The sequence below is a fragment of the Bos indicus x Bos taurus genome, chromosome 6 (genome assembly GCF_003369695.1).
Source record: "Bos indicus x Bos taurus breed Angus x Brahman F1 hybrid chromosome 6, Bos_hybrid_MaternalHap_v2.0, whole genome shotgun sequence".
NCBI classification, from domain to species: domain Eukaryota; kingdom Metazoa; phylum Chordata; class Mammalia; order Artiodactyla; family Bovidae; genus Bos; species Bos indicus x Bos taurus.
In genome coordinates, this window is record NC_040081.1 from 84,634,435 (window position 1) to 84,758,307 (window position 123,873).

Sequence of the window (123,873 nt, forward strand, 5' to 3'; positions counted from 1 at the left end):
TATAATTCAAAAACATACATGCACCCCTATATTCATAGTAGCATTATTCACAATAGCCAGTTCATGAAAAAAACCTAAATGTCCATCAACAGATGAATGGATGAAGAAGATGCTGTACATATATACAATGGAATACTATTCAGCCATAATAAAAAATAATGAAATAATGCCATTTGCAGCAATATGAATATGACTACAGATTATCATCCTAAGTGAAGTGAGTCAGAAAGAGAAACACGAATACCATATGATACTACTTATATGTAAAATCTGAAGTATGATGCAAATGAACCTACCTATGAAACAGAAACATTTACAGAGAGAACAGATTTGTGGTTGCCATGGGGGAGGATAGGTGTGGGAGGGATAGACTGGGAGTTCCGGGTTAGCAGAGGTACACTATTTTATATAGAATGGATAAACAGCAAAGTAAGTAAGTAAGTATTAGTTAGCTCAGTTGCACCCATCTCTTTGTGACCCCATGGACTGCAGCTGACCAGGCTCCTCTGTCCATGAGATTTGCTAGGCAAGGATACTAGAGTGGGTTGCCATTTCCTTCTCCAGGAGATCTTCCCAACCCAAGGATAGAAACCATGTCTCCTGTACTGCAGGCAGATTCTTTACCGACTGAGTTACAAGGGAAGCCCTGTAAAGCACAAAGAAATATATTCAATATTGTGAGATAAATTATAATGAAAAAGAAGACAAATAATGTATACTATGTAAAACTGAATCATTTGGCTATACAGCAGAAATTAAGATAACCTTGTAAATCAACTGTACTTTAGTTAAAAAAAAAAAAATTGGAATGAAAGCCAGCTTCACTTGATGGAATCAAATATAAGCTAGATGTGTGAAAATTGCAAAAGAAAATGATTCTTTATTAGGAAAAGCAAACAATTACAAATAGAATATATGTAACTAGTGTAGTGGAAAATATGCTCTTTTTAACACTTAGAGCCATAAACTCTTTTAAGTTTATACTTAATTTTTTAGGTTTCTGTATCATACTCCCCTAAGAAGTATACCAGGCTTCCCAGGTGGCTCAGTGGGTAAATAAAGAATTCACCTACAATACATGAGATGCAAGAGACATGGGTTTTATTCCTGGGTTGGGAATATCCCCTGGAGGAGGGCATGAAAACCTACTCCAGTATTCTTGCCAGGAGAATCCCATGGACAGAGAAGCCTGTGGGCTACAGTCCATAGGGTTACAAAGAGTCAGACACGACTAAAGTGACTGAGCATGCACACAAGAAGTATAACATACTAGAAAACTTTTCAATATGATCAGCTATGATGAAGCAGTTCACATAGGACTTAATAAATTTTCATCCCAAATTTAAGAGAGACCTAGGAATATTGGGTACTCTGGGCAAACAGAATGATGGTATAAATTTTAATTCTAATAATGTGTGATTTTCAAAAATTGTAGAGAAAAATTCAAATAACAAATTTAATCCCGTTGTTAGCATAGCTCAGGTTTCAGTCTATTACTGGAATCAGGTAAGGAGATTATCTTCCTCATTTAACAAACATTACACTCCCTTTACTGAGCAGTCCTTGGACTGCAAGGAACTACTAGTTCCTTGGACTACTAGTCCATCCTAAAGGAAATCAGTCCTGAATGTTCATTGAAAAGACTGATGTGGAAGCTGAAACTCCAACTCTTTGGCCACCTGATGAGAAGAACTGACTCATTGGAAAAGACCCTGATGCTGGGAAAGATTGAGGGCAGGAAGAGAAGGGGACAACAGAGGAGGAGACGGTTGGATGGCTTCATCGACTCAATGGACATGAGTTTGAGTAAACTCTGGGAGTTGGTGATGGACAGGAAGGCCTGGCGTGCTGTAGTCCATGGGGTCACAAAGAATTGGACACAACTGAGCAACTGAACTGAACTGAGCAGAAGTCCAATGTCCTCCCCTATGAAAACTCGCTGTGTGTTTGTGCCCAATTGCTTGATTGTGTCTGAATCTTTGCAACTCTATGGACTATAGCCCAAGAGGCTTCTCTGTGCATGGAATTTTCCTAATAAGAATACTTGTGTGGGTTGCCATTTCTTCCTCCGGGGTATTTTCCTGATCCAGGGAGTGAACTTGCAACTCCTTCATCTTCTACATTGCAGGGAGATTCTTTACTGCTGGAAAGTTCAGTGTATTAGACTTACCTGTGGTATTCTGCATGTGACAAAAAATACATCTTTCATTGGATTGACACTTATTAGCAAGTTTTATATTTCATTTTGTTTTGGTAGCAATTGTTTAGGTATTGAAGTATTCTACAAGATAGATGAGTGTAAAGAAAGAGGAACCACAGCAAGATATTTCTTGCATCCCTTTCCCAATTAGTTGTTGAACCTCAGTTCACTGATATTAATTGTGGCGTTTTTGGGGAAGTGACAGTTTTAAAAGTATATTCCTTCCATCTTCCTAGACTTTTCTTAAACCTCCTTAGCTTTTTCTGATAACTACTTTAGAATGAAAAGCAGAGTCTCTTACCTAACACTTCACTTTAAAACTAGTCCCAAAGCTGAGTGTCATGTTGTTGGAGCCAGAAGTCAAAGAAAATGGAAAGCATTAAATTTTTTACCCTTTGCAGAAAGGTCATTTTGTATGTTAGTCCTGCCATTTCAACAGGCACGTAGGAAGGTGAGGATGGAATTTGCCCACAGTATTTCTCCATCGTGCCACACATGGAATGCCTCAGTGTGTATATAGAAGGGTTTCCTAGAATCTCAACAATCAGCTCTCCATAGGGCATCATAGGGTCTATAATCATAACATTATAGTTGGTGTCCTGGAATTTCTTCAAGATTGTCGAGTTTTAGACAACACTCTCACAGACAAGTTTTAAATATCCACTCATTTGAAAAAAAAAAAAAAAATCTTGCAGATTTTGCTGATTGCCAAGGTGACAATGAAGGCATGACGTTAACTGACAGGTCTAAAAAGTCATTTAGTCTATTTTCATTAGCTTCTCTGTCCTGTGGTGTGGGGAGAATCTTGAAGTTCATGGTGGAAGGCTTGCTGTAGTCAATGATAAAATTTTGTGGAGACACCAACACACTCACTTCGTGTCCTCTTTCCATGAGTTTCTCCAGAAAGACCTTTAGATTGAGCCAGTGGCTCATGTCATGGGGCCACACCAAAACTTCCTCACAGAATCCACAGCCAGTATAGCAGAGCTGCAGCAATGGAATTGCTGAAACCCACTTCTCAGATGCCATAACAGCAGCTCCCTCACACACTGCTCTGCAAAGGATGAATGTTTGCTGGGCCCAGAAGTGAAGTGGCAATTTAGACATAGATCACGTTAAAAATTAATTTCTGGAGTTCAGAAATGGCACTTACATGCAGAGAACTTTGCCAGTTGTTAATTGGCACAGTATTGTATAGTATTTATTCAAGAATAGATATGTAATATGTATACATTTTGAAGGAAATAATTTTGACATTCTAGGAGCTTGCTTTAAATAGGTTAAAATAGAAAAATGATATTTTTAATTGACAATTTTAAAGTATAAAAATTCATTTTAGTAAGTCTACTAAATAATATGTTTTATCTTATGGATGAATGGGAAAACATAAAAATATATGTTTCTCATAAGATTGGTCATATGCTAACATGAGAATAAAGCACATATATCACATGATATGAGATATATACTAAATACTGTACAAAGGTACAGCGTTTCAGAGCCTCAGAAGATGCTATCACTGCAATATGAAGAAAATCAGTCAAAACTTCAAAATGTAGGGGACATTTCGGCTGAGTCCAGGAGCAAAGATTACAGAAAAAGGGTTCTGAAAGTGAATAGAAGAAAAGGAGAAAAAGATGAATGATATGTAAGTCATGGTCATTTAAATATACAGATATCAGTTCCAAGTATATAGTCATAGGCTAACACAGAGCTGTGCAGAAAAGGGAAATATTAGTTAAAATAGGACAGTTTGGAGAGCCTTGGATGCTATGTTCTGGGTCATGTTTAATTACCATAAAAAGATGCCCACTCAAATTTTCAAATGAAGTACAGAAAATGATCATATATATCCTTTAATAAAACTATTCTGGCAACAAAATGGATTTGAGTCATAGAGAAAAATGAATATGTAATTGATTAAAATTAGGTGGCTCAGACAGCAAAGAATCTGCTTGCAGTGCAAGAGACTTGGTTTCTATCCCTGGGTCAAGAGGGTCCCCTGGAGAAAGGAATGGTTACCCACTCCAATATTCTGGCCTAGAGAATTCCATGGATGGAGGAGCCTAGTGGGCTATAGCCTATGTGGTTGCAAAGCATCAGACATGACTGTTCAACTAGCACACTTTTCTTTCCTTTTTAAAAAATATATATTAGGAAAGCAAGATTTGATGATATTATCAGTAAGAATGTGCTCTGCTTAGTGGCTTAGTCTTAACTAAGTAAGAATATAGTATTGAAATATTGCTTTGTGAATGGAGAGCAGACAATGAGTCTTATGACTGATGGGAAGTGAGAGGTGACCAAGAGTTAACCAGGAAGAGTTTGGTTTTTACTTTAAGCAACCAGAGTGTGATAATGACTCTAGCAAATTCATGAAACACTAAAGGAGTAGCTACAGGAAGAGTTTTTGACCTGCAGTGTGTAAGTTAAAGACAGGACATGTCTGTGAATCTCAAAGGAAAGATGAATTTAGAAGTACTCATTTTATATTCAGTCATTCACATGAATTTCAATTTAATTCCACTTCCTCTCTAAATTCTTTATATTTCATACCTTTCACAAGCAATTTTTAGTACCTACTGTATACTAGATTCTGTATTATGCACAGGGCATAAAGAAACAAGTAAAAAACAGTTCTAATTCAAAATGATCTCACAGACTATTGGACAAAATAAGTTAGCCAGTTAACCAATACTTATTCTTCAAGCTTAAGGGAGAAGGATCAGAGAAGGTAGAGATAAACTGAGGAATTGCAAAGCCTATGAAGGGGATTCTTTGGTAGAGGAAGGGAATGATGGAGGTAGCTGTCTTTAAGAGTCTATTTAGTAGGTGGAAAAGCACCACTTAGAAGTAAAAGGAAATATCAATGTATCTGTGTTCTAAGAAATGTGGCACAATTATATGAAGGGTTATATTCAGTTACAAAATTATATTCATTTTAATAATTTGGAAGAGACATACAGAAATTTCAAATCCCTTGAGAATTTTTTTTTTCCTATTTTGTTTGCTAAAATGAAAACACTGGGTAGGTTTGCTTAGAAGATACCAAGACAAAACTTTGACCAAGGATTAAGAGTTGTGTCCTGTTGCATAATTAGGGTTTACATAAGTTCTGTATTAATCGGTAAAAATCAGAATCCAAAAAAAAAAAAAAAGAAAATGATCACAAAACAAGAAGATGGGATGGAATCATGAATCCACTAAAAGAAAATTGAGATAACAATATAATCTTAAAAGAGGAAAGTCTTTCTATAAGTCTTTCTATATATGGTAAATAACCTAGAAGTGATTTGGAAAAAAAGACTGATAAATTTATCTAATCACTATGACAAAGTTCACATGTTGTAAACAGTTTCGCGGAGAGATATAATACAGCTCAGAAATTGACCTAAGCATACTTGTGTAAATTGGGAGAGAAATATTTCTAAGTTATTTTATTATATGAGAAAACTAAAGCAGAGCTCAGATTTCAAATAAGGATTTATTCACATAAATTTAAAAGTATAGGAGGCATATGTTTGCTATCTAACTGAAACATTAAAAATCTAGATAAAATATAAAATTGCCTCATAAAAATTCATTTTTGATTTGGCAAGAAAATAAAAAAATCAGAAGAATCCCTAATCAAAGTCAAAGCAGGAATTCTGATGTTCACCCTTGCCATTTATTTGTAGAACAAACAATATATGGCAAGAGTGGAGAGCTCAAAAGTCTGAAGATTTGCCCAAGATCCCAGACCCTGCATATGTTCATGTAACGCTAGATTCTCAAGATAAGATCTCACTTTTGCAAGTGAATTCCCTTATACAGAAGTTTACTGCAAGGAAAATCACTAGTTTTGACTTAGGGCTCTCTGGGTGAAAGAACTCTTTCCTTAGAATTTTTAACACTATAAGCCTTGGTATGGGTTTACAGTTCAAACTAGAAAAATCTCTTTGAAGAAACTTTGTCCCAAGCTTCAAAGTTTCCTATAGATAAAATTTCAAAGTGAATAAGCACCTCCGTGTTACAAGAAAAGAAAGCTTCAAGACTGGGAACCAGCAGAAGTAACAGAAATATTAACTCAAGTTAATTTTTTGAGGTTTTTTTTTTTTTTTTTTGGTTAAAAAACAGCTTTATTTTATTTATTTATTTTTTTTACTTTACAATATTGTATTGGTTTTGCCATACATCAACATGAATCTGCCACGGGTGTATACATGTTCCCAATCCTCAACACCCCCTCCCACGTCCCTCCCCATAATACAATACGTTTAAGGATATGAAAGTGAAATCTGAAAATATGGGCAAAGAACAAGAAATTAAAAAGAATAATTGTGAAAATTTGCTAAAGAAATAAAGTGAATTTATCCAAATTAAGAATTCAACGAATCAGATATAAGTGAATAGAGTGAAGAGTAGACTCTGGTGGCTGAGATGGTTAAGAATCTTCCTGCAATGCCAAGAGACATGGATTTGATCCCTGGGTCAGGAAGATCCCCTGGAGACTGGAATGCAACCCACTCCAATATTCTTGCCTGAAGAATCCCATGGACAGTTGAACCTGGTGGGCTAAAGTCCATGGGGTCGCAGAGTTGGACACGACTGAAAGAATAACACTTTCATACAAATAAACATTGAGTCAAAAGAGAAATCAAAAGATGTTATGTGGAATTAAGTTCTGAATAAAAAAATTGCAATAGGAAATATGATAGAATGGATGCATTCTATCATATGGATGCATGGAGAACAGACTGAGACCTCTGAATCTAGTTGTTGGTTGTCTACTTGGTTCCTCCTCTTACAAGTCTTTTTTCACTCTTTAAAACTTGTGGGGTTTTTTTGCAACCAAGCTGTACAACTCAGCCCTGTGTTTATGTTCTTTTAATCAAATCTACTTACATCAAATTTTTCAATTGTTGCTGTCCTTCAGTGGCTCAGATGTGTCCGACTCTTTGACGGGCCACAGACTGCAGCCCGTCAAGCTTCCCTGGACTTGGTGCTCGATCGGAGGCAGAGTGCTGATGAGGTGATTGTCAAGCTGCATATGAGGATTGGTACCGTGGGACTGGAGGAGGTCGACACTGCCTTCACAGACACGGGCTGTGTGGTGCGGCTCCCAAGTGGTCGGCAGTGGGGTGGTGTTTTCTATGCCAAGATAGTTCTTGCACCAAAGTACAGGCTTGCAAAGGTGACCTACTGCAGCTGTCACTGCACAAGAAGGTGCCTCTGTTCACATGGTCCTCTCTGCTGAAGAAACTTTTAGGGACCTAGGAGTTGGTGCCAGGTCTGAGGAGCCAGGAGAATGGGCAGGAGCCATCTCCCTTTGTCTTGGAGCCAGGCCCTGAGCCCCCCCAGGCTAAGTAGGAGGCCCATGACCAGAAGCGGGCCCAGGACTGTAATGAGGTAGGTGCTAGACTGGTCGTGGAGCCCAAGCAGAGCCCAGTGCCAAGAGGGCTATGCGTCTCTGTGGAGGGAGCAGGGTGGAAGGGGCCAGAGATGGCCCTGGACCTGGGGGTGATGCCCTCCCCTCCATTCCTGGCTGAGCCAGCCACCCAGGCTGAAGCGGAAAACAGCTCTGTGTTCCACCACTGAATCGCCAGACCAGCCTTCTGAGCTCAGAGGAGAATCTAGCACTCTTGACAGGAAAGAAGGCAGCAGACGCCCAGGAGTGACCGAGTATCTCCAGCCATGGCCCGGAGCAGAGACCCTAAGAAGGACGATCATTCCAAGGAGGAGATGGCAGTGGCCACAGATGCTACAGCCTTGGTGTATGAGCTCGAGTCTGTGGTGAACGTGGGATTTATCAAGAACGACTCCTATGAGAAGGGGCCAGACTCCCGTAAGTGCTCGTGTACCTGAAGAAAATCTGCAGAGACACCTCTCCACTGCTTTTCTGCAAGCAGGACTTGACACTTATTAGTCCATACACTAATTTGTAAAAAACAGATTTGAAAACCAGAATATATATTTGCATTATAAATTTGTGAATCAAGATGGCCACTAAATATATTTGCACAAAGAAAATACTAAACCCACATGATTTTACAGATAAATTTTAGCAAAAAATTCCAAGAATAAATCCTTATTTTTTTAGGATAAGAAAAAAGGAAATATTTTGTTAATCCCAAAGGCAATATAAACTTACCTAAAAAAGGGCTGAAGGAGAAACACATTCTAGGTCCATAATCACTCATGAATACAAATATGTCTTTATCAAAATATGAGCAAAATGGATTCAATGATGAATGAGAATATTTAAAATATAGCCGAGAGATGAGTTAAAGGTAGAAGGAAACTTAATAGAAAAATTTTCAATATCATTTCAGTTCAGTTCAATTCAGTCACACAGTCGTGTCCGACACTTAGTGACCCTATGGACTGCAGCTCGCCAGCTTCCCTGTCCATCACCAACTCCCGGAGTTTACTCAAAAACATGTCCATTGAGTTGGTCACACCCTCCAACCATCTCATTCTCTGTTGTCCCCTTCTCCCTCCTTCCAATCTTTCCCAAATAAGGGTCTTTTCAAATGAGTCATTTCTTCACATCACGGGGCCAAAGTATTGGAGTTTCAGCTTCAGCATCAGTCCTTCCAATGAATATTCAGGAATGGTTTTTTTTTTAGGATTGACTAGTTTGATCTCCTTGCAGTCCAAGGAACTCTCGAGTCTTCTCCAACACCACAGTTCCAAAACATCAATTTTTCAGTGCTCAGCTTTCTTTATAGTCCAACTCTAACATCCATACATGACTACTGGAAAAACCATAGCCTTGATTAGAATATCCTTTGTTGCCAAAGTAATGTCTCTGCTTTTTAATGTGTTGTCTAGGTTGGTCATAGTTTTTCTTCCTAGGAGCAAGCGTCTTTTAATTTCATGGCTGCAGTCATCATCTGCAGTGATTTTGGAGCCCAAGAAAATGTCTGTCACTGTTTCCATTGTTTCCCCATATACTTGCCATGAAGTGATGGGACCAGATGCCGTGATCTTAGTTTTCTGAATGCTGAGTTTTAAGCCAACTTTTTCACTCTCCTCTTTCACTTTCATCAAGAGACTCTTTAGTTCTTCTTCTCTTTCTGACATAAGGGTGGTGTCATCTGCATATCTGAGGTTATTGATATTTCTCCCGGCAATCTTGATTCCAGCTTGTGCTTCATCCAGCCCAGCATTTTGCATGATGTACTCTGCATTTAAGTTAAATAGACAGGGTGGCAACAAACAGCTTTGACATTCTCCTTTCCCTATTTGAAATCAGTCTGTTGTTCCATGTTCAGTTCTAACTCTTGCTTCTTGATCTATATACAAATTTCTTAGGAGTCAGGTAAGGTGGTCTGGTATTTCCCTCTCTTGAAGAATTTTCCACACTTTGTTGTGATCCACATAGTCAAAGGCTTTGGCATAGTCAAAAAAGCAGAAGTAGATGTTTTTGTGGAACTCTCTTGCTTTTTCAATGATTCAACAGATGTTGGTAATTCGATCTCAGGTTCCTCTGCCTTTTCTAAATCCAGCTTGGACATCTGGAAGTTCACGATTCACATATTGCTGAAGCCTGGCCTGGAGAATTTTAAGCATTACTTTAGTAGTGTGTGAAATGACTGCAACTGTGTGATAGTTTGAGCATTCTTTGGCATTCATTTGACAAACCTAGGCAGCATATTAAAAAGCAGAGATACCACTTTGCCAACAAATGTCCATACAGTCAAAACTAGTCATGTACAGATGTGAGAGTTCAACCATAAAGAAAACTGAACACTGAAGAATTGATGTTTGTGGACTGTGGTGCTGGAGAGGACTCTTGAGAGTCCCTTGGACAGCAAGAAGATCAAGCCAGTCAATCCTAAAGATAGTCAATCCTGAATATTCATTGGAAGGACTGATGCTGAAGCTGAAGCTCCTATACTTTGGCAATGTGATGTAAGAAGCTGACTCTTTGAAAAAGACCCTAATCCAGGGAAAGATTGAGGGCAGGAGGAGAAGGGGACAATAGAGGATAAGATGTCTGAATGGCATCATCAATTCAATGGACATGGGTTTGAACAAACTCTCGGAGATAGTAAAGGACAGGGAAGCCTGGCATGCTGCAGTTCACGAGGTCCCTAAGAATTGGACACATCTGAGGGATTGAAGAACAACCACAATACACTATTAGCAGATTAAAAGAAAAGAAGGTAAAATTTATTATTATTATTATTAACAGCTTTAAAAAAGTGTTTGTCTAAGCCTTCAATTTTCAACAAAATAATCTTCTTCAGAATTAGAGAAAGCAACTTCTTTGAACTAATATGAATGGTTATAAATTTAACCTCATTTCAAGTGAAAAAGTTAAAATTATTCCCTTTAAAATCAAATATAAGAATATCCTAGAATTTGCATTTCTAGGTAATGCATTTGTGTGTGCATGCCAAGTCATTTCAGTATTGTCCGACTCTTTGTGACCCTATGGACTATAGCCTGAGCTATGCGTCTCTGTCCCTGGGATTCTCCAGGAAAAAATACTGGTTCAGTTCAGTTCAATTCAGTTGCTCAGTCATGTGTGACTCTTTACGACCACATACTGCAGTAGGCCAGGCTTCACTGTCCATCACCAACTCCCAGACTTTGTTCAAACTCATGTCCATTGAGTCAATGATGCCCTCCAACCATCTCATCCGCTGTCATCTCCTTCCCCTCCTACTTTCAATATTTCCCAGCATTAGGGTCTTTTCCAATGAGTCAGTTTTTCCCATCACATTGCCAAAGTATTAGAGTTTCAGCTTCAGCATCAGTCCTTCCTATGAGTATTCAGAACTGATTTTCTTTAAGATGGACTGGTTGGATCTCCTTGCAGTCCAAGGGACTCTCAAGAGTCTTCTCCAACACCACAGTTGAAAAGCATCTATTCTTCGGCAAACAGCTTTCTTTAGAGTCCAACTCTCACATCCATATATGACTACTGGAAAAGCCATAGCTTTGTCTAGATGGACATTTGATGCCAAAGTAAACTTTGCTTTTTAATACGCTATCTAGGTTGGTCATAGCTTTTCTTCCAGGGGGCAAACACCTTTTAATTTCATGGCTACAGTTACCAACTGGAGTGATTTTGGAGCCCAAGAAAATCTTTGACAGGCCAAGTCTGTCACTGTTTCCATTGTTTCCCCATCTATTTGCCTTGAAGTGATGGGATCAGATGCCAAGATCTTCATTTTTTGAATGTTGAGTTTTAAGCCAGCTTTTTTATTCTCCTCTTTCACCTTCATCAAGAGACTCTTTGGTTCCTCTTTGCTTTCTGCTTTAAGGGTGGTGTCATCTGCATACCTGAAGTTATTGATATTTCTCCCAGCAATCTTGATTCCAGCTTGTGTTTCACCCAGCCAGGTATTTCACATGAGGTACTCTGCATATAAGTTAAATAAGCAGGGTGACAATATACAGCCTTGATGTACCACTTCCCAAATTTGGAACCAGTCTGCTGTTTCATGTCTGTTTCTGACTGTTGCTTTTTGACCTGCATACAGATTTCTCAGGAGGCTGGTAAAGTTGTCTGGTATTTCCATCTCTTGAAGAATTTTTCACAGTTTGTTGTGATCCACATAAGTCAAAGGCTTTAGTATACTAAATAAAGCAGAAGTAAGTGTTTTCCTGGAACTCTCTTGCTTTTTCTGTGATCCAACAATCATAAAAAAAAATACTGGAGTAGGTAGCCATTGCCTTCTCCAAGGGATCTTCGCAACCTGGGGTTGAACCCAGGTCTCCTGAATTACAGGTGGATTTTTGCTGTCTGAGTTACCAGGGAAGCCTGGGCTATACTTCTTGGCATGTAGTGTAGTTACTTTCTTATGACAAAATAACAAGGAACACATTATATATTCCATGTTACCCTGTCATAACAAAATTTCGTCTAGTCAAAGCTATGGTTTTTCTAGTGGTCATGTATGAATGTAAGAGTTGGACTATAAAGAAAGCTGAGTGCCAAAGAAACGACGCTTTTGAACAATGGTATTGAAGAAGACTCTTGAGGATTACTTGAATTGCAAGGAAATCAAACCAGTCCATCCTAAAAGAAATCAGTCCTGAATATTCATTGGAAGGACTGACGCTGAAGCTGAAGCTCCAATACTTTGGCCACCTGATGCGAAGAACCAACTCATTGGAAAAGACCCTGATGCTGGGAAAGATTGAAGGTGGGAGGAGAAGGGGATGACAGAGGATAAGATGGTTGGATGGCATCACCAACTTGATGGATATGAGTTTGAGTAAGCTCTGGGAGTTGGTGATGGACAGGGAAGCCTGGCGTGCTGCAGTCCATGGGATCACAAAGAGCCAGACATAACTGAGCGACTGAACTGAACTGGATTTTCCACATACGTGTGGGTTCATTTCTGGCCTTTCAATTCTGTCCCATTGATTTATGTGTCTGTTTTTCAGTCAATTCTGTGCTGTCTTGATTACTATAGCTTTGTAGTACAGTTTGAAATCAGGGAGCATGGTACCTCCATTATACTGTGTTCTTCATCTACAGATTTTCTGTTTGATTTTTTTTTAGGATTTAAATCTTCCTGGTAGAATATCCTTTCTGTTAATTAATTCATTACTTTTATTCCTGAGCTCACTGAATTGCCTTTCTGAGTTGTCTTGTAGCTTGAATTTCTTCATGATCACTATTTTGAATTCTCTATCAGATCATATTCCTTGTTTAACAATTGGTTTTTGGAGAACTGCCATTTTCTTTTTTCATACAATTTTACTGTGGATCTTCATGGAGCTTGAAAAGTTGTTCCTTTACTGGCCCTACTGCAATAGTGAATGTCTTTTTTTTTTTAAGTAATTTTTTTTTTTAACTTGATTGTAATGATTCAGTGGGTTGGAAATTAGTTGTTCTTCTATTGTTTTCCAGTAAGTGGCATGATAGCACAAAATTTTGTTTTTTCTTACATGTGTTCTCTCTAGTTATATTTGAGAGTAGGCACTTTTCACCCCCCCACTAACTCTGTCAGAAAAGAAAATCTATGACCAACTAGACTGCATATTAAAAAGCAGCGACATTAGTTTGCCAACAAAGGTCCATCTAGTCAAAGCTATGGTTTTTCCAGTAGTCATGTACGGATGTGAGAGTTGAACTCTAAAGAAAGCTGAATGCCAAAGAACTAATGCTTTTGAACTGCTTGGAGAAGACTATTGAGAGTCCCTTGGACTGCAAGGAGATCAAACCATTCAATCCTAAAGGAAATCAGTCCTGCCTAATCATTGGAAGGCCTGATGCTGAAGCTCCAATACTTTGGCCACCTGATGTGAAAAACTAACTCATTAAAAAAGACCCTGATGCTGGGAAAGATTGAAGGCAAGAGGAGAAGAGGACAGCAGAGGATTAGATCATTGGATGGCATCACTGACTCAATGGACATGAGTTTGAGCAAGCTCCAAGTGTTGATGATGGACAGGGAAGCCTGGCATGCTGCAGTCCATGAAGTCGCAAAGCATCGGACATGATTGAGCGACTGAACTGAACTGAACTCTGTCAGAGGTGTTGCTTGATGCTGGCACTGTCACCACTTTGGAGTCCTTGGTGCCCTGTTCTTGTTGGTGTCACTGACTTTGCTGCCTGTGGCTCTAGGAGAGAGGGTGCTTCTGCCTCTTCTGCCATTTTCTGACTCACGCACAGGCTTGGTCTCCACAGGCTGTGGGGAAAGATGTGGCAAAATGGGGATCACAGGTGCCTCTGCTATAAGTGTTTGGTCTTTATCTTCGGAGCTGGACATCAAACATAATTCTCTTTTGTAGAAAACCAAGTCCTTCACTGTCAGTGGTGGCAACTGACACAAGTCTCTCCTATCAATAAATGAGGATTGCTGAATATGGAGAAAGAAGGGCCACAGATGGAAACAGGGGCCTATGAAGTGGTTCACAAAACCTGGACACGCTCACAATAACACAGGAGTGGAAGTCACTGCCTAGAGCCAGCAAAGGACACAGAGGTCTTCAGAAGGGTAAAGGTTAGTTTATGTAAATTTTTTTAGGGTTTAGTCTATGATTCAAAGTTCAGCTCACCGACTTTTCAGATACTGTGTAGCCAGTGTATGGCATTGTGCTTGTTATTGATTTTTTTTTCATGTTCAAGTTCATATCAGTGAAGTCAAAAAGGCTATAAATTTGATGAATGATGGGTTATTTATCTAAGTGTGCTATCCATTGAGTATGTGCATAGTCATTGTAATATCTTGACTTAAAGAAATGGATAGGTAATTTCCTTCACATCTTTGCAATATTGAGACTTCCTGTACTTCACCCTTTTATTTGTGATAACTGAATTCTGAAAGACTCAAAGTCCAAGCGTTAATTATAGGCTGGTGGTCAGACAGAGGGCAAGTTCACACAGCTTAATGGAGCTTACATGACTTGCATGATTTTGTCCTACTAATATTTATTCATCCCAGCTAATTTCACAGATTGTACAAATAATCTGTTGTTCAGACACTCAGTTGTGTCCAACTCTTTGTGACTCCACAGACTGCAGCATGCTAGGCTTCCCCATCCTTCACTATCTCCCAGAGTTTTCTCAAATTCACATCCATTGAGTCAGTGATGCCAACCAACCATCTCATCTTCTGTCATTCCCTTTTCCTCCAGCCCTCAGTCTTTCCCAGCATCAGGGTCTTTTTCAATGAGTTGACTTTTCACATTAAATGGCCAAAGTATTAGAACTTCAGCGTCAGTCCTTCCAATGAATATTCAGGGTTCATTTCCTTTAGAATTGACAGATTTGATCTCCTTGCTGCCCAAGGGAGTACCAAGAAGCTTCTCCAACACCATAGTTTTAAAGCATCAATTCTTTGGCACTCAGCTTTCTTTAAGGTCTAACTTTCATATCTTTTTGGCTGCACTGTGAGGCATGGGGGATCTTAGTTCCCCGACTAGGTATTGAACCCAGGCCCTCTGCAGTAGAAGCAGAGCATTCTAACCACTGAACCACCAGGGAATTCATATCCTTACATGACTACTGGAAAAACCATAGATTTCACTATCTATACAGACCTTTGTTGGCAAAGTGATGTCTCTGCTTTTTTAATATGCTCTCTAGGTTGGTCACAGCTTTTCTTCCAAGGAGCAAGCATCTTTTAATTTCATGGTTGCAGTTACCTTCAGCAGTGATTTTGGAGCCCCCCCCCCCCAAATAAATCCTATCACTCTTTCCATATTTTCCCCATCTATTTGCAATGAAGTGATGAAACAGAATGCCATGATCATTTTTTGAATGTTGAGTTTTAAGCTAGCTTTTTTACTCACTTCTTTCATGATCATAAAAAGGCTCCTTAGTTCCTCTTCACTTTCTGCCATAAGAGTGATGTCATCTGCATATCTGAGGTTATTGATATTTCTCCCAGAAATCTTGATTCCAGCTTGTGATTCATCCATCCTGGCATTTCACAAGAGGTACACTGCATATAATTTAGATAAGCAGGTTGACAATGTACAGCCTTGATGTACTCTCTTCCCAGTTTTGAACCTGTCCATTGTTCCATATCTGGTTCTGACTGTTGCTTCTTGACCTGCATACAGGTTTCTCAGGAAGTTTCTCAGGTGGTCTGGTATTCCCTTCTCTTTAAGAATTTTTCACATGTTGTTGTGAACCACCCAGTCAAAAGTTTTAACATAGTCAATGAAGCAAAAGTAGATGCTTTTATGGAACTCTCATGCTGTCTCCAAGATCCAAGAAATGTTGGCAATTTCATTTCTGGTTCCTCTGCTTTTCTAAATACAACTTGAACATTGGAATTTCTCAGTTCATGTACTTTGAAGCCTAACTTGAAGCATTTGGAGCATTATCATGCTAGCATATGAAATGCGTGCAATTGTGGGGGCAGTTTGAACATTTTTTGACATTGCCTTTCTCTGGGATTGGGATGGAAACTGAAAGGATTTCCATCCTTTCTTTCAGTGTCCTGTGGCCACTGAAGAGTTTTCCATATTTGCTGCCATATTGAGTACAGCACTGTCACAGCATCATCTTTTAGGATATGAAATAGATCAGCTGGAATATATCATCTCCACTAGAATTGTTCTTAGTAATTCTTCCTATGGCCCTCTTGACTTCACACTTCAGGATGTCTGGTTCTAGGTGAGTGACGACACCATCATACTTATCCAGGTCATTAAAGATCTTTCTTATACAGTTTTTCCTCGGTATTTTTGCGACACGTTCTTAACATTATCTGCTTCTGTTAGGTCCACACGTTTTCTATCCTTTATTGTACCCATCATTGCAATAAATGTTCCCTTTGTATCTCTAGTTTTCTTGAAGAGATGGCTAGTCTTTCCCATTCTATTGTATTCCTCTATTTCATTGGATTGTTTACTTAAGATGACTTTCTTATCTCTCCTTGCTCTTCTTTGGAACACTACATTCAGTTCAGTTCAGTCGCTTAGTCGTGTCCAACTCTTTGTGACCCATGAACCACAGCACGCCAGACCTCCCTGTCCATCACCAATTCCCAGAGTCCACCCAAACCAATGTCCATTGACCCAGTGATGCCATCCAACCATCTCACCCTCTGTCATCCCCTTCTCCTCCTGCCTTCAATCTTTCCCAGCATCAGGGTCTTTTCAAATGAGTCAGCTCTTCGCATCAGGTGGCCAAAGTATTGGAGCTCCAGCTTCAACATCAGTCCTTCTAATGAACACCCAGGACTGGTCTCCTTTAGGATGGACTGGTTTGAACTCCTTGCAGTCCAAGGGACTCTCAAGAGTCTTCTCCAACACCACAGTTCAAAAGCATCAACTCTTCAGTGCTCAGCTTTCTTTACAGTCCAACTCTCACATTCATACATGACCACTGGAAAAACCATAGCCTTGACTAGACAGACCTTTGTTGACAAAGTAATGTCTCTACTTTTTAATATACTGTCTAGGTTGGTCATAGGAGTAACTGTCTTTTAATTTCATGGCTTCAATCACCATCTGCAGTGATTTGGGAGCCCCCCAAAAAATAAAGTTAGCCACAGTTTCCACTGTTTTCCCATTTATTTTCCATGAAGTGATGGGACTAGATGCCATGATCTTACTTAGTTTTCTGAATATTGAGCTTTAAGCCAACTTTTTCACTCTCCTCTTTCACTTTCATCAAGAGGCTCTTTAGTTCTTCTTCACTTTCTTTAGCTCTTTAGTTCTTTTTTACTTTCTTTCTTCACTTCTTCACTTTCATAAGGGTGGTGTCATCTGCATATCTGAGGTTACTGATATTTCTCCCATCAATCTTGATTCCAGCTTGTGCTTCCTCCAGCCCAGCGTTTCTCATGATGTACTCTGCATATAAGTTAAATAAGCAGGGTGACAATATACAGCCTTGACGTACTCTTTTTTTATTTGGAACCAGTCTGTTGTTTCATGTCCAGTTCTAACTGTTGGTTCCTCACTTACATACAGGTTTCTGAAGAGGCAGGTCAGGTGGTCCGGTATTCCCATCTGTTTCAGAATTTTCCACAGTTTGCTGTGATCCACAAAGCCTTTGACATAGTCAATGAAGCAGAAGTAGATGTTTTTCTGGCACTCTCTTGCTTTTTCCATGATCCAGCAGATGTTGGTAATTTGATCTCTGGTTCCTCTGCCTTTTCTAAAACCAGCTTGAACATCTGGAAGTTCACAGTTCACATATTGCTGAAGCCTGGCCTGGAGAATTTTGAGCATTACTTTACTAGCATGTGAGATGAGTACAATTGTGCAGTAGTTTGAGCGTTCTTTGGCATTTCCTTTCTTTGGGATGGGAATGAAAACTGACCTTTTCCAGTCCTGTGACCACTGCTGCGTTTTCCAAATTTGCTGACATATAGAGTACAGTATTTTCACAGCATCATCTTTTAGGATTTAAAATAGCTCAACTGGAATTCCATCACGTCCACTAGCTTTGTTCATAGTGATGCTTTCTAAGGCCCACTTGACTTCACATTCCAGAATGTCTGTCTCTAGGTGAGTGTGAGTGATCACACCATGAAGATCTTTTTTGTACAGTTCTGTGTATTCTAGCCACCTCTTTTTAATATCTTCCTCTTCTGTTAGGTCCATACCATTTCTGTCCTTTATTGAGGCCACCTTTGCATAAAATGATCCCTTGGTACCTCTAATTTTCTTGAAGAAATCTCTAGTCTTTCCTACTCTATTGTTTTCCTCTATTTTTTTGCACTGGTTGCTGAGGAAGGCTTTCTTATCTCTTCTTGCTATTCTTTGGAACTTTGCATTCAAATGGGTATATCTTTCCTTTTCTCCTTTGCTTTTCGCTTCTCTTCTTTTCACAGCTATTTGTAAGGCCTCCCCAGACAGCCATTTTGCTTTTCTGCATTTCTTTTTCTTGGGAATGGTCTTGATTCCTGTCTCCTGTACAATGTCACAAACCTACATCCATAGTTCATCAGGCACTCTGTCTATCAGATCTAGATATTTAAATCTATTTCTCACTTCCATTGTATAATCATAAGGGATTTGATTTTGGTCATACCTGAATGCTCTAGTGGTTTTCCCTACTTTCTTCAATTACAGTCTGAATTTGGCAATAAGGAGTTCATGATCTGAGCCACAGTCAGCTCCCAGTCTTGTTTTTGCTGACTGTATAGAGCTTCTCCATCTTTGGCTGCAAATAATATAATCAGTCTGATTTTGGTGTTGACCATCTGGTGATGTCCATGTGTAGAGTCTTCTCTTGTGTTGTTGGAAGAGGGTGTTTGCTATGACCAGTGCCTTTTCTTGGCAAAACTCTATTAGCCTTTGCCCTGCTTCATTCCATACTCCAAGTCCAAATTTGCCTGTTACTCCAGGTGTTTCTTGACTTCCCACTTTTGCATTCCAGTCCCCTGTAATGAAAAGGACATCTTTTTTGGGTGTTAGTTCTAGAAGTTCTTGTAGATCTTCCCAGACCCATTCAACTTCAGCTTCTTCAGCATTACTGGTTGGGGCATAGGCTTAGATTACCATGATATTGAATGGTTTGCCTTGGAAACGAATAGAGATCATTCTGTCATTTTTGAGATTGCATCCAAGTATTGCATTTTGGACTCTTTTGTTGACTATGATGGCTACTCCATTTCTTCTAAGGGATTTCTGACCAAAATAAAGGATATAATTGTCATCTGAGTTAAATTCACCTATTTCAGTCCATCTTAGTTCGCTGATTCCTTGATTCAGCAGTGCAGTGGCTGCAACGGCACAGGAGCAGAGGAGAGGAGTTACCCCACTTTCAAGGTCAGGGGCGGTGGCCGAGAGGAGCTACTGCATTCAGATGGGTATATCTTTCCTTTTCTCCTTTGCCTTTATCTTCTCTTCTTTTCTCAGCTATTTGTAAGGCCTCCTCAGAAAACCATTTTGACTTGTTGCCTTTCTTTTTCTCAGGGATGGTTTTAATCACTGCCTAGTGAACAATGTTATGAACCTCCATCCATAGTTCTTTAGACACTCTGTCTGTCCTATCTGTTCCTTTGAAACCATTTGTTCATTCCACTGTATAATCATAAAGAATTTTATTTAGGCCATATCTGAATGGCATAGTGGTTTTCCCTACTTTCTTCAATTTAAGTCTGAATTGTGCAATAAGGAGCTCATGACCTGAGCCACATTCAGCTCTGGGTGTTGTTTTTGCTGACTGTATAGAGCTTTTCCATCTTTGTTTGTGAAGAATATAATCAATCTGATTTTGGTACTGACCATCTGGTGATGTCCATGTTTAAAATTGTCTCGTGTTGTTGTAAGAGAGTGTTAGATATGATCAATGTGTTCTCTTGGCAAAATTCTGTTATCTTTTTCCTTGCTTCATTTTGTACACCAAGACCTAACTTGTCTCATTCCAGGTATCGCTTGGCTTCCTACTTTTGCACTCCAGTCTCCTGTAATGAAAAAGACATATTTTTTTAGTGTTAGTTCTCGAAGGTCTTGTCAGTCTTCCTAGAACCGTTCAACTTCAGCTTCTTCAGCATTTGTGGTTGTGGCATAGACTTGGTTTACGGTGATGTTGAATGCTTTGCCTTGGAAATGAACTGAGATCATTCTGTCATTTTTGAGATTGTGCTCGAGTACTGAATTTTGGACTCTTGTTGACTATGAGAGCCTCTCCCATTAGGAAGCTTGCACAAGCCTCTCATCCTCATCCATCAGAGGACAGAGAGAATGGAAACCACAGAAATCTAATCAAAATGATCACAGAGGTCACAGCCTTATGTAACTCAATGAAATTATGAGCCATGCTGTATAGGGTCACCCAAGACAGATGGGTCATGGTGAAGAGTTCTGGCAAAATGCTGTCCACTGATGAAGGGAATGGCATTCCTGCCTTGAAAATCCTATGAAAGTATGAAATGGCAGTAAGATACGAAACTGAAAGATGAACTCCCAACGTTGGTAGGTGTCCAATATGCCATGGGAGAAGAGTGGAGAAATGGCCCCAGAAAGAATAAAGAGGCTGAGCCAAAGCGGAAATGAAGCCCTGTTGTGGATGTGTTTGGTGGTGAAAGTAAAATCCTATGGTGTATAAATAATAAACTTTATTAATAAAGTTATTAAATTATTTTTAATAAACTTTTTAAATTATTTTCATATCCATGCTTTCTCAAAGTTATGAGTCTTTCCTTTGTTCTTTGTCTGGAAAATTGCCATATCTTTCTGCATTTGTCTACTATGAACATGACTATTCCTATTTATTTATCAGCAATGGAGATTATAGTATGTGCCCATTAAAAGTCCTTGTCAGACAGTAATTTTTCATAAAGAAAAATACAGTGTTTATCTTGTTAACTATTACATCCCCTAAAAGAGCACACTGAGTCTCCAAAAAGTTTCCATATTTTCTCTAAAAATATCTGCTTGAATAAATGGGTGAATGAAATATCAGATTTCAAGCTTCTTTCTAGTAGTTGTCATTAGCATATATGTGCTGTGTTTAGTTGCTCAGTTATGTTCAACTCTTTGCAACCCCATGGACTGTAACCTGCCAGGCTCCTCTGTCCATGGGGATTCTCCAGGCAAGAAACTGGAGTGGGTTGCCATAGCCTACTCGAGGGGATCTTCCCAGCCCAGGAATTGAACCAGGGTCTCCTGCATTACAGGTGGATTCTTTACCAGCTGAGCTATGGAGAAGCCCTGTATTAGCATGCATAATTTTGAGTACATATCAAGCAAACATGTAAATAAATATGTATAGTTATATTTAAACATCCTCTTTTTCACTTACTGTTTTAAATTAATATATTTCCACAAAGTTATATTAAATGCATATGACTTTCTTACTCATTCTAATAAATTGAACATGTCTGTATGAGAGGGTTGTAAGTACTAGAGAAATGTACATAAATCACCAAACAAAACAGCTGAAGAAAATATATTCAATGAATTGTAATACTCATATAATTTTTCAGAGCTGTTCATTTTATTGAGCTGTTATTACTTCTCATGATTATTCAATTAATAATTTTTAAAATTTTAAGTAAATGATTGTATCTGTAAAATTGGATGCATTGGTCTCTTTTTTGATAATTCATGTTTATTTTGAAATTAATGGATTTTAACAAGTTCCTTGGTTTTATACCATGCATCAATTAGAATGTTTATTTCATAATTGTTCATCCCTTCATTCTTGAAACATCATCCTCTCCTGGTTTTCTAAGAAAGAACCCCCAGTTTTGTTCCTAATAACTAGTCATTCTTCCTTATTCTTGCTTCAAAGCTTCCTCTGAATCTGCTCATAATGGTGATCCTGGAATGCTTTATTCTTCATTTATCTCCCCAGACCTAATATCCTCAATTTTATTTTCAAATTTTATATCTCAGGATGCTCACATCTGTACACTGTATTAATTGAATTCCTCTACTCTGTAGCTTCTAGCTGTATTTAGGCAATGGGGGAAGATAGTAATTATATTTCATCATCATTCTTTTCCTGGCTTGAGACCACGTCTTCAGCAATTGCTTTTTGCTTCCATTTCTATATCTTTGACCATCTGTTTCTTCCTCCATAGTTTCAATTCTCACTAAAGATAGCAGTAACATTCTAAGAGATTAGTGAGATTCTCAGGCAAAGGAAGAAACCTACAGATAACTAGGGTCAGAAAGGGAGCTATCAGGCAAGCAGCAGCTCTGGAGCTGAAGTTAGTCCTGTATGTAATGGGTGTCCAATCTCAGAAACCAAATGGGTGCTTGCACTTAGATAGTGTTCATGGTCAGCTGGTCAGGAATGGCCAGCCCAGCTCTCATGAGACCTAAACTATTTGCTACATTCTAATTAGCAAAAATAAATTGAGAATAGAGCAAACAAATATCTGTTCTCAAAACATGATTGTTAAAGTCAAAACATATCAGGATGACTCGCCTTTTTAGAAAGATAACATTTAACAAATACATATTTATCCTTCACAATAAATCTGTAGAATTTATTTTCATTTTCAGTATTGTACATTTTTGAGTGTGTGTGCACGTGTGCTCACTCACATCCAACTCTTCACGACCTCATGGACTGTAACCCACCAGGCTCCTCTGTCCATGGGATTTCCTACGCAAGAATGTTGGAGCAGGTTGCCACTTCCTACTCCAGGGATCTTCTCCACCCAAGGATGGAAATCACATCTCTTATATCTCCTGAAGTAGCAGGCAGATTTTTACCACTATACCACCTGGGAGGCCCCATATTCAAGGGGAAATACTTCAGTGATATAATTATTTTTAAATTGGAATTCATTTTCAATATACCATATTAAAATAAATAAGAGTTTTTTAAAGTTCAGTAAGTCTGTGGATGCCATTTATTTTTTTTCAGTTATATATCAAATATTGAAATTAAAACTTCAATTAAATGTGTCATTAAGTTTATAATGGATAAAGAAAGTAAAATCTTTAATGCATTTGTTAAACTAATGCAAAGCTGAATCCAATATAACTATTCCTCTTTAGTGCTTTGCATTGATACATATTTACTACAGCGTAGAGTTGGTTGAGGGGCTTCCCTGGTGGCTCAGTGGTAAAGAATCTGCCTACAAGGCAGGAGACTTGGGTTCAATACTTGGGTCAAGAAGATGCCCTGGAGAAAGAAATCCCAACCCATTCCAATATTCTTGCTTGGAAAATTCCATGGACAGAGGAACCTGGAAGGCTATGGCCCATCGGATTGCAAAAGAGTTGGACATGACTTAGCAACAAACAACAACAACAATCCTTGGTTGAATAGGTTTGTTAACATCTCATATCCTTGAACAATTAATTGATAAATTTAAATTTATTGAAAATAGAGACTGAAAACTATTATAATAATTGTATCAATCAAGTAAATATTTATTTTTTGACATAAAATGACACTTTTGATTATAGTGGCTATAGATTATGAGCATTAACAATTTTAAAATATAATGAATTGGACCTTAACTTCAAGATTATCCATTGTACTATAAGTTACAATTTTCATAAAATTATTAAAATGTTTTCTATATTTCTTGCTATTTTTTCTAAAAATTATCTCTTCTTCCTTAACATACTGCTGACATTCTCTGCCCTTGAGAAAAAATAACCAATAATTCAATAGATCTCTTGCTTGAAGGCAGTGTTCAGTCTCTTGTACAAAATGGTACACAAGAATATTTTCTGACTAAAGTCAGGAATGTAGGTATGGTTATCTATGTGTTTAATGAAAATCTGTAGATTTTCACTGTCCCTGGTGTGATATGCCATCACAGTTATTATCAATTCATGCTCTGACCTCAGTAACACTTGGCAAGCAGAAAGTCTTTTATGACAAATAAAATCATTACTCTTCTTGTAATAGACTAGTATCCTATGATGGTTTTCTAATTCGTATGTTCTAGCAAATATTGTGAATTTTATTCTTTGTGTTCTCTGCATCTATCAGCTCTTACTTACATTTGTGTAAGTACATTATGTTTTCCACAGGATTCAATATATTGTCAGTCAGCATATAACTTAAAGTTAAAAATAAAGAAAAAATTAATATTATGAATGAAAGTGAAAGTGTTAGTCACTCAGCCATGTCCAACTCTTTGCAACTCCATGGACTGTATCTGGCCTACCAGGCTCCTCTGTCCAAGGAATTCTCCAGGCAAGAATAATGGAGTGGGTTGCCATTCCCTTCTCCAGGGGATCTTCCCAGTCCAGGGATCTTCCCAGTCCAGGGATCAAACCCAGGTCTCCTGCACTGCAGGCAGATTCTTTACCTTCTGAGCCACCACGGAAGCTTGATACTATGAATAGACAAACATAAAATTATTTGTGTACCTTTCTTAGGAATGTTTGAGGAAGAGAGTAAAGCCAGATGGGAAAAGATAAAGAAAGAATGGAACATCCCCATGGTTAATGCTGTTGTTGAATTCTAGAATTTATATCTATGTTAAGGTAGAGACGAATGGAATTCTGGAAATAAGATGAAGATATATTTACGGTCATTGTGGCTAGAACGAACAGAAGTGCCCATGCAAGCCTTTGGCAAACTTAGAAAGATCTATTCTCTTTTTTTCTTCTTTCCTGTTTTACCAAATTTTCGACAAGAAAACAGACAGCATCTTGTGACCAAGAATACAGCTGTTGCCACACAGGCCAGCAGGAACCCGATCACATCCAGAGAGTGGTACTGGTACCAGGTGAGGTTGTGGGCGGCTGGCCTCAGGTGCTTGGCTCCTTTGTGGCGCATGACAAATTCGATCCAGAAGACTGCTCGGTCCAGGGGCTTTACAGGCTGATCATGGTGAATCCTTTTTAGCCTCATAGCATTCTCTTTATAACTGGTAGGCAAAAACATGGAAATTATATAGAGAGTTTTGTTTTCATTTAAGGTAAGTATAGTAATATTTCATAGCTTTTATCCTAAAGCTTTATTCTCTACAGTCATGACTCTAATTTATACATTACCATCTGTTAGGAGGATTCCTCCCTTCAGAGCTAAAAGAACTTTACACATTCAATTTTCAATATTTTTTAAAAATTAAATTTATCCTGTACTTAACAGGATACATGTATACATAAGGTAGAAAGAATAATTAATTAAAAGTATTACCCTGAAGATTCCTTTCCAAACACATTTCTCTCTTTTCCATGGAGGTAAAGACTGAATGCATGTTTATTATTGCCACACACTGCTTTGTAGTTTTACCCTGTTTGCATTTAGTTTCCATGCTTTTGAACTTTAAATAAGAAATATCATCTAATACGTATTTTTAAGAAGTTGCTTTTCTTGCTCAATATTGTATGTGAAATTTGTCTGTACTGATGGTTTACTCATGGTTTATTTTTTACTACTGTGTAGTATTGCATTAGATATATACCCCATGATTTACTCAGCAGCCCTGTTGATAGACAGTGAGTTATGTCAGTTTCTTTTTCTATTATAGACCATGTTCCTTTGTACACTTGTGGCATGTTCAAGCTCACAAAGCAAAGGCTAGAGTTTCTCTAGAAGTGGAATTTCACATTGTTCATGACTTTGAGGTCACTGTGTGTGTGAGTTGCTCCGTCGTGTCTGACTCTGTGACCCCATGGACTGTAGCCCACAAGACTCCTCTGCCCATGGGCTTCTCCAGGCCAAGAATACTGGAGTGAGTTGCCATTTCCTTCTTCAAGGCATTTTCCTGACCCAAGGATCGAACCCAGGTCTCCTGCATTGCAGGCAGATGCTTTACCATCTGAGCTACTACTAGCTAACGCCAAATCATCTTCCAAGATGGTTATATAAATTTATAATTTTAAGACAAGTTTCTGAGGATTTCAGTTGTTCCACATTCTGGTCAATAGTTTTGCCAGATTTCTTAATTTCTTTATTTTTTTCAATCTGGTAAGTATAAAATGTTATCTCTTGGTTTTAATTTGACTTTATCTATTTAGGGATGAGGTTTTAATGAACAAATGCTTATAACCAATTCAGATTTCCTTTTCTGCAAAATTCTTGTTCAAACTTTTCCTTATTTTTCTGCTAGATTTTTATTTTTTCTGATTAGTTTTTAGGAGCAATTTTTAATAATCTATATAGTAATCTTCTGTTCATTATCTGAGTATTAAAAAAATCTCCTTCCAGTTGAAGAAAAAAGTAAGTATAGGATGCATGTCACATGCTAAATGAACGAAAAGCCACAGGTATGTTAAAAAAATGTTAATTCTTGCTGTGACATGAACTTTGCTGGTCACATACCATGTTAAGAGTTATGAGGAAGGGAGTGGAAGAAATACATTCTTTACAGAATGTGGTAAAACACAAACATATAAAAAAGATGGAATAAGTCAGTTGTAAATGAATTGCCTCATTTTTCCAAGAACGTATATTGGCCTTGTGTGAATTATAGTTTCGAAATTACTCCAGATCAAGATTGTAAATAACCCTATACTGAGAGAAAATACCTACTAGGAAGTCCATAAGCAGATTGTCCAGGAAAAGATCTGAGAATTTACATAATCACCAGCATTATTTTTTTTGAGAAAGCACTAATAGAATATTTGAAATCTTGGTTTTGTTTTACAATTTCAGCCAATAGCTTCAGCAGTTTGGGAGAGGAAGTAATAAAATGGTTCTCATATAATGTTGCAGTTGTTATTTATATTTGAAAATACACTAGTTTAAAATGCATGAAACATTGGACATTTTTGAGTATCACAGGTAAAATAATTAAAGATAAGCCTTTAAAAGTGGTAGTACTGTAGGGCAACTAAACCTGCAGACCACAACTATTGAGTTTGTGAGAGGCAATGAAGACCCAGTACAGCCAAATACACACACACACACACACACACACAATAAAATAAAATAGTAGTACTTACGAAGGTTCATTAATGACTGTTCTCAAGGCATTGAGCAAATCTGCACTTGTCATTGTGTTTATATTCACTTCCACAGCTGCTCCTTTGGCCTTCATGTGAGCAATGTTGTCAGGCTGATCAGCAAACATTGGGACTCCCACCATAGGCACCCCATGATAGATAGCTTCATAGATCCCATTGGTTCCACCATGAGTGATAAATGCTTTTGCTTTGGGATGACCTAGATAGGAGATTAGATGAGATGTGGGTGAAACATTAACAGAATTTCAGAAAAACATGGGGTAAAAACTCTTGGATAACTCAATGAAGAAAGCAATATTTTCTATGAAAGCTGAAAACATGGGTAATTTCTACCTCAAAAATACCATGACCCCTGAAAAAGGCAAAATTAATCCCCTTTGCATTGTCTGGAAAGACTTATTGAAGAGGTAATAGCTGAACTGAGATTGAAATTTAAAGAATGATGAGAGTCTTAAAATGAAGATCCCCTTTTGAGAATCAGAGGAAGTATCAATCTAAAATAAATGACCAATTCTTTAATTATATTTGCTTCAAAAGTGCAAGTAAAATGTGGAAATTTAAATATTTCACTTGTTTATTGAATTTCCTTGGTCTTACCAAGAAGATCATTCTGTGGTATCCAATCATAGAGCCGAGTATTGGCTCCTAACGTGGCAGGTTTCTTTCCTTTGTATCTCCATAAAACCTGTGGAAGACAGTGCTTTAGTTGTGAAGTAAAAACAAACAAACAAACAAACAAAATTAAGGCATTTTAAGGCTATAGAGCTATTTAGAAATCATATAGCCCATACCAGTTTTTTGTTTGTTTCTTTGTTTTGCTATTTGAAAGCCTGTGCTGAGATGTTATATGAAGTAAACAGAAGTTTATTAAAAGTTTCAAACAATGGACATGTTCATGTGTACCTTTTACGGCAGTTAACTTTAACTTAAAAATCAAAAACAAAAAATATTGTGAAGAAAGTTTTTCAAGAAAAAGTCTATACCAAAATCTGAAAACAGCAAATACCACTTGATATTCTGAAAGGGTAAATTAAAATAATTTGTAAGTTTTTTTTTTTTTAATTTAAGAGAACTAGATCATCTCATACACTAGTAAATTAATGCTCAAAATTCTCCAATCCAGGCTTCAACAGTACATGAACCACGAACTTCCAAGTGTTCAATCTGGATTTGGAAAATGCAGAGAAACCAGAGATCAAATTGCCAACATCCGCTGGATTATCAAAAAAGCAAGAGAGTTCCAGAAAAACATTTACTTCTGCTTTATTGACTATACCAAAGCCTTTGACTGTGTGGATCACCACAAATCTGGAAAATTCTTCAAGAGATGGGAATACCAGACCAACTGACTTGCCACTTGAGAAATCTGTATGCAGGTCAGGAAGCAACAGTTAGAACGGGACATGGAGCAACAGACTGGTTCCAAATAGGGAAAAGAGTACATCAAGTCTGTATATTGTCACCTTGCTTATTTAACTTATATGCAGAGTACATCGTGAGAAACACTGGGCTGGATAAAGCACAGGCTGGAATCAAGATTGCCGGGAGAAATATCAATAACCTCAGATATGCAGAGGACACCACCCTTATGGCAGAAAATAAAGAAGAACTAAAGAGCCTCTTGATGAAATTGAAAGAGGAGAGTGAAAAAGTTGACTTAAACCTCAACATTCAGAAAACTAAGATCATGGCATCTGGTCCTATAACTTCATGGCAAATAGATGGAAAAACAGTGAACTCAGTGACAGACTTTTATTTCTTTGGGCTCCAAAATCACTGAAGATGGTGACTGTAGCCATGAAATTAAAAGACACTTGCTCCTTGGAAGAAAAGCTATGACCAACCTAAACAGCATATTGAAAAGCAGAGACATTACTTTGCCAACAAATGTCCATCTAGTCAAAGCTATGGTTTTTCCAGTAGTCATGTATGGATGTGAGAGCTGGACCATAAAGAAAGCTGAGTGCCAAAGAATTGATGTTCTTGAACTGTGGTGATGGAGAAGACTCTTGAGAATCCCTTGGACTTGAAGGAGATCCAACCAGTCCATCTTAAAGAAAATCAGCCCTGAATATTCATTTGGAAGAACTGAGATGCTGAAGCTGAAACTCCAGTACTTTGACCACCTGATGCGAAGAGCTGACTCACTGGAAAAGACCCTGGTGCTAGGAAAGATTAAAGGCAGGAGGAGGAGGGGACGACAGAGGATGAGATGGTTGGATGGCATCACCGACTCAACGAACATTACTTTGAGTAAACTCTGGGAGTTGGTGATGGACAGGGAGGCCTGGAATGCTGCAGACCATGGGGTCACAAGGAGTTGGACATGACTGAGCAACTGAACTGAACTGAAGGCAATAGGGTACGTGTACCAACTGACTGAGGTATAGCTGTCTAAATAAATGAGTACATATCTAGACAGTCAGTTTCATCTGTCTGGGCCACTCTCCCATTAGTATGTATGTTGATCTAGTCTCTTTATTTGGCTGTATGCTCCTTGAAGATGGAACTGAACTTTCTGGGTTTTTTCCCCATTACTAAGGTGACTTGGTTCTCAGATCTTTCAAGGAATCTTTCCTGTCCTCTTTGAAAGACCATGGTTGGGATGGTGTATTCATTTTTCTGGATTGAACAGTATGGCCAGCAGAATAACAGAGAGGTTAAAGCTGTGCTCCCTGGAGTCCAACAGACATAATACTACCATATACTCATTGTGTGATCCTCAGCATATTATTTCACCCCTATAAGCCTCAGTTTCCTAGGATGTCTATGTGACCAGTGGAAACCGCTACCTCATAATGGGCAATCTAAGAATTAAATAAGATTATGTGTATAAAAGATGTGGCAGAGTATATGGCATTTAATAAGTTCTGATATGAAAAAATTACTAGAATCTTAACATTTCATCTCTATTTCATTGAAAATAAATGACTTCATGAAAAGATGTATTTTCATAGTAATGTGAAGGTTCAGTAAGAAAGTGGTAAAGTGTGTCCCAAATACATCTGAATCTTTTGAAACATTTTTACTTAAAGGTGGTGCCAGTTTTGTTTCATGAAGGATGAGTTACAATTTTTATCTGGAAAGAATACTAAAAGCCACCCACTCTCTACAATTGCAAAGTGACTCTGCTCACCAGAATTGGAGTTTATACTAACCTTTTGTGGAATCTGGGCAAGAGCTGAGGCAATGCGATTGGCTTTTTCTTCTGTGAGATTTTTGACCATTGACCCCAGAGAAAATACCACAATACCATCTTCACCTGAACTTTGGACAAATTCTTCCATTTCCTGCAGGGATAAGATTATATTTTATTGCACTATTAATTCAATGAACATGAGTTTGGGCAAACTCTGGGAGAGAGTGAAGGACAGAGAAGTGCAGTCCATGCGGTTGCAGAGTCAGATGTGACTGAACAACTGAACACATCAACAAAATTATGTTTATTACATAAGTGCCAATCACAGGGGGGAAAAGACTCTCTTACACTTCTAAATTGGAAGACTCAAGAGATGTGTGAGGGACATTGTTAGATTGATTCTGTCTTCTGCCATATAGAACCATCTAGTCTTGTTAGGAGGAAATGTATTTCTGAAATGATGGGCTAAATATACAATGGGTGATTACACAATAAAAACATGAAACCAAACCATTATATGAAATTAATAGGTGATAAATGGTAGATGTTCTCATGGTACATGGAACTATTACTCCCAAAGTTTAATTTTATGAACCAACAGACCTGTCTGCAAACTTGTAAAAATATTCTTTGGAAGAAAGCCCAAAGAAGGATTCTGAATTAGGCTTTTAAAATTTTTAGCATCCCAGTTTACAGTCAATACCTTTTGAATAACTTTATCTAGCTTCCTGTTAGGCATTTAGGATATTTTCCTCATGTTTATTATTTCCCTGTTTAATAGGGCTAAAATGATTTTAAACAACTGCTATATATAGTAATATATTTGAAAAAAGATAATGGAGTGAAATTCCTGTTACAGTCATTATAACACTTATGACACAGTGCTTCTGTTTCACAAGAGTGTGACACTAACAATGTGCCCAAAATGTGAGTCTTAGAACAGAAGTAAATTATACATTTCTCTGCAAATAAAATTCTCCTGATGATCACTTGGATGCTAAGTTGCTCCAGTCATGTCCAGCTCTTTGCGACCTCGTGGACTAGAGCCCACCATGGTGCCATTTCATCCTCCAGGGATCAAACTCACATTTCTTACCTGGTCTCCTGCATTGGCAGGTGGGTTCTTTACCTCTAGCATCACCTGGGAAGTTGTGCAAATTGGGGACAGCAAAGTCTGGGATTGAGGTTCCTCATTATCTATGTGAATGTCACCTTCTAGAGACGTGTCATCTCTTTGTAACTATTCATGGTTATCCTGCAGTCACTGGTGTTTCTCAGTTAAAGGCTAGTAAAATTACCAAGGGAAAGACAATGCCATAAACAAAAGCAGATCACTCTTTTTAGCTCAGTTAAAATTAAGAGAATACCTGATGTCCTAGGAATTGGTGTTTTATCTCTATGATTCGTCTCCCTACATAGACAGTGATTGAATAAAAAAAACATCACACACACACACATACACACACACACACACAAAGGCATAGACACACATACCTGTGTATAAGAATTATACACTTATCTGTTTGATTTGGTTTCTTAGTTTAATTTCATCGCTTTTCTATTTTGTGTGTCCAGTGATTGGCATAATTCTTTCATGAGAAAGATAAGCCATGATTGGTATTCATATTTCTGAAATATCTATATTAATAACTGAGTTTTGGAATGGAATACATTTCCCCTCTTATGAAACATGTCTGAGCCATTTTTCTGAAATCGCCTGCATGTGAAAAGTGGGAGTGGAATGATAAACACAATGATGTGGCAAGTGAGCCATGGAATATGTCATGCATCTTTCTGTACCTTTATTTATTTTAGATATTGGTTTCTTATCTCCAGTAGTAACACTCAATGGAGCTTGTTTTTAGCTATAACCTATTGGCGTGAAACACATATTCACAATCCGGAAGTGAAATTTTAAACTTCAGTATCCATCTTCCCCTAAAGAGAAATCAAGAACTCTTATGGGAACATCATTTAACCTGCCCTCATGTACAAAGAGTATGCTCATTTACCTACAACACAAGCAAATAAATATCTGTCTCTTCACTGCCTATTGATGAATATAGTCAAGTACAATATTCTTCCTTTGTTTACCTACTATTCTCTTTTTATGCTTCTAAATATTGTTTTCTTCTGATATTTCTGGCACTCCTTATTAATTCTTTCTAACATTGGAATATGGGTGCATGATTTTCTTTTTTACCCCCCAAAAATTCCTGGTATCATAGTTATAAAGAGCCAATTCAGCATTTTGGTTTCTCAGTTATATGATTTCTAATTTACATTAATGACTCCCAAATTTATTTCCAGTGTTCTCAGCTGAGACTGAAATCTTGTATTAACCAGATGATTTTTAGAAATCTTCACCTGAAATTTCCTTTGACTTCTTAAAGTGAATTTGAAATTGAACATATCATTGTCATCTCAAAAAATTTTTTTCAATCAATTCTTTCCTGGTTCAGTAAAGTCTACTGCTCTCCAAGAAGCCCTGTCTGGTTCCATGTCTTCTATCAACACTTAGCTTTTATGAAAGCATCTTTATCACTCAAATGATCATAGTAAATGTCCCTATTTATAATTGCATCATGCTTCTTAGGAAGACAGCAGCAGTCTCCTTAGTGATAGCCAAGGTTCTAGCTTCCTGTTTTTCAACCCAATGTCTGTACTATGGACACACTGATATTTTTAACATGCCACTTGGAAGATTTCATCCTTCTGATTAAGTATTCAAGTAAAAAAAGGTAAAATTATTCATAAGAGACTTCTCCTATGATTTTGAAAATAGATTTGAAGTAGAAAACTGAGGTAATTCAGCAGCAAGCATATCTCTGTCATTGATACTGCAAGCTTTAGAGGAAAATCAGGGTATTATATAAAATACGAAAGAGCTTTCCACTGTAATAGACCTACCTTAGGTAATGGTTTAGCTGGTTTACAATGCAATCCTCCTACAAATTCAAAATTTGGTAAGTATGGACGAGGAAATTCAAAATCCCAGTATGTCCTGATGAGCCAAATCTCCGCTTTCCCCATGGTCTCACATAGTGTAGTGGGTCTTCCTGGAGAAAATGAAAGAAGTAGGCTTGAACTTATTAGCACACATATTTGCTGGGAAAAAATTGCACCACTAATTTTCTGATGTGCTATGAAGGAACTCTTGATTACTTATCACATTTAGATGTTAAAAGGAAGTGAAATTTAAAATATTAATGAAAGATGGAGGAAGAGAAGGAAGGAAGAAAGGAAAGAAGATAGAAAGGTAGACAGGAAGGTATGAGAAGTGAGATGGAGCGAGAAAGAATGTTTGGGTAGTAAAAGAACAGTAGTATGTAAAATAAAATAAACTCAATAAAATCAAATAAAAATATAATTCTTTGACAAAAATAAGTTCTTTTAGGAAATAAATTCAATAAAAAATTTTAACCACAACTCTAAGTACTGATGGATTTCATACACATGGTTTCTCTCCAATTAAATGGCAGATGGCAGATTAGCTGCATCCTATTAACACAAAGGACCTCTTTGATGACTCAACAGTAAAGAATCCACCGACAAATACTAGAGCTGTGGGTTTGATCCCTGGGTCTGGAAGACCCCCCTAAAGAAGGAAATGACAACCCACTGCAGTATTCTTGCTTGGGAAATCCCATGGACAGAGAAGTCTGGGAGGCTACAGTCTATGGGGTCACAAGAGTCAGACATTACTTAGCAACTAAACCACCATAAACACCAAATCAGCTCTCAGGGGTTTTCTAATTTCCACTCAGGACTATCTTTCTACCTTTCCGCTTGTTACAGTTTTGAGTTCACGCACATTGTTGAAGAATCCCACCAGTATCAATTTACTTTGTCTTGCTGAGTCAGATCTCATTGATTTGCTATTATTTTCTCCATAGGAAATCCCTGAGTAACTTAAACCTAATACAACCCCCTTTGGAATGCAGATTATACATGCATGCATTACTAGTATCACACATTTGAGTGTCACCTTGAAATGATGTTTTATGAAAAGGACAGATTCTAAATATTCATTTTATGAGATTTGTAAAGAACTAGTATTTGCAAATTACTAAGTCAATCATTTGTATACACAAAAAACACGTGTTGCATCTAAGTAAAGAAAAATTCAGACTAGAGTGTTCCTTTCTTAAAGATTCTATTCAGAAATGGTGCTTTTATGTACTCCAGGTTGAATAGCCTTTTAAAGAATTGTTGCTACTTTGTAGTGCTTGGATATATGTCAGAAGTCTTATGCACATGTGCGTGCTCACTTGCTCAGTTGAAGTTATATAGGCAATGATTTAACTTGATAATAAAAAAGCCATTTCCAAGGACATTCCGCTTGAAATTGCCAAAGACTGGATGAAAACAAAGCATCACAGTTTCCCCACAAACATGCTTATGTTTTTTAGATGTGTTGCTCCATGTGTGTGACATCCTGTCTTGATTACTAAGTTCTTAGGAGAAATTATTGTGCAAAACATTTTTGAAAGACATAACTCAAAGTATTTTAGTATACTAAAGTACTTAGTATACTAAAATTGTCTATTTGAAGCGGTTATGCACAGTATGGAATACATATCAACACAAGAGCAAAATGTGCTAAAGTATGAAAAAGTTGTAAGTTTCTTAAGACATTCTAAATGTTATGATGAAGACCTATAAGACAAAAATATGGAATTAAAATTTACCACCAATCTTTTTTTTCTGTTATTATTTTGTTACACAAATTGAGTTATAAACACAATAGAAAATTTACAAATAATTGATCAATGGCCACTAAATTTGAACTACCATGGAAATATTGTTGCTGTTTGAATCTATTATTTTAACCTTCATGACGAGTCTACTGAGATACATTTTAGTTTCAAAGAATTCTTAGAGGGAGCCTAAATGTATGACAAAATGCCATATTGTAGATGAGACAGATTGAGGTATTCAGCAGAAGACAGGTACCAATCTCTCAGTGGTAACTCATGCAAGCTGTAGATATTAATCCAGAGACAACCTTATTAGGCTTCATAGACTATTTATTTTTTTAAAGACATGTGAGAAAACTAACATGTATGATTTCTGTATCACAATCTATGAATTAATACTTTATTTTTAGAGCAATTTTAGATGATAGCAAAATTGAGGGAAAAGTGGAGATATTTCCCACATATGCTTGTCTTCACACTTGCATAGACTATCCCATTATCAACATCTCCAATAGAATGGTACATTTGTTACAGTTGATGAACTCACACTGAAAGATTATAATCACCCAAAGTTCATGGTTTACAAAATAATTAACACCAAGTATAAATTGGGTTGTCTTAGGCAAATAATAAAGACATATATCAGTCATTATGGTATCATACAGAGTATTTTCACTGTTCCCAAATTATTCTGTGCTCTGCATATTAATCCCCACTTCCATCCCACATCCTGGCAACCATTGATCTTTTTGTTGTCTCCATAGTTTTGCCTTTACAGAATGTCAGAGTTTGAATCATTCAGTATATAGACTTTTCAGCCTGGGATTTTTCCTTAATAGTATGCACTAAAGGTGCTCCCATGGTTTGATGTTTTTCTGGGACTTGATAACTCATTTTTTAGAGCTGAATAATATTCCTTCTTTAGATCTGCCACAGTTTATTCATTTACTACTTGGTTTCTTCCAAGTTTGGGCAGTTATGAATGAAATTTCTATAAATATCTATAAACATCACATTTTGTGTAAACATAAGTTCTCAGTTCCTTTGAGTAAATACCAAGAAGTGTGATACCAAGAATTTGTTTACTTTTATAAGAAAGCACCAAGTGTTTCCCAAGTGACTGCACCATTTTAGATCCTATTAGCAATAATAAAAGCTCCTGTTCCACAACTTTTGAGCTTTTGGAGTTGTCAGTGATCTGCATTTTGGCCATTCTAATAGATGTGCAGTGGTTATCTCATTATCATTATAATCTGCATCTCTTTCCAAAAAATTACATGGAGTATTTTTTATATACTTATTTGTCAAATTTCTATCTTTGTATACAGTTCATTATTATCTTTGTCCTACTATTTAATCAGGTTTCACGATTTCTTCTTGGGGTGTTATAAGTGTTTTTAAAAAACATTTTGGTTCTTTATCAGACATGTTTTTTGCAAACATTGTCTCCTATTCAGTGCCTTGTATTTCTTTCTCTTGACATTGTCTTTCACAGAGCAGAAATTTCTAACATTTTTTGAGGGTTCTGCATCTATGTTAACAACAGATATTTATATAAACTTTTTTATACAAATATAACAAGCTTTTTTCCCTTGTAATGTCCTTGTCTAGTTTTTACATTTTGATCATACTATTCTCATAGGATGTGATAGAAATTATTCCTCAGCTTCTGTCCTCTAGAAGTGACTATAAAGTATGTCAGTAAAATTTTATCTTTGAATTCATTTCTGCTACAATGTTTTTATCTCTTCTTTTTTGGTTTTTCTCAGGATTTGCATCTCTCTGCTTATACAGAACATCTATTCTTACATACTGTCTACTTTATCCATTAGATCCCTTAGCATATTAATCAACATTGATTTCAAACCTTGTTTTGATAATTACAGCATTCTTGCCATGTCTGGTTCTGATGATTGCTCTGTCTACTCAAAGTGTGTTTTTGCCTTTTGATGTTCCTTGTAATTTTCACTTGATAGCAAGATATGATATACTGGGTAAGAGACTACTGTAAACAGGTATTTGAAAGGTGGTGGTGAGTTGGGGAGAGAAGCATTCTATGGTCCAAAGATTAGTCTCAGTATTTTATTGATTCTAAGCCTCTGTATTCTTCAAAACTATCTCTGTTTTTTCCCCCACTTTATATGGGGCAGGATGGTCTGAAGTTGGGTATATCCTTTTTCCATCCAGTAGTCTAGAGGGGCTTGGAGTCAGGTATTCTTGCCTCAGGTCAGTTAGGCTCTGATAATCCCTAGCACATTGTGCACCAGTTAACTAGTTTACCCTGAGGACAGCCTTGTTAGGATGAACAGAGGGCTCTGATTTCTTTCCAAATGATTCTTTTCCTCTTCCCCTAACTGGAAACAAGGGCTATTTCTTTGATTTTTATTATGAAAAATTGGTTGAGCTCCTGGAAAGAAATCTCACAATATTGTGGGGACTCCCCTATGATCAGGTCATTAAGATCTTTTTTTGTATAGTTCTTCTGTGATCCAGATAACCATGATGGTGTGGTCACTCACCTATAGCCAAACATCCTGGAGTGCGAAGACAAGTGGGCCTTAGGAAGCATCACTAAGAACAGAGCTAGTAGAGGTGATGGAATTTCAGTGAGCTATTTCAAATCCTAAAAGATGATACTGTGAAAGTGCTGCACTCAATAGGCCAGCAAATATGGAAACTCAGCAGTGGCCACAGGAACAGAGCTAGTAGAGATGATGGAATTTCAATGAGCTATTTCAAATCCTAAAAGATGATACTGTGAAAGTGCTGCACTCAGTAGGCCAGCAAATATGGAAAACTCAGCAGTGGCCACAGGACTGGAAAAGGTCAGTTTTCATTCCAATCCCAAAGAAAGGCAATGCCAGGAATGTTCAAACTACTGCACAATTGCACTCATCTCACACACTAGCAAATTCTCCAACTTAGGCTTCAACAGTACATGAACCTAGAACTTCCAGATGTTCAAGCTGGATTTAGAAAAGTCAGAAGAACCAGAGATAAAATTACCAGCATCTGTTGGATCATTGAAAAAGCAAGAAAATTCAAAACAAAGTCTACTTCTGCTTTATTGACTATGCTAAAGTCTTTGACTGTGTGGACTACAACAAAGTAGAAAATTCTTTAAGAGATGGGAATACCTGACCACCACCTCCTGAGAAATCTGAATGCAGGTCAAGAAGCAACAGTTAGAGCTGGACATGGAACAACAGACTGGTTCCACATCAGGAAAGGAGTACATCAAGGCTGTATATCATCACCCTGCTTATTTAACTTCTATACAGAGTATATCATGCTAGATGCAGGGCTGGATGAAGCACAAGCTGGAATCAAGATTGCATGAGAAATATCAATAACCTCAGATACGCAGATTGCACTACCCTTATGGCAGAAAGTGAAGAGGAACTATAGAGCCTCTTGATGAAAGTGAAAGAGGAGAATGAAAAAGCTGGTTTAAAACTCAACATTCAAGAAACAAAGATCATGGCATCTGGTCCCATCACTATTTTTCCAGCAAATAGTTGGGGAAACAACGGAAACAGTGACAGAGTTTATTTTCCTGGGTTCCAAAATCACTGCAGACGGTGACTCCAGCCATGAAATTAAAAGATGCTTGCTCCTTGGAAGAAAAGCTATGACCAACCTAGACAGCATATTAAAAAGCAGAGACATTACTTTGCCAACAAATGTCCATCTAGTCAAAGCTATGGCTTTTCCAGTAGTCATGTAAGGATGTGAGAGCTGGACCATAAAGAAAGCTCAGTGCCAAAGAATTGATGCTTTTGAACTGAGGTTTGGAGAAGATTCTTGAGAGTCCCTTGGACAGCAAGGTCATCAAGCTAGTCAATCCTAGAGAAAATCAGTCCTTTATATTCATATGGAAGGACTGATGCTGAAGCTGAAGCTCCAATACTTTGGCCACCTGATGCGAAGAACTGATTCATTTGAAAAGACCCTGATGCTGTGAAAGATTGAAGGCAGGAGGAGAAAGGAATGACAGAGGATGAGATGGTTGCATGGCCTCACGGACTCAATGAACATGAGTTTGAGCAAACTCTGGGAGTTCGTGATAGGTAAGCCTGGCGTGCTGCAATCCATAGGGTCACAAAGAGCTGGACATGACTGAGTGACTGAACTGAACTGAACCCGAAGATGGGGACCCACTGGATTTTTAAGCTCTCAAGTTTGTCCACAATAAATTTCCAGCAACTCATTAATTACAGTTCAGATGTTCCTACCCTGGGTCTAATTCCTGTGGTGATTTCCAATTCTGAGTCTCTGCTCTTGAATGTCTCTTTAGATAACCTGAAACTCTGTTTATTCCAAGAGAATATACAGTTTTGTTATTAGAATGAATGTGAGAGTTTGATTATTTCAATAATATAAAAAAGATGAAATGGCAACTACAATTTCTGCGTATGAATTAAGTTTAACTAAATTGTATATTTCAACTTATAATTTTTGAATAATTTTAAAAGAAATTCATAAAATATGCAGATCAGAATTATAAAGTCTTGCTGAAACCCTTTATAGAAAATAAATAGAGGTCTCATGTTCATTGATAGGAAAATCAAAATTCATAAAGTTGTTCATTCTCTCCAATTTATCTACAGATTCCTTGTGCATGCTTGTATGCTCAGTCGCTTCAGTTATGAAGTGAATCTATGGACTGTAGCCAGCCAGGCCCTTTTGTCCATGGGATTCTCCAGGCAAGAATACTGGAGTGAAATACTGGAGTGAGTTGTCATGCCCTCCTCCAGGGGATCTTCCCAACTCAGAGATAGAACCCCTGTCTCCTGCATCTCCTGCATTTCAGAAGGATTCTTTACCCACTGACTCACTGTAATTCCTTGTATTTCTCACTAAATCTCAAAATCCCAAGATTCATGAAACTTTACAATTTTTTTAGAATTTCACATTTAATTTTAGAAATCTATTTAGAACAGCAAAGGGCTAAGAATTATCAAGATTTTCCAGAAGAGATACTAGGAGAGAGGGTGTTATCCTTCCAGATATTTTGAATGGGATGACCAAATAAGATATCCATCATGTACCCCCACCTGCCCCCCACAGCAATGATTTGGCATTTATTCACAGACATATGTGTCTTGTGGGAGCCCTGAGATTAAGACAGGAGATTGTGAAATCTGGGTACAGTCCAAGACAGACAATGACTTTTGAGAGGGGAGGCTTGCAACCAGATGACTGACCCAGAGAGTGGGTTCCAGGCTGCAGACATGGCAAAAAGTTCTGTACCCCTGAGAACTCAGCTACAGTATGTTTCTCTTTGTCTCTGTTACTAACATCATATGCTAAGGAAATCAAGAGGAGCCATGCTCACCCCATGTTGAGTAGTAAACATCCAGACCTCTGTCCCAGCTGTAGACCTTGAAGTGGCCCACAACTGGCTCAAACCCTGTGGGATCCCCAGAGGCAAGTTGGACAAACTTGGTCTGACTGTGGATTCTGATAAGGCCCTGTAACTGAGCTGTTCCTGTCCTAGCCACAGTCCTCAAGTAGCCCAGCTGGCAGAGCAACCAGGCAGGAAGCACTCTTGTCTGCACCTCAGGGTCCTGAAAGGTTCCTGTACTGAATTCCAGTCTCCTCACAACCAGTCTACCAGCAGTCCTGAGGGTTCAGGGTCACAGAGGAAGTCACTCTAATCTGCAACCTAGAGATTCTATAAAGATTCCAGACTTGGTTTCAGCCCCTTCTAGCCACCATCTGATAGCAGTTGCGGTAACATGCAGACTAAGCAATAGACACTCAAAGCTGTGTCCCCAGAGATGCTGAAGGGTTCCCTACTTAGCTGCAACCCCATCACAGCTACAGTCCATTTGCAGACCTGCTGCTCAGGGATCCAGCAGGAGACACTTCTGTCTGTGCTCTCAGAGATCCTGAAAGTGCCCCACACTCAGTTCCAGCCCCTTCTAGCTACAGTTCATAAGTCTACTTTTGGATAGGTAGATATAGAGAATGTGGTATGTACATACAATGGAATATTATTCAGCAATGAAAAAGAGTGAAACGTTGCCATTTGTGGCAAAATGAATGAAACTTATGCTAAGTGAAATATGTCAGACAGAGAAAAACAAATAATGTATGATTTCATTGAAATGTGAAGTCTTAAAAAAAAAAAGGCGCCTCCTTAAAGAGGAGAGGACATTGGTGGTTGTCAGGGACAGTTAGGGATGGGGGAATTTAGGGAGATGTTGATCAAAGGGTACAAACTTTCAGTTATGAGGTGAATAAGTTCTTGGGATCTAATATTCAGCATGGTGACTAATAGTATGGTTAACAATACAATATCATATACTCAAAACTTCCTAAGAGAGTAGATATTAAATGTTCTTACCACAAAAATAAGTAAATATGTGAGGTTATTATTATGGTGAAAATTTTTCTACACTTCTCTGTATAGCAAGTTATCATGCTGTGCACTTTAAACTTTCACAATGTTTTATGTCAATTACCTCTCTCTCTTTTTTTTTTTGGGGGGGGGGCATGCCATATATCAGGTGGGAACTGAATTCATCAACCAGAGAAGGAACCCATACCCCTGCAGTGGAAGCATAGAGTTTAATCACAGGACCCCCAGAAAAGTCCAGTTATGTCTTAATAAAGCTAGAAACAAGAACAAATATAGAAAAAAGCAAAGATAATAATGAATCAAAGAAAAACCACTTAAGTAGTGAAAATGCTTAATGATACAGGAAGCATTGCAGATAAGTAGGAAAAAGAAAAAGCTTTAAATAATTTATAATGGTACAACTCTGTATCCCTGGGCAATAGTAGGAAGAAAAAAGAGAGAAGAGGGGTAGAGAAGGAAGGAGACAGGGGAGAATGAGGAAGAAGGAAGAGCAAAGGAAGAAAGGTATAAAGAAGAGAAATTGAGCCCAACATACAAAATACAGAAAAATAAATTACTAAGTAGATTAAAATCTTCAAAAGCAAAATCATGATTTCTTTGAGGACAATATAAAAGGAAATCTTTATGCTTTTAGAGTAAGAAAGGATTTCCTCAAGTGTTTAAAAAAGGAAATGGCTAATTATTTTACTTCATTAGGTTTAAAACCCAAAGTTCTTCATGCGATATTTAAGAGAATGAGAAGCACATGATAAACTACCAAAGTCTCTACAGTACATGAAACTAACAAAGGCTTACCTAGAATATAAAAATAATTTATTGAAACAATAATGAAGACACAAGAAACCCTTTAGAAAAAAATGGACGAACAACAGGAGAAGGATATTCATGGGACAGAAACGAAAATAGCCCATAACGTATTAAAAGTTACTCAAGCCAGTAATAATGAAGGAAATCTAAATGAAACCTAAGATAGTATTTCAGATCTATCACTTTGACAAAGCTCAGAAAAATCATTTCTTTGGGGGAATTATAAAATTACAACATGGTGACAGTTGCTGGACTTTGTAAACATAATATCGTTGCACATGTGTGAATTTTATGGTATGTCATTTATTCCTCGTTGATTAATAAAACTCATTCGATAATATGCTGCCTAAAGATGTGGTATAATGAGGAATAAAACAATGTGTTGGTTAGGGTAAAAATTTGTATAGCCTTGGTTAAAGTATAATTTTTTGACAAAAGTCTGAAATTAACCAGTAGAGGAAAATATAGATAAAGATTTAAACATAGATATATGGTTTATATCCTGTTGGCATGTTTGCTCTTCTACAACAGAGGGCATACACAAGAATGTTCATAGTAGCAGTATTATATAATAAAATATAAATAGTTAGTTGTGTGCCTGCTAAGTGTCTTCAGTTATGTCTAACTCTGCAAACCTATGGACTATAGCCACCAGGCTCCTCTGTCCATGGGATCCTCCAGGCAAGAAAACTGGAGTCAGTTGCTATGCTCTCCTCCAGGGGATCTCTCCAACCCAAGGATCGAAAGTCTCCTATGTCTCCTGCTTGGCAGACAGGTTCTTTACCACTAGCGCCACCGGGAAGCCCAAGTAGCTAGTTGTCAATATACAAAACATCAGGTATACAACAGAATACAGAACTTAAACAAAACACATGATTTTATCATTAAAACTATTCTGCATAAACAACACTTCTTTGCTTGTAGGTATAATATTAAAAAATTAAATTGCAGAGTGTTAAAGAAATCATATATAATGATAGATGTGAAATTTCCAAGAAAATGTTCACCAAAGTCAGGCTTGTGGTTTCTAATGACAGAAGAGCATTTCTAAGAACTGTAACGATGAGAGAGTCAGTTCCTAGGCAGGTTGATAAGGAGTCTAGGGGTCCCCAAGGAGAGAGGGGTCTGGAATTCTCAAGGAGGAAGAAAGGACAAACTTTTATTCTTTCTCCACATTCCTTAGGATTATATAACAATAATATATCTTGCCTAAGGACAGTCTCTGGATTAAACCTTCTGTTATCTTAAAATGTAAATTATGGGAGTAGGTCTGGTGAGGTCTTTACAACCTCCAGACATTCTTTGGATTCATTGGAGAGTATATAACTTCATTGTTAACACTAGCAAGGGGGTACTCTCTCTGCTCCCTTCTGATGCCTATGTCAGAAGCTTCCTCTATCTCCTTTATACTTTAATAAAACTTTATTACACAAAAGCTCTGAGCAATCAAGCCTCGTCTCTGGCCCCGGATTGAATTCTTCTCCTCCGCGGGCCAAGAATCCCAGTGTATTCGCGTGATTCAACAACAACCTTTCAACAATCTATTTCTTAACTTACTTTATAAGGCATACAGAAGTTTATTTTATTATTTCTATCAACTGTATACTTACATCTCTTCACTTTTTATTGGTATATTTCTAAAATATGAAATTACATGTATAATATTTTAAAATATATAAAATTTTTATATCAATTGATCTATATTGATAAATTTCTAAGTCAACTGAGAGATTTGAAAAGATGTTTGTAATGCACATCACAGAAAGTTAAGGATTTAGATTTCCTAAAGTGCCAGACCAGTTAGAGATCAATAGGATAAAGAGTCCAAAGAAAATGGAATAATTGCTGGCTACCTAAGAAAAGATCTGAGGATAAGAGCTAAATCATTCAAAAATTTTAGAGGTCATTGTAGCAGAGATGTAGGTACAAACTATAAGGAAATACTTTTTTTTTGTTTTTAGTAACAACAGAGCTGGAACAATCTAAGCATAGCTTTCACACTAGACAAATTAAATGATTTGTTACATACATTTGTATGAATAAAATAATGTAGGTTTTAATATGTTGTGAGGAAAGATGTCAAATCTATACTAAGTGAAAATAGGTAAAGATGAATATCACTGTTCCGACTGATTAAAAAAAAAAAAAAATATATATATATATAGCGTGCTGCGATTCATGGGGTTGCAAAGAGTCGGACATGACTGAGCGACTGATCTGATCTGATCTGATCTGATATATACACAAGGCAAGTGTTAGTCGCTCAGTTGTATCCGACTCTTTGCGACCCCATGGACTGTAGCTCTCCAGGCTCCTCTGTCAATGGAATTCTCTGGACGAGAATACTGAAGTGGGTAGCCATTTCCTTCTGCAAGGGATCTTCCCAAACAAGGGATCAAACCCAGGTCTCCTGCATTGCAGGCAGATTCTTGACCATCTGAGCCACCAAGGAAGCTGGTGGTATATATATATACACTTTTATATAGCTGGTATATATATTTATATATATATATATAAATATATATATATACACACACACACACATACATACATACACACACATACACACCCACACACATAAATTTATGTTTAATACTTAGACAATATCTTAATGTAAAGACAAAAGACAAGAGTGCTTATGTAGGAAAAACATAAAGCCAAATATCATTCATTATGTATATACTTTTGTTCCATTCAAATTTTTAGCAATTTGTACTAGCTATTTTTTTCACTACATCAAGAATGAAATTATACTCATAATGTCTTCAGAATCGCTCAATAAAGAAGATGAAAGAGTACAGCAATGAAAATCGATGACAGTACTTACAGTAAACGAGAAACCTGTTAGGTGGTAAAGTTAAAAATTGGCCACTGATCCTAAGGACTACATATTTTGTATAACATGTATCCATTCAGAATCCTTTACCTTTCCTATATTTATGCATAATACAACAAATTTCTCAGAAAGTTATCAGTTGGAACTAGGACAGCATCTCTAGTTATCAGAATATATTTCTAGTTCTGTGCTTTGCATTTGTTTCTGAGAGAATTGAGGCCAAGGCACTGGTCTTATTTATCTCAAATCCATAGAGCCTAATACTTTGCCTACACAAAGAAAGCACTTGTGTGTGCCTGCTATCACTTCAGTCCTATCCAACTCTGTAATTCTATGGACTGTAGCCCACCAGGGTCCTCTGTCCTTGGGATTTCCCAGGTAAGAACGCGGGAGCAGGTTGCCATGCCCTCCTCCAGAGGATCTTCCTGACCCAGGGATCAAACCCAAGTCTCTCATGTCTCCATGCATTGCTGGTGGATTCTTTACTACTGAGCAACCAGGGAAGCACCCAGGAATGTTTATTGGTTGCTATGTTATTTATTGTTAAATCAACACAGTGTAAATTCAGTCATGTGTAAAGCTAAGGATTTTTTAAGTGTTTTTTTTTTTTTTTTTAATCTTAGTTCCATGAAACAATGTGTCTATAAAAATCAGTGTTATGGACTGAACTGTGTTCCTCTTTTATTAAAACACTGAAGTCTAACAGTATTTGAAGGTAGATCTTTTAGAGGTAATTAATATAAATGACATCATAAGAGTGGGTCCTAATCCAATATGACAGATGACCTTATAAGAAGAACAAGAGACACTAGGATATACATATGGGTTTCTCAAATGGCACTAGCGGAAAAGAACCTGCCTGCCAGTGCAGGAGACATGAGACGCAAGTTCAATCTGATCAGAAAGGTCCCCTGGAGGAGGACACGGCAACCCACTTCAGTATTCTTGCCTGGAGAATCTCATGGGCAAAGGAGCCTGATGAGCTACAGTCCATAAGGTTGCAAAAAGTAGGACACGACTGAAGAGACTTAGCACGCACGCAGGATGTGCATATACAGAGGAAAACCATGAGAGGACAAAGCAAGAAAGTGGGCATCCACAAGCCGTTCAGACAGGCCTTAAGGAAAACCAGCCCTGACAAAGCTTTGGTCTTGGACTTCCAGCTTGCCAAACTGAGAGAAAATAAATTAATGTTTTTAATGTCACCCAATCTTTTAAATTTAGTTATAACAACCCTAGCAAACTACTGCATTAAGGAAGTTAAATTAGTTAATATTTCTAATACCCAATATGATCTTTGTTAGTTCATGTTTCTTCATGACTCTCAAATTGTATTTGGAGTTATAATAAATGCTGGGGAGAGTGTGGGGAAATGAGTACACTCCTACCCTGTTGGTGGGAATGTAAGTTGATACAGTCACTATGAAAAACAGTAGGAAATTTCCTCTAAAATGTAAAATTAAAATTACCATAGGATTCAACAATCCTATCCATGGACATATGGAAAAAAACTATAATTCAAAAAGATACATGCACCCCTGTGTTCTCAGCAGCAATATTCACATTGGTCAAAACATGGAAACAGCCTAAATGCCCATCAACAGATGAATAGATCAAGAAGATATAACACATATATACAACAGAATGCTACTCAGTCATAGAAGAAAACGAAGTAATTTCATTTGCAGCAACATGGAAGCAACTAGAGATTATCACTGTCAAGAAGCAACAGTTAGAACCGGACATGGAACAATGGACTGGATCCAAGTTGGGAAAGGAGTACGTCAGTCTGTATATTGTCACCCTGTTTTTTTAATTTCTATGCAGAGTACATCATGTGAAATGCCTGGCTGGATGAAGCACAAGCTGGAATCAAGACTGCCAGGATAAATATCAATAACCTCAGATATGCAGATGATACCACCCTTATGGCAGAAAGTGAAGAGGAATTAAAGAGCTTCTTGATGAAAGTGAAAGAGGATAGTGAAAAACATTCAAAAAACGAAAATCATGACATCTGGTTCCATCACTTCATGGCAAATAGATGGGGAAACCATGGAAACAGTGACAGACTTTATTTTCTTGGGTTCCAAAGTCACTGCAGATGGTGACTGAAGCCTTGAAATTTGGAGAAATTTGGTGTTGGAGAGGACTCTTGAGAGTCTCATGAACAGCAAGGAAATCAAACCAGGACTGATGCTGAGGCTGAAGCTTCAATACTTTGGCCACCTGATGTGAAGAACTGACCTATTGGAAAAGACCCTGAATATGGGAAAGATTGAAAGTAGGAGGAGAAGGGGACGACAGAAAATGAGATGCTGGGATGCCATTGCCAGCTAGATGGACATAGGTTTGAGCAGGCTCTGGGAGTTGGTTATGGACAGGGAAACCTGGCGTACTGCAGTCCATGGGGTCACAGAGTCAGACACAACTGAGCAACTGAACTGAACTGTATATGTATATGTATAACTCAATCACTATGTTATACAACAGAAATTATTGCATTTAAAATCAACTATACTTCAATTAAAAACAAAACAAAACAGTATTTGGAGTGAAAGCCAGCTTCAGTGATGCAATCAGATAAGAGCTAGACATTTGAAAATTGCAAAGCAAAACCATTTTTTATTAGAAAAGGCAGGTGATTAAAAATAGAATGTACATAACCAGTAAAGTGAAAAATATACTGTTCTTAACATCTTGAGTTATAAACTCTTTCAAGTCTCTGCTTAATTTTTCAGTTTTATATATTATACTCCTCCAAAAGTATAAAGCATACTAGGAAACGTCTCAGTATGACCCATTATGATGAAGCAGTTCTCATAGGACTTTTTGGAGTTTCATCCCAAATTTATGAGAGATAGGAATACATGGTACTCTGGTCCAAAAGGAGGATGGTTTAAATTTTAAATCTAATATTCCATGATTTTCAAAATTTGTAGAGCAAAATTCAGACAAAATACGTTATATACCAAATTTAATACCACCATTAATATGGCTCAGGTTCCAGACTATTACTAAAATCAGGCAAGAAGACTATCTTCCTCTTTTAACAAACATTACACTCACTTAACCAGTAAGAAATCAAACATCTTCTCTATGAAAACTCAGTGTATTAGACTTATTTGTGATATCCTGCATCTGACAAAAATACACATTCCATCGGATTGACATATATTAGCATGTTTTATATTTCATTTTGTTTTGGTAACAATCTTTTAAGTATTGAAGTATCCTAATAAATAGAGGACTGTAAAGAAAGAGGAACCATGGCAAGAAATTTCTTGCCTCCCTTCCCCAATTAGTTATTAAACCACAGTTCTTTGATATCAATTGTGGAGTTTTTGTGAAAGTGTAAGTTTTAAAAATATATTCCTTACCTCTTTCTAGACTTTTCTGAAACCTCCTCAGCATCTTCTGATAATTACTTTAGAATGAAAAGCAGAGTCTCTTACCTAATACTTCACTGTAAAACTGGTCCCAAAGCTGAGAGTCATATTGTTGGAGCCAGAAGTCAAAGAAAATGGTAAACATTAAATTTTTTACCCTTTGCAGAAAGGTCATTTTGTCTGGTAATGCTGCCATGACAACAGGCACGTAGGAAGGTGGAGATGGAATTTGCCCACAGTATCTCTCCATTGTGCTACCCAAGGAGAGTCTTAGTGTGTACACAAAAGGGATTCCCAGAGTCTCGGCAATCAGCTCACCACAGGGCATCACAGGGTCTATAACCATAACATTATAGTTGGTGTCCTGGAGTTTCTTCATGATTGTCTGGTTGTAGACAACACTCTCACAGACAAGCTTTAAATCTGTGCTTATTTGAAGGAAAAAATCTTGAAGTTTCTTTGCTGATTGCCAGGGTGACAATGTTGGCATGACGTTAACAGATAGATTCAAAAATTCGTTTAGACTATCTTCAGCAGTCTCTTTGTCCTGTGGCACTGAGAACATCTCGAAGTTCAGTGTGGAAGGCTTGTTGTTCTCAATGAGAAAATTTTGTGAAGACACCAACACAGTCACTTCATGGCCTCTTTCCATGAGTTTCTCCAGAATAACCTTTAGATTGAGCCAGTGGCTCATGTCACAGGGCCACACCAGGACCTTCTCACAGAATCCACAGCCACTATAGCAGAGCTGCAGCAATAGAATTGCTGAAACCCATTTCTTGGACATCATGATAGCAGCTCCCTCACACACTGCTCTGCAAATGCTGAATGCTTGTTGGGCACAAAATTGAAGTAGCAATTTAGACATCAGTCAAGTTAAAAATTAATTTCTGGAGTTAGGTAACTTAACATGCAGAGAACTTTGCCAGTTGTTAACTGGGCATGATATTTGTTCAGGAGAAGACAGGAAATATTTATATATTTTTGAGGAAATGATTGCAACCTTCTAGGAGTTTTAAAAATAGATTAAAATAGAAAAAAATAATGTTTTATTGACATTTTTAAAATATGATAGAACCCATTAAATATATCTAGCAAATAATATAGTGCATCTCATGGAACATGATGATTAATAATTTGGGGAAACACGAAAATGTATGTCTTGTCATAATGTTGGTCACATGCTAGCATGTAGATAAAACACACACATCGCCTAATATAGGAGGAATATGAATACACTAATGTTGTACAAAGATACAGCATTTTAGGCTCTCAGAATATGCTGTCACTCTAATGTGAAGAAAATCAGACAAAGCTTCAACACAGAGGATACATTTCAGCTGAACTCAGAAGCAAAGAATACAGGAGAAGGGTTTTAAAGTTGAATAGAAGAAAAGGATAAAAAGATGAATGATATGTAAGTCATGGTCATTTAAGTATACAGTTGTTAGTTCAGTATATATGGAGCAGAGGCTAACACAAAACTGCAGAAAAGAGAAATATTAGTTAAAGTAGGACACTTTGGAGAGCCTTAAATGCTATACACTGGGTTCAGTTTTAATCTTCATAAAAAGATGTGTACTCAAATTTTCAGATCAGGTACAGAAAATGATCATATATGTCCTTTAATAAACCTAAACTGGCATCTGAATATTATTTGAGTTGCAAAGAAAAAAAGCATATGTAAGTAGTTAAAATTAAATTTTAAGACAGCAGGATTTGATCAGAGTTATCAGGGAGAATATAATATTGGTTTGTGAATAGAGGGTCTAGAAGGAGAGTCATGACTGATGAGAAGTGAGAGGTGCTCAGTCATTAATAAGGAAGTGCTTGGTTTATACTCTGAGCAATCAGAGTGATAAGAACTCTAGTAAAATCACAAAACACTAAAGGAGTAGTAGTTACAGAAAAATTTTTTGACTTGCCATGTGTCATTAACGACTGAACATGTATGTGAATCTCAAGGGAGGGGAAATATTTAGGAGCACAGATTTTGTGTCCCATCATCGATCTGTATTTCAGTCCAATTCCAATTTCTCTTCAAAATGTTTGATATTTCATGCCTTCAACAAGCAACTTTTAGCACTTATTTTATACTGGATTCTATACCATGCACAGGGTATAAAGAAACAAGTAAGATACATTTCTAATTCAAAATGATCTCATAGATTATTGCAGAAAATAAATTAGCCCGATAATACGTCTCCATTATACTTCTACAAATATAAGGGAGATGGATCATAGAAGGTATAGATGAAATGAGGAAGGGTAAAGCTCGTGAAGGAGGTTGCTTGGTGGAGGAAGATAATGATGAAATTATAAGTTAGTTAAGTCTTTAAGAGTCTACTTAGTAGGTTGAAAAGTATTTCTTATAAGTGAAAGAGAACGTTAATGTATCTGTATTCTAATAATTGTGACATAGTTATACCAAATGTTCAGTTACAAAATAATATTCAATAATTTGAAAGAGACATTGAAATTTCAAGTCCCTTGAGAGCTTTTATGTTTGGAAAAAAAATAAAACAACAGAGTAGGTTTGCTTAAAGATGCAAAGAATAATCTAGGATCAAGGATTGAGAGTTGTGTTGTGTTGCATAATTAGGCTTTGCATAAAGTCTGCTGCTGCCGCTACTGCTGCTAAGTCGCTTCAGTCGTGTCCGACTCTGTGAGACCCCAGAGACAGCAGCCCACCAGGTCCTGCTGTCCCTGGGATTCTCCAGGCAAGAACACTGGAGTGGGTTGCCATTTCCGTCTCCAATGCATGAAAGTGAAAAATGAAAGTGAAGTCGCTCAGTCATGTTTGACTCTTAGCGATCCCATGGACTGCAGCCTACCAGGCTCCTCCATCCATGGGATTTTCCAGGCAAGAGTACTGAAGTTGGGTGCCATTGCCTTCTCCAATAAACTCTGCTAATGACTGGTGAAAAGCATAATCCAAAAGAGAATCAGAAAATAGAAAGCTACGACAGAAGCATAAATTCACTAAGAGAAAACAAATAATGTTATAATCTTAGAGGATAAAAGTCATTTTATGCAGGATAAATAACCCCTAAGTGATTAAACAAAGATTGATAAATGTATCTAATCACTGTGATGAAGTTCATATGTTGTAAAAAAGTTTAAATGAAGTCAAAGAGAGAGCAGAGATATATAGTACAGGTTAGAAATTGACCTCATTATACATGTTATTGGGCTTCCCTGGTAGCTCAGCTGGTAAAAAATCTGCATGCAACCCAGGAGACCTGGACTTGATCCCTGGGTTTGATCCCTGGGATGGGAAGATCCCCTGGAGGAAGGCATGGCAACCCACTCCAGTATTCTTGCCTGAATAGAGAAATATCTCTAAGTTATTTTATTATATGAGAAAACTAAGATAGAGCTCAGATTTTGAAGAATGATTCATTTTCATAAATTTAAAAGTATAGGCATATATTCACTTATATCCAACTGAAACATTTACAATTCTGGATAAAATATAAAATTTCCCCATTAAAATTCATTTCTGATTTTCAAGAAAGAAAAAAGTCAGCAGACAGAATCCCTAAACAAAGTCAAGGTAGGAATTCTGATGTTCAGTCTTGTTTCTTTGTAGAACATACCATAGGTGCCAAGAGTGGAGAGAAGGAAAGTCTGAAGCCTTGCCAAGATCCTACACCCTGCGTATGTTCATGCAATGCTAGATTCTCAAGATATAGCCTCCCTTTTACAAACAAATTCACTTACACAGAAGTTTACGGCAATGATAATTGCTAGTTTTGACTTGGTGGTGTGTAGATGAAAAAGATCTCTTAGAATTCTTAACAGTCAATCTTCATATGGATTTCCAGTTCAAACTAGATAAGCCTCTTTGAAGAAACTTTGAACCTAACTGCAAACACTCCCACTGATAAAATTTGAAGGTAAATAAGCACCTCCCTGTTAAAACAAGGCTTCAGGACTGAGAACCAGCAAAAGCAGCAGAAGCCAGAAATATGAATTCGGCGATTTAAAATATTATTGTATGAAATGAAAAATAAAATTATTTTTTACAATAAAATTAAGGGTATGAAAGTGAAGTCTGAAAATATTGGTAAGAAACAAGAGACTAAAAAGAATAATTGTGAAAATTTGCAAAAGAAACAAAGTGAATTTCTGGAATTGGATGGTACGGGGAGGGAGGAGGAAAGAGGGTTCAGGATGGGGAACACGTGTATACCTGTGGCGGATTCATGTTGATATATGGCAAAACCAATACAATATTGTAAAGTTAAAAATAAAATAAAATATATATATATATAAAAGAATTCAATAAATCAGATTTAACTTAATGAATAGATTGAAGGGTAGATTAAGCACAGCTGTACAAATAAACAGTGACCCAAAAAAGAAATCAAAAGATGTTATGTAGAATTAAGTTTTGAATAAAAAATGGAAACAATGATAGAGTGTTAAAGATGCATGAAGAATACACTAAGGCCTTTGAATCTAGTTATTGGTTTTGTCTACTTAGGACTTCCTCTTTCAAGTCTTTCTTCACTCTTTAGAGCTTGTGCGTTTTTCATGCAGCCAGACTGCACAACTAAGCCCTAAATTTCTGTTCTTTTATCCAAATCTTTCAACTACTTTAAATTTTCAGTCATTTTAAACATAAGCAATTATAAATTAAGTAGAGATTTCTGTATATCCTTCAGGATTATTACTATATTTTTCTAAGAGTTATTTTCTATTTCCATTACTCCTTCTGAATTATTCATTGGAATTTTATTGTAAAGGATTATAAAAATATGTGCCAACATATGATTAGTATGATTTGCAGTCTCACAGTATCTCCCTTCAAGATGCTTGTTAATCACAAAGGGGAAAATAGGGAGAATCCTGGCAGACGCACTCGGAACTAAGTGCTCAAAATATGGTCACTAGTAATAAACTGTCTATATGATGTACCTCTGATGCATCTCACTGTGAAGGACACACGGTTACTTCTATAGTATTCTTACCCCGAATACATTATCTCTCCCTAATCCCAAGAAAATACCAGGAAAAACGTTGAGGGGTATTCTAAAAATTAACTAGCCAATGCTCTTTAGAAAAACAAAGACAGCCTGTGGGAACTGTCACAAACTGAGGAGTAGGGAGACTGGACAAGTACATGCAAGGAGGAAACTTGGATTGTATACTGAAAAGAAAAAAGGATATCAGCAGGATAATTGATAATTTTTCATAAGAATTTCTAGTTTTGATAATTTTATCATGATTATATAAAATATTGATCTTAAAAACCCAGTCAATTAAAACATCAATGATTCCTTCTATATTTATTAATTAGAATTTAAATAATTTCCTACTATTCAATCACTTATTTATACTTATATTGCTATAACTCAAAAATGTATTTTTATACATTTAATTATAATCATTATTTATTTTATTGTTCAAATTGTCACAGATATTGGAAACTTTTTCATACATTGGTTTCTACATCCTTTTGATATGGCCCCATTATTTTCAATTACTTGTTCCTTTTTAAACCACAAAATGTTTCAGGATCATCTACTATTTTCACTGTCCCAACCTTAGAACTGACCATTTCTTCAAAGAATGCTGGTTCATTTTATTAGAGAATGGCACTTAAAAATCAAGATGAGTATAGGACTCTGTGGGAGAGGGTGAGGGTGGGATGATTTGGGAGAATGGCATTGAAACATGTATAATATCATATGTGAAACAAATCACCAGTCCAGGTTCGATGCATGATACAGGATGCTCCGGGCTGGTGCACTGGGATGACCCAGGGGATGGTATGGGGAGGGAAGTGGGAGGGGGGTTCAGGATGGGGAACACGTGTACACCTGTGGTGGATTCATGTTGATGTATGGCAAAACCAATACAATATTGTAAAGTAATTAGCATCCAATTAAAATAAATAAATTTATATCAAAAAAAGATGAGTATATTAGATGTGTTCATTGTTACTTGTGTTTTAGCTGTATATAGATAGATATAGTTCAGGCTTTAAACAACAATATCAGCAACATCAATGTCAACTTAGAAACACACATATATATAATATTGACAATTTTAGAATTAGCAATAAGAAAAATGCTAAAACATTATGGATAATTCAATAAAACCTTGTAATTCATGATTGCAGTATAAATTTCTGTGTAAAATATTTTTCATTTTTTAATAAAATAAAATTCTAAATTATAAAATTTTTTGGTATCCATTTATTGAATGGAGTATCCTTTCTCCATTGTATGTTCCTGTTACTTTGTGATAAAATAATTCTCCACATATTTGTGGGTTTATTTCTGGCCTCTCAATTCTGTTTCATTGATTTATGTGTCTGTTTTCCAGCCAATTCCATGCTGTCTTAATTATTATAGGTTTGTAATACAGCTTGGAATCAGGGAGCATTGTACCTCCAGTTGAGTTCTTCAGCTCTAGATTTTCTGCTTGACTCTTTTTAGAGTTTAAATATCCCTGGTAAATTATTCTTTCTGTTAATTAATTCATTTATCTTGTTCCTGAACTCAATGAATTGCCTGAGTTTTCTTGTCACTTTTTGGGTTTCTTCATGATAGTTATTTTGAATTCTCTGTCAGATAATGATATTCTGTAATTTTGTTTGGTTTTTGGAGAATTTTTATATTCTTTTTGTGGTGCAATGTTACTGTAGATCTTCATGAAGCTTGAGTTGTTCCTCTGCTGGCACATGTGAAGTAGTGAATGCCTTTCTTCTTTAGGTAATGTTTTCTTTCTTTTCTCGGCTGGTAAAGAATCCACCAGCAATGCAGGAGACCCCCATTTGATCTCTGGTTGGGGAAGATCCTTTGGAGAAGGGATAGGCTACCCACGCCAGTCTTCTTTGGGCTTCCCTGGTGGCTCAGCTGGCAAAGAATTCTCTTGCAGGGTGGGAGACCTGGGTTTGATCCCTGGGTTGGGAAGATCCCCTGGAGAAGGGCAAGGCAACCCACTCCAGTATTTTGCCTGGAGAATCCCAAAGACAGAGGAGCCTGGGGAGCTGTAGTCCATGAGGTTGCAAAGAGTCTGACACCAGTAAACAACTGAACAACTAAACAGGAGCAGGAAAGATTCAATGGGTTAGAAATTAGCTGCCCTTCTATTGTTTTCCAGTAGGTGGCGAGATAGCACAAGTTTTTGTTTTTTTCTTGCACACGCTCTCTCTAGTTCTGTTTGAGAGTAGGCACTTTCCACCCTCCACTAGCTCTGTCAGAGGTGTTTGCTGGTGCTGGCATGTCACTGCTTTGGAGTCCTCGGTGCCCTGCTACCACTGTGTCACTGGTATTGCTGCCTGAGGCTCCAGGAGAGTGGGTGCTTCTGCTGGGTCTGTCATCTCCTGAGTCACATACAGGCTTGGTCTTTGGTCTCTACAGGGGTGATGCAATTTTGGGAAAGTAGGGATCACAAGTTCCTCTGCTGTGAGTGTTTGGTCCTTATCGTGGAGCCAGAAATCAAACATTATTTTGTTTCATAGACCCCTTACTCATTTACTGTGAGTGCTAATGTCAACTGACACAAGCCTTTCCAACCACTACATGGGGATGACTGAAAATGGAGAAGGAGAAACAGGGCCACAGGTGGAAATGAATAAGAAGAATGAGCTAAGTGGTAGGAGTTATTTAGTCTGATAAGTATCTGAAAAGGACTGGAGAGCAGCTATGTTAGAAAGGGATCTTAGAGATTGATTGATGTGTTGGTCACAAAGGTATATACAATTGATATGCAAATCACTGTGTGCTTTATGTACTTTAAACAGATACAAGAAAATTATCTATTAATAAAAGATAATAATGAGACAGCACTGCACTTCATATGGTTACAATTAAAGTAAAAGAACGAAAAGAAATGCCCAGTTAAGTGAAGATGGAGAACAATTGGAATACTAGTAAATGGCTGATGAGATTACAATTGGTATAAGAACTTGAAAATTAGCAGTATTTTCTAAAGCTAAATAGATTCATACCCTATGCCTTGGCAATTCCTTTCTTATATATACACCTTGTAGTACAACATACTTGTATTCACCAAAAGACATGTACAAGAATGTTCGTAGCAGTGTTTATCAAACATAGCCAAAACCAAGACAGCCAACATGACCACTGGCAGTAGAATGGATAAGTAAAATTTACGTTAATTCAAAGATTCTGTATAGCTATGAGAACAAACACCCCATATCTACAGGTGACAACTTGGACAAATATAAAAAGCATGATGTTAAATAAAAGGAGCAAAATACAAAAGCGCTATAATGTGCGGTTCATTTATATAGTTTAAAATTGGTCAGAGTTAACCTGTGGTGTTAGAAGTCAAGAAAGTTGTTATCTTCAGATGGGTGTAGGGTGTAGTCAGGAATGAGGAAGTTTAGGGAATTACGAGTGTAATAATGTTTTGCTTCTTGGTTTGGGTTCTGGCTGCATGGGTTTATACTGCGAAACTGGAATGAGCTGTACAATTTATGACTTATGTTTGACTTGCAAGAAAGGTTACGCAGAATCTTAAAAAGCTCACAGCACTAACCATAGGAAAGCCATATGTGAGAAGGAATTAAAAGCCTATGTGAGGGCAGATTAACAGAGATCCACATTTTCCAGGGAAAAGAGCAGATGTTGGCAATGGTGATTAGAATGGGAGTAGGATACAGAAAAACAAACAAACAAACAACAACAACAACAAAAACACCGGGCCTCAAAAGGCAGCCAGAAATCAAGTGCAAAAAATGTACTGAGTAATTTAGTACAGTTTCAGGTAAGTGTGCTGGAGGGGAAATGTTATGAGGCTCATTTATTTTATGTTTATTTTTTTTTTTAATGGTCTGGATAAAGATAGGGTTAGCTATAAGGAATACATCTAAAATTTAGCAGCAGGGAAAGAGGGACCAACATGGAACCTCCATGGTCCTTACAGGTAAAAGCAGGTGTCAGCCACAAATTGGCACTTGTCATGGACGCTTGCCATCTACCTCTACAAGGATTAATATCCTGCTGAAGCTGCTGATCTCCAACACCTACTGAAGGAGTTCAAGGTGGAGAATAGAAATGAGGTGCTCTGTGCTCCAGGAAACTGGCAGGACATGTCCTCAGATAGTTAGATTTGCACAGGAGTTGATTTTATGAGCCCAATTCTTGTATCTCCTTATATCTAGAAAAGTACTAAAATCCTTCTTTGTGGTAACAATTGCTTCTCATGACTAGCAGAATCTTCATGAGACCAGCAGAAACTTTCACAGAAAATATGTGCTTGATTGCACTTCCTCCCCCTTTACCAAAATCACATGTATACTTCCTCCCTTGCTGCTGCTGCTGCTAAGTCGCTTCAGTCATGTCTGACTCTGTGCGACCCCATAGACGGCAGCCACCAGGCTCCCCCGTCCCTGGGATTCTCCAGGCAAGAACACTGGAGTGGGTTGCCATTTCCTTCTCCAATGCATGAAAGTGAAAAGTGAAAGTGAAGTCTCTCAGTCATGTCCAACTCTTAGCGACCCCATGGACTGTAGCCCACCAGGCTCCTCCATCCATGGGATTTTCCAGGCAAGAGTACCGGAGTGGGGTGCCATCACCTTCTCCGGACCTTCCTCCCTTACCACTTTGGAAAAGTTGTTCAGAGCTACCTGAGGGGCTGTCTCCTAGGCTGCAGTCCTCATATTGCCCCCAATGAAACTTAACTTGCAACTCTCACATTGGGCATTTTTTTTTCTTTTTGTCAACACAGGCTATACTGGCTGAATGGTACATAGATCAGTACTGGTCTTTCCTCTATTCTGTCTGCAGAATGCTGGGAAAAATAGAGACAGACCAGGAAACCAAAAGACAGGCAAAATGAAACCATTCAGTTTCCTTATCAATTTAACTATTTTCATTACAACATTCAAGTCCTCGGCCTTCCTGTGGCTATAGCAATGGCTCGTATGCAAGGGTTAGAACTGGACATGGAACAACAGACTGGTTCCAAATAGGAAAAGGAGTATGTCAAGGCTGTATATTGTCACCCTGCTTATTTAACTTATATGAAGAGTACATCGTGAGAAACACTGGGCTGGAAGAAGCACAAGCTGGAATCAAGATTGCCGGGAGAAATATCAATAGCCTCAGATATGCAGATGACACCACCCTTATGGCAGAAAGTGAAGAGGAACTAAAAAGCCTCTTGATGAAAGTGAAAAAAGAGAGTGAAAAAGTTGACTTAAAGCTCAACATTCAGAAACTAAGATCATGGCATCTGGTCCCATCACTACATGGGAAATAGATGGGGAAACACTGGAAACAATGTCAGACTTTATTTTGGGGGACTCCAAAATCACTGCAGACGGTGACTGCAGCCATGAAATTAAAAGACACTTACTCCTTGGAAGGAAAGTTATGACCAACCTAGATAGCATGTTGAAAAGCAGAGACATTACTTTGTCAACAAAGGTCCGTCTAGTTAAGGCTATGGTTCTTCCAGTAGTCATGTATGGATGTGAGAGTTGGACTGTGAAGAAAGCTGAGGGCAGAAGAATTGATGCTTTTGAACTGTGGTGTTGGAGAAGACTCTTGAGAGTCCCTTGGACTGCAAGGAGATCCAACCAGTCCATTCTGAAGGATATCAGTCCTGGGTGTTCTTTGGAAGGAATAATGCTAAAGCTGAAACTCCAATTCTGTGGCCACGTCATGAGAAGAGTTGACTCATTGGAAAAGACTCATGCTGGGAGGGATTGGGGGCAGGAGGAGAAGGGGACGACAGAGGATGAGATGGCTGGATGGCATCACCGACTCGATGAACATGAGTTTGAGTGAACTCCGGGTGTTGGTGATGGACAGGGAGGCCCGATGTGCTGCGATTCATGTGGTCCCAGAGTCGGACACGACTGAGCAACTGAACTGAACTGAGTACCTAGTCCTGCCCACTCGGGAACTACCTATGGGTTGCATGTACAGCAAATCTCTCTGAGGTTGGAAGAGAAATCAGGCTCAGTGTAGTTTGAAGATATCTTGCAGAACAATTGGCCAGGACAAGATTTATTAATAGATTCACTCTTGAATATGAAAAATGATCGGCCTATATTCCCAGATAGGCCTGTCCCATTTGGAGTTAGAAGCATATTTAAAATTGAATTGATGATCATTTTAGTTTACTTCATTCATAAAAGATATCCTCACTGACAAATAAAGCAGAGTTTTTAACCAATGCAATTAGATATTTCCTTGCTCAGTGAGCAGTAGTCGCTCAGTAGTGTCTGACTCTGCAACACCGAGGACTATAGCCCACCAGGCTCCTCTGTCCATGGGATTCTGCAGGCAAGAATATTGGAGTGGGTAGCCAATTCCTTTCTCTGGGGGGATCTTCCTGACCCAGGGATCAGACCCAGGTCTCATGCATTGCAGGCGGATTCTTTACCATCTGAGCCACCTGGGAAGCCTATTTACTTATTTCTCTCTCTTTCAAAATAGATATTTGAAGGGTTTTGTTATTGCTTGTTTGTTTTTTACATTTTATTTTTCTAGCCTTTCTCACAGAACTGAAGAACAGCCATTGAAATGGACACTTGGCAGCACATGATGTTATGAAACCTCTTGTGTTCAAAGAAAATAATATCAAATATATAAACTGATCTGTTTCAGGATTGGGTTACAGTTCACAGGTGTCTCTAATACTCGATGAATGTAATTGCAAACAGAGGACAACTGGATTTTACCAGTTCTTCTTGAAAATATTCAAGGCAGTTATTGTTGTCCAACTACATTGAGTAACATGAGGAGCATAAAGGATTTAAGGAAATAAAATATTCAATTTCTTAAATACTTCTGCAGCTAGATTATTGTCCTGTGAAAATGAGAAGTTGGGAACAATTTGTATCACAAAGGCTTTACACATGTTATATAATCTGTCACAATACCATTTGAGAAGGGAGATTTTGTATATCGCAGAGGCATTAATTTTCTACAAATATTTATTGACTATGTGCTATTTACATAGTCCCATAATAGTATAATCAGGGCATTGTCATTGCACAGTTCTGTGTAGTTTGTTATAAATAATATTCAACATCAATATAATCCTTCGTAATTGACATAGCATTGCTGCTATTGTTCAGTTGTTCAGTCATGTCTGACTGTTTGCGACCCCATGGACTGCAGCATGCCTGGCCTCCCTATCCTTCACTATCTCCTTGCTTGCTCACACTCATGTCCATTGGGTCAATGATGCCATCCAACCACCTCATCCTCTGTTGCCCCCTTCTCCTCATGCCCTCAATCTTTTTAGAGTAAAAGAATAGTATCTTGCATATTACCTTTGTAAGAAAGTACCATTGGTAACATCACTTAATCGCTGTTAATTACTATCCCTGCTACTAGTAATAGATCTAGAGAAAAAAAGCATTCAGGAAAGAATAAAATAGAAAAAGAAAGAGAGGAAGACTCATGAAGATCAGAAAAAGAATACAAACAATAAACCATAACTGGCCTATACAGTTTGTTTGATTTTGTTTGATTTTCATAAAGAATTGGTAAGGCGAGAAACCCTGAGGCTTGCCAAAGATCCCGGAGCAATTAAGCTGGAGGCAATGCTGACCCAAGCACCCAGGGAAGCCTCAGGATGGAGAGATAGTGAGAGGCAAAGAAGAATATAAATTCAAGTTCCCAGTGTCTAATCCTAGGATTTTTAAAGCTTCCTAAGACAAAGAAAAAATGGAGAATGAAGAAGGGAAAGTAAATCAGGTATCACTTCAAAAGTATTTTTAGTAGTGTCATAATTTATCCATTAAAAGCAGAGATATTACTTTGCCAGCAAAGGTCCATCTAGTCAAAGCTATGGTTTTTCCAGTAGTCATGTATGGACATGAGAATTGGACTCTAAAGAAAGCTGAATGCCAAAGAATTTATGTTTTTGAACTGTGGTGTTGGAGAAGACTCTTGAGAGTCCCTTGGATTGTGAGGAGATCCAACCAGTCAATCCTAATGGAAATCAGTCCTGGGTGTTCATTGGAAGGACTGGTGCTGAAGCTGAAACTCCAATACTTTGGCCACCTGATGCGAAGAACTGACTCATTGGAAGAGACCCTGATGCTGGGAAAGATTGAAGGCAGGAAGAGAAGGGGATGACACAGGATGAGATGGTTGAATGGCATGACTGACTCAATGGACATGAGTTTGAGTAAGCTCTGGGAGTTGGTGATAGACAGGGAGGCCTGGCGGGCTGCAGTCCATTGGGTCGCAAAGAATTGGACATGACTGAGCACATGAACTGAACTGAATTTATCCTGGTGAATGTATTTATATTTTCATTTATATTTGAAGATATTTTCATTTATACTTGAAGGTTGATTTGCACTTTGAAAAGCTATTACCTAAACAGGCACAAGATTATTTGTTTGAGACAACATCATGCATATTAATACCACCATTCCATTGTTTAGGAATTTTCCAAAAATAATATTTAATTGTGTACACGTATATAATAAGTAGTAAAGAACCTGCCTGCCAGTGCAGGAGACATAAGAGACAAGGGTTTGATCCCTGGGTGGGAAACATCCCCTGGAGGATGAAATGGCAACACACTCCAGTATTCTTGCCTGGGGAATTCCGTGGACAAAGGAGCCTGGAGGGCTACAGTCCATGGGGCAACAAAGAGTCAGATATGACTGAAGTGACTTAGCCCACACATATTTACTTCAGCTTGGCATTTGCAGTGGTATGGAAATCTTTTGCTGTATCAACAATAAGAATAAGTAAGATATCTGGAATCATTAGTAACAGAACATTTTAGAGACTTACCTAGGACTTTGCTGTAGTATGAATTCCATTCACCCCAGTAGGATTGAAATATATAATCTTGCAGGGGATAAGATATGGTGTTTTTAAGCCTTTCACCGAAGGACATCTGGTCGGTGAGCTCGGAAAGGGCTGCAGGTACATAGGACGCAGGTGCTGGAATTTTTCCGCAGTGTCTCTCCACTGTTGACGCTGGGGAGAACCTCAGGGTGTACATAAATGGAATTCCTAATTTCAGAGCAACCAGATCTCCGCAGATTGTTACAGGGTCGGCCAGTAACACATCAAAACGACTTTTCCAAAGTCTTGCCATTAACTTGGGGTTGTTTAATACGCCATCACAGATTTGTATATTAATTCGGAAGAAAGTATCTAGGAGTTTTCCTAGTTCTTTGTAGAAAGTCCAGAGTGTGAGAGGAGTCGGTCTGTGATCTATCCACAACATTATCATATGTTCAATTAAGGAATCTATATTGCTTTTCTTGTAGGAAACAGGTATCACCTCAAAATTCACAGGAGAGTCAGAATTGGAGTTGATGAATAGAGTCGCTGATGAAGCCAGTACAGTCACATTGTGATTTCTTTGATTCAACTCTTCTAAAATTATCTTAATATTTAACCAATGGCTACCATCCGTTGGCCAAATTAGCACGTTCCCACTTAGAACAATTTCAATCAGAGTCAAATTAAAAATCAGGTGATGGTAAAACTTCTTAGGTATGGTGACATCCATTATGGAAACCATCTTACTGTAGATCTTTTAAGATGAAAAGAAGCTTTCAATGTATAAAGTATTTAGGTAGATTTTTTTTTCAAATAAAATAATATTTAATGTGACAGCTACATTCTTTCATAACTCAACTGATCTATAGATTAAAAGGAAAACAATATAACTCAAGTTCTTAAATGTATTAATATGATTATTCCAACAAAAGAAATGAAATCTGGTGCTATTTTAAAGAAAGAGAAGCAGACAGGTTATAAGCCTGATACCTGTGTTTTCTTCAGTAGTAACTCTGATTTATAAAATATATATTCAGATTAGTATATCTTTCCCCAAATTAGTTAGATAAAAAATAACAGTTCTCACTGCTATGGCCACTTTGTCAAGACTTACAGTCCTTTCAAGTTGGATGTCTTTAACTATAGGACATTTTTACATGCATTGTCTGATTCAATCCTTTTCATAGCTTGCTTGGCAGAAGTGATTCACTCCATTTCATGGAAAATGAAACTAATGTTGAATTGCATAACCCAAAGCATATTTGACAGAATAGTACAACTGGGATGATAATCATGATAATTGTTTCACTCGTTTCTGACTTCTTACAATAAGTTTTAGGAACTTTGTCAATGCCCAGTGATGGGCATTGTTATCATTTCCCCATGGCTCATATTTAGCAAAAATTAAAAACAAGATTCACTTAAAGGAGGTTTGCTAAAACACCTCAAGGAGTTGTTAGATTAATTGAGTGATAAATTACTACATATTTGATAGAGGATCTTTTTCTTCTGTAATAAAGCAAATTAATCACTGTCTCCTTGTTATAGGGAAATTTTAATTTTCTTGCCTATGATGTATTTACACACAATCAAGCACCCTAAGGAACCCCACACTTTTTACTCAGAGCTGTTTAGTAGCTTAACTTAGGTGGACACTAGACTTCATCAGTCCCACATTCAGAAACTGTCTTTTAATAAAGTTTGTGACCCTGGTGAATTACCAAGATCCTCTCAGCTTTAGAGATGATGCTAATTTGCTACACTACATTAGCAATAATATCTGCAAAGCTGCTTTGCAAACTGCTTGGCTCAGAGCAAGAGTTTAGTAATGCTGGCAGTCTAATAAATTTGCCATAAGATTGCCCAGTAAATCAGTGGGCTAGCCACAGAATTACTGGCTAGACATGGATGTAATGATATTTATTAGTTGAGGTTCTTGGTGAATACCAAATCGAACAAGGTCAACTATTAATATACAATGGTGCTGTTTTAAAAGTTAAAATATTTAAAGGCTGCCATTAAAAAGAGAAAATAAGAACAAATAAAGTGATTAAAAGAATAGAAGGTGGGAAATGAGAATGGAAATTAATTGCTGAATTTTATCTTCATAATCTATTGCCTCTGAATTGTGTCATTTCAGGCCCCTGAAGAACAAGAGGACCAGGAAAGCTGAGAAAGGGAAAGAAAGCATAGAGAAGTGATACTTTTAGAATGATTATATTTGTGTCCTTTCAAGAGCTAGCCCCAGTTTGATTATAGTGGCAAAAATGTGTAAATTAATTAGATTTTGAAGAAAAATAGCAAAAGAAGAGTATGAGTAATCATGAGGTCCATTAAAATAGGTCTAGTGAAAAGAATTTGAAATATCTTCATAAAGAAATCTGTGGCTATCATGATCTTATAGAAAGGAGACAAGCACATATAAAGAATACCTGAAAGTTTATATGTTAAACACTGAGCATGTAAAGAATATAAACTGAAGGTTTATATGTGAAATACTGAGATTTGTCCAATTATCGAAGTCCATGTAAGTATAATAATTAATTAGAGATTACTGTCAATAACTATGAAAACACTTATCAAAATATACCCAAGAATCAAATGCAAGTAGGCAGCCCTAAATTATCCTGAATTAAAAAAAAAAGAAAATTCAAGAGCTCATGGAATCAGCTTTCTACTGTTAAGTGATCTCTTCAGGACAATAATATAATTATCTATTTTAATAAAGACAATAAAAGATAACAAAATTGATTAGTAACTGATATATATGTATAGATATTAAATTATTCTTGACTGTTGAAATAATCTCATTATAATCAATAGAGGTATCTGCTTTTTTTATTCTATGGTTTCCTGTATGTCTAAATTATTCATAATTTGAAAATTCAAAAATTATGAAGAGATTAAAAATAAATTATGTTTGGGGACATATGCATGTATAAGCTGATTTAAATTTCCATCAGTGAAAAAATAACAAGCCAAATGTGCATAATTTCATGAAAAATTAAAGTTTTGTAACTTAAAACAATCACACATTTGTTTGTTTATTAGTTCATTATAAGGGTTCAGTAATAGCACTGTGGAATTGTCATTCTGGAGACAGCATACGTCCAGTTGGCCCAACTTCATCAGTTTGTATGTAAGAAAACAGGTCAGGAGAAGTTTCAATAATCTGAAAGTCATAATGCTGTAAATGCATAAGTATTTTGATTTTCCATCCAGTGTTTTTTCTTCTATATTCTACTTTTTAAATGAAATAGTTGAGGTACATTTTATAATAGTAAAAATTTAAAAATACTGTATTTCACAATTGTGAATATTTGATAATGGCATCTTAAATGTAACTAAAGAGCTCAGGAAATAATTTTAAAAGTATATGCCTGTGAAATATAAGTACCACAACTGAAAACTTGATCAGTCATAGAACCTTTGTACCAATTACAATACTGTTATTGTACTTTGAATTTTAGGGGAGGAAAAACACTTTCCCCTACCTTTTCTAGGTTCTTCTGACTCATCTAAGAATTAAATCAACATGAGACAGATGAACAGGGGAAAAAACAAATTTAATGACACATAGGGTCTCCGTAAGACTAGGAGGTCCAAGGATAAGCTAGATAATTGAGGTTTGCATGTCACCTAATGGCTCAGACAATAAAGAATTTGCCTGCAATGCAGGAGACCCAGGTTCAGTCCCTGGGTCAGGAGGATCCCCTGGAGAAGGAAATGGCAACCCACTCCAGTACTCTTGCCTGGATAATCCCATGGACAGAGGACCCTGGTGGGCTACAGTCCATGTGGACACAAAGAGCCGAACAAGACTGAGTGACTAACTTTCATTTCCACTTTCATGGCACCTGAGAGAAAGAGAAGGAGGCAGGGGCTTGGGGTTTTAAAGGGGAGGAAGAGAATTCACACAGAGATGAAAAATCAAATATTTTGTAAAGGAATGTTTGCTATGCCATAGCGACAATGGAACACAGAGTGAATTTTGGTCTCCAGGCCCTGGTGAGTTCCCTACCACAGTAGCCCATGTTCTCTGTAGATCTCTCTGGTGGAAGGGCTCTTCTGGGACTGAGTACCTTATCTAAATTATCTTAAGCTGTTAATGAGGAGGTTAAAGAAAAAAAAAACACTTCCTGAGTCTTTGTCTCTTATTAAAAACATTCAGCCCCAGATAATCCTCAAGCCAAAGAGACACTTTTGAGGCTGGCAGGTTTTGCTCCCCTTCAGAATCAATTGCTCCTGTTCAATCTCTATTTTGAAAAAAAGGACTCTAAGTAGTAATAAAACAGACATAAAGTTCTCAGAATATGATTTAATAAGAGTGTGTATATAACACTTGCTGGAGAATGTTAGTCATCTATATAAGACTAAATTGTTTGTTTGTTTAGTCACTCAGTAATATCTGACTCCTTGGTGACCCCACAGACTGGAGCCCACTGGGCGCCTCTGTCCATGGGACTTCTCAGGCAAGAAATACTGGAGTGGGCTGCCATTCCTCCTCTAGGGGCTCTTCCTGACCCAAGTATTGAACCCATGTCTCCTGCATTGGCAGGCAGATTTTTTACCACTGAGCCACCAGGGAAGCCCAATAAAACTAAATCAAAGTATCTTAAAATATGCTATTAGTTTGAATTGAAAATCTCTAAAACAACATTTTTGTACAGGAGTTTTTCTTGCAACATTTTTTCCCAAACATGCCCTGGCTTGATGGTTTCCCCTTCCTATGTGCTCCCCGAACGTTGCTCTGAATGCTAGGACTTAATTGTGCTGACTTATTTCTCATTGTTGCTCAAATTTGGAGATGGCTCCATCAGCCACAGAAGTCTGCAAACCAGTCCTAACATTGTTTTAGGAACAATGTTTTAGGAACAATTTAGGAGTAATCACCTCTTCAGTAACTTCAGCGTTTTTAGCCTTTCATCAGTGCTTCAATTGCATTTGAGCTGTTTGATTAGCATTTAGTTAATTCATTTGACATTTTAAACTTATGTGCACTTTCTTTTTTCCCTTTGTTGTACCCTGTATAAACCTCTTTTAAAGCTCTCTATAAAGAAATGCCAGCACTGGGTTTGGCATTAAATACTTCACCACTTCCTTGTTTGTAACCTCAGGCAAGTAACTCAGGGTCATTACAAAATAAGGGGAAATGACAATGCCTATTTTCTGTAGTTATGAATACTGAGTGAAGCAATTGTTGTTTAGTCACTAAGCCATGTCCAACTCTTTTGAGACCCCATGAACACCAGGGGGCCGCACACCAGGCTCCTCTGCCCAAGGAATTCTCCAGGCAAGAATGCTGGAGTGAGTTGTTGTTTCCTCCTCCAGGGGATCTTCCTCACCCAGGGATTAAATCTGTATCTCCTGAATTAGCAGGTGGATTCTTTACCACTGAGCCATCTAGGAAGCCCTGAGTTAAGAAACGCATGTAAATTATTCAGAATAAGAATAGCATTTGTGCTTAATAAATGTTAGCTATATTGATACTGTAGGAAGAGAATCTGATTTTAAAGGGATCAATTTAACCAGATCTCATCAACGAGGCTCTCCTCTCTCTACTCCTCAGACAGTGGCTGCCTGGGGCACCTGAGCTTTAATGCAGATATTCCCAGACACCTACAAATTCCTCCATAAGTGTCAGTCATGCTCAGTGTCCAGGTGCCTCACACATGATCTAACACTAACAGTATTCAGTTCCAAATTTCAAAAATGATTGAAGAAATACAAAGACATAAGGCTCAAGATTATTATACCCATAAGGATTATAACCTTCATTCCCTTACATTGAGTGGGAGCAAAACACAGTGAAAGTTATTCCTGGGAATTGTGGAAGTCCTGCAACAAATTCCATCTTGGATACCACACCTATGGTTATCATCTGGCTTATGGGTAACTGTGGAAAAGGGAATGTTACTAGTGGTGATTTGAAAACTTCAAAGTAATCAAGGTCAATTGAAATTTAAGCTAGAAGAAGGAAGGAAGGAGAGAGGGAAGCAAAGGAAAGACTAAGAAGAGAAAAACAGAAATAAAAATCCAAATCAAAACATAATACTCTTCAGGGAAAAGACCCCAGTACATTTTTTTTCTACTTTAAAATGACTACTGGAAATCAATCACTATGCAGATAATACACACTCAGATTTGTCTCATTTATAGCACTTTATTTTACATTAATTACCTATGCTTGGTGAGTCCCTTGTTCATGTGAAAATCTGAATACTATGGTCACACTTTTTTTAGAAGGTCTACTGTTTTTTCTGTTGAACTTAATATATTTTCATGACTATTGTTATTATCGATGGCATTAGTTTTTAAAGGTTACTCATCTAAGTATTCATCTATAAAAATACATTGTTTATTTATATAAATCTAGTATATAAAGTGGAGAAGGCAATGGCAACCCACTCCAGTCCTCTTGCCTGGAAAATCCCATGGACAGAGGAGCCTGGTAGGCTGCAGTCCATGGGGTCGCTAAGAGTCGGACATGACTGAGCGACTTCACTTTCACTTTTCACTTTCATGCATTGGAGAAGGAAATGGCAACCCACTCCAGTGTTCTTGCCTGGAGAATCTCAGGGATGGGGGAGCCTGTGGGGCTGCCGTCTCTGGGGTCACAGAGAGTTGGACACGACTGAAGAGACTTAGCAGCAGCAGCAATATCTAAAGATCACAGGAAAAAACTGTTTGCTTTTATAGTGGCCACAGAGTAAAACTGTTGTTAGTAATAGGTAATATTTATGGATTATAGTTAGCATTTTTACTGGATTAAAAAAGCTACATTATTATTTCCCTAAATGTTTCCCCAGTTTTTGTGGTAGCTTTCCTGTTGTTAATATAAACAAAAATAAAATTTACCTGGATCAACTTCAAACAAATGTATCTGAAATCTGCAAGAGCTTTTTCTCACTTTCAGTTAAAGTGGAGCTTTCTTAGGACCAGAAAGCTATCCTCAGGCAGATTGCCCCATGCAATGGAGTCACTTGGAGACCTATGTCTAAAGGAATAGCAAGCTGCCTCATGATAATATGGCCAAATTAAACTCCATCTGGCAAATTAAACTAGGAGAGAAATAGAATAGCAGATTTCAAAACTAAATACATTGAAAGGAAGACGAACAGTACCCAAGAAAGTTTCATCTTAAAAGAGTCTGAAAAATTGATAATTTGTTTTAAAGGAAAGAAAAATCCTTCTAAATGCTTTGGTGTTAGAAACACTTGTTTGAAAATTTTCTCAACCTAAGAGATACATGATTTGATTTTAACATGTTCACTATTTCTAAGCTTCAATATTCTCATTTGTAATTGTAGATTTTTCTTCAAAAGTTCATTAAAGATTAAGATATCTATTAAATGTGAAGCACTCACCACACTGTACAGTGACACAGAAGAGATCAACAAATATTACATGCTATTACTATAATGATATTCATGAGTTTGAACCAAATATTCAATGTCTGAAATAAAAGAGGTAATTTCCCCATAATATCCAATTTCTAGCAATTAGAAGAGATTAAGGACTCACTCTGAGGTTCTTACAGCATTCCACTGCCGAAAATAATCTTACATTTTTTTACTCCATTTATTTACTCAGGTGTGAAAATTTGAGACCTGAGTGGATATGTATTTTTCGCAAAGATTTTGATTAGAGCACTCAAGCTAAAGTAAAAGATAAATTCAAATTACAAGTTGGAAATAAGTTCTTTATACATCAGTTCTGTTCACAATCCTCATTTATCATTCTGCATGTACAAAGTCCACACAAAAATAAATTCTTTGTTGTATCAGTACTTTTCTTTCTTACCTGGCCTTTTGAACATGACCGTTCAAGTCCCCAGACTTAAGAATATTGTGTTTTAGTAAAACGAACTTTAAATAGTCATTCTAAGTCGGAAAAGTGTAATTTGATTAGAAACATGATATTATCAAAATTAGAGGAGAAGAATATTTTTAGAAATCGTCATTACATTCGCATGAATAGATTGCTAAGAAAGATTATTCTAATGTCTTAAGACAGGGAAAATAGTGTGGTTTTATTACCAGTATTAACTTACAAACACAATATAATGAAATGTGATTTTGAGATTGCTAGCATGGGGAAGGTTTATAAGGGATAAGTTCACCAACACAAAGAACATCATAATCCTGATCATTATTATCCCAAGCTTGACAATGAGTAGTTGATAAAAAACATAAATGATGAGATGAGAATGCAGACATGTATCATGACCAAGGAGCTCTAGATGTGCATTCCTCTAGTTCACTAACTGAGATGCTGCACATGTTCAGATTTCATTGTTGCTTTACTACATACATGAGGGGTTGAAGAGTTTTCAAACATCTTGACAGCTTTGTTGCCTCATGAAATTGCCATTCCTTTATCCTCTTCCTTAAATTTTAAGGTCCCGTTTTAGCCCTAGGATGTTGACCATCTCTTTATCTTCATTGGGTAGTTCATGATCACCACAGTAGCTGTGCTTATTCTCTCTAAACATTAGAATAGGTAGATTTTTATTTAGATTCCAGGAGAGAAATATCTGTCTTCCTTTCAATTTGCAGGCAACTATTTAACATACCCAGAAGAAATGATGAACCAATTATAACTGACATCCCTCTTAATACTTCTCACCCATAAACCCACTCATATATGGTCAATTAAGTTATAGCAAAGAAGCCAAGAATATACAGTGGAGAAGACAGTCTCTTCAATAAATGGTGTTGGAAAAACGGCATAGCCACATGTAAAAGAATGAAATTGGATCCCTATCTTACATCATGTACAAAAATCAACTCAAAATGGATTAAAGACTTTTATAGTTTGAACTGAAACCACAGAACTCCTGGAGGAAAACATAGGCACTAATCTCCTTGGTATAGATCTTGAGGATACTTTTCTGGATTTTTTACCAAATGCAAAGGCAATAAAAGCAAAAATAAACATGTAGGACTGCATCAAACTAGAAAGCTTCTGCACAAAAAAAGTAAAGTGCCAACAACATTAAAAGGCAACCTATCAAATGGGAGAAACATTTGCTAGTATCTGACAAGGGGCTAATATCAAAGTATATAAAAACTTATAGAACTTAGTAACAAAAATACATACAATGTGACTGAAAATGGTCAGAGGACCTGAACTGACATTTTCCCAAAGACATTCTGATGACCCACAGAAACATGAAAAAGTGTTCAAAAGCACTAATCATCAAGGAAATGAAAAACAAAACCATGATGAGCTATTACCTTACACTTCTTAGGATGACTGTTATCAAAAAAATAAAAATAAATAAATGTAGGTGAAGTAAGGGAACCCTTGTGCAATGTTGGTAGGAACATAAATTGGCACAGCTCACTATAGAAAACAGTATGGAGGCTCCTCAAACAACTAAAGATAGAAGATTGGATCGGATCAGATCAGTCACTCAGTCGTGTCCGACTCTTTGTGACCCCATTAATCGCAGCACGCCAGGCCTTCCTGTCCATCAGCAACTCCCGGAGCTCACTGAGACTCATGTCCATCGGGTCAGTGATGTACCATATGATACAACAATTCCACTTCTGCATATTTAGTGAAGGAAATGAAGACTCAGTTCAGTTCAGTCACTAAGTCGTGCCAAACTCTTTGTGACCGCATGAACCGCAGCACGCCAGGCCTCCCTGTCCGTCACCAACTCTCGGAGTTCACCCAAACTCATGTCCATTGACTTGGTGATGCCATCCAACCATCTCATCCTCTGTCGTCCCCTTCTCCTCCTGCCCTCAATTTTTCCAGTATCAGGGTCTTTTCAAATGACTCAGCTCTTTGCATCAGGTGACCAAATGATTGGAGTTTCAGCTTCAACATCATTCCCTCCAATGAACACCCAGGACTGATATCCTTTAGGATGGACTGGTTGGATCTCCTTGCAGTCCAAGGGATTCTCAATAGTCTTCTCCAACACCACAGTACAAAAGCATCAATTCTTAGGCACTCAGCCTTCTTCACAGTCCAACTCTCACATCTATACGTGACTACTGGAAAAACCACAGCCTTGACTGGACAGATCTTTGTTGACAAAGTAATGTCTCTGCTTTTCAACATGCTACCTAGGTTGGTCATAACTTTCCTTCCAAGGAGTCTTTTAATTTCATGGCTGCAGTCACCATCTGCAGTGATTTTGGAGCCCAAAAAAATAAAGTCAGCCACTGTTTCCACTGTTTCCCCATCTATTTGCCATGAAGTGACAGGATCAGATGCCATGATCTTAGTTTCTGAATGTTGAGCTTTAAGCCACCTTTTTCACTCTCCACTTTCACTTTCATCAAGAGGCTCTTTAGTTTTTCTTCAATTTCTGTCATAAGGGTGGTGTCATCTGGATATCTGAGGTTATTGATATTTCTCCCGGCAATCTTGATTCCAGCTTGTGCTTCTTCCAGTCCAGCATTTCTCATGATGTACTCTGCATAGAAGTTAAATAAGCAGGGTGACAAGATACACCCTTGACGTACTCCTTTTCCTATTTGGAACCAGTCTGTTTTTCCATGTCCAGTTCTAACTGTTGCTTCCTGACCTGTATACAGGTTTCTCAAGAGGCAGGTCAGGTGGTCTGGTATTTTCCACAGTTTATTTTGATCCACACAGTCAAAGGCTTTGGCATAGTCAATAAAGCAGAAGTAGATGTTTTTCTGGAATTCTCTGGCTTTTTTGATGATCCAACACATGTTGGCAATTTGGTCTCTGATTCTTCTGCCTTTTCTAAAACAAGCTTGAACATCTGGAATTTCATGGTTCACTTACTGCTGAAGCCTGGCTTGGAGAATTTTGAGCATCACTTTACTAGTGTGTGAGATGAGTGCAATTGTGTGGTAGTTTGAGCATTCTTTGGCATTGCCTTTCTTTGGGATTGGAATGAAAACTGACCTTTTCCAGTCCTGTGGCCACTGCTGACTTTTCCAAATTTGCTGACATATTGAGTGCAGCACTTGCACAGCATCATCTTTTAGGATTTGAAATAGCTCAACTGGAATTCCATCACCTCCACTAGCTTTGTTTATAGTGATGCTTCCTAAGGCCCACTTGACTTCACATTCCAGGATGTCTGGCTCTAGGTGAGTGACCATACTGTTATGATTATCTGGGTCATGAAGATCTTTTTTGTACAGTACTTCTTAATATCTTGCCACCTCTTCTTAATATCCCCTGCTTCCGTTAGGTCCATACCATTTCTGTCCTTTATTGAGGCCATCTTTGCATAAAATGTTCTCTTGGTGTCTCTAATTTTCTTGAAGAGATCTCTAGTCTTTCCCATTCTGTTGTTTTCCTCTATTTCTAACTTCAAAAAATATCTATGGCCTATGTTAATTGCAGCATCATCTACAATAGCTACATGTGATATCACATTTTTATTTAATCATTGATGTTGTTTTCATGTCTTAGCTACACACACACCAACACACTCCCACACACACACACCCACACACACACACACACACTGATATATTATTTAGGCATAGCAAAGGAGGAAATCCCAAACGACAACATGGATGGACCTTGGACCTTGAAGACATTGTGCTAAGTGAAATGTCAGACAGAAAAAGACAGATACCATAAAATATTTTTACGTTTATATCCTAAAACTAATAAAACCTTAACTCATAGATACAGTAGAACATATTGGTGACTGCCAGAGATGAGAGTAGAGGATAGATGAAATAGGTGAAGGAGATCAGAGGGTACAAATTTCCAGGTTAAAATATTTAGATAAGTCCTGAGGATATAACACACAGCATGGTGAGTGTGCTGCTGCTGCTGCTGCTAAGCCACATCAGTGCGACCCCATAAACGGCAGCCCAGCAGGCTCCTCCATCCCTGTGATTCTCTAGGCAAGCAATGCATGAAAGTGAAAAGTGAAAGTGAAGTCACTCGGTCGTGTTTGACTGTTCCCGACCTCATGGACTGTAGCCCACCAGGCTTCTCTGTCCATGGGATTCTCCAGGCATGAGTACTAGAGTGGGCTGCTATTGGCTTCTCTGCACGGTGACTATAGTTAATAATAATAAACTGTATTGTATATTTGAAATTTGCTGAAAGAGTTGATTTTTAAATTACTATCTCAAGGAGAAAACATTGTAACTATGTGCTGGCTGATGTTAACCAGATTCATTGTGGTGATCATTTAGGAATATATACAAATATCAAATCATTATGCTGTATATCTGAAAGTAATTAATGTTATATGTCAATTATATTAAGCTTCCCAATTGGCTCAGTAGTTAAGAATCCACCTGCCAGTGCAGGAGACGTCAGAGACACAGTCTTGAATCCAGGCTCAGAAAGATCCCCAGAGAAGGAAATGGCAGCCCATTCCAGTATTCTTGCCTGGAGAATCCCATGGACAGAGGAGCCTGGCAAGCTACAGTTCACGGGATCACAAAGAATTGACACCACTAAGCATGCATACATGTCAATTATTATCTGAAGAATAAACCATATTAATCTCTTCCTTGTCCTTATTAATACTCCATACCAATCTGTTATCACCTCATTAATTTTATCTAATAAAGAAGTATTACAAATTGATTGGTCACTAGCTCCTAGAATCTTAAAATCCTTTTATATGTCAACTCATTTAGTTCTTTCAATAGCCCTCTTATCTGGATAAATAACTGCAGGTACAAGGAAGCTTAATTACACCTCCATGGTCACACACTCCTGATTGAAAACTGGTTATCATAAGCCTGTTCTCCTAAATGCATTATCTGCATTGTTTTTCTCTTTATAAGCTACTTCACTCGTGCATGCACTTATCACATCTTTCCAGGAGTGATGCAATGGCCTACATCTAACAACCTTTCATTCAAGGTCCACAACTATCTAAATATTTTACATAAAATACAGTTCAATCATAATGCATTTCTTTAAACTTTCCCACTACTTATTAGCTAAAAACAAAAATTTTTAGCATAACACACTAGAGGCTTTGTAAATACATATTGAATAAATTCATTCTTGCTGTCTTGACATCTCCAAATTTATTCCTCATGCTTCCTGACTTTTACACTTTGACCTTCATGAATACTGAATACTGAACCATCAATAATATCCAGCACACATATGCTGTTTTAAGACTCCACAATGTTGGGCACCTTGCTTCCTTCCTTACATTTAGTTTTCAGGAAAATTCCTGAAATTTCATTTTGAGATGGAACACCTCAATTCTGAAGTTTTTAAAATACCACTCTCTTGACACATACCACCTGTCTCCTTTATATTTTTTCCATAAGACATTAGAGAACTTGAAGAAACTTCTTTGGCCAATCTAATACTATCTCTGTCCTTTATCCATATTTCCATTACTCACATCATTTATACTGTAAATATTTATTTTTATGTCTAGTTTCTCCGCTTGACTGTGAAATCCTTGAAGCCAGGAACTTGACCTCAGCCCTTGTTACAACCTCTCTATCTAGAGAGTGTCTAGAACACAGTAGGAAGTTTATGTGCAACAATCAAACATTTTCATAAACATATAATGTTTTTAAACACACACACACACAAATGTTTATACTGGTAATGGACTTGTAGAAAGCTTAATTTCTTCCAGGTTTTTCCACATCCCACTAGAGTTTCTAGGCAATTTCTGTTTTCAATACAATATCTAAATGAGAATTTAGCCCTATTTTTAAACTTTGGTATTTGTCACAAAATGTTATCCATAAAAGAACTTATTTGGTATCTTCAAGTCCATAAAATTAGAAAACAGCACATTGTAGTCCCAAAGCATAGTGTCTTTTATCTTCATTTTTGATAGCAAATGATAGTAATAGATATTAATCAACATGTAGGGTTGAAGAAGAATAGCCATAGGGAAACAGAGAAGAAATGATACAAAGCTCTGTTTGTTAAAACTTAATAATAAAAATGCAACATACCCAAAGCTTTACTATAGTAGGAATCCCACGATTTCCACAGAGTATTAAACATGTAGTCCTGTAGATGGTAGGAAATGAAATTTCTTATTCTGTCAGTGAAAGACATCTGGTCGGTGAGTTCTGATAAAATAGCAGGAACATAGGAAGGAGGGTATGGTACCTTCCCACAGTGTTTTTCCACTGTTGAGGCTGGAGAAAACCTCAAGGAGTAGATAAATGGTATTCCCAATTTTAAAGCTATTATATCACCACAAGGAAAGACTGGATCTGATACCAAGACTTCAAATTTGCTTTTCTTCAGCTTTTCCATTAGCTTTTCATTTTGGAGAACACTGTCACAGATTTCTCTAGACACCATGTGGAAGTCCTTGATGACTTTGGCCATCTCTTGATAGAATCTCCAAATAGTTAAAGGAGATGGTCTGTGTTCCATCCAGGTCAAAATAAAGTCCTTGATCACTCCTTCTATTCTTTCTTTGCCAAAGGGTACCTCGTATATTTCAAATATCAGAGATGGGTTAGTGGTCGGGGTGATGCAAAAGGCACTAGAAGCAACCAGGACAGTCACATTATGCCCTTTCTTAATCAGCTCATCTATAATTATCTTAATATTTAGCCAATGACTACCTTCCATTGGCCAAATCAGAACATTCCCACCGAAAGTGGTTCCTAGGAGACTTATCTGAAGAGACAACAGTAGAATGATCTTGTTCAACATGATGTTGCCTGATGTAGACGATTCGATGAAGTGTGACACAAACGAATTTCTCTGCTTTTTAAACAAAAAGGAAAGACAAATGATTTCTCATTTTTTATCCAAAACTTCTCTATAAAAATGACATTAGTTGTGGTAGCTCTATAATCATAATTTTATGACAATTACAGATTAATTGTGTCATTTCTCAGCCTGGTGCTTTAGCTTTGGTTATGAATCTTGCTCTCTTATGCTTTTCTTGAACTTGATCCTTCAACCCTTCCTTTGCATCTTATAATTGTTAAATTATTACTATTATGCTGCTTAAAGCTACTGTGTATTTCAACTCTCCACTCAGACCTAGGTACCAAAACTCCAGATAGAGCCAGAACTTACTAAAAAATGTAGAGTTGCTAATGCTATGCTGCTGCTGCTGCTGTTAATATTTAATATATATTTTATAGTGTCACTATCAACAATTAAGCTTTTTAAGATTTTTTAATTACTAATAGATAATGTTAGTCACTCAGTCATATCTGGCTCTTTGCAACCCCATGGACTATAGTCTTCCAGCCTTGTCCATGGAATTCTCCAGGCAAGAATACTTCAGTGGGTTGCCATTCCCTTCTCCAAGGGTTCTTCCTGACACAGGGATCAAACTTAGGTCTCCTGCATGGTAGGCAGATTCTTTACCATTTGAGTCAGAAGGAAAGCCCCATTAATAGATAAAATTATTGCAAGGAATACTTACAAAATGGAAAGTACAAACAAATATAAGTGACTGTAATGTTAATTGGTACTCTAATAATATGTTTAGGAAAATATTTTATGTTAATGAATCATTGACAAAAATTTACTAAATAAACTACTTAAAAGTAATATATACAAACATGCTGACAGTATATTAATAAAATGTGCAATATAAATTTGTGTAACTCACACAGAATAATGCAAAATCAAGTCATCCCAGTAAAATGATCTCTATGAAAACTGTGCATATGTATATGTTTATGAATAAGTAGAGGTGACTCATTTCGTTTTAATAAATCTATCAAAATTAAAAATCCTATATTTTTTAGTGATGTCACTTCTGAGCTCCACATCACCAAAGATAATATGTAGTGAAACAGCAACTACTTTATTAAAACAATTGCTACATTTTACAAAATGCTATTCAAAGCTTAGGAGAAAGCAATGGCACCCCACTCCAGTACTCTTGCCTGGAAAATCCCATGGATGGAGGAGCCTGGTAGGCTGCAGTCCATGGGGTCGCTATGAGTCGGACACAACTGAGTGACTTCACTTTCAATTTTTACTTTCCTGCATTGCAGAAGGAAATGGCAACCCACTCCAGTGTTCTTGCCTGGAGAATCCCAGGGATGGGGAAACCTGGTGGGCTGCCTTCTCTGGGGTCGCACAGAGTTGGACACGACTGAAGCGACTTAGCAGCAGCAGCAGCAGCATTCAAAGCTTAGCAGAGTGATAAGACAGTTCATGGGATGGATTTCAGTTCAAGATTCTGTGCAGTAGGATTTTATGGTATGTACATAATATCTGGCTGCTGGAGTCCTCCTGGTCCATGGTCACTTTCCTGGAGACTTTAAAATAGTTGATCCATTAGGATGAACAACTGGTCACAGTGTACTGCTATTTTGTTCATTTTATTCACTAACAAGGAATCAGATCCAGTTTTAGGCAACTAAAATATTGTCTTTATTCAGGTTATATGTGTTTATTAGATACCTACTAGGCATAGAACTCCCTACTAGGCAAAAGATGAATTGAAGAGATACTTACAGTCTTACATTCATCTTACAGTCTTTCAGAGGAACATGAAAAAGTTGTGTACATAAATGTAACAAAAAGCAGCATAGTATATTAAAGCTGTGCATGTATGCTGTCACCTCAATCTTGTCTGACTCTATGTTACTCTATAGACTGTAGCCCACCAGGCTCCTCTGGCCATGAATTCTCCAGTCAAGAATACTGGAGTGGGTTGCCATGCCCTCCAGGGGATATTCCTGACCCAGGGATTGAATCCACATCTCTTATGTCTCCTCCATTGGCAGGCGGGTTCTTCAGCACTACTGCCACCTGGGAAGCCCATATTAAAGTCCACAGGATATATTAAAAAAGTTCAATTTTAGAATCAGTTAGGCTGAAAATGGGGTTTCCCATGTGGTGCTAGTCGTAATGGTGGTGGCATGTGTTGCCAATGCAGGGGATGCCAGAGGCTTGGGTTTAATCCCTGGGTCTGGGAGATCACCCAGAGGAGGAAACGGCAACCCATTTCAGTATTCCTGCCTGGAAAAATTCCACGGACAGAGAAGCCTGGCAGACTGTAGTCCACCAGGTCCCGAAGAATGAGACACCACTGAGCACACACACACCACACGCACACACACACCACACACACACACACACACAGGCCAGAAAATCCTAGCGTAACAGTGTGCTGCTTAGTATTTATGAGACTTAGATTTTTTTTATCTAGAAAATGAAAATTAAAAACAACTTAAGATGCTTTTGTGTTGTAAAGTCATACAATAAAATAGATAGTAAAATATTTTTAATATATAATAAATGAACAACTATACAATAGACACTATAAATTATGCAAGTATAAATGCAATGTATAAGATAAATACATATTTAAATAAATAAAATGATGCTGATTAAACAGCAAGCGTAGTGCCTGGAGAGAAAGACATGTTTAAAATCTATTAGCTTTCTCTTTGAATTCCTTTTCTTAATTAAGGAAAATGCTGAGTATCTTCAGATGAAACAATGCAGGTCATCAAATAAATATTTCAGAGCTATACAGAGTAGAGACTGTTTTCAGACGGGGTGATACAGATAGGAAGTCTTATGAGAGATGAGATACAGGACTCTCATCTTGGAGTTAGAAGTATCTGAACATTAGTGTTGAGTAATGTATACAAAAGAAACCACTCATGTCATATACTTTCTGGCTTTAAATAATGTGACAAGTATTAAGACATTTGTCAAAGTACTGAGGTTAAATTTTAGATTTGTTTCTGTTCTTGAGCTAATACAAAATAAGTGAAGAAATTATATTGATCATAGAAATTTAAAGAGGTTGTAAAAATATTTTTTTTTCCCAATGTGAAGATCTGAAAATGTGATTTTAATTATTTTGACCTTAAGAGCATTGAAAAGCTAATACACTCTTTCCAGAAAATTTTTGAGCAAATACAGCTAAAATATGATTAATATATTTGTCAAATCAATTGAATTCAAAGAAACAGCTAACAAATGTAAACAAAGGTTAGTATGTACAAGTATTTTTATCATGTTGCTTTTCAGTTGCCCAGTAGTGTCCAACTCTTTGCTACTCCATGCACTGCAGCATGCCTTTCCTTCACCAACTCCCAAAGTTTGCCCAAATTCACGTTCATTGCATCGGTGATGCTGTCCAGCCATCTCATCCCCTGATACCCCCATAAATGATGATAATAAAATCTGTGCTTTACTTAATTGCATAAAGGAAGTAAGCATAGTATTTATATCAAAATTGGTTATTTTTTGCACAACAGGATTTTCTTAAAGAAACTTTAAATTTTCTTTTTTTAATAAATAGATTTGACTTTGCATAGTTATTTGAGGTTTGTGTGGGCTTTCCTCATGCCTCAAATTGTAAAGAATTTGCCTGCAAAGCTGTAGATCCGGGTTTGATTTCTGGGTCGGGAAGATCGACTAACCACTCCAGTATTCTTGATTGGAGAATCCCATGGACAGAGGAGCCTGGAAGGCCACAGTCCATGAGGTCACAAAGAGTCAGACACGACTAAGTACTAACCACTTTTACCTCATTTGAGATTTATTTGAGATATGTGCATATTATCTGATATAAAAAATTCACTGCACAATATTAAAAAAACAAAATACCCAGCAAGGATGACATCTTAATCTTTATTCATCTTTTACCTTAAAGAACAAAGTAGCCACTTGTGAGAATCACCTTTGCTTTCAACGTACATTAGCATAAATCTTATTTGTTCCTTTTGTGTTGGCTAATGAGGAAGAAATAAACTCTCCACTTGGATTGAAGCTCTAGAAAGGCACATGAACTCACATTTAGATAAAACTTACAAATTGTTGCTCTATCATACAATTCCCTCAATATCTACAAAGTTATTGTGAAGTGTAACACTGAAGTCAAGGTGGGGAGGAACTCTCAAGTTATTTCAAAAAAACCTGAAAAATTTTTTAAGGGAAGTAATAAAACAAACCAGAAGTTAACTATCAATCTTATAATGACTGATACTTTTTAGAAGAAAATACAAAGTCCATGTATACATTATGCATTGCTTGCTGCTGATACTGCTAAGTCACTTCAGTTGTGTCCGACTCTGTGCAACCCCATAGATGGCAGCCCACCAGGCTCCCCCGTCCCTGAGGGAGTACTGGAGTGGGGTGCCATCTGTACTGCTTATTGTAAGATTTAAAAATTTCTTACCTGAAGTTTCCAACCAGAACGTTAAAACCACTCATTTGATTAGGAAGAAGTTGAATAGATAAATGCTAGCTGGATAACCACAAATATGAGAACTATGATCTTAAGTGGAGAAAAAATTATACAGATCATTTTACTCTTTGCATTCCCCACCCATTACATTATAAAGCAGATTCAGTTCGATTCAGTTCAGTTCATTTCAGTCGCTCAGTCATGTCTGACTCTTTGCGATCCCACGAATTGCAGCACGCCAGGCCTCCCTGTCCATCACCAAAGCAGATTAGCCTTTTGTTAAATGTGTATTCTTTCCTTGGTTTCATAGAAACTATTTGTTTTTGCTTTGTTTTTTCGCTTTTTTTTACTCTTCAATCCCTATATTGCCCCTCTCCTCCTTTTCTCTTGCTGCTTGTAACCACTAGTTTGTTTTCTGTATCTGTGAATCTGCTTCTTTTTTGTTTCATTCACAAGTTTGTTGTATTTTTTAGATTCCACATATAAAGGATATCATACAGTATTTGTCTTTCTCTGTCTGAGTCATTTCACTTGACATAATGCCCTCCAACTTGATGTATGTTGCTGCAAATTGCAAAACTTCATTTTTTTATGCATGTGTGCTAAGGCATTTCAATCATGTCTGATGCTTTATGACCCCATGATGTGTAGCCTGCCAGGCTCCTCTGTCAATAGGATTCTCCAAGCACGAATACTGGAGTGGGTTGCTATTTTCTTCTCCATTTTGTATGCCCAAACAGTATTCCATTGTCTGTACAGGTCACATCTTCTTTATTCATTCATCTGCGTTAGACACTTAGGTTGATTTCATATCTTGGCAATTTTAAATTACCCTGCTATGAACTTTGAAGTGTGCATATCTTTTGAAATCAGTGTTTTTGGTTTTTGGGGGATATATGCCTAGGAGTAGAATTGCTGGTTTATATGATAATTTTATTTTTAGTATTTTGAGAAACCTCCCTATTACTTTCTCTAGTTGCTGTATCAATTTACATTCCCACCAGCAGTGTACAAGGGTTTCCTTTCACCTCCTTCCTTGTCAACATTTGTTATTTGTGTTCTTTTCGGTGATAGCCTTCTTTCAGGTATAAGGTAATTAATATCTCATTGTGATTTGGATTTGCATTTCTTTAAAATTAATGATGTTGAGTATATTTTCATGTGCCTGTTGGCCATCTGCATTTCCACTTTGGAAATATGTCTATTCAGTTCTTCCTATTTATTTTTTAATCTAGTTACAACCAGTCTTTTTTATAAAATATACTTTTATTAGATTTGATGCAAATAATTTAACATTTATTGAGCATTTCCAGTATGCCATGTGTCATTCTAAGTACTTTACATACCTTAACTCATTTAATTCTTACAATCTTTTGATTAAGGTAATGTTATTATCTGTTTTCAGATAAAAAATCCAAGGCATAGGAAAGTGTGTTATTTGCTTACTATCATTCAGAGATATAATAACACAGCCAGGATTTGAATGTAGGTCATCTGACTATAGAAACTGACTAAGTGCTTAACCATAATGTGATTAAAGGGTAATTTTCAAAAAAAAGAAACAAAAAATATTTGTCTTTTTTATGCCCTGTGAATTTGAGTGCAACAATAAATATTGTTTTTATTGCCAGAATGAGATGACATCTATCTGTTGTTGATAAATAATGGAAATGTGAATTGTTAGTAAAAATATCTTAATTAATATATTAGCAATATATTCTAAAAACACTGAAAAAATACATTACAGTTAAGTCAGGTTTGTAGCTGAAAAGATTCACTGAAAGGAAAAACATTAATATTATGTATCTAGTACTAGAGCTAAGGAGAAATTTATATAATTGTCTCTCTACAAAAAGAAGCACTTGATGAAATGTGATACTCAATTCTGACTTACAAACAATATGTTTAGTAAAAGAGAAATTAATTAATATTTTTAACATGACTCATAAGCCAGCAGCTTAATTTATGAGGAAATTTTGTATGTATATACTACATTATTTTATCCATTCATCTGTTGATAAACACTTGGGTTGCTTCCATATTTTGACTGCTGTGAATACTCTTGCAATAAACATGGAAGTACAAATATCTCTTTGATATTCTAATTTGAATTTTTGGGGATGTGTACCTGGAAGTGATGTTACTGAATCATGAGAGAGCTCTGTTTTTAATTTTTGAGGACTCTCCATACTATTTTCCATAGCTGCGGCAACATTTTGCACTAATAGCAGTGGTGTACAAGAGATCCCTTTTCTCCACAGCCTTGTCAACACTCATTATCATTTGTTGTTGTTAGCTTGTAACATTTTTTTATTGTAGCCATTGTAACAGGTGTGAGGTGATACCTCATTTTAGTTTTGACTCGCATTTTACATCTTCTTCAAATTCTGAGCCTCCTTTCCTTTCCATTTTCAGACCCTGACTCTGAGTACATAAGTACTAAATATTGAATAAAAAGAGATTGTTGCCCATTTAATGGAATTAATTAATATTGTTTGAGATTTGGAGAGTGGAATAATAAAAAATAGTCAATGGAAAATTGAAATCATGGATTTAAAATGCAAAATGTAGAAAAGATTAAAACTCAGCAGACAAAATTCTTTCTTTAATTCACTGTTTTCATATAATGAAGTACCTGTTTTGCTTTTCTATTGCCCTCAGATAGCACCCTTAAATGTAAGCATATATATCTGCCAGCATAATATATTTAATTTCCTCCCTTTTGTGACATTAAAAGCATGTTTCCTCAGCTATATATCCTATTTAAAAAAACATCCTTGTTTTGTCCTATATTATATAACTCTAAGAAATGACAGCCCTGGAGAAAGAGTAAAGCGTGTATTAGAAAACGTGATATTAAATAAGCAATAGATGTTGTACTGTTGTTTAGTCACTAAGTAGCATCTGACACTTTTGTGACCCCTTGGATTGTAGCCCACTAGGCTCCTCTGTCCATGAGGTTTCCCAGGACAATACTGGAGTGGGTTGCCATTTCCTTCTCCAGGACATCAACTTAATACCAAGTGTCTAATGTATCAAATTCAAAATTTATATCTAGGAGAACAAAATCCCCAAATATTTAAAAGAGTACAAAAATCTCAGCACTCACCAAGGTAAACTCACAATAAAAAGTTAAGAGACATTAAAAAAAACTACAAATATCTGACTTTTAAAAAGATATATATCTCATTCATAGAGTCACAGTAATGACACGGAGAATAAAGTTAGTTGACAAGGACTTAGAAAGCTACTACAAATAGCTTATCACCAAAACGATAGAAGAAAGCATAAGTACATGAGAGAAGTAAGAAAGAGATCCATATCAAACTTCCAGATATGAAGACTATCATCTAATATTAATAATATATTGATAAGATGAACATAAAACAATGAATAGCATAGGAAAAGAAACTGATGAACTTGAAGATACAGTAATGGAAGCTGCACAAAATGAAACATAGAGAAAATTAACCAACCTTCCCCTTAAAAAGAAAAAGAAAATAAACAAGCAGCCTACCAAAAGTGTAATTAGAGTCCCTGATGGAAGAACTATAGGTAGAATCAAGTACTGAGTGACATAATAGCTAAACTATTTCCAAATGTAATGAATTCCACATACATATAGATCCAAGAAGCTGAATTAACCAAGTTAAAAAATAAAAGATGAAGAAAAAACAAAATTCCCTCTAGCATGTTATAATCAATATGTTGAATATCAGTGAAAAAGAGAAAATCTTAAAAAGAGATGGAAAATTTTAAAAGCACATTAATAACAAAGAAACAAATTAAAAAATAAGAACAGACTTCTCATTATAAGCCATACAAGCTAGAAAACAAGTTAGAAAACAGTGGAGTGACATCTATAAAGTATTAAAAGAAAATTCTTCTAATTATATATATACCCAAAATTATATAACCCATGATAGTAATTTTAAAACCAAAGGCTAAAGACTTTTCTCCACAGCTATAAGAGCCAAGAGAATTAATCTTTTATAGATCATCTATTTTATAGAGAGAGCAAAGAAGGGTTACTGTGTTTTAAATTGCTCCATTAATTAAATACAACAGCAAAAACTCTTGAAATTTAAAAAAGTATAAAAGAGAAGGAAATAAAAATTTTGATAATCAGAGCATGTAAAGTCATGAGGGGGTAAATGGAGTTAAAGTACCATAGGATAACTTACTCTGCATGAGAAACGTTAAAATACTGATTAATTTTAAACATTTATAAGTTAAATAATAAAGTTAAATAAAAAATGGAAAAATGTTACCAAAACTGAATAGCAAATCTATTTGTCCCTGTATCCATAAAAAAAATTGAATCAATTTCTAAGTAAATTTCAAAAAAAACACTCCAGGTCCAGACCAGATGGATTCTTGGGAAACTTTTATCAAATATTCAAAGAACAAGTGATTTAAAATATTCTTCTAAGGGGGTTCAGTTCAGTTCAGTCTTTCTTTCAGCTGTGTCCAACTCTTTGCAACCCCATTGAATACAGCACGCCAGGCTTCCCTGTCCATCACCAACTCCTGAAGCTTACTCCAACTCATGTCCATAGAGTCAGTGAGGCCATCCTACTATTAAATCCTCTGTCATGCCCTGCTCCTCCTGCCTTCAATCTTTCCCAGCATCTTCCCAGGGTCTTTTCAAATGAGTCAGTTCTTCTCATCAGGTGGCCAAAGTATTGGAGTTTCAGCTTCAGCATCAGTCCTTCCAGTGAATACTCAGGACTGATTTCATTTAGGATAGACTGGTTGGATCTCCTTGCAGTCCAAGGGACTCTCAAGAGTCTTCTCCAACACCACAGCTCAAAAACATCAATTCTTCAGCGATCAGCTTTCTTTATAGTCCAAATCTCACATCCATACATGACTACTGGAAAAACCATCACCTTGACTAGATGGACCTTTGTTGGCCAAGTAATGTCGCTGCTTTTTAATATGCTGTCTAGGTTGGTCATAACTTTCCTTCTAGGGAGTAAGTGTCTTTTAATTTCATGGCTGTAATCACCATCTGCAGTGATTTTGGAGCCCAGAAAAATGAAGTCTGATACTGTTCCCACTGTTTCCCCATTTATTTGCCATGAAATGATGGGACCAGAACCATGATCTTTATTTTCTGAATGTTGAGCTTTAAGCCAACTTTTTCACTCTCCTCTTTCACCTTCATCAAGAGGCTCTTTAGTTCTTCTTCAGTTTCTGCCATAAGGGTGGTGTCATCTGCATATCTGAGATTATTGATATTTCTCCTGGCAATCTTGATTCCAGCTTGTGATTCTTCCGCCTAGCGTTTCTCATGATGTACTCTGTAAATAACTTAAATAAGCAGGGTGACAATATACAGCCTTGGCGTACTCCTTTCCCCATTTGGAACCAGTCTGTTGTTCCATGTCCAGTTCTGTTACTTCCTGATCTTACAGGTTTCTCAAGAGGCAAGTCAGGTGGTCTGGTATTCCCATCTCTTTCAGAATTTTCCAGTTTATTGTGATCCACACTGTTGGGTGCCAGAGTGAGGCACTCTGCCCGTGGCAAAGGTCATGAGGAAGGAGGCTCGACATACACAAAGGCGGGATCGAGCCTCAGGAGTCCCCCTGGAAATCCTCGAGCATCTACCCCCATAACCAGAGCCTGCCTGCTTTACTACTTTGTGCTCCCACCTACATCTCTGACTTTACGGGGGGCTGTCCCCCACCACCTCTTTCGGAGAAGGAGTTAACCTAGAGCTCCAGTTAATAAAAACTCCTGGGCGTGACAAGAGTGTTTTAACCTACAAACTCCTCTGAAGGTTCTCTAGCTTGCCTGACAGGCTTGTCCGGCCACATGTGATTCCTCATAGCCTCCCAACCGTGAGAGGCATGAGATGCTTTAAACCTTCTAAAAACAGGTTCCTTAGAAAAGTTAGAAAACTATTAGTATAAGTATAATGGGCTGATTAGAAATTGTATTGGTGAAGGGTTTTTCATTTGTTGAGCCAATGTTTGTTGCTAAGTCTCCATATCCCCTGCCCTTACACACATTAATGAATATATAGAAGAAATAAGTATTAACCTTTGATATTAATCACGTTAGACCTTAGGCTAAGTAAATTCTTTCCTTAACTAAAACCCACTACACCCTCACCCTATAGGAATATAACTTTATTTGGGTGGCGTCTGTTTTAAGAATAATCACCCCTGGAGAAATAAGTGTCCTGGTTGACTGACCGCTGTCACAAGGAGAGGGTCATAAATTGTCAGCAGGCCCCCTGGCCATAAGATGATGTAACATCCCTAAGACCTCTGTATACATTTGTATGAAGCACCTGACTTTGATAAAAGTCAGGACTGCTGACCCCACGTGACTTTTGCATAACATCTCAGTGTATAAAAGTAGACCATGGAAAATAAAGAATGGGGATCAGTTTCTCGAAATACTGGTCTCCCCATGTCACTCTCTCTCTCACTCTGGCTGAGTCTCCATCTGGAGCTTGGAACCCGCCATGCTTACTAATTATGCCTGGGCTTCTAAGATCCGACCAGGGAGGCCTCAGTGTCTCCTCTCCTTCAGGAGAACAGAAGGATGCCTGCGGCCTACGTAAGTAGTGCAAGCTTCTTGTCTTGAAGTTTTATTGGTCTCCTGTGTAAACCAAGCTACTCAGCCTCTTTTCTCCACTGAATTTTCCTACTGAGCTATCCTCATTCTATTACTCTTTACATGTCTAATTAATGTCTAATTGAAGCTATTGTATCCTGATCCTCGCTGAAGCCGTCTCCTCTTCAAATACCCTGGATCAGCCGGGGCTGGACCCCGGCACCACACAGTCAAAGGCTTTGGCATAGTCAATAAAGCAGAAACAGATGTTTTTCTGGAACTCTCTTGCTTTTTCTATGATCCAGTGGATGTTGGCAATTTTATCTCTGGGTCCTCTGTCTTTTCTAAAACCAGCTTGAACATCTGGAAGTTCATGGTTCACGTATTGCTGAAGCCTGGCTAGGAGAATTTTGAGCATTACTTTTCTAGTGTGAGTGTGAGATGATTGCAATTGTGTGGTAGTTTGAACATTCTTTGGCATTGCCTTTCTTTGGGATTGAAATGAAAACTGACCCTTTCCAGTCCTGTGGCCACTGCTGAGTTTTCCAAATTTGCTGACATATTGAGTGCAGCACTTTCACAGCATAGTCTTCCAGGATTTGAAATAGCTCAACTGGAATTCCATCACCTCCACTAGCTTTGTTCATAGGGATGCTTTCTAAGGCCCACTTGACTTCACATTCCAGGATGTCTGGCTCTAGGTCAGTGATCACACCATCGTGATTATCTGGATCATGAAGCTCTGTTTTGTACAGTTCTTCTGTGTATTCTTGCCATCTCTTCTTGATAGTGTCTGCTTCTGTCAGGTCCATACCATTTCTGTCCTTTATGGAGCCCATCTTTGCATGAAATGTTCCCTTGTATCTCTAATTTTCTTGAAGAGATCTCTAGTCTTTCCCATTCTATTTCTTTCCTCTGTTTCTTTGCAATCGCTGAGGAAGGCTTTCTTATCTCTCCTTGCTATTCTTTGGAACTCTTCATTCAGATGCTTATATCTTTCCTTTTCCCCTTTGCTTTTCATTTCTCTTCTGTTCACAGCTATTTGTAAGGCCTCCCCAGACAGCCATTTTGGTTTTTTGCATTTCTTTTTCTTGGGGATGTGTTGATCCCTGTCTCCTGTACAATGTCATGAACCTCCGTCCAAAGTTCATCTGGCACTCTGTCTATCAGATCTAGTCCCTTAAATCTATTTCTCACTTCCACTGTATAATCATGAGGGATTTGATTTAGGTCATACCTGAATGGTCTAGTGGTTTTCCCACTTTCTTCAAGTTCAGTCTAAATTTGGCAATAAGGAGTTCATGATCTGAGCCACAGTCAGCTCCCAGTCTTGTTTTTGCTAACTGTATAGAGCTTCTCCATTTGGCTCTCTTAAGGGAGTAGGTAATCATGATTCAGAAGGCATATGCATGCATGCTTAGTCATTTCAGTTGTGCCCGACTCTTTGTGACCCCATGGACTGTAGTCCATCTGTCTCCTCTGTCCATGGAATTTTCCAGGCAAAGATACTGGAGTGGGTTGCCATTTCCTCCTCCATCAGAAGGCACAGAAAGGGAAATTAGAAAAAAATCAGTTGTAGTATTTCTCCAGGCAAATAATAAAATTTTAGCAAAGCTTTTTCAGTAATGCAAAACTTCTTCAGGAATGTATAATAAACTTTAAGTAGAATCAGAATTATCCAGTGGTTTCAGGTCTAACATTGGTAATCAATTAATATGACCTATAATATTAACAGATTAAAGGAGAAAAAATATAATTTTATTACATATAGAAAATTCTTTAATGAAATTCAACATCTTTCATGATTTTTCAAAACTGAAGAATATAGGATTTCTTAACCTGATAAAGGGTATTGATAAAAAAAATTTATAAAAAATAACCTCGTATAGGTATAAAAACAAACATTGAGCTACATTGTTTAGTGATGTATACTCATCTGGTAAAATGAAAAATAGCCAAAAAGATTCATTATTAAAAAATTAGGATAGTAGTCACTTCAGAAAGAAAAGAAGGGGGAAGTAACTGGTGATGAAGGGGTCTTCTAAATTTCTTGGTGTGTTCTAGTTCTAAAATAAGGAATGGTTACATAGATGTATACTTCATAATTATTTAAAATGTTGGAGAAGTTTCGCTCTTTTAAACTTTGTTCTCTTGTGGCAATGCTTTTTGCCTGCTTTTATAGTAGAATCTCCCATAAGATTGATTAATTAGAGTTCTTAGCTCTATTTAGTTTTTATGACTCAAATATCTTTTAAAAGAAACTGTAACACTCTCATCAAATTTAAATTCAATGCACACCCCTGGTAGGAAATGCACATACATACACACACATTTCTTTCTAGGCCCATTTCTCTATCTATGTAGCTGTTCAGTATGAAGAGAGAATATTGCCGTTAATTAAAAAATGTGTTGTAGTTGGCTTATAAATGCTGTAATTTTGCCTTTACTACCGCTCCCTTGCAACACACACACACACACACACACACTAACACTCACACACACACACACTGACACACACACACACATATCCTCAGATGAAGTCTTAACATGTGAACTTTAGTATTCTTGTTGTTGTTCATTGTTTAGCCTCCAAGTCATGTCTGACTTTATCGCATGGACTGCAACTCACTAGGCTCCCTGTCCTTCACTATCTCCCAGAATTTGCTCAAACTCGTTCCTATTGAGTCCGTGATGCTAGCCAACCATTTCATCTTCTGTTGCCCTCTCCTCCTCCTGTCCTTGAACTTTCCCAGGAACAGGGTCTTTTCCAATAAGTCAGCTCTTTGCATCAGGTGACCAGAGTATGGGAATTTCAGCTTCAACAACAGTCCTTCCAGTGAACATTCAGGGTTGATTTCCTTTAAAATTAATTGATTGATCTCCTTGTAGTCCAAGGGACTCCTGAGAGTCTTCTCTGGCCTCAAAATTCAAAAACATCAATTTTTTGGCACTCAGCCTTCTTAGTAGTCCAACGTTCACATCCATATGGGACTTACTGGAAAAACTATAGCTTTGACTAGATGGTCCTTTTTCAGCAGTGATGTCTCTGCTTTTTAATATGCTGCTGCTGCTGCTGCTAAGTCACTTCAGTCGTGTCCGACTCTGTGCGACCCCACCGTCCCTGGGATTCTCCAGGCAAGAACACTGGAGTGGGTTGCCATTTTCTCCTCCAATGCATGAAGGTGAAAAGTGAAAGTGAAGTCGCTCAGTCGTGTCCGACTCTTAGCGACCCCATGGACTGCAGCCTACCAGGCTCCTCCGTCCATGGGATTTTCCGGGCAAGAGTACTGGAGTGAGGTGCCATTGCCTTCTCCCTTTAATATGCTATCTAGGTTTATCATAGCTTTCCTTCCAAGCAGCAAGAATGTTTTAATTTGATGGCTTCAGTTACTGTCCACAGTGATTTTGGAGCCCCCCAGAATAAAATCTGTCATTGTTTCCACTTTTTCCCATTCTATTTGCCATGAAGTGATGGGACCATATGCCATGATCTTAGTTTTCTGAATAGTTAGTCTTAAGCCAGCTTTTTCACTCTCCTCTTTCACTTTCATTATGAGGCTCTTTAGTTCCTCTTCCCTTTCTACTATTAGAGTGTGATCATCTGCGTATCTAGACTTAATATTTCTCAGGGAAATTTTGATTCCAGCGTGTGTTCTATCCCAGCTTGGCATTTCACGTAATGTACTCTACATATAAGTTAAATAAGTGTTGACAATATACAGCCTCAACATACTCCTTTCCCAGTTTTTTGAACCAGTCTATTGTTTTATGTTAGTTTTCTTACATGTGAAATAATATTTTTTCTTATAGAATTGTGAATATAACATGAAGTGAAGTGAATTCACTCAGTTGTGTCTGACTCTTTGTGACCCCATGGACTGTAGCCCACCAGGCTCCTCCATCCATGGAGTTTTCTAGGCAAGAATACTGGAGTGGGTTGCCATTCCCTTCTTCAGGAAATTTTTCCAACCCAGGGATCGAACCTGAATCTACTGCTTTGCAGGCGGCTTCTTTACCATTTCAGGCACCAGGAAAGCCACAATTACATCTAGGTGAACTTAATTTTTACGCTCATCTCACACGCTAGTAAGATAATGCTCAAAATTCTCCAAGCCAGGCTTCAGAAATATGTGAACCGTGAACTTCCAGATGTTCAAGCTGGTTTTAGAAAAAGCAGAGGAACCAGAGATCAAATTGCCAACATCTGATGGATCATGGAAAAAGCAAGAGAGTGCCAGAAAAACATCTATTTCTGCTTCATTGACTATGCCAAAGCCTTTGACTGTGTGGATCACAATAAACTGTGGAAAATTCTGAAAGAGATGAGAATACCAGACAACCTGACCTGTCTCTTGAGAAACCTGTATGCAGGTCAGGAAGCAACAGTTAGAACTGGACATGGAACAACAGACTGGTTCCAAATAGGAAAAGAAGTACATCAAGGCTGTATACTGTCACTCTGCTTATTTAAGTTATTTGCAGAGTACATCATGAGAAACGCTGGGCTGGAAGAAGCACAAGCTGGAATCAAGATTGCTGGGAGAAATATCAATAACCTCAGATATGCTGATGACACCACCCTTATGGCAGAAAGTGAAGAGGAAATAAGAGCCTGTTGATGAAAGTGAAAGAGGAAAGTGAAAAGTTGGCTTAACACTCAACATTCAGAAAATGAAGATCATGGCATCTGGTCCCATCACTTCATGGCAAATAGATGGGGAATCAGTGGAAACAGTGTCAGACTTTATTTTTGGGGGCTCCAAAATCACTGCAGATGGTGATTGCAGCCCTGAAATTATAAGATGCTTATTCCTTGGGAGGAAAGTTATGACCAACCTAGAGAGCATATTCAAAAGCAGAGACATTACTTTGCCAACAAAGGTCTGTCTCGTCAAGGCTATGGTTTTTCCTGTGGTCGTGTATGGATGTGAGAGTTGGACTGTGAAGAAGGCTGAGCACCGAAGAATTGATTCTTTTGAACTGTGGTGTTGGAGAAGACTCTTGAGAGTCCCTTGGACTGCAAGGAGATCCAACCAGTCCATTCTGAAGGAGATCAGCCCTGGGATTTCTTTGGAAGGAATGATGCTAAAGCTGAAACTCCAGTACTCTGGCCACCTCATGCGAAGAGCTGACTCATTGGAAAAGACTCTGATGCTGGGAGGGATTGGGGGCAGAAAGAGAAGGGGATGACAGAGGATGAGATAGCTGGATGGCATCACTGACTCAATGGATGTGAGTTGAGTGAACTCTGGGAATTGGTGATGGACAGTGAGGCCTGGCGTGCTGCAATTCATGGGGTCGCAAAGAGTCGGACACGACTGAGCGACTGAACTGAACTTAATTTTTACTCCATCAACAAAATGATGAAAAACCTAGTTATCTGTACTCATTGTGTGTTATGAGCTACCATCCACTTGGGGGCAGCATATCCTAAAGTCAGATAAACTACTTGAAAAAGAAGCCATACATGAGATTTGGCTTTAACTTGTCTTAACATTTATATCTTTCGAATAATGTATATTTGTATACTATAGTTTTGATTGCGCTTTTGTAAAAAGTTAGTTGTTCAGTTCAGTTTCTCAGTCGTGTCTGTCTCTGCAACCCCATGGACTGCAGCATGCCAGGCTTTCCTGTCCATCACCAATTATCGGAGCTTATTCAAACTCATCTATAGAGTCGGTGATGCCATCCAACCATCTCATTGTCTGTCATCCCCTTCTCTTCCCACCTTCAGTCTTTCCTAACATCAGGGTCTTTTCCAATGAGTCAGTTCTTTGTATCAGGTGGCCAAATTATTGGAATTTCAGCTTCAGCATCAGTGCTTCAGGACTGATTTCCTTTAGGATGGACTGGTTGGGTCTCCTTGCAGTCCAAGGGACTCTCAAGAGTCTTTTCCAACACCACAGTTCAAAAGCATCAGTTCTTCGGCGCTCAGCTTTCTTCACAGTCCAACTCTCACATCCATACTCTCATCACACGAGTTTGTTGTTGAATTCGTGCAAAAGTTCTGAGACCTTTATTTTGTAAGTGAAGAAAACATCAGATTGCTACTGAACCAGGTTTGTTTGTGCAACATCCAGCAAGCCAAATGCTCAAACACGGAAGTATGCAGCAGAAAAAGGACTTTATTCTTGAGGCTGTCATTCAAGAAGATGGTAGAGCAAATCTCAAATGAGCCTCCTCCAAGGCTAGATTCTCAGGATTTTTATGGGACAGAGAGGCATGGTGTTTGGAGGTGCAGGGGAAGGTGATTGGAGGCAGGAAAAAGTTAAGGTAATAGCCGCTCTGCACAGACTTATCTGAGTTACATGCTTCTTCACCGGAGGCTTGATCAGAAAACTACGGGATTAGCATGTTCTCGGGTGGAGTTTTTGGCCCTTTAACATCAAAAGATCATCAGACACTCACGTGGGCCCAAATGAATTGTCAATGGTCTCAACCAAGTCGAATTGGGCAAGACTGATTCCATGTTCCAGGAAAACAACATGAAAGACAGTCGCTATAGTGACCCATGCATCAGAGGTGTTATTTATTACTACAAGAGGCATTAAAGGAATCTTGTAATATATTGCCTAAGCTAGGTGAAACTTATAGGTTATGCAATTTTTAAGAACAGTTAAAACAAGCTGGGTCAGAGAAAGAAAGTCACAGCATATTATTTTCTAAGCAAGTTATAGCTTAAGAGATCTAACTGATAACTATCCACTTTCAAGAGTAGTTGAGAATTTCCTGACAATTGAAAGCTGGAATTACATCTCATTACCAACAGCTACATATTTCTTTATTCCACTACATTTTGGCTACAAAATAATACTGAGAAAATCATGTCCAAAACTTCTGTAGTTTTTTCTCTAGTCCCTTGTCATTAGTTAGAGGTTACTTAAAAAAAAAAAAAAAATTAGTTACTTTAAAAAAAAAAATCCAAAGAAACTCCAAGGTGTCATTGCCCTTTTTTCTCTAGATGTTTCTTATGCATATTAAAGTCTGAAAAATCACTGGACTAGGTACACATAGCAAATAATTAGAAAAAGAAATAGCATTTTATAGAATTTGATGAGGAGAGAATTGATTCTTATTCCTGAAATTCAGAAAACAAACTTCATAATAAGAAATATAACCATAAATTTTCACTTTTAATTTGGAGAACAAGTATTTATTGGAATATTGGAAATGAACCTCACAATTTATGTTGATCTAATTTATGCCTTGCTATGAGCAACTTTGGAAATGAATTCCATGACTTGTATTTTTTTCATTCACCTTCAAAACTTGTATGCTTGCGTCTATGGAGGGGTAAGAGAAGAGGTTAAAAAATAATACTCAGAGACAGGAAGGGAATAAATATTTTGCCTGAATATAAAATCATATTTTAAGTGTAATAGAGTTTTATTTCATGCAGTTCTAGTGATTAATATGGAAATTATTTAAGTATACTTAGAGAAAACATGAAAATAAGTAGAAAATTTTTGTGTATGAATAATATGTGTATGCTGTGCTGTGCTTGGTCTCTCAGTTGTGTCTGACTCTTTGTGACCCCATGGACTGTAGCCTGCCAGGCTCTTCTGTCCATGGGAATTCTCCAGGCAAGAATACTGGAGTGAGTTGCCATGCCCTCCTCCAAGAGATGTCCTCAACCCAGGGATGGAACCCATGTCTCCTGCATTGCAGGTAGATTCTTTACTGTCTGAGACACCAGGAAAGTCCTAAATAATACATAAATATATGAAATTATATATATAGTGACAGAACAAATAGACAACTAAAATGAAATTAATTTTTAAATCATTTCCTTTAAAGAGCTTGGAAGGACTTGTTTTTGCTTCCTATTTTCATGCCAGTTCCTTATTTTTTCACAAGATGGTGCTATAAATTGACCTCATTTATCAATTGAAAGATAAGATGTCTTTGGTGCATTTTAAAATAACTTGAAGTTTAGCCAAACCCTGTTTTGCGGTAACTTGCCAGTTCACACTAGAGCCTTTGTCAGTGGCTTTCTGATCACTTGTTATTGGTCATGAGAACGAGTGTACAGGAAGTGATCTAGAGAAAAATACATCTATTTTTCTCTCAAAGCCAGGAACAAAATCCTTCTTAGTTTCCTGTACATATTGAAGCAACAACACTCTAGTAACAGTTCCCATAAAGATGATAGTGTAGCAAAAACATGAGAACATGTTGAATCATTGTGCTTGATTCATCAGGACTAAGGCCCGTTTATTTTTTCCTCTTCTATTTTTTGTTTTCTTTTTACAATTTGGAATTTTATAATTTAAAAGAAATGATGAAATCTATAGAAACTATTCTTTACCATCTGAATCATCAGGGAATCCCAATATGTGTTAAATTTGTAAAAATACAGATTAAAGTAGAGCTCTAAAAATTTGGGTTTTAATGGCTAAATTGCTATGCATAGTATATCATTATCTATATTTTTGTTCATGATTATGTATATAAATCTGATTGTTTAATTATCTTGAATACATTTTAAGTAGCCCTCTCAGAGTGCTTCCCCTTAGCTCAGCAGTAAGGGTTCACCTGCAATGTGGCAGAGATAGGAGATGAGAGTTCAATCCCTGGGCCAGGAAGATCCCCTGAAGGAGGGCATGGATGCCCTCTCCAGGATTCTTGCCTGAAAAATCCCATGGACAAAGGAGCCTGGCAAGCTACAGTCCATGGGATCACAGAGTCGGACAATACTGAAGTGACAGCACAGTACAGCCCTCTCAGAAAATACATTTGTTCTATTTATTTGAATTATCTGTGGGAAAAAAATCATTTTCTATTATTTAGAGTCTTGCTCTTTAGTTTCTAAGTTATGTACTACACTTTACGACTCCATGGACTGTAACCATGGGGTTCCTCTGTCCCCATGTTCCTCTGTCTATGTGGTTTTCCCAGGCAAGAAATCTGGAGTGTGCTGCCATTTCCTTCTCCAGGGGATCTTCCTGACCCAGGGATTCAACCTGCATCTCCTGCTTGGCAGGTGGCTTCTTGACAGCTGAGCCACCAGAGAAGCCCTATTTGGAGTCTAAGATACAGTCAAATCCATGGAGAAGTCAGAATTAAGGAGATTTGAACTTGTTTTCTTTCTCCACCCCACCCCCAAATTGTTATTTTTGTTTCTATTTGTACTTATCTAGTTAATCTTGAAACATTTTGTTAGCATTGAGAATCTTGTTTTTTATGATGGTGGTGAGTGCCAAAAAATTGATGCTTTTGAACTGTGGTGTTGGTGAAGACTCTTGAGAGTCCCTTGGACTGCAGGGAGATCCAACCAGTCCATTCTGAAGGAGATCAGCCCTGGGATTTCTTTGGAAGGAATGATGCTAAAGCTGAAACTCCAGTCCTTTGGCCACCTCATGCGAAGAGTTGACTCATTGGAAAAGACTCTGATGCTGGGAGGGATTGGGGGCAGGAGGAGAAGGGGATGACAGAGGATGAGATGGCTGGATGGCATCACTGACTCGATGGACGTGAGTCTGAGTGAACTCTGGGAGTTGGTGATGGACAGGGAGGCCTGGCGTGCTGCGATTCATGGGGTTGGAAAGAGTCAGACAGGACTGAGTGACTGAACTGAACTGAACTGAAGGATTCATATAGTCCTTACACGTCTATAGCTATGTGGTTTTGTGTTCAATGGAACCTAACCTGACTTTAGAAACTGAAGTGTTAGAAGAACATTTAGAACCAGAAGGAGGCTTCAAAATAATCTAGTTTATTGCCCTTTTTGATATCATAAAAAGTATACGTTTGGACGTTGTCCCTGGTTGCTGACACAGAGCTCCAAATAACGCTTGGGATTCTCAGAGTGATAAGAATATCTTATTCTTTTTGTTTGTTTGTTTTTTAAATTTTATTTTATTTTTAAACTTTACAATATTGTATTAGTTTTGCCAAATATCGAAATGAATCCGCCACAGGTATACCTGTGTTCCCCATCCTGAACCCTCCTCCCTCCTCCCTCCCCATACCCTCCCTCTGGGTCGTCCCAGTGCACCAGCCCCAAGCATCCAGTATCATGCATCGAACCTGGACTGGCGACTCGTTTCATACATGATATTATACATGTTTCAATGCCATTCTCCCAAATCTCCCCACCCTCTCCCTCTTCCACAGAGTCCATAAGACTGATCTATACATCAGTGTCTCTTTTGCTGTCTCGTACACAGGGTTATTGTTACCATCTTTCTAAATTCCATATATATGCGTAAGTATACTGTATTGGTGTTTTTCTTTCTGGCTTACTTAATGAGCCTCTTTGGATCACACCTGAGTTTGTTATTTACGAGGTGATTCTTGGTGGTTGTGGGGAGTGGGGTGGCACACTTAGATAGCTTCATTATGGGGTTGGTTTCCAGAAGAAATAACAACCACCCGATTAGAGGATTAGAATTTTTGGTCCCACCTCACCCTCTCTGGAGGAGAAAAAAAGCTGGAGACTGAGTTTAATCACTGATGACTAGTGATTTAATTAATCATGTCTGTGTGGTAGAACTTTGATAAAAACTTTGAAGCAACAAAGCTAGGGGAACTTCCAGGCTGATAATCACACTGACATACTGGGAGGGTGGTGTGCTCAGTAAGAACATGGAAGCTCTGCACACCCTCACTCTCATCCCCAATTCCTTGCTCTATGTGGCAACTCCATTTGGTTGTCCCTGGGCTGTAGACTTTATAATTAAACTGTAATTGTCAGTAGAGTGCTTTCCTGAGTCTTACCACTGATTGTAGCAAATTTTTAAACCTAAGGGATATATTATGGGATTGCAGAAACTCCCTGAATTTACAGCTGTATGGGCTGAAGTGCAAGTAGCCTGGGGACCCCATTTGTGGCTGGCATTTGAAATTACGGTAGGCTTGTGGGACTGAGTCCTTAACCTGTGAGGTCAACTAACTTCTGAATTACCTCTGTGAAGGTAAATAGTTGAAGAAGTGAATTGAATTGTAGGGCATTCAGCTGATGCTAGAGAATTGCATTTTGTTGGAAAACCAACACCGTTTTTCTAGTTTTCTCAATAACAATGGGAAGTTTAAAACTAGGGCATGGTAATTGATATACTTAAAACCTTGCTGCAAACAGCAAGGGAAGGTGGTAAAACTGGCCAAGACTTCAAGCCTCCTGACTGAAAGCTCAGTGATCTTTGCTTTATACCACACTTCCCTTCTACGGCTTCTACTCTGATTTCTCTTTTAATCAGCAGCTACTATCTCAGCTAAAGGGAGGAATCTGTGGCTTGCACTTCGCCATTCCTTATCCCCATTAATAAGCTGTTTCTTGTCCCAGTTAAAAGATACAAAAACAAGTGTTGTGGCTTTATTTCTCACCTAAATTCATTGCCTGGGCACACCAGTGGCTTTACAGAGCATGCTACACCAGAAGTACGAAACTGGAGCCATTTCTGCTCCTGAGAATTTTTCCTTCCCACTTTCAACCCCTCTCCCAACTCCTGGGTTTCATTGGAAAATATGGGGACTCCTGGTCCTAGGTTATATGTAAATTATTCTTTAGGCCTAAAAACTGTTCTTTTTCTTTTTCCTTTAAGTTGGATTAGCTTTCTCATTCAGATTTACAATATTACACATACCTGATAGTAGAGAATCCCAGAGACAGAGGAGCCTGATGGGCTGCCGTCTATGGGGTCGCACAGAGTCGGACATGACTGAAGCGACTTAGCAGCATGGCAACCATTAAGGACATGAAAATTATTTACGGAAAAATTTGGTAATTTTTCTTTTTCTCTTCTTAAATGTTATTATTCTCTCTTCCCCAAGCTAATATTAATCACTTGTTGTATACCCTTCCTATTTCTATACTCCTACACATATATACCAACACACAGTTTAATATGTGTTCTTGTTTAGTCTCTAACTCATGCCCAACTCTTTGTGATTCCGTGGACTGCAGCTTGCCAGGCTCCTCTGTCCATGATATTTCCCAAGCAAGAATACTGCAGTGGGTTGCCGTTTCCTTCTCCGGATGATCTTCCTGACCCAAGGATTGAACCCACATCTCCTGCATTGGCAGATGGATTCTTTACTGTTAGGCCACCAGGGAAGCCCATGTATATGTGTACAGGTATATATATGTATATGTATATATATATAGAAATATATACAATATAGCTATGATTTATTGATTTTCTCTATAAAGTTTTAAATAAAAATATATAACATCATGCATTTTAATCTTGAGAAAGGAAAAAGTAGCCCTGACAGCTAGTAGCTGGCTTAGCATTATCACCTTGACCACATTTTTTGCTTAATACAAAAGATTTCACAGAACACCAGTATCAGATGAAATCACTCCATAACCAGATAAGTGAGATAAGAACAAGGTCACTCTGTAATTATGTCTAAGCTCAGACAAAAACAAAAACACTGTGGAACCACAAAAGTAATTAAATATCCTTCTCTCTGCTAATATGAGTGACTGATATTTCTTTCCTAATAACAGTTTTAGCCTCACTCTATGCCTCCCAACTTTTAGTTAACATATTAAGATATTTATCATCAAATTGTTCCCATTTTCTGATTGGTCCAATATTGGACAAATCCAAGCTTCCTTGAACCCTTCCCCAAATCAATAAAACAAGATCAAATACTCTCTTGATTCAGTAAATGATAAATCTAACTTTTCTGACAGGTGGCCTTTAGCACACTATAGTTTGCTTTAAAAAAAATATTAGGGTATAGTTGATGTACAGTATGTTAGTTTCAGGTATACAATACACTGATTCAGTTATACACGCACAGATATATACATAAATATATATATACATATATATGTATATCTATTTTTACATTCTCTTCCTTTATAGGTTACTCCAAGATACTGAGTATAGTTCCCTTTGCTATATGGTAGGTCCTTGTTGGTTACCTATTTTTAAAAATTATTTATTTATTTATGGCCGTCCTGGATCTTTGTTGTGGCACTGCATTTTCTCTAGTTTCGGAGATTGGGGAGTATTCTTCGTTGTGGTGCATAGAATTCTCATTCTGGCAGCTTCTGTTGTGTAGAACATGGGCTCTAAGATGTGTGGGCCTCAGCAGTTGCAGCACATGGGCTTCCAGGTTCTAGAACATAGGTTTAATAGTTGTGGCAAACAGACTTGGTTACTGCTCCAAAGCATGTGGGATCCTTCTGGACCAGAGATTGAACCCATGTCCCCTGCATTGAAGGGCAGATTATTTACCACTGAGCCACTATGGAAGCCCTGGTTATCCATTTAATATATAGTAGCTTGTATATTTTAATACCAAACTCCCAATTTATCCCTCTCCTCCCTTCCATTTTGGTGACCATAAGTTCATTTTCTATGTCTGTGAGTATAATTTTTGTTTTGTAAAAAAATCAATTTTATCCTTTTTTTTTTTCTATTTTTCACATATAGGTGATATCATACAGTTTGTTTTTAAATTTACTACATATCATAAGAATGGTCAAGGTTGATACAATCTATACTACAGAATATTACTATTCTGTAGTATAGATTTACCACCAAATTCATACAGCTGTACAATAAAAATGCATCCTTTGTTACCACTACAAATAAAAACTGCTGCTTCTATTTCATTAGCAGAGATTTCAAAAAGATAAGATTAGTGGGTTAAAAATATGGTAATTCAATTATAATAACAGTTTCTGAAAAGTTTGTTATTATATTTCCACCAGCAGCAGCATATGCTTTAATAATTTTTTTGTCATTTTAATAGGTGATATTTACTGTCTTAGTAGGCAGTCTCCAATTAGTGTAGCTGAGCATCTTTTGTGCCTGTTCATTCATTTTGTGCATATTATTTAGTGTTGCTACTTACTATTCTAGATGCTGAAAGCATAGTGTTGTACAAGCATATCAAGTCCCCTCTCTCATGGAGTTTATATTGTTTGGGTAAAAACAGTCTCTAAGAAAATGATAAAATTAATATATGATATGATAAATGGTAATAAATAATGTGGAGAAAAATAAAAGGTAGTTAAGAGGGAATGGATTGGGGACTATTAGATACTGTAAGGTGGTCAGAGAAGTCTCAAGAAGTTGATTGGCTGAAGAGGACAAGGGCCAAAGCATGAAAAATTGTTGAGGAGACTATTGCAATTATCTAAGTAATAGGTACCCCAAATTTGGGAAAAGGTAATAGTGGAAGATGTGGTGAGAAGAGTTTGATTTTGGATATATTTTGGAGGCCAGTTTAGCTGCTCAGTTGTGTCCAGCTCTTTGCAACCTCATGGATTGCAGCATGCCAGGCTTCCCTGTCCATCACCAATTCCCAGAGCTTGCTCAAACTCATGTCCATTGAGTCGATGATGCTATCCAATCATCTCATCCTCTGTCGTCCCCTTCTCCTCCTCCCTTCAATCTTTCCCAGCATCAGGATCTTTTTCAATGAGGTAGTTCTTTGCATCAGTGGCCAAAATATTGAAGTTTCAGCTTCAGCATCAGGCCTTCCAATGAATATTCAGGACTGATTTCCATAAGGATTGACAGGTTGGATCTCCTTGCAGTCTAAGGGACTCTCAAGAGTCTTCTCCAACACCACAATTCAAAAGCATCAATTCTTTGGTGCTCAAGCTCAGACGGTAAAGAGTCTGCCTGCAATGGGGGAGACCTGGGTTCGATTCCTGGGTCAGGAAGATACCCTGGAGAAGGAAATGGCAATCCACTCCAGCACTCTTGCCTGGAAAATTCCATGGACGGAGGAGCCTGACAGGCTACAGTCCATGGGGTCGCAAAGAGTCGGACACGACTGAGCGACTTCACTTTCACTTTCTTTTCACTTTTTCTTTATGGTCCAACCCTCACATCCATACATGACTACTGGAAAAAATTATAGCTTTGACCAGACGGACTTTGTTGGCAAAATAATGTCTCTGTTTTTGAATATGCTGTCTAGGTTTGTCATAGCTTTTCTTCCAAGGAGCAAGTGTCTTTTACTTTCATGGCTGCAGTCCCCATCTGCAGTGATTTCGGAGCCCCAAAAAATAAAGTCTCTCACTGTTTCCATTGTTTCCCCATCTATTTGCCATGAAGTGATGGCACCAGATGCCATGATCTTAGTGTTTTGAATGTTGAGTTGGGTCTTTAACTCTCCTCTTTCACTTTCATCAAGAGGCTCTTTAGTATATCTTTACTTTCTGCCATAAGGGTAGTGTCATCTGCATATCTGAGGTTATTGATATTTCTCCCAGCAATCTTCATTCCAGCTTGTGCTTCATCCAGCCTAGCATTTTGCATGATGTACTCTGCATATAAGTTAAATAAGCAGGGTGACAATATAGAGCCTTGGTATACTTCTTTTCCAATTTGGAATTGTTCATGCAAATCTCAGAGAAAAGGAAGTTGGAAATGATTTTAAGATTATGTTGACATGATAGAGTTGACATTTACTGAAATGAGGAAGGATGTGGTGGTGGGAACAGTTTTGGAGGTTGAAATAAAGAGCTCAATTCGGGACACATTGTATTTGAAATTCTTGTTAGAATCCAGGTACACCTATTGAGTACACTTTTAGTGACAGAAGTTTTGAGTTCACATGAATAGTCCAGAATAGAAATATAAACTTGAAAGTCATCAGCTTGCAGATAATTTTTAAAGTAATGAGACTTGATGAGCTCATCTTTGGTGTAATGTGGGTAGAGAAGAGGTCCTAAAGTAAAGTCCTAGAAGCCTCCAATTTGTAGAGGTTGTCAATATGAGAGGACAGTAGAAACGGAGACTAAGGGAGGATAGCTAGTGTGGTAAGAGGAGAACTAATTGGGAGTAATGTCCTCAAAGCCAAATGTCAGTTAAATCAAACATAATTGACTGTGTCCAGTGCTGATAAGAGCTTCCCTGGTGGCTCATATGGTAAAGAATAGGCTTGCAATGAGGAGAACCAGGTTTGACCCCTGGATCAAGAAGATCTACTAAAGATGGGAATGGCTACTCACTCCAGCATTCTTACCTGGGGAATTCCATGGATAGGGAAGCTTGGTGGGCTATATTCCATAGGATTATAAGAGTTGATAATAAGCCAATTATGATTTGCCATACAGTTTAGCAATATGGATGTTTTCAGTGAACTTGGCAAGAGCAGATGGGTGAGGTGGTGGAGGTGAGGGATTCACTAGAATAGATTTGAGGAGAGACTCTGGAGATTGTGAATATACTCAATACTTTCTAAGAATTTGCTGTAAAGGGAGCAGAGGAATGAAGTGACTGCTGGAAGCTAATGTATGGCAAAGAGATTTTTGTATTTGTTTTTAACATGTAATAAATAACATTTATGAGATGAAGGAATGATTGTGCAAGAAAAAGGGAAATACTTGTGGACTAATATTGTAGAATCCAGAGGTTACATGGGCATGGGATCTAGGAACTGGAAGGGTTGGCGTTGTATGACAATGTGGACAATACATCCACAGAGAAAGTGAGAGAGCCTAAGGGATCAGGGGCACACAAGCTGGTATACACAAACTTGGATGTTCTTTACTGATTGACTTTGTCAGAAATGGGGGTTGATATTGGGAGTTTGGGTTTCCCAGGTGGTGTTAGTGGTAAAGAACTCACCTGCCAGTGCAGGAGATATAAGAGATGTGGGTTCAATCCCTGGGTCAGGAAGATCTCCTGGAGGAGGGCGTGACAACCCACTTCAGTGTTCTTGTCTGGAGAATCCCATGGACAGAGGAGCCTGGCGGCCTACAATCCATGGGGTCGCAAAGAGTCAGATACAACTTAAGTGACTTAGGACACACCATTGGGAGTTGGAGAATAGCAGAGAAAGAATGGTGTAGTCTTCCAGAAGAAAGGAAACCAGGATGTTGTGTCAACATAACCATGATTATGAATGTAAATGATACTATTCAGCATGATTGTGTGGATTTCTCCAGTCAGCTTTCGCTGCCATGACTGCGCTTTGGTCAGACCATCATGAGGATGGGGTAGAGGAGCCAGTGAATGTACCATTGATACAGAAGCATGATTCATGTAGTGTATCATAAAATCTCTGCTGAGTGAAGAGGTAAATAGGGAAAAAAGAGAAAAAGAGTGACAGTGACAAGTGGCAAAATCAATGGATTGTTTTTCCCAATGAAACTTTGTTGGAATTGTAATACTTGAAATAATGAGTTAAATGATCATTCAGATATTTCCTTCTGAAAAAAATTTCTATTCACAATCTTCACATATTTGAAAGAAGATTGTCTTTTCGATTTTTGTATTTTGAGTAACTGTATCTTGTCATTCATATGTGTTACAAATATTTTTACTAATGTATCTTTCTTATTTTAAGAATACTATGCAGGCATTTTTCAGGCATATTAACATTGTGTATAGTTTACTATTTTTTCATTAGTTTCTGTTCAGCACTGTTTCAGGCTCATTTCATGTTATTTTGAGAACTTTATACTGATTATTTTGTTTGTTCAGTTCAGCTCAGTCACTCAGTCATGTCTGACTCTTTGTGACCCCATGAACCGCAGCACGCCAGGCCTACCTGTCCATCACAAACTCCTGGAGTTTACCCAAACCCATGTCCATTGAGTCAGTGATGCCATCCAACAGTGTCATCCTCTGTCGTTCCCTTCTCCTCCCGCCCTCAATCTTTCCCAGCATCAGGGTCTTTTCAAATGAGTCAGCTCTTCGCATCACATGGCCAAAGTATTGGAATTTCAGCTTCAACATCAGTCCTTCCAATGAACACCCAGGACTGATCTCCTTTAGGATGGACTGGTTGGATCTCCTTGCAGTCCAAGGGACTCTCAAGAGTCTTCTCCAACACCACAGTTCAAAAGCATCAATTCTTCGGCACTCACCTTTCTTTATAGTCCAAATCTCACATTGATACATGACCACTGGAAAAACCATAGCCTTGACTAGAAGGACCTTTGTTGGCAAAGTAATGTCTCTGCTTTTGAATATGCTATCTAGGTTGGTCATAACTTTCCTTCCAAGGAGTAAGTGTCTTTTAATTTCAGGGCTGCAATCACCATCCGCAGTGATTTTGGAGCCCCCAAAAATAAAGTCAACCACTGTTTTCCCCATCTATTTGCCATGAAGTGATGGGACCGGATGCCATGATCTTCGTTTTCTAAATGTTGAGCTTTAAGCCAACTTTTTCACTCTCTTCTTTCACTTTCATCAAGAGGTTCATTAGTTCTTCTTCACTTTCTGCTTTAAGGGTGGTGTCATCTGAATATCTGAGGTTATTGATATTTCTCCCAGCAATCTTGATTCCAGCTTGTGTTTCTTCCAGTCCAGCGTTTCTCATGATGTACTCTGCATATAAGTTAAATAAGCAGGGTGACAATATACACCCTTGACATACTCCTTTTCCTATTTGGAACCAGGCTGTTGTTCCATGCCCAGTTCTAACTGTTGCTTCCTGACCTGCATACAGGTTTCTGAAGAGGCAGGTCAGGTATTCTGGTATTCCCATCTCTTTCAGATTTTCCCACAGTTTATTGTGATCCACACAGACAAAGGCTTTGGCATAGTCAATAAAGCAGAAATAGATGTTTTTCTGAAACTCTCTTGCTTTTTCCATGATCCATCAGATGTTGGCAGTTTGATCTCTGGTTCCTCTGCCTTTTCTAAAACCAGCTTGAACATCTGGAAGTTCACCATTCACTTACTGCTGAAGCCTGGCTTGGAGAATTTTGAGCATTACTTTACTAGCGTGTGAGATGAGTGCAACTGTGCGGTAGTTTGAGCATTCTTTGGCATTGCCTTTCTTTGGGATTGGAATAAAAACTGACCTTTTCCAGTCCTGTGACCACTGCTGAGTTTTCCAAATTTGCTGGCATATTGAGTGGAGCACTTTCACAGCATCATCTTTCAGGATTTGAAATAGCTCAACTGGAATTCCATCACCTCCACTAGCTTTGTTGGTAGTGATGCTTTCTAAGGCCCACTTGATTTCACATTCCAGGATGTCTGGCTCTAGGTGAATGATTACACCATCATGATTATCTGGTTCATGAAGATCTTTTTGGTACAGTTCTTCTGTGTATTCTTGCCACCTCTTTTTAATATCTTCTGCTTCTGTTGGGTCCCTACCATTTCTGTCCTTTAGTGTGCCCATCTTTGCATGAAATGTTCCCTTTGGTATCTCTCATTTTCTTGAAGAGATCTCTAGTTTTCCCCATTCTATTGTTTTCCTCTATTTCTTTGCATTGATGGCTGAGGAAGGCTTTCTCAAAGGCCTTGCTATTTTTTTAAAATTTATTCTATTATTTATTCTATTTTTTTTAATTTATTTTATTTATTCTATTATTTGTACAGGAGATGGGAATTTTGTTTGTAAACACATAATTTTTTCAAAGATGTAAATGAACTGCTGATGTATTTGAACTGCTAAATGTTCCCCAAATATTTTACATTGGTCTTACTATATGAATAATATTTTGACAGTAGATATGATTCTTAAGGTATAAACATTTATTTCTCTAAAACACTGTAGACATTATAGGTTCCAATGTTACAGATGAGCAAGCCAGTAGTGATCTGATTGTTCTCCCTTTGTAATAAAATCAAGTAATTTATTCTATCTGACAGAACATAAAGTTTTTCTCTTCAAATTCTGAAATCTTTCCAGAGTGAGCATTTTGTTTCTCAAATCCTACTTTGAATTTATTGCACATTTTTCATCAATTTTGATTGATTCATCACAGTAAAACACTTTTTAATCAATTTTTGATTATTGGTTTCATTTCCACATTTTCTTCTATTTTTCTGAATCTCTTATTGTCCTTTACAGAGTGCTCTGATATGTCCTGCACTTCTCTGATACCTTACCTTGACACATTTTTCCATTTTTGGTATTTTTCTTTATAAAACAGTTCTTTTATTTAACCTTCAACATAAATCAGTTTCATGAGTATTTATTTATGTTTCAGTATTTGTGGCTCAACTGATAAAGAATCTGCCTGCAATGTGGGAGACCTGGGTTCAATCCCTGGGTTGGGAAGATTCCTCTGGAAAAGGGAAAAGCTACGCATCCCAGTATTTTGGCCTGGAGGATTCCATGGACTGTCCATGGAATTGCAAAGAGTTGGACATAACTGAGAAATTTCTACTTTCATTTTCATTGAATATTTTAATTTGGAAAGTATGATTTTTAAAAATTATTCTTTGTTACAGTTCTAAGAATGTTTAAATGTTGTTTTAAAATTCCCCCCCCCTTTTTTTATTAATTCTCTTAAGTAGGACTCTCCTATTTTGTTGTTTCTCTTAGTATTATGTAAATAAGATCTTTTCATTGGTGTATTTTGGGCTTTCCAGGTGACTCTAATGATAAAGAATCTACCTGCCAATGCAGGAGACATGAAAGACATGGATTGAGTCCTTGGATCTGGAAGAGCCCTTGAAAGAGAAAATGTCACCCTACTCCAACATTCATGCCTAGAAAAATCCCATGGACAGAGGAGCTTGGTGGGCAACAGTCCATGGGGCCACTAAGAGTCCAACACAACTGAGCACGTTGGTGTATTTAATGTGACCTTCCAGATGTCCAAGGTGGATTTAGAAACGGCAGAGGAACCAGAGATCAAATTGCCAACATCTGATGGATCATTGAAAAAGCAAGAGAGTTTCAGAAAAACATCTACTTCTGCTTTATTGACTATGCCGAAGCCTTTGACAGTGGGAATCCCAACAAACTGTGGAAAATTCTTCAAGAGATGGGAATACCAGAACACCTGACCTGCCTCCTGAGAAATCTGTATGCAGGTCAGAAGCAACAGTTAGAACTGTACATGGAACAACAGACCGGTTCCAAATTGGGAAAGGAGTACATCAAGGCTGTATATTGTCACCCTGCTTATTTAACTTATATGCAGAGTACATCATGTGAAACACCAGGCTGGATGAAGCACAAGCTGGAATCAAGATAGGGAGAAATATCAATAACCTCAGATATGCAGATGAAACCACCGTTATGGCAGAAAGTGAAGAACTACAGAGCTTCTTGATGAAAGTGAAAGAGGAGAGTGAAAAAGTTGGCTTAAAGATCAACATTCAGAAAACTAAGATCATGGCATCTGGTTCCATCACTTCATGGCAAATAGTTGGGGAAACAATGGAAACAGTGAGAAACTTTATTTTGGGGGGCTCCAAAATCACTGGAGGTGGTGACTGCAGCCATGAAATTAAAAAATGCTTGCTCCTTGGAAGAAAAGCTATGACCAACTTAGAGAGCATATTAAAAAGCAGAGACATTACTTTACCATCAAAGGTCTGTCTAGTCAAAGCTATGGTTTTTCCAGTAGTCATGTATGGATGTGAGAGTTGGACTATGAATAAAGCTGAGCACTGAAGAACTGATGCTTTTGAACCGTGGTGTTGGGGAAGACTCTTGAGAGTCCCTTGGACTGCAAGGAGATCCAACCTGTCAATCCTAATGGAAATCAGTCCTGAATCTTCATTGGAAGGACTGGTACTGAAACTGAAGCTCCAATATATGGCCATCTGAGGCAAAGAACCAGAGAAGGTAATGGCACCCCACTCCAGTACTTTTGCCTAAAAAATCACATGGACGGAGGAGCCTGGTAGGCTGCAGTCCATGGGGTCACTAGAGTCGGACACGACCTAGCGACTTCACTTTCACTTTTCACTTTCATGCATTGGAGAAGGAAATGGCAACCCACTCCAGTGTTCTTGCCTGGAGAATCCCAGGGACGGGGAAGCCTGGTGGGCTGCCGTCTATGGGGTCGCACAGAGTTGGACATGACTGAAGCAACTTAGCAGTAGTAGCAGCAGCAGAGACGAAGAACTGACTTGTTGGAAAAGACCCTGATGCTGGGACAGATTGAAGGCAGGAGAAGGAGACAACAGAGGATGACATGGTTGGATGGCATCACCTACATGATGAACTTGAGTTTCAGTAGGCTCTGGGAGTTGGTGGTGGACAGGGAAGCCTGGCATGCTGCAGTCCATGGGATCACAATGAGCCGGACATGACTGAGTGATTGAACTGAACTGAAGTGAATGTGACCTTCTTTATCACTGATCATGCTGTTCGTGATGCCAATTGTCTTGCTGTTCTCACTGTCTTCCCTGTTTGCTGAACCCAGGGATCACAAGGTGCGAGCTATGAGGCTGGAAGGATACTGGAGGAACCATTTGAACTGCCGGCACATTTATTCTCTCCTGGGTGGCACAGCAGCCACAGCAGTATTCTCTCCTGACTGTCATACCATCCCTAGCAGCAGACATGCTGTATTCTATCCTCTCATGGTTGACCCAATGGCACAGCCATGACACAGCAGTAAAATGCCACCGCTTTCTAGGTGGACCTCACATATGCGTACTGCTCACAACCTGTGACCCAGTGAGTACCTCGTGACACGCATGTGCAGTGGCTATAAGTGATCTCAGTTGTTACACAATCATTATTTGTAAAATGTGGGGAAAGAGTGAGAGGCCATGGGGTGAGAGAGCCTGACCACACCAACTTGGCTAATTTGCTCTTTCCCTACACCTTCCTTTATGAATAGAGTAAATATCCAAAAGTGTTATTTTGGATCAACTTACTCAAGATGATCAGGCTGCCTGTTTTCTTCAAATTCTCTAAATAAACATTGATTGGTTCCAAAAAAAAGTTTTTATTCTAAATATTGCTATAATTCCTATTTTCTACACTTCTTATAACATGTCTTTCCAACCCCCGTCAGTTCAGTTCAGTCACTCAGTCGTGTCTGACTCTTTGCGACCGCATGAATCACAGCATGCCAGGGCTCCCTGTCCATCACCAACTCCCGGAGTTCACCCAGATTCATGTCCATCGAGTCAGTGATGCCATCCAGCCATCTCATCTTCTTTGGTCCCCTTCTCTTCCTGCCCCCAATCCCTCCCAGCATCAGGGTCTTTTCCAAAGAGTCAACTCTTCACATGAGGTGGCCAAAGTACTGGAGTTTCAGCCTCAGCATCAGTCCCTCCAATGAACACCCAGGACTGATCTCCTTTAGAATGGACTGGTTGGATCTCCTTTCAGTCCAAGGAACTCGAAAGAGTCTTCTCCAACACCACAGTTCAAAAGCATCAGTTCTTCAGTGCTCAGCTTTCTTGACAGTCCAGCTCTCACATCCATTCACGACCACTGGAAAAACCATAGCCTTGACTAGATGGACCTTTGTTGGCAAAGTAATATCTCTGTTTTTTAGTATGCTATCTAGGTTGGTCATAACTTTCCTTCCAAGGAGTAAGCATCTTTTAATTTCATGGCTGCAATCACCATCTGCAGTGATTTTGAAGCACAAAAAAATAAAGTCTGACACTGTTTCCACTGTTTCCCCATCTATCTGCCATGAAGCTATGGGACCAGATGCCATGATCTTCGTTTTCTGCATGTTGAGCTTTAAGCCAACTTTTTCACTCTCCTCTTTCACTTTCATCAAGAGGCTTTTTATTTCCTCTTCACTTTCTGCCATAAGTGTGGTGTCATCTGCATATCTGAGGTTATTGATATTTCTCCCAGCAATCTTGATTCCAGCTTGTGCTTATTCTAGCCCAGCGTTTCTCATGATGTACTCTGCATATAAGTTAAATAAGCAGGGTGACAATATATAGCCTTGACATACTCCTTTTCCTATTTGGAACCAGGCTGTTGTTCCATGTCCAGTTCTAACTATTGCTTCCTGATCTGCATATAGGTTTCTAAAGAGGCAGGTCAGGTGGTCTTGTATTCCCATCTCTTTCAGAATTTTCCACAGTTTACTGTTGTCCACACAGTCAAAGGCTTTGGCATAGTCAATAAAGCAGAAATCAATGTTTTTCTGGAACTCTCTTGCTTTTTTGATGATCCAGTGGATGTTGGCAATTTGACCTCTGGTTCCTCTGCCTTTTCTAAAACCAGCTTGAACATCAGGAAGTTCACCGTTCACTTACTGCTGAAGCCTGGCTTGGAGAATTTTGAGCATTCCTTTACTAGCATGTGAGATGAGTACAATTGTGTGGTAGTTTGAGCATTCTTTGGCATTGCCTTTCTTTGGGATTGGAATGAAAACTGACCTTTTCCAGTCCTGTGGCCACTGCTGAGTTTTCCAAATTTGCTGGCATATTGAGTGGAGCACTTTCACAGCATCGTCTTTCAGGATTTGAAATAGCTCAACTGGAATTCCATCACCTCCACTAGCTTTGTTTGTAGTGATGCTTTCTAAAGCCCCCTTGACTTCACATTCCAGGATGTCTGGCTCTAGGTGAGTGATCAACCCACATATATTGTACTTATTTATTTATTTTAAAACTTTACCTAGTCTTGATTTTATCCTAGTTTTATTTCTTGTAGATTTTATGACTGTTTTATTTAATAGCTAGATGAATGAATTATCTTATTTACAGTATTTAATAGCTTAGTTTCTCTACTTATAAAGTGGAGTTAACAATGGTAATATTTAAAAGAAAATATGTAAGATTAAATGAAATTATACAAGATCAGCCCATTGCTTGGCACAAAGAAAATAATCTATGTTAGTTATTGCTTAATTTATGATTTTTAATAGTCATATCCTACACATAAGCACTTCATTCTAATTACCCCCTTTTTAACTCACTAAATTTTGTTGCCTCTCTTACCCCCCATCTTACTTATTTTGCAAAATCCTAACCATAGTTAAATTCAACACTTCATCTATTTTGTGCCTACACAAGGCCAGAGAATTCAACACTACCATGGTACCTACCTGGCCTCACTTCAAATTGAAGCTCATGTCTATGAGCCCAGATATCTTTTTGTATTTTCCTTTCTGTCACTACTCTCTTCTATGAAATCATTTCATATTGCTCTTTCTTTCTTACTATTTAATCTCCCTTTCTGGTCTTCCTTTTTGTTACAATGTTTTAATCCACACTATTCAGGTTATTCCCAGGTGGTGCATTGATAAAGAATTCACCTGCCAATTCAGGAGACACAAGAGACTGAGGGTTTGATCCCTGGATCAGGAAGATCCACTGGAGGAGGAAATGGCAACCTGCTCCAGTATTCTTGCCCGGAAAATTTCATGGACAAAGGAGCCTGGCAAGCTGGAGTCCATAGAGTTGCAGAGTTGACCACAACTAAGCATGCATTCTTGCAATTCAGATTATTGAGATATACTAAATGGTACATTTAGTGAACTCAAACATGTGTCCATTAAATTTATATGGCCTTTATGTGTAGTCTACCTGTTGTAGCCATGCGTTCCGGAAAACAAACTCACTCAGAAGGCCAATGCAGATAGTGGAGTGCAGTTTATTACACCGGCGGGCCCAAGGCAGAGTCTCCTCTTAGCCAAGGACCCCGACCAGCATTTGGGAAAATCTTTTATACCCCATGTGTATGTGTCTGAACCCACCACTCCAAATTCCTTGAGACTTACATAAACCAAAGAAAATACAATCCCAATAACCCCATCATTCACGTGCTATGTGCTCATGTGCTCAAACAGTCAAACAATTAGCCAATAATCACTAAGCCCAAGATTACACTCCAATAGACACAGAAAAATTTATGGCCTGTCTGGAGGGAGGGGTGATTAGTGTATGTTTTCTCTTAGGCGATGAGTAACCTAGATACGATCTTCAAGGTTCCCCGGTCTGGAGGGGGTCTTATCCTTCTGTTGTTGTTTTCATAGGCACTAAACACAGAATTCAGAGTCCATTGGAAAGGTGGCTGAGCATGATCAGCATGAACAGGCCTAAGATGGAGTCCAGGCCCTATGAATTCCTTCTTCATACCCAGGTTCAATTTTGTGAGAGCTTCGTGATAAAAAAAATGACTATACACATTAGTGCTATTTATCAGCACTTTGAGTAAGACTTCTTATCCATCAAGGGGCCAAATGAGACATACACATTATGGTTAAGGTTCTTACTCATCATCCTGGTAGCAGGTAAAGGTGTCCAAATTTATTCAGGATTCTCAAGGAACTGTTGAGCGAAGATATCAAGTCCAATCGCCTTGGAATAGGTTCTGGAGTACTAAAGAGATTCAGTTAAAATCAATTGTAAAAGTGAAAAGTTACATCATATGCCCTGTGACAATAGTGGAAGTAGATATTAGTCATCATTACTTTCAGTGTGGATAAGGAGAAAGCACTTTCTTTTACAACTTAACATTGCCCTGAAATTTCCTAAACATAAACCCATTATCTTTCTCTCATCATCTTGTATCAACAAGTTTTATCGCTCAAACTAAGCTCTAGCATTTTGCAAGAGGTATATGATTTAGGATGGCACAAAGATAAGTTAACAATTTAATAAAAACTGATTATTATCATAAGCAATGACAATAACATTTATACAAGCTTTAAGTATTCAGTTCTCAGTATTTTGACTCTCATAAAGGAATCCCACAGATCTCAGAAACCAAACCTAAATGAGCTGGCTTAACCTGAATATCATTATTTCTTTCTCCATTTGTATACTCTAGTCTTCTGAAGAATTTTTCTACAAAGATGAATTCAAGATGAATAGTACTGGGCTCCCCTGGTGCCTCAGTTGTAAAGAATCTGCCTGCCAATGCAGGAGACATGGGTTCAATCCCTGATCCAAGAAGATACCACATTCCATGAGGCAACTAATCCCTTGCACCACAACTACTGAAGCCTGTGCACCCTAGATTAGAGCCCGTGTTCCACAAAGGAGCAGCCACCACAATGAGAAGCCCATGTACTATAACTAGAGTGGTCCCTGTTGACTGCAGCTAGAGAAAAGCCCACACAGCAATGAAAACTCAACACAAACAAAAATAAATAAATTTTTTTTTTTTTTTTTTTTTAATGAATGGTACTGTTTTAATCAGGAGAATTTTAAGGGGTCAACTTGTCTTGCTATTTCAGTGTAATTGACCATTTCTAAACTAACTGGAGTTAAAAAAATTCATTTGTAGATTATATATTTTGGAAGATATTTTCCAGTGTTACCTGTTCTATAGTTTGACCTGTTCTCAGTCTAGACAAAACACTTTTCCTAGAAACAATTAGGTTCACAAAATATTGTACATGACAAAATATCCTATATGTCTTAATCACTGTAAACAATAACCCTCTGGAATGTGTAATCAGTGTTCCAACTTGTAGTCTCAAATCTGGTAAGAGCCCCTATTGATGATTGTACATCCTGTAACTTTTATTCAAACAAATAATAACACATATAGGCTGAAATATATTGACATATTTATTTTGTCAAATATATTTACATTTACTGACTCATGTCTCAGAAAAATAGGTCAAAATGTCAGTGTGTCTTAAGAGAGAATAGGAAGGAGAACCATTTTATGTTACTATTTTTTATTTTTAACAAATAAAAAACAAGCTGGAACTGGCCCACTTCTAACATTTTCAAGTTCAGGACAAGAGCACAAATGAAATTCTTGGCCCAGAGTCCAACCTAGCTCCATTTACCACCCAAAAGGATCTCATATAAATGTATTTAGACAAACTAAGCCACAATCTTAAGTTCTTGTCCACACCCCTCTTCCAAACAAAAAGTCACCACTTGACCATCTTTCAAGCCTAGGGTTACACATGCCTGCAATAGAGAGAGGTCTGCCCTGAGAAGGAACGACCTGGAAAGAAAACTTCTTAGATATGGGAGTAGGTTAGGGCTCCCACTAGCCCACTCCAGGATTGGGGATTATGAAAACATAGTCAAGAAGGAAGGACAGATTTCCTGGCTCCCTGGACTCCTTACTCCATAGAGAGGTACAGGTAGACAATGACCAGTATGGCTTTCTAAAGCTTGTAAGCAGGTAATAGCCAGGAATATATTTCTTCCAACTAAAGTAAGACTAAGAGGAAGGATGCAAATCTTGGGGGACAGATGAGGAATGAAAAATAAGGAATTATATCACCATGAAAACCCAGGCTAGCAGACAATGAAGAGGGTGGAGCTGAGCAGCGAAGGATAGTTTTCACTTTGTGGCATTCTCTAGCTGTTTAATTTTTTTGTTTGTTTTTTCTCATTTCAGTTATAACAGGCTGGCTCTCTTGTCTCTATGTTTGCACCAGACACCTAATACTTTGACTGGAACTTTGTGTTTCCTTTATTGACCACAAAAATCAGCTGTCTTACAGCTACTTGCAAATACCTCTCTCTTAGGACAGTTTACCTCATACATCATAGCATACTAGATAGGAAACATAGGAGAAATCTATACCCTTTGTAGAGGTCCCACAGTCCTTCTTTTACAGGGACAATGGAAAAGGAAATGGCAAGCCACTCCAGTATTCTTGCCTGGAGAATCCCATGGACAGAGGAGTCTGGCGGGCTACAGTCCATGGGGTCACAAAGTTGAAAATGACTTAGCAACTAAACCACCAAAACAATAGGCAAAAAAAATAGTAAAAATTAAAATTAAATGATATATTTTATTCCAATGAATAAAACTAAGGGCAAATAAGATTTCAGCTGTAATAGGAAATTTTGTTTACATACTCGTCATTAGCACTATTGTGGTGGTTTTAATAAAAACATGGTTGTAAAATGTTTAATGCCCCTCTCAATGAAAGGGGTCTTTGTCACCTCTCCTTGAGTATGGATAAACTTGTGCCTGCTTTAATTAAAAGAATATGTGAGAAATGATACTTTTTAACTTCTAATGCTAGATCATAATATGATATAACAGTCATCTTGTTCTCTAGGACACTTGTTCTTAGAGCCCTGAGTTTCTGGGAATAAGTCAAACTTCACTGAAGTCACCATGCCCTGAGGAAGCCCAAACCACAGGACAGAACACATCTGTAGGATTTTCATGCACTGATTCTAAATTCAAAATTATCTGGACATATAGTAAAGTTATTGGAATTTTTTCCAACATATATATAATGAGATAGAAGGGAAAAAAATACACTGTTATTGTGGGAGAAAGGAAATTTGAGAAGGGAAAGAAGAAAAAAGAAATTTTTTTCATTTTAGAATTTTTACAAAAAACCTTTATTGAACTGTATGATGACTTTGTAAATAAATTTGCATGGTCTTTAAAAATCAGGACAAAATGAAAAATATGTGTGGTTTTAGTTTGAAATTCATTCGTATCTCTTGAGTGACATTGTATTATGTTCACTTCCTATGCTTGTGTTCATATGAACATATGATTGTGCTCACTTCAGGAGAAAGAATAGCCAACTTGTCTTATTGGCTTTCAAGATCAAAGAATTATTTCATCTATAATAAACAAGCCATTATTTTAGCTTAAAATAAGACTCTTGTTTATTTCTTTGACTTCCATTAACCTTTGCAGGATCCATGTGAGTGTCAATGTTGGCTTGAACAGTGTTGTTTTCCTGGCAACCATGTCACCTAGTATGTCATTATTACCTCATGTCAGAATGTTCTCACTATCTGGGAAATTTCACTGGGTAAATGCTTTGAACTAAACACATCTGTAATAGCTGAATGGGGCAGAATTAAGACAGTTACAAAGTGAGGTGCTATCTAAGGTAGATCATAATTGCCTCCCAGTTCTAGGCATGGCTATGTTTGCTCTGCTTTTTTTTTCTTTCTTTTTTGTGTGTGTTTTAAGTATTTATGTCAGATTAATCATATTTAATTTTGTACTCCTTGGTATACATATGACAGATAAATTTTATAGAACAATTATAAGGCAATATTCTCAGTATATTTCACCCATTGATTCAATTTTTTTCAAAAATAACTTGGACATAATTTTCTATTAAGGATTATGAAAAAAATAAGGAAAAAAAATGTATATGTATACCTTATGTATACCCTGACTTACCTTAGTTCATGTCCATTGAATTGGTGCTGCCATCCAATCATCTCATCCCATGTCACCCTCTTCTCATTCTGCCTTCAGTCTTTCCCAGCATCAGTGTCTTCCAATGAGTTGGCTGTTCTCATCATGTGGCTGAAGTATTGGAGCTTCAGCTTCAGCGTTCGTCCTTCCAGTGAGTGTTCAGTGTTGATTTCCTTTAGGATTGGCTGGTTTGATCTTGCAGTCCAAGGGACTCTCAAGAGTCTTCTCTAGAACCACAGTTTGAAAGCATCAAAATAACATTTCATATAATATCTTAACAAAACTTCCTTCTATACCTATACTGTCCCTCCTCCCTTTCTTCTCCCCACTGGTAACCATTGTTAAAGAACCATGTTATTTAAAACACCCATAAGATAGGCATTAATCATTGAGTAGGGTCTTCATATATCTTCAATTTTCACTGTAGGACATCAGATCTTTCAGGGCTATGAAAAGGTAAAGTAAGAAAGATTTAATTTAAATTCACTGTTTAAAATCTGCTCCACTCAATAAGTCATGATGGCCAAGGTCATGTAGTTATTAACTGAGAACATCCAGATGCCAACCTGGGGGTTTTTTTTTAATCTAAAGACTAAATTCATTTTACTTTTGCATCTTGCTGTTTTGCAATTTGTTATTTGTTTTATATTTGTGTGTATGGGTGTGTGTTTAATGATAACAGAGAAGACTGGATAGTTTAACAAAATCATAGATTTTAGCTTCAAATACCAGATTAATTCTGACACCAAATTGTGCAAATAGAAAATATTGCTTTGAGGGAAACCATGTATCTTAGAAAAGAATCTAGATGACACTTTTCTGGACAAGTGAAAACTAAAATGCTTTTAGGGCCTTTGCCACATCACATAAATACATAAATCAACACGAGACTGTAGGTGGGCTTATGTGGAACTGGAGATTATATGTCCCAGCTAAAGATATTAATTCTTTAAAAAGTGAAGATCACACAAAACCCACCAATAATAGCACTGAAAATTCTGCTGTCCAAACAAAACACTTCAAAAGCCAAATTCCAGTCACAAAATTCTACTTTACCACTTAATTGCACACAATAATCAGCATCTTATTTTCAAAAGTAAATTATTGCATTAATCATTCAAAAACAAACAGACACTTGACTTCATACATTTTACACATACAGTCTCCAAAGTAGGGAGAGGAAAATCAGTTCATTTAAAATAACTTCATTATTTCTTGTGAAGTAGGAGGGGCCTACCACTTTGCATGTCATTCAAAACTAGTAGTTATTTTTATTTAAGTTAAAAATAATACAATGAAAACCTTAATTATAGATTAAGCTCATTTAGGTCAAAAAAATATAAGGGTAAAGATAGAGTCATACATACACTGCTGTTGTTCGGTCACTAAGTCATGTCCGACTCACTATGGAAAAACTATTTTTATTTTCTCTTCATTTACCCTACAGAACTGCTTTTGAGCTGTGGTGTTGGAGAAAACTCTTGAGAGTCCCTTGGACTGCAAGGAGAACAAACCTTTTAATCCTAAAGGAAATCAATCCTGAATATTCATTGGAAGGACTAATGCTGAAGCTGAAGCTCCAATACTTTGGCCACCTGATGTAAAGAATTGATTCATTAGAAAAGACCCTGATACTGGGAAAGATTGAAGGCAGGATGAGAATGGGATGATAGAGGATGAGATGGTTGGATGGCATCATTGACTCAATGGACATGAGTTTGAGCAAGCTCCAGGAGATGGTGAAGAACAGGGAAGCCTGGTGTGCTGCAGTCTATGGAGTCATCAAGAGTTGGACATGACTGAGCGACTGAACAGCAACAACTCTACAGAAACTTTAATTGCCCTTAAATTTCTCCAGCATTTTTTCTGGAAATCATCAGGATATTTCAAGGCTACCATGATAATCTCTGATTTCTTCTAATACTCTTCTAGTATTTGTTCTCTTTATCCACTGGGTTTAACCATGTAACTGTGATGGACTAAGGATAAGTTCATTTCCCTTGAGGGATGACTCAATAGTTTAATCCAGGACTGTCTTGATACCAGTTTGCAAGGTCATTTCTCCAAGATCAGTTTATTCTTCCAGGACTGTGAGTAGTTAGATTTTGCCCATTAAAACAAACAAACAGGAAAATGGCTTAAAACAACATATCAATTAAATCAACTGAAAGGTCATTCTACAGTTTATCTACTATTCTGTTTATCAGTCAAATTATGTCCAGCCATATGGAATAAAATAGATTAATCACAGATTCTGCAATGAAATTATATGACATAATTAAGATAAAATGCAAAAAATTCTAATAAGTAAATGCTAAAGAAGGAAAGCTATGACAAACCTAGACAGCATATTAAAAAGCAGAGACATCATTTTGCTGACAAAGCTCTGCCTAGTCAAAGCTATGGTTTTTCTAGTCATGTATGTATATGAGAGTTGGGCTGTAAAGAAGACTGGGTGCCAAAGAATTGATGCTTTCAAATTGTGGTGCTGGGGAAGACACTTGAGAGTCCCTTGGACTTCAAGGAAATCAAACAAGTCAATCCTAAAGGAAATCAACCCTGAATGAGATGGTTAGATAGCATTACCAACTCAAGGGACAAGAATGTGCACAAACTCCAGGAGATAGTGGAGGACAGAGGAGCCTGGCGTGCTACAGTCCTTGGGGTCACAAAAAGTTAAACACGACTGAGCAACTGCACAACAGCAATAACATAAGGTATTCCAAATTTGACTACAGTCTCACTTCCTTTATTAAATTTCTAAATAAGTTAAAAGTTAAATCCCATTGCAACCTCGAATCCAAAGAAACTAAATAGCAAAATAAAACTTTCTTGCCCTTGAGAAATAAAGGTTCATACTCCAAAGTATTTCTCTCAAGTTCTAAATCTCCTAAGTCATTGCCAGATAGGTTCTTAGTAATTTATTAGAGACAGGAATGCTTTCAGCAATTACAACCTAAAATCTTCATCATTTAAACAGGCCTGGTTCTTCAAGATCTCAGAAAATCTAAGACCCTGTAATGTACATTGTGTATGCTTAGTTGCTCAGTTGTGTCTGACTCTTTGCAACCCTATGGACAGTAGCCCGCCAGGCTTCTCTGTCCATAGGGATTCTCCGGGACAGAATTCTGGAGTTGGTAGCCGTTTCCTTCTCTAGCAAATCTTCCCAACCCAGGGATCAAACCCAGGTCTCCATCATTGGAAGCAGATTCTTTAACATCTAAGCCACTAGGAAAACCTGTAATGTACATTATATTAAGAATTTCAGGAGAGAAGTGGGCATGGTACAGCCTTTAAAAGAATGGCATTGCCATAGAATATGACGAAAATTGGTTAGATCCAACTAGATCCAAGGTGGTGGAAAATTCAACTTCTAGTGGTGTTGAGGTCCTTTAATGGACCAGAACCTGGTGGTCCTGAGTCGACGATAAGAAAGTAAAAGAGAGAGAGAAAGAGGCTGATGTTCCTTGGTTTATGCAGAAAACCAGTAAAGCCCTTTGACACAGGGCTTATGTCGCTCACAAAGGCACCTGGCGCCCTCTTTAGGGGGTGAAGGCACAATGCATCTTAACCAGAGGGTCTAAGAAGCCTGGGCAGGAGAATGAGCACGATGGGTCCCTGCACTCCAAAGAATTAGCCTGAGAGAGAGAGAGAAAGAAAGCAAGAAAGGGGACCAAAGCTCTGATGGAGCAAAGGTGTTTTAATCCACATGGTGTGGGCATATATACTGTCTTACAAGGTAGTTATTCTCAGCAAAGATAAAGATTAAAATTACAGATTACAAAACATAGGCGATCCATATTAAAGAGAGAGAGTTGTAAACAATCACTTTTACTGTATGATTCACAAGAAGGAAGAGGGTACTTATCACCGTATTGAAAAACTGACGAAGGAAATGACTGGATTCCTCAGCCCCGGGAGAGGCTTGCCTCTCAATTCCTGAATATTCAGGAATTAATAAGGAACAGAGGATTCCTGACAGATCCAAAACAGCAAGATCAAGATTATAGCATGAACTTGATGGCATTTGAGGAAAGAAAAAAATATTCATAGTTTTAAATTTTCTAAAGTGCCAGTTGGGAATACCAGACCACCTGGCCTGCCTCTTGAGAAATCTGTATGCAGGTCAGGAAGCAACAGTTAGAACTGGACATGGAACAACAGACTGGTTCCAAATAGGAAAAGGAGTACGTCAAAGCTGTATATTGTCACCCTGCTTATTTAACTTATATGCAGAGTACATCATGAGAAACGCTGGACTGGAAGAAACACAAGCTGGAATCAAGATTGCCGGGAGAAATATCAATAACCTCAGATATGCAGATGATACCACCCTTATGGCAGAAAATGAAGAGGAACTCAAAAGCCTCTTGATGAAAGTGAAAGAGGAGAGTGAAAAAGTTGGCTTAAAGCTCAACATGCAGAAAACGAAGATCATGGTATCTGGTCCCATCACTTCATGGCAAATAGATGGGGAAACAGTGGAAACAGTGTCAGACTTTATTTTTCTGGGCTCCAAAATCACTACAGATGGTGACTGCAGCCATGAAATTAAAAGATGCTTACTCCTTGGAAGGAAAGTTATGACCAACCTAGAGAGCATATTGAAAAGCAGAGACATTACTTTGCCAACAAAGGTCCATCTAGTCAAGGCTATGGTTTTTCCTGTGGTCATGTATGGATGTGAGAGTTGGACTGTGAAGAAGGCTGAGGGCTGAAGAAGTGATGCTTTTAAACTGTGGTGTTGGAGAAGACTCTTGAGAGTCCCTTGGACTGCAAGGAGATCCAACTAGTCCATTCTGAAGGAGATCAGCCCTGGGATTTCTTTGGAAGGAATGATGCTAAAGTTGAAACTCCAGTACTTTGGCCACCTCATGAGAAGAGTTGACTCATTGGAAAAGACTCTGATGCTTGGAGGGATTGGGGGCAGGAGGAGAAGGTGACGACAGAGGATGAGATGGCTGGATGTCATCACTGACTCAATGGACATGAATCTGAGTGAAGTCTGGGAGTTGGTGATGGACAGGGAGGCCTGGCGTGCTGCTATTCATGGAGTCGCAAAGAGTAGGACAAGACTGAGTGACTGAACTGAACTGAAAGTGCCAGTTAGTTTATAATGATTCACATATTGAGATATCATATGAACCTTCAGGGTTATCTTGAGAAATAAAACCAATACTATAAATATAAAACATACATACATGTGTATATATATAGATAGATAGATATACATATGTACACACACACAGAAATATACAAATATCTTTCAAATCAATAAAAAAAAGACAGGACATTGAAAAATAAGCAAAAATTTGAAAAGACATGACACAAAAAGAATATTAAAATAATAAATTTTCATGAAAAGTTATTGAACTTCACTAGTCTACAGGGAAAATATATTAGAATTACAGCATAATATACACTTACCAAGATGACTGTGATGGCATTACATTAAATACTAAATGGCATCCCACTCCAGTACTCTTGCCTGGAAAATTCCATGGATGGAGGAGCCTGGTGGGCTGCAGTCCATGGGGTCTCTAAGAGTCGGACATGACTGAGTGACTTCACTTTCACTTTTCACTTTCATGCCTTGGAGAAGGAAATGGCAACCCACTCCAGTGTTCTTGCCTGGAGAATCCCAGGGATGGGGGAGTCTGGTGGGCTGCCATCTATGGGGTCACACAGAGTCCGACACCACTGAAGTGACTTGGCAGATATGAAGAATATGGAACAAAATCTCTCATGCACTGCTATTGTAGTTATTAATCAGCACAACTAATTTAAAAAAATTTTTGGTGGTATGGCTTAAACCTGTGGATATTACATTTTCTAGCAATTTCATCCTTAGGTTGAACTCAAGGAAAATGCATTGGAAATGTTTATTTATACATACCAAAAATATGACCAAGAGTGTTCATAGCAGAAATATTTGTTAAAAGCCAAACACGAAACTCTTCAAATGCCCATCAACACCAAATAAATGTTTGTATATTTCCACTGCTGCCGCTGCTGCTGCTAAATCACTTCAGTTGTGTCCGACTCTGTGTGACCCCATAGACGGCAGCCCACCACGCTCCCCCATCCCTGGGATTCTCTAGTCAGGAACACTGGAGTGGGTTGCCATTTCCTTCTCCAATGCATGAAAGTGAAAAGTGAAAGGGAACACTATATAGAGATAAAAACATGAACTGATGCAACATGGGTAAATCTCCCAATTATAAGGTTGAGTAAAAAAGAAAGTTAAAGACTCTGTCTGCATCATTCCATTAATCGAAATATCAAAAAACAGAAATCAAATCTTTAATTTTATAAATCAGAATTGTGGTTTTCACTGTGGGAAATACTGATGGAAGAGAGTGCATGGGAGAGGAGAGCTTTTGCACTGATATTATTCTGTGTCTTGGAATATGAATATGGTTACCCAGATATGTTCACTTTGAAGACTTATCTCAATACTTAATGTATCTGTGTGTCTGTTGTACAGAAAAGTTAAACTGCAATGATGGTGGAAAATTCAGATATCAGGATAGATTTTTTTGACCACTCAAATACTACG

The 123,873-nt window shown here is 37.8% G+C and overlaps 1 protein-coding gene across 3 annotated transcripts; it reads right to left on the bottom strand.

Annotated features, from left to right (window-relative positions):
- Window positions 1-23,427: 23,427 nt before the first annotated feature.
- Window positions 23,428-76,585, bottom strand: LOC113894349 (UDP-glucuronosyltransferase 2A1). 3 transcript variants are annotated; one of them, XM_027544657.1, is made up of 6 exons: window positions 48,258-49,035; window positions 33,003-33,151; window positions 30,112-30,243; window positions 27,551-27,638; window positions 26,933-27,152; window positions 23,428-24,909 (listed from the first exon to the last, which is right to left on the bottom strand). In XM_027544657.1, exons 1-6 carry the CDS (start codon window positions 48,979-48,981, stop codon window positions 24,630-24,632), a joined length of 1,593 nt encoding a protein of 530 aa, XP_027400458.1. In that variant the 5' UTR covers window positions 48,982-49,035; the 3' UTR covers window positions 23,428-24,629. The 3 variants fall into 3 exon arrangements, with proteins under 3 accessions (XP_027400458.1, XP_027400459.1, XP_027400460.1); XM_027544658.1 differs by lacking the exon at window positions 48,258-49,035 and adding an exon at window positions 75,853-76,585 and having other exon boundaries at window positions 24,540-24,909; XM_027544659.1 differs by having other exon boundaries at window positions 24,540-24,909; window positions 48,183-48,267.
- Window positions 76,586-123,873: the final 47,288 nt, after the last annotated feature.

Bases quoted from the DNA above. Each gene is read 5' to 3' on its own strand.
- LOC113894349 (XM_027544657.1), bottom strand. From the start codon at position 48,981: ATGATGTCCAAGAAATGGGTTTCAGCAATTCTATTGCTGCAGCTCTGC. The intron at 27,639-30,111 runs GTTAGTATAAAC...TGTCTTCCACAG, and splicing joins TTGCCCAGATTCCACAAAAG to GTTTTATGGAGATACAAAGG. The intron at 24,910-26,932 runs GTAAGTACTACT...TTTGCCTACCAG, and splicing joins ACAGTCATTAATGAACCTTC to TTATAAAGAGAATGCTATGA.